Here is a 116,659-nt window from a genome sequence, read left to right as displayed (position 1 = left end):
AAATGCAACCATGTGGGAAGGTAACTTTACACAATTACCTGTGATTAAACCCCACTGGACATGGGTGGCGCTGTGGGACGGGGGTGGTGCTGTGGGTTAAACCACAGAGTCTAGGGCTTGCTGATCAGAAGGTTGGCGGTTTGAATCCCCGCGACGGGGTGAGCTCCTGTTGCTCAGTCCCAGCTCCTGCCCACCTAGCAGTTCGAAAGCAAGTCAAAGTGCAAGTAAATAGATAGGTACCGCTCCGGCGGGAAGGTAAACAGCATTTCCATGCACTGCTCTGGTTCGCCAGAAGCAGCTTAGTCATGCTGGCCACATGACCTGGAAGCTGTATGCCGGCTCCCTCGGCCAATAACGTGAGATGAGTGCCGCAACCCCAGAGTCGGACACGACTGGACCTAATGGTCAGGTCCTTTACCTTTACCTTTTTAAAAACCCCACTGAAGTCAGTAGGGCTTGTTTTTGGGTAGATATATATAGGATTGCACTATAAGTCATAGTAGTGTTGTCAAGCAAACTGTGTATGTTCTGTATACTCTGTAAATGGAAGTATAGCATTTTACCTGTTAAAATTCAATAGAATAATTAATAAATGAATGAACAGATAAATAAATAAATAAAGTCAGGGTAGAATAGTAAAATCACAGAACTGGATTTCTGCAATGCAATAATCTTTCACCCAACATGGGGCTTGAACTCACAACTCTGAGATTAAGAATCTCATTTACCGGTACTACAAACTGGGCTATCCCAGCTGTTAAGCAATACTAGAGCAAAGCATGAACCAGCATGGAGAATGTTACCTTCTGTTGTGTTTTGTGTCCATGAGTGTTTTAATATGAAACAAAGCCAAGCTTGATCAGACTTTGCAACCATGTCATGTCATCCCCCAGATCTTCTCCACTGCCTGTTTTGTTCTCCTAATGCCGAACAGCCTTAGCAACTGCATGCAACACCCTCACTCCATGACTGATCAGCCCTCTGTGGTTCCCCATTGGTTGCCCGGGGGCTATATAAAACGGCACATAGAAAGCAAAAGAAAAAAAATATTTAAGCAACATGACAGCTGCTATGTTTGTTTGCTACTCAGATGCCAGGCTGGTTTCTGCTCTCACCTTGACCCATCCTTGCTCCTGCGTTTGAACTTTTGTGAGAGTTCCCCAACTGTCTGGCTCCTGCTTTGCTTTTGTTTGGGAGCCTGCTAAATTCCTGCTCCTATCCAGGTACCCCGGCTTGGCTGTGACCCCAGTCTGTCCTTCGTTGGCAATCCTTGATTTGTAGTTCTGACTGTTCCTTACCCTCCAGAGCTGTCAGCACTCCAGATAGTCCTATTGGTGTGAAATACCTGTTTATGGTTCCAATAACTATTGGTCAGAGGCGAAGGAGATGAGGGAGTATTTAAAAGAGTCGGCTTTTTTCAGACATTCTCCTCTTTCTGCTTCTGCTTCTTTTTACCAGATATGCTTTGTGCCCTCCTGTATTCCATTAATTGCTCTAGAGCAGACCAAATTCATGCCTTCTATTTCCTAATATTGAGGAGATGCTGTTTCTTCTGTCTTCCAATTTATGCTGTCATTGTAAACTCAAGACTTTAATTACTGTGTGACATAGCAGAAACCTAAAACAATGAATTAAGGAGGAGTTGTTCTGGCTCAAGTGAGCGTGGTTTGTTTCAGTCTCTTGTGCAATTTTTACAAGGCTCTTCAAAGAAAAAAAAAGCAACTTTTTTTACAAAGTACAACGCATCCCTTAAACATAAATCAGATAGAGGATTTATGGAAAGAACAGAATAAATCTCTAAGAAGTTATAAATTGGAGCATCTTTGAACTTAAAAAAAAAACACACACAACCCACTCCATTCCTCTTTAAAACAATGCCATATTGCTACTTTTAAAAAGATAATATTTTCTTTTTGATCCCACTTTTTTGTCTTTTTGTGGTTCCAGCTCAGTTGCATCAATAAAAGCTAAAACTGCTCAGCATCTCCCAAGAGGCACTGAGCCATGACTTTAGCTCCAAGTCCCTGTCAGCATCACATGTGCCAAAAAAGTTCGTGGGAAAACTGTCACCTAGGGATGACTAAGATAACTACCCTTGTAGTGGCAGGCAATGCCAAGCAGCTATTCACATACTTCTCAGCTCCAGGATTCGTGTGCTACTAATTCTTTGCTTCCTTCTTGCTTGTGGTGTCCTCCTGCTGGCTGGAGAAGATACATCCACAACACCTGTGTCCAATGGAGATTTGTGGATTGGCTAGACTGGCTTACACCCTTGGCACTCATGCCAGATCTTGGACTATTCAAGTATGAATCTTTCCTAAGTAGGACCAAGAGCCAAAAGGCAAGCGAATTAGCTAGAGATCATTTCTGTAATGCTTTGCCTAAGTCTATTGTTCAGCATTTTTTTGATTCAACTCATTTTAAAAACAAAACAATAACATTCTGAGATTCTTCAGCTGACCTACCCATATTGCCTTCCCGAAGTGGTGAGGAATCTCTGGCCCACAAGCCTAATTAGGGCCAGCAGGGGTCCTAATTTGGCCCACCCACCACGTCATATATTACATCAGGTGTGGGGCAGATAAAGGCTCAGTTGCAAAGGAAACAGGGGTCTTAAACTATGGTCTTGATTGTTCCTTGGCAAGCTGGGCTTATATCCAGTGCCTTTTAAATTTGGTGCCAAATTCAAGCCCCACTGGAACCGGTTCTTCTCTTGAGCCTCAGGTTGAAGCTTCCAAGTAGAGCCAATTCCTAGCAAAAGTGGGGCTTGAAGTCCGCTCTGACCCCTCCAAGCCTTCCTTGATTCAGTTGGAATCTTCCTTGGCATCATGGCTTGAGTCCAACCTGTGTGGCAAAGGAAAAATGGGTCTCTTCACATTATGGCAATGTCAGGAGACGGACAGGTATGTGGCCCCACCTACCTGTCAAAGTGGCCCACGAGGGCTGGGAGAATCTAAGGATCTGGCCTGCTAGACTTAAAAGGTCCCCCACCCTGCTTTACTACTGCCTAACCTTATGCACTTTGTAGAATTAGAGTTATTGCCACAATTTTACTTCAGACCTTTGATCCAATTTCATAATAAAAAAACAGATTTGTCTGCCAGATCACAGAACCAAGGACTGATAGAGACCCACTTTCACCAGGTTTTACGCTTGGGTTTTTTTTAATGCACCACCACATGCCTGTGAAGAACTGTGCAAACATCTATTGCATCTGGCCCAATGAGCCTGTACAACAGGCCTGTCAAATGGACCCGCTGGCAGTACCCAAAGAAATGACATTGAAAAGAATGTTATCATTACAATGACTGACACATTTTTAACACATTTATCTGAGAGACAGCAGTAAGATGAAAGAAAGCTCTGCTCTTCTTTGAAAGATTCCCAAGGAATAACTTTTTGATTCAAAAGGAATTGGCCTTTTAAAAGAAAAGTTATTTCTTCAGCACATTTGGATGTGATTTCTTTGTGTGCTGCCATTGGACTGGCACAGATTTCATCTCTGGATTTCCAAAATGAAAATGAAAAATTCAGTTCAAATGTATTTTCAACCCCATCACCACAGAATTTTGATACACGCCATCCTTTCCAAAAATCTGCCAGGAGTTCAGAAAACAAATTTATGATTCACACATCACTGTCATGTATTCACATAAAATATTATATTCTCATTGTGTTCAGTTTTTCATGCCAATTTGTCTGTACACTTGTGCTATTTTTCATTCTTGTAATATTCCCTTTTGTGCCAAAACATCTGCATTCTCAAAAGAGAAATGCCACCACTATCTCACTATCACACACAAACACAATTTCTCCACATCAACCCATGTGATTCCCCCCCCCCCCCACAAATGTTAGTGGGGTGGTATGGAATCAGGTAAAAGAAAGACAGGTCCTTCTATACCTTTTTAGTAATCTATGAGTTGGGCCCTAGTGACTTAGAGTAGCAGGTACTATCATTACCAGGAATATTAGTTCCATACATAATTTACCTACAGGTGATATAATACAGCCAATGGTTGTACAGCCAAGATTCCCCATGGTTATTGCCTGCTATAATTTGAAGCATATGTTTCTTTGGCAGAAGGTAAGCGAGTTAATGAAACAAATACAGAAAACTAGGGGAACTGATACTGAACAAACAGTTTAGCGACTTGCTGAAAACACAAATAGCAAGCAATGATTTGAGTATTATTGATGTGTAAACTGTTGAAGTGGAATGTGAGTACAAAGCTCGTCTTGAAATTCAATATAATTTTTGAGATTGTCATCAAAGTGCTAAAGTGGCAAACTGATTAGGGCAAGAGGAAGCATGTAAACATAGACAATTGGAAAATACTCTGTGCATTCCACCCTGTTGCTGACAGTGGCCTCTGCACAGGACAGGACATTGCACGCTAAAAATAAAAATATTAAAAATAAGTCAGGCAAAAATAAAAGCTTTTGATACAAATCCAGTGTATTTTTAAAACAACAAGGGATCTCAGAAATAAATACTGAAAAGCTGTAAGAGGAAGCAGGGGTTGTTTGGTGCTAAAAGGCAAAAGATATCAATCTATAGATATCAGTGAAAACTTCATAGGTGTTATTATTACTGAAATGCCCTGGAGGAGCCTAAGATACCTAAGAAGTGTACATAGCCTGTTGTAGAAATTCATTCTCAGAATCACTCACACCACTTAACATTGCACACCATCAAGTTAGTGGGGGGAATTACTTGGGCTGCAAATATACCCACTTACCTGTAAATGAGAACATTGAACTGAAGGGTGCTTATTACTGGTTAGGAATACTTAGGGTTGTGCTATTTGTCTGCTAATGTCATAATCTGCCCCTTTTTCTTTTGAAGAGACTATGTCTCTCTGTATAATAAAAATGTAAGAATGTCATCATGCAGCCTCTATTGGGGGATTTGTGGTGGCATATCACAATCCTGGATTTGCATGAGGTCAGGGTGGGGGGTAAGGGAATGAAAGTGAAGACATGTTGCACAATGGCAGTAGCCATGACATGGGAGTGAAAGTGGTGATTTAATACAACAGCAGAAGTTTGACTAAAACAGAGGTGGAAAAACATAGAGAGGAAAATGGCAATTTTAAACAATGGCTGAAGTTTTAGTAAAGCAGGGATGGACAGCTAAGTGGAAATTTTAAAAAACAGTAGAGGTTTGAGTAGAGCAAACAAGGGGTAGCACTGGGAGGGGAGTGGCAGTTTAAGACTTGAGTGCAACCAGGGAGTTTGAAAAGGTTCAATTGTGTTAACGTTTTTGTGTTAGCCTCTTTGTTGTACTCATCTCTATTTCTTGTTGAAACTATTTTTTAAGAACAATCCCTCAGTGTCTTGACATCCCTGCTTTAGTCAAACCTCTGCTGTTGTTTAAATAGCAACGTTTTTCATTTCATTGTGCCTCCCTTCTTTCTTTCCATTCCTTCCCCCTTTCCATTCCTCAGCTGTTTCATGTAAGAGAAAAATAATAGTATGGTGCTCTCAAATATTCCATAGTACCTTCCCACAATGTATTTCACTCCTGGTACCCTGTGTTGCCTTCAACATGAAGTTTCAGAGTCAACATATTGATTTATAACAGGTACTTATGTGATGGGTGTGTAAAAGATCAAAGCCTTCTGGAATGAGATATATTTAGAACTTTAAAAATGTTTAAAGTACCTGTTCTTTAAAAACTTGAATCATTTTTACTTGGCAATACAGGACATGACATCCCTTGGAATGTAAGAAAAGGTTTTTTTATACGCCACAGTAGCTGCGGTGGTTCTCATTGCTACATATTGGAAAAGTGAAAGAATCCCCTCTAAATCAGAATGGATATTGAAGCTAGTAGAATATGCCAAGCTAGATAACCTTTCTGAAAAGATCAAAGATAAATCTAAGCAGGAGTTTATTTCAAATTGGGAAATTTTCAAGAACTACCTTAAGAATAGTTGTTGTGATTTAAACTCAGTAGCAGCCTTTGAACAACCTCTGTAAATAATTTATGTAAAAAGGGAAAAACATAGATATATTTAGGCAATAAGTTTTAAATGAATGAAATATGGAAAGGATGGGAGGTCAGATGCTTTGGAAGAAAAATTTATTGTTAAAATGTTTGTATTTTTGTGATTTTTTGTGACTCAGTTTATTTGTAACAATGAATGTAACTTTATGTTATATAGATGTAAGTAAGTACAACAAAGCATTGAAAACCTAAAAAATAAAATTATAACAGGTATTTTATCAACAAGCAAACACCCACTTGGTGCAACACCCAGCAACTGGACTGAACCTTCTCTAACTGAACAAGCTAACTGAAAGGTTTGCTCTTCAGATTCTATTCATTGCAAAGATACAACAGCATATTTCAGTATATTGTGTGTGTGCAAAGGGGGCTACAGAATAGGAGAGAAGAGAAGGCATGAAAATGGGTGATATGTGTGCAAGAGAGAGTTAAGAAAAGGAGGAAGCAGGGGAGAAGGGAGCGAAGGTGAAAATGTGCAAAAGGAGTTGCAAAAAAAAGGAGGGCGTTGGAAGCATGGGAATGTGGGTGGAGTTGAAAGCAGGGGCATGAAAGGGTTTGCAGAATAAGTGGGGATGGTGGCTTCATAATTCGGCAGAAGGTGGAAAGGTGCATAGTAGTTGCAATGTGTAAGCAGAGGATTGTGCAGGGCAGGTTGCACAAAAGAAGGTGGGAGGCGTGGGCAAGGGGGTGGAGGTGACAACAGTGGGGGCTGCAAAATAGAAGAGACAAGTGGTTTGGGAAATGGGGTTGGGAAGGCGAAAGGTGACCTTCCTAGCTGCATGGGGTGGGAAGGGGGAGGCAGCTTTCCGCACCCTAGTGCTGGAGAGGCGTTTTGCTCTGTCAGAGGCAGCATGCCTCTGAACGTCACTTGCTGGGCATTGCCAGAGGGGAGGGTGCTCTTGTGCTCAGGTCCGGATCACGAGAGTCCCACTGGCATCTGCTTGGCCACTGTGAGAGCAGGATGCTGGACTAGATGGGGCCTTGGTCTGAGCCATCACCCCTTACCATTGGCAACACTGCGTGGGGCATATGTATAGCCTAAAACATATAGAGGACAACAGGTTGGAGAAGGCTGCTCTAGAGAATAAATTTGTCACTAGGCAGGGGATTTTTAATCACTATATCTCCTGACTTTAAAAAAAAAAAACACTCAAAAGCTGGAGGGTATTTGCATCATGGTAACATTGCTGTGGAACAACTGTTTAATCCAGAGCCTAGGCTATTTTCCTGATAGGTTTGTCCGCCCACCAGTGGGCAGAAAGAAATGTGTGCCCATCAAAGGAGTAATGTTTGTGGGGTTCAGTTCCCCCTCTGGCTGTATTCAGTTTCTTGGGTAAGCGTACTTGTCTCATAATCTTGCTGGTTTTTCCTCTCTGGGTGTTTTGTATTGAAGAATGTCTAATCAAAGCGCTGGCGTGGCATTTAGCAGAGCCTGTGGCCTTGGGCAAATCACTTGCCTCACTCTAGTTCTGCATTTTGTTTCCAAGATCAGCCACTGACAACCAAATAACTCTGCAAAGGTTACAAGCCGAACATGAGGGCAACAGTAATTCCCTGTCATTTGTCCCCCAGCACCTGCTATACAGGAAGAGAGAAGGGGGTTGTGCTTGTAGATTTTTGTTGCATGAGCCCACCGGGTGTTCCCAATCTCAAAAAAAAAAGTCTTCTGGAAGGCCTTCAACATGTTTAATTCCTTGTTCGTGTAAAACATATCATGCATGGCTTGGCTCACTTTCTTGAGGTAACCGCTCTGTTTATTTCCTGCTTCATGACTATGGCAAGTTTGTTGTATGGATCTGCTACGCGTGGATGATATTTCTTGGTGACAAGGGACTTGTAAAAACACATGGAATTGCTTTATAACCAGAGGGCTGTTTTTCAAAAGCTATTTATCTTCAGGGAACCCTTTCCATATTAAAAGCTCCCGAGTGTTTGCCACAAACCTGCATGTTATGAGAGGATCGAGGTGCATGTTCTGTTCAAATATGTCCATTGAGCCCGGCTGCCATCCTTTGCATTGTCCCTTAAGGGTGCAGGCTCAGATTGCAATCTCCAGGACTGAACATTCTAGAGGAATATATCCCTAGCAAAGGTCAAACTGTCTTTGAGGGAAGCTTGTCTACCACCATCAGACTCCTTTGAGAGACCCCAGGTAAGCTACCAAGAAACCCAGGGCTCCGCAGAGCACAGTTTGAAACCAGTCCATCAAACAGAGCAGGCTCTGCACCATTTCGGTCTGTCAAAATGCAAGCAGAAATTCATGAGAACGCCTTCTCTTGCTGCTGCCCAACTTCTTTCCCCTGAGAAGGAGCACGGTGTATTAAGAGTATAGATCAGTTTCACTCACATATCATTTAAATGGCTTCTGAACCTCTTTCCTGCTCTTGGTATCATTACATGAAAGACACCCCCCCCCCCAAAAAAAAGAATCAGTTTTAAATGCTCTGGTATCAGGTTTTTACATTGATTTATGACCATGCAGGAAGTCCCATTTACAACTGCTTGTCAGCCTTAATGACGTTGTTGTATCATCTCTGTGAACAGAAGCACATTTTTGTATTCCCCCCTCCCCCATTTTACCATAAAGTAGTCAACATTTGGGAATGGCTTTTTGACATGTTAACCTCTCTTCACCTTGCATGGTGGTGTTGATTTGATCTCACTATTAGCGAATGTCATGGTTATAAAAATTAACAAACAAACAATCAAAAAGTACTATCTCTCTAAGGCTATCCCAGACACAGAGCTGCTAAAGGAAATACATACATATATTTGTAATAAAGGCAAATGGACATCTTGTCTTCTTCTATACTCACAGGTACCTCCCTACTGGCGTTTTGTTTTTGCTGGTATATTCTGCAACATTTCACTAATGCAATGGTAGCACAAAAGTGGTGGGTTTATACTGGGCCATCCACACACCATTCTGCCTTGTTAGTTCTTCTGTGATGCTTCCTCGGTGTTCTTGCACTAATGTCATCTGGGGGAGCAGCCTTACACAACAGGGCAACAAAAGTGGGACAAAAAAAAACTAAAACATTTGTTATATTAAAAGTTACAGGATTTCAGCAGGAAGTTACAGGAGACACACTGACTGGAAACAAAACATATGTGGCCCTGAAGCATATAATTGCCCTGATACCATCATAAGCACACATCATAAATACATAATAAAAAGGGTGCCAGGAAGGGCCCATAGAACAGGCATGTCCAAAGTCCGTTTTGGGGGCCTAATCTGGCCCACCGTTCAGTTTAATTCAGCCCCTGTGCCAGTTTATTTCCTGGGGTAAAATCTTAAAAAACCTCAACAATTTAAATTCCCCCCCCCCAAAAAAATCTCATCAACTTAAATCCTAAAAAAAGTTCAACAACCTTGGTCGGCCCTCATGTATGTGCACTTCATCAAATCTGGCCCTCTTTGAAAAAAGTTTGGGCACCCCGCCATAGAGAAAAAAGTGGTCTGTATCCTTCTCTCTTCCTCTATGTTGCCAGTCACGCATCACTTTTTTTAAGGCTCTGATTATCTGATTGATTTAAAGGACCTGTGTGTATGCACCAACCCTGTAAAGCATAATAATTGTTCAATATTAAGAAGGAAGGAAGGAAGGAAGGAAGGAAGGAAGGAAGGAAGGTGCTGACAATGTACTGTAGAAGCAGCATTGACAGGAATGCTTGTCTTGTATTACACACACACACACACACACACACACACACACACACACATATACAGAGAGAGAGAGAGAGAGAGAGTGCGCAATTGCTCTGCTCTGCTGGAGTCTAAGTGGGTAAATAATATGTAAAGGCAGAGTTACATGCATGTACTATGTTATGGGATTGTACCCAGGCTTATTTACCAAGTTCTACGGCTCAGCACCTGAGGTAGGCAATTGAGGTAAACATATTTTCCCACATTCATTTGAGGAGTGTATTATGGCATTTAAACAAAGAAAAGTGTCATTGAAATGTGTGAGGGGGGGATATTTCACAGTGATAATTCACAGTGTAATCCTATGCACACTAATGGCAACACTTCATACTACGTGTCTGATTTTTGCCAGGGATAATATTTGTTAACTGCTATCAGTTAGGCTTGGATGAAAGCATCACACAGATTTGAGGGACATTAGCATTTTTTCAGGGCAGGTTTAGGCCTCCATAAAGATAACAGGGAGTAAAGAAGCGAAGGAGAAAAGAGGGGCAAGATAGCTGGTGGAAGAGTGTGGTATAAGCAATGGAGTTAGAACCTGAAGGAAAGGTAGATGAAGGGGAAACTGACGAAAGAGGAAGTAAAAATAAGGAAATGTGAAAGGAAAAAAAGAAGGTGAGGCATTGAGCTGACACAAGAAGGCATACGTATATGACACCCAAACTTACATTGCTCAGTGATTCACCATTCTGTTATCTGCAGATGAGTTTATTAACAGCATCCATTGAAAGCAATTGTGTTTGATATGAAATCTCCATCCAATATATTTTGATGGGCATTGGCTTATTCACAAAGAGAAGTCATGAGCTGACATTCCAGTCATGGAGTGGTGAGCATACATGTGTGAACACATCCTCAGAAATGCAATTGAGTGTGTATTTCTAGAGAAAGCTGGGGAGAGAGACAGGCAGAGCAAGATACTGAGGCCTTTTGAGAAGCAGAGGTCATCAAAACCCAACAAGTGGAAGAAGCTGGCTGTTGTAGCATTGGCATATGGAGAGGATTAAAAGAAGGCATGCATATGCAAGCACAGAAAACCCAGATATAAACAAAGATAGCCTTTTTGTTTGCTACATGCAGGATGCAGACACATTCCTAAAAGTAACTGGAGCACCGCATCCTATACACACTTTAAGACGCTACCAGTGCAATCAAGACTGTGTGGGTGCAAAATTGGTCTCTTGACTGACATGTTTTAAATTTCCAAAGGATTGTATTCCTTCTGTTCCTGAAATGCATCCAATGCATTCAATTATAGCTAAACAGCTTAGGCCAAACCACCTTAGGAGTTTGCTACCTTTACCCGCCAAATCCCTGTGATTAATTTAGGGTGTCCTCCATCCAGAGGGAGGAAAAGAATAAATGAGCTGGCATCGCTCAGTGCTTTCACGAAGAAGGTACCCAAGTCCCTTACCAATCGTCAGCAAGGTTATATGATCCATGGGATCCACGTGTTAATGATGTGAGATAAAGGCCAAACGAATGAAATGAACGAAGGCAAATCTGTCTCCATGACTTTGCTTCTTTTACAGCCCAATCCTGAACTCAGTGCGAGGTCTGCTCACAAGTGAGTTCAATGAGACATACTCCTAGGTAAGTGTGAGCATGGGGCAGAGTTGGCCTACCCATTATGCAGGGTGAGGAGCTGCCTCAAGTGGCAAGGGACGGCACTACCGGGAGTGTTCTGCCTCGCTGCCACAGAAGCAATCTGAGTAAGGGAGGTTTTAACGCTGCAGTGCCACAGCAGCATAGTGTTCTACCACCCAGACTCACCACCAAGTGGGAAGGCAAAACGTTTCTCCTTAAGGTCCCAGCCCTTGCAGAGCCTCGTGTCCACTCAGTTGTGGGGGCAGTAAGAGGCATTTCGCCTCAGGTACCAGAAAGTGGGGGGGGGGGGCTGGCATGGGGTTATAGCCTTATTGCTCTGACCAGAGTTGCAAACTTACTGGATTGAGCATGTCACTGAGGATTAAATGTGATTCATTCATTTATAAGGATTTTTTTATAATTAAAAAAAACCTTTTAATGAAAAGATAGAATCCTGAAGGATTCTAGATCCAGAGAAATTCAAAACAGAAATTACAGGTCTGATACAATCTGGTTAACAGTAGCAATGGTTGTTCAGTATATATATTTCCAAGAAAGGATGCTTAAAGTTGCATTCTAATACCTACCTGGAAGTAGTTTCATTGAACTCGATATGACGAGTAGGATTGCATATCCAGCTCAAAAGTGACAGGTCCTTCCTGCTGTGCAATTTGATACCTTCCTCCATCTGGAAGTTCAAGACTAAATACCTTTTTAAAAGTTAAAGGTAAAGGACCCCTGACAGTTAAGTCCAGTCGCAGATGACTCTGGGGTTGCAGCGCTCATCTCGCTTTACAGGCCAAGGTAGCCGGCGTTTGTCCGTAGACAGTTTTTCTGGGTCATGTGGCCAGCATGACTAAGCCACTTCTGGCGCAACGGAACACCGATACCAGAGCAGCGCACGGAAATGCTGTTTACCTTCCCACTGGAGCAGTACCTATTTATCTACTTGCACTTTGATGTGCTTTCGAACTGCTAGGTTGGCAGGAGCTGGAACTGAGCAATGGGAGCTCACCCTGTCGCAGGGATTCGAACCGCCAACCTTCTGAGCAGCAAGCCCAAGAGGCTCAGTGGTTTATATAATATATTTCCATGGGGCTTACTTCTTAAAAAGCATACTTAGGATCCAAGCCAAAAAATGAAACAAAATCAAAACAAGGCTCTTGTTTGATTGATGGTGCTCGTGTTAGAGGGCTAAAGGATTGAAATGAGAAAGTGTTTCTGACGTTCCTCCCTATTTAAGAAGAAGAAGAAGAAGAGTTTGGATTTGATATCCCGCTTTTCACTACCCGAAGGAGTCTCAAAGCGGCTCACATTCTCCTTTCCCTTCCTCCCCCACAACAAACACTCTGTGAGGTGAGTGGGGCTGAGAGACTTCAGAGAAGTGTGACTAGCCCAAGGTCACCCAGCAGCTGCATGTGGAGGAGTGCAGACACGAACCCGGTTCCCCAGATTACGAGTCTGCCGCTCTTAACCACTACACCAAACTGGCTCTCACTTTAAATCTCTCACTTTCCAGCTCGGCCCAGAGAATGATCTCTCTAGATGCAGATTTGCCGGGGGCAGGGGGGGGGAGAGAAAAGGCTTGGGAATGACAAATATGCAATAATTGATATCCTTAGATTCTCTATAAATTGCAGAGTTATCTTCAAGATTTACAAGCCACTTTGAACCTGCTTTTATTGGACAATCTGGTTTACTGGAGGCCCACCTCATGCTTCATCAAACAGTCCAGTTTAAGAGAAGGCAGGCTGTGCACAGGTTGTCAGCCAAGAATGGCTAGAATGCAGTAATCAAGCGAAGAAACAAGCACTTAGTGATTGGTTTCATTTTAGAAGAAAATAAAATTTCAGGTGCTCAGTATATATACTTCATTCTACTGTACAGGTGCTCTTGAATCTTCATGGACACATACAATAAAATGCTATACATGGTTATTCATAAGTAGGGATGGGCAAGAAATTTGGTTTGGTTCAAATTTTAATCTTAATGTACCTCATTTCCACTTTCTTTCTTTTTTATTTTATTAAAGATTTTCTTGGTTTACAAAATGTCTCTCGCATTTTTCCATGTAACATTTTTACAGATCAATTTTGGTTGTTGATACATTAGGCAGAGAAGGGGGAAGGAGGTGGGTGGGATGGGGGGAGGGTGGGGTGGGGAGGCGATGTTTCTATTTTCCTTAGTGTATGTAGGATTTGGTGTCAGCATCGTTTATGTTGGTTCTCTGTTGCTCGCTTGTGTTTCTTTGGTGGTGAGAGGTCGCGATTGGCGTAGGGTGTGCTTGTTCATTTGTGGTTGGCTGTGTTGATCTTTGGTTTTCTGTGTGAGTGGGGTGGGTGGGTGTTTTGGATCAGGTTAGCCATATTGATTTGTATGCTGTCGGTAGGTTTTTGTCATTATCTTGTTGAGCTGTGTGTGTAATGAAGGGGGACCATATGGGGGTGAAGGTATCTTCTTCTGTTTGTCCCCGTGCTAGTTTTAGGTTGCTGGTTAATTTTTCTAGTAGGGCTGTTTCCCATACTACTTGGTACCATTGGTCCATGCTTGCTCCTGACAGGTCTTTCCAGTGTCTGGTTATGATGTTTCTGGCTGCTGAGAGTAGATGGATTATGAGTTCCTTGTGTTGTAAGTGGGCATTATTTCCACTTTCTAAAACAATATTCAAACTGAGACAAAGCTAGCCTTTGGAAGTCACACTTCCTCGGGGGTTGGAGAATTGCACAATAAGAGTTCAAAGTGTACAGAAATGTGTATATTAGAGGGAAGTGGCATTCAAATGCATTTATTGCTGAAAATAACGTATTACCTGCAAAAATGTGTATATCAGGAAAAACTGTATTACAAAAAATGAATGAATACGATTGCACTCTGAGTTACTGCTGGTTAGCACTGACTATTGGACCATGCGCTATAGTCTTTATACATGACCTGCATCTGGTGAAATGACAAAGATGTACAAAGTTCAAAGTGCAGTTTCTTTCCATTGACCTATCTCTGTCTCTGCCACTGAGAGTTTCTGAGTCATGGCCACCATTATTAGCCAGAAGGTTTTCCACAAGTCAGGCTTTCATGAGAACATTACAGCTGTGGTATAATTGCCCCAGGTCAAGCCAAAGGGTTTCTCTTGGTATCCATTTGTAATTGCTATCTGCTATGAGCACCAGATGAGAATTACCAATTCCCTTTTCCTTCGGTGATCTCATTTCAATTCACATCAAATAGAAAGGGAAAAAGTAGCAAGGCACCAACATAATATCGTGGTCCCTTGTACTCTATCTGGATTTTGTGGTGTCTACAAATGTGATCCACTATGATTTATGATTTCTAGCCTTCCCGTAGCACAACTGCTTACCACATGGTAATGTGTATGACAGGAATTACTTCTAAATTTATACAAGAGGGTTTTTTTAGTTCATATGTCAAGAGTTTGCCATTTTCAATTATTTATTAAGAAAGCAGTATTTTTCTAAGGTGGGTACAGAACTTTTGTTCTCTGCTTTCAATTAGCTGGGAATTTACTGTGTTCAGCCAAATGTCCATTCATCAAATTCCCAATTCCTGGCAATCTGGACAGATTCTAAGTTTACATCTTTATGGTTAAAATAGAGGAGGATGCTTATGTCTCATGCTAAATCATAGCTGAGGACAGTGTGGAGGGTGGAGAGATCTGTTTGCTGAAGCTCTTTATGTGTATTTAATAGATGTTAGGCTAAACTCCTTTTTCCCTTCCTCGCCTATCTAAATGAGGGTGGCCTTCTGCTTGCTAACAACATACAGTGCAAGCCTAGGCATGTCTCCTCAGAAATAAGACCCACTGACTACAATGAAGCTTACTCCCAGGTATGTATATAGGACTGCACGCTTAGGCATATAAGAAAAGCCCTACTGGATCAAATCAAAAGTCCATCTAGTCAGGCAACCTGTTACAGAGGCTATCAAGATGCTTCTGGGAAGCCCATAATAATCAGGCCATGAAGGCCAGGATGCCCCTGTAACCCCTGGCAACTGGCATTCAATGGCATATACCTCCAGCAATGGCTTAAGCATAATGGCTAACAGTTGCTTATAGATCTCCATCAATTTGTCTACCCGTTTTTAAATCCATATAATCCAGTGGCCATCAGTGTATCTTGTGACAGTAAATTCCATACATTGATACCTCAGGCTGCAGCAACTGAAATTCATCCATAGAATAACAGCAAGATCGTGCCCATCTTTAACTTACTCTTGGGTTGCCTTCTTGTTGTTCGTGATTTCTATTGTAATGGCCATTAAATCTGACTGGCTGATAATACTCAGAATTTGTACTGTATGGTCAACGACCACTTTGCTCGGGGGTTTCATTTCCAGCCCCCATGCTTGTCAGTGGAGCCCATATAAGCATGCCCACCCCCATTCCACCCTCTTGTACCCTTTTTAAAATGTTTTTGGTCACTTCCTGGTTTGACGCTCTGCATGCGTGCACAATTACGTGTCTTTCGGATGCACATGAAACAATCATTGCCTGTATCTCAAGTGGTGTCCAGTATGGAATCAATGCAAGATGACACAGTGGCCAGCTAGTGGTTTCTTCTAATCACTTAGGAAGGGACTACTTGGAGCAGGCTTTGTTCCACTTAGAATAGCTTCACAAATGCAGTAGCTGGGGGGGGGGGTTGGCATATTCATTTGCCACCATTATAGCCACAGAGAAGACTCTAAAATGTGTAATGTTTTTTTGTACGCAGGGAAGGATAGGAATTTCGTTTCATGTTTTCTGTGTTATTGGCTATTTTTAAAAAAATCAATGAAACAACGAGTTACCAAATATATATGCAGTTTGAAGAGATCTCAAAAAGTCATCCACTCAACCCCCTTATCAATGCAGGAAGCCTACTACTACAAGCACCTCTGGTAAGTGGCTGTCCTGCCTCAGTTTGCAGAAGAGTCCACCACCTTCTGAGGCCTTCTGTTGGACAAATGGGGAGGAACCTAATTTAAATTAATTAATGATATGCCCAGTCATGTTTCTGAAAAAGGAAGAGGCTCCGTAACTCTGTAATGAGATGGCGGGTTGGTCTGAATGACTTCTCAAGGATCCTCTCAACCCATAACTTTGTGAGTCTGTAACTTGGCCAGATCTGTCCCAGGCATGAAATCAAACCTGTGCACATGCTGTACCCCTGGGCTTCTCACGCTCAGATCATTGTGGCACATGTAATCACACTTTCTTCAGCAGCAGGCATAGTGGCAATGTATTCAACAGCCTCACCTTCTTCCCAACAGTTACATAGCCACAATCACACATATGGTGATGATAGATTCTCCAACCCGGTCCAGCGGTAGTTAAAATGATGGTATCCTTGCTTCACTTTCTCTTTCAGTAATTCTCTCTCTTCTCGGAATTTTCACAAAACTGCTTTCTTGGAATATCTCCAGCTAGCCCCATGAACTATTTTCTGAGCACTGTACATTGAAGTCAAACGCTGCAGCATCATGCTGATCTTGGAAGACTATCACCTGTGCTTTCATATTATCCCATCCCCATCTGGAATAATAATCCATATTATTACTTGTTATTGCTCAGGCCTTTCTCGATGCTTCCCAAACAGAAAATATATAGCCCTCAAAAGCAACCCACAGCCCATCAATCTGTCCTTATTTCCACACTATTACCAAGCCATGCAGAAAGTTTGCTCTGGCTCTATTTGACGGTCAGCCAGGAATCTCTCCCACACAAGATGCTTCTTTTCACTCCCCCCTTTTCCCATTGCCCAGTTTCCTCCCTTCCCATTGTGTCCTCTAACAGATGACACTGAACCACAGCTCTGATTCAGGCCATAGCTACCACCAAATTATTTCCTGTCAGCACAAAAGCATATAACTCCAATAAGCGACCCCAGTAATGGATTGTCTCAATATCTAGTTACACAGTTTTCCTCACAAAACCTAAATGTTTTATGAGCCAAACAGAAAAAAAAACATTCAAAAATGTGTGTGTGTGTGTGTGTGTACACACACACACTTTCGATTACTGGCTTTTTTCTCAGTAAACAGACTTGACACATCAAAATAATTCATGTTGAAGCATCAGGATAATATTAAGTTTCTGTGTTTTCTTTGCTTTCCACTGTTCCCTTTGCTTGCACGATAGTTGTTTTCAGTCACTCTGTGACCCTGGGGTGCTCCCAAGCAGATATTTATTAGGGAAATATTGCTGCTCCCAAATTTTGTGTGGTATCCACATGACATCATCCTAATATGTCAGCCCATACTTCTTCTCTCTTTTTTTTTTACATTTAATCTGGTTTTTAACTTTTCTGCATAAAAGCCAATAGAAATTTACAGGTGATAATGCTGTGAAAAGCTTCATTTGCAAGCTCTCTCTCTCTCTCTCTTTTCTTTTTCTCTTTTTGACTAGTTAATAACTTTAGAAAATAAACCAACAGGGTGGCTGCTCTTAGAAACCCACTCCTATAATGAATTCAGGTTGTGGGCAGCTTCTCACAGACATGGTTGTGGGAGAAATTGAATTCAGTTCACATTTAAATGGGAAGCAGCATAACTCACATTATCCAAAACAATACGCAAACTGAAACAGAGCTACCATTCAAAATGTGCTCTTCTCTGCATTGCAATGCACTTCAAGTCAAACAACGTATACAAAAATGCTAAGTGTGCATAAAGATGCACATATCAGTGTAAACAACATACAAAAAGGCACCACATTAAGGGAAATTGCTTCGCAAAAATGTGTATATTAGGCCAAAAATGTGTAGAATAATATGTAAACAAGAAGTCCTCACTAAAATGCTGATGTATTTTCACATGGATTTTTTTATTAAAAAAACAGATTGCAAACTGATGTGGAAATATGAAGAAGTGAACTGGGAAATTGAGAAACTGAAATGGACAGATGTGCCCATATGTACTTGTAGATTGGGAATTTTAGTAGTAGTCAGGGTTGCAAAATAAACAGTGACATGCCAGCTAAACAAAGACTGTCTGTTTGTCCATACTTTCTTCCAGAAAATGCCCCTGGGTGAAGATGGTGCTTTCAGCATTCAGGAGATGCCTAAAGCATGTACCTTGCATACAGAAATTCCCAAGTTCAGGAAAGGTCTCTGAAGGACAGACTGGATACAAATATAACTGACAGTTTGTGATTGGTGGCTAGTCATCACCTGCAGCCTGTAGGTGGGGGTAGCAAGGAGCAGTTCTTCCCCCACCCTCTGCAGAACAAAAAAAACAATTTTCGTTTTATCTCTGACAGGCTGTGTGTGAAGGGGAGATAACTCCTGTTTTCAGACCTGATGCTTCTTTAAAGTTACAAAATCCAAGACATAACTCAGTTATCCCCTTTCATCATTCCCATTTTGCATAAGCAATATGGGTGGTGTCCATTCATTTTTACATATGAAGTTTTCTTACATATGAGCTCTCCTTAGCATCTGTCTAATGTTCTACAGCCTGGGCAATTGTGAATTGGTGTGTTTATTTTACTAGCAGAATACACCTGCAACCTAAATATTGTATGATAAGCAGATGTTCGCATCTATAAATTGCGCCAAGCACCATGATTTATGGGCCCGTGAGCATCAGAGCTAGCAAGTGAGAGCCAAGGTCACTGTTGGACTTTTCACAGTGAATAAATCTTGACATTGTTTGGGAGATGGGTGGGGAGAAACCAAATAATTATAACATATAACAATCTGAGAGGTATGCCGCTGATGATCTGTGAAGCAGATGTAAGACAGGTTGATTTTGATACATGACATTAACCTAGAAGAGCAGATTAAACTAATGAAATTTAGGATTTAGAGTAAACCATGAGTGAGAATGGTAATAAGCCACTGTGTGTCTAGGGCTTCCCTTCTGTTCTGGGAGTAAGCCCCACTAAAATTAATGGGGCCTACGTCTGGGTAAAAACATGCCCAGGAGTGGGTTGCACAGCTGGAAAATAAATTGTGATTTTTAAGTGGCATGGGTTTTTATAACACTTCAGCCTTTGTATGGCTTGATCCTGTGTGTCCCATTTTGTTGTACATTGGATTGTAACCATTAAAATGCCCCAATATTTCCATTTGCCCTCGCCTACACGCCACAGAAAAAATATGTCTCTATTTAGAAGAATGGTGATTCTGTTGATCCACAGTCTCAGTACCATATCTTTCTCTGCATGATCTTTGCCACCTCATCATCCATTCAGACCACAAATGATTTAAGCCAGTATACCTATAATTCAGCCACTAGATTTTGAACACACTTCATCAAATAGAATTGATCCACAGCAATGGAACTTTGTATTTTAGACCAGGCTATTGTTCCCATTGCCTTCATTGGAGCTTAGGGTGTGTCCAGATGGCCTGCTTATTGAGTATTCACTCTGATTTTTTTTTCCAGGAAGGCCACACAACCTTGCATCACAGCAAGTGTCACCCCACACTTTCCTGAGCATTTCCCACTCACTTTACTTACCACAAGAAAAATCTAATCTTTTGTAGAAATGGGTTTGTTGTTCATGAACTCTAAATCAGCTTTCATTGCAGAACCTTAATCTGCTGAAACAGAAATAAAAATAAAAAAAATCCTTCTACTGGAAGTATTTTTTTTATTTTTTATTTTTTTTTTGAATGTGGCAGACCAACACGGCTACCTACCTGTAACTTAATCTGCTGGTATGTTATTGAATCCCACCCAAAGATAGGGGCAGGCTGGAAGCTCCACTGGGCTTTGCCTATACCATAATAATTTAATAATAATTTATTATTTGTACCCCACCCATCTGGCTGGGTTTCCCCAGCTTTTCCCCATGCATTAGTATAAGGATAGCCAATGGGGTGCCCTCTGGGAATTGTTGGACTACAGCTCCCATCATCCCTGACCTTTGACCACACTGGCTGTGGTTGATTAGAGTTGTTGTTGTTGTTGTTTAGTCGTTTAGTCGTGTCCCACTCTTCGTGACCCCATGGACCAGAGCACGCCAGGCACTCCTGTCTTCCACTGCCTCCCGCAGTTTGGTCAGACTTATGTTGGTAGCTTTGAGAACACTGTCCAACCATCTCATCCTCTGTCATCCCCTTCTCCTTGTGCCCTCAATCTTTCCCAACATCAGGGTCTTTTCCAGGGAGTCTTCTCTTCTCATGAGGTGGCCAAAGTATTGGAGCCTCAGCTTCAGGATCTGTCCTTCCAGTTATAGAGCAATCAGGGCTGATTTCCTTCAGAATGGATAGGTTTGATCTTCTTGCAGTCCATGGGATGAGAGTTGGAATCCACAAACATCTTGAGGACTCCACATTGGCATTCATACCAATTTGAGTTGGGTTTCCAGCTGTCACCACAAAGATTATGCCTGTCTCTTCAAAAACTCTGAGGCAGTGGAAGATACAGTCCTTATTGCTTCCTCCCAATGCCCTTCAGGTTTCCCACTGGCCCTCCTACTGACCCATCACCTGCCTCAGAAAAAAATCTAGAGATTTTTTCTGGACTTTTAGGACTGTGTTGCCTCTCAAGGAAGAACAACTGCTGAGTCGATGTTTTCTAAGGATAGACTATTTCCCTTTCTGTTATTACTCTAGCCAAAGGGATATATTTGCTGTTTAGGATTCAGCTAGAGCCTGCCTAGCAACACTTATCAAAATGATGTATTGCAGAAGTGCTGATGGCTAAGAGCATTAGGTGAGTGCAAAAGTAAACATTGTATTACCCTTTATTGTCTGTCTTTATACTGTGATCCATCTAACCTGGATAATAGAGTCTGTGGGAAGGGACATTTGTCTTTTCTGAACTTCTTTGGAGGTTTATCAAAATCAAACAGCAATATATTTGGTTCCTGGAAAGGAGGCAGCCTTCGCACCTGTTCTAGTGAGATCACAAACACTGTTGGGAAGTAGTATAAGGATGAGTCACGTTATCCTGCATCCTGCTTGTAAAGAGCAGTTAGGAAAACATGCCTTGCCTTGTAGATTGTGCTACCTATGTAAATTCTGCCTTCTAAATAGACGTATTTGACTTTTAGCCATTTGGCAGCTTCTGAAAACCTACTGTGCTTTGATCAAAAAGCATCCTCTGCTCTACAGTTTAGCATGCAGAAACTTTGCTCCATGCTAGCAGTGAGATCCCTCTTGCTAGATCTTTCTATGTCAGGCAGCCATTGTAAGTGCACAAGGATGGCTGGTTCAGAAGAAGAAGAAGAAGAAGAAGAAGAAGAAGAAGAAGAAGAAGAAGAAGAAGAAGAAGAAGAAGAAGAAGAAGAAGAAGAAGAAGAAGAAGAAGAAGAACAACAACAACAACAACAACAACAACAACAACAACTTGCGAGTGAAACTTCTCCTGTAATGGAGATTGAGAAATGAAGAAAGGTTCCTCTGCTTATTTTTGTTTATCAGGTTGCTAATAAAAGCACAAGGGGAGGGCAATAAAAAAAAGATGGTATCCTTAACTCAGGCAAATGGTTCAGAGTTGGAAGACCACTCCTTGATTCTTTTATTTACTAGGTGACCTTAAAGGTCATTACAAAGCTGTTTTCCCTCTATCACCACACTTGGTATCTCAATAGCAGAAGCAACAGTTCCACAGATTCAGAACTACCCCTATCAGTGATTGGTAGCCAAGGTAAGACTGATAATGTCTTCACCTGCCACTAAAGGCTTCCAATGATCTTGAAGCCATCCTTGGATAGAAACAAGTAACAACCCTGTGGTGTAGGTTGAGCTGAGAGTAGATGACGTGCTCAAGGTCACCCTGTCTGCTTCATGGCTGAGGGGATTTGAACCCTAGCCTTCCAGGTCTTTGTCTGACACTAACCGCTACATCACCCCAGAATAGCAGTGCACCAGACTATTGCACTGTAATCCTACCTATGAACATATGAAATGTGTGAGAGACTACACTTGGAAGACTTAGAAGTCACCAGCATTTATAAAGAGGAAAAAAAATCAATTTGGATAAATCATTCTGCCTGCCCCCTCCACTGCCTTTTCCTACTTGCCACCCCACATGAATATGTAGATTAAGTTGGTTCATTTTTAGTGCTTGCTATTCATCACAAGCTGATTGCTCCTCCATTTCTCATTACTGTAATAAGGCTCTAAAAATCAAAGTCATCTCTCACTCCATGGAAGATAGTCCAGACCAGACAGCTGCTTCCTTCAAAGACTTTCTCTCTTCTTTCTCGCTTCAGCCTCCTCAGGGAGTTGAAGGAGATGCAGCGCTGTGTGGGGTACCAACTGTGAACTATTCATCATGGATCTTCTCTCTAAGGAGCCATCTACCTTGAACCATTTATTAATAGGGCAGTGTGTGTGTGTGTGTGTGTGTGTGTGTGTGTGTGTGTGTGTTGCTGTGGAAATAAATCTGCATGGGGGACACCAGATGCATCACATGGTTTGTGTTAATTTATTAAAGTGTGTTGGGAATTTGGGAAGGCGGTTCAGCACAAATGAAGCTGTGAGAATGAAATTTCATAAATAAACATTAGAATAAGTGGCTAAGGGGCAAAGTAAAAGCAGACATGCCTAGGAAATCCAAAGCAATGAGGGATACAGTGTTTGTCTCTTACATTGCTATCCTGTGCATCCTGACAATACTGAATTGTTAAAACAAAAAGGAATAGCGAAGAGCTCTGAAAGGACCTCTCTCAAGAGAGTGGGTGGGCAGTAAAATGGCAAATTCAATGAAATGTAAGCAAGTGTAAAGTCAGGGCAGAAAAATCGTAATTTCACATGTACTTTCATGGGGTCTGTACTGGCATTGACTGGCCAGGAACAAGACTTTGGGGTCACAGTGGATAGCTCAAGGAAGATGTCAATACAGTGTGAAGCAGCTGTGGAAAAGGCAAATTCCGTGCTAGGGGTAGTAAGGGAAACGATTGAAAATAAAACTGCTGATGTCATAATCCCATTATACAAATCTATGTTGCGACCACACTTACTGTGTACTCACCTGGTTGCCTCACCTGAAGACAAGCGTTCAGAAAGGGACCACCAGGGTGATCAAGGGGTTGAAGTGAGGGAAGGTTACAACATTTGGGACTTCCTAGTTAAGAGAAAATGTGAGTAAGAGGCAACGTTAGGTATGGTATGGAAAAAGTAGATACAGAAAAATATTTCCTTCCTCTTTAACTTGGGAACATTGAATGAATCTAAATCTTGGAAGATTCAGGACAGATAAAAGGAAGTACTTCTTCACGAAGCAGATAATTTCATTTCCACAAGATTAGACAACTGGGCTTTCATGGTCTTATGATGGCTATGTTCTACTTTCAGGGCTGGAGGCAGTATGCTTCTGAATACCAGTTCTTGGAAACTGCAGCAGGCTTCTCATAGGCATCTGGTGGCCACTGTGAAAACAGGATGCTGGACTAGATGGGAACATTGGCTTGGTGCAGAATATATTTTTTTTCTTATGTTCTGTTGCTTACTCAGACATAAGTCACACTGCATTCCATGGTGCTTACTCCAAGGGAAGTGTGTGTACAGTTGCAGCCACAATTAAAATGAGAAGCAAGATTTCCAGGAAAAAATAGCAGGTATATAGGTTGGTGGTTTGGGGGCTTGGATGATAGCTTGAAAACAAAACAAAACACTTGAGTTGTGATGCCACAGGACCCAGAAACCCAAGTTTTCCTTTCATATTAAGCTAAAGTTACACACTGTATGATTTTGAAAGTCTAACAAATGAAAAGCAGCTAGCCTGCCAACATAGAGAACTCATTTACACAACTGCTTTGTCCAGCTGAAATTTGCCCAGTTTTGGTTCACGGAACCTGTGCTGACTTAGTTTCTGGTTGTTTGCTCTTAAAGCAGCTGCCAAGTCCTGTGTTTACACAGCAGTGGGCTATCCTGTGCCAAAAAAATAAAAATAAAAAGAATCCCATCTCTGTCCCTGGATTGTGATGTTTCCTGCCCAGTAGTTTTGGTTGAGACAAAATGCCTATCATGTGATCATTGGTCCAAGTGGGCCCACAAGTGAGCTGGCAAGAGCCCCCATCAAAGGAAGTGGAAAATGGCAACAGCACATATCTGATCTGGACTAATCCTTGTAGGGGCCAGAGGTAACAGTGATCTGAAAGATGGCAGTCCAGCCACCCTTTGGGAGGTGTTAATGCTGTGAACCCCTTCATCTTGGACTCAGGTTGTAAGGGTAAAGGTAAAGGACCCCTGACAGTTAAGTCCAGTCGCGAATGACTCTGGGGTTGCGGCACTCATCTCGCTTTACTGGCTGAGGGAGCCAACATTTGTCCTCAGACAGTTTTTCCGGGTCATGTGGCCATCATGACTAAGCCACTTCTGGTGAAACCAGAGCAGCGCATGGAAACACCGTTTACCTTCCCCCCCGGAGCCGTACCTATTTATCTACTTGCACTTTGACGTGCTTTCGAACTCAGGTTGTATATACGTGTAAATAAAGCAAATATCATAATGACACCACAGACTCCACTGCGCCTCATTCCCACAGACCCTGAGTAAATGCCTGGAACCCCTGGAATCTCACACCACTCAGAGATTGGGGTGGCATGCAACAATCCATAATGAAAAGTGTAAGTTACTTTAGCCGTACACGCTGTTCTCAGTTTTCCTTGTTGAATTTCACCCTCATTCCTGACCCTGCAGTTTAAGGTGGCTAGATGCAAGAGGACAGGGCTCCTGAACTTTTAATAGCTATGTAGTAGAGGGAATTGCTGCAAGTGTAACCTATCCTGTAAGATTCACCTGCTGAAATTCCCTCTTCTGTGGCCTATTAAATGTGCAGGAGCCCTGCCATCTTTGCATCTGGCCACCCTCCTGGGTAGCCTTGTAATGTACATATACCACAAGGAATGGGGAGCTTCCTGCAAGGTGCACAGTGCCATAAAACCCCACTTGCACAATCAACCCTACAAAGAGCTCAGCACTCTCTCACAATTGAGGCTGTTGAAAGGGTTTTTTTATGAGGTGTTGGCTGCAGTTCGATGCACACTTCCCTAAGAGTAAGTCTCGCTGAAATCTGTGGGACTTACCTCTGAGTAAACATGCTTAGACAGGGGCTGCATGGATATTAGGCAATCCCTCTTGGCCATTGAGGAGGTTTGTTTGTTCTTCTAATAGAACCCAGATTCCAGCAGAGCGAGACCATTCTCTCCTGAAAGGCAAGCGAATAGCTGAGAAATGCCATAAATTGCAAGAATTCAACTTAAGGGCGCAAGCAAACATGATCTGCATTATAACTACCTTTCTGTCATGCACTACTTTCTTTAAGGAAAGTTCTCAGTGGGAGCTCAATCTTTTATCTCTGACTAAAGAAAGCGTATTGGGGTGGGGGGGGCAGGTTTGAATAAAGCAATTTCAGCTGGTTTTAATTTGCCCAGAAGGGAAAAGTGCATATTTCCCAATATAAACATGATTTTTTTAAAAAAAAACAAAAAACTTGAGAAAGTACATGCTATGGAGAGTTTTATTTAGAATTATGTTTTACACACTGGTACTGTGAGGTTTCTCCCGCCCTGTCCCCCCTGAAATATTTCCCCTCCAGCCTGTGAAGGAAGTTTGGCTCCAGTGGAGACTTTGTAAACCTGAAAAGAACAGCTCAGAATGAGCTGCTTCGATGCCAGCCCCCCCCCCCAAAAGACTTTGCCAACACAAACCCCTTTCCGTTTACTAGGACTTCCCTGAGTGCAGCATTTTAACAATCAAGCTGATCCTTAGGAAAAATCAAAATCATTATCAAACATTCTTTGTAAACAGTTTAAGGTTCAGCATGAGAGAAATTAGGCTGTCAGTTAACCAGCTATGCGGGGCCTATATATTGTGCGATCCTCATAGGGTTGCCAGCTGGCCAGAAAAAATAGCAACCCCTCCGGTGCCTCCTCTGGTGCCTTTAAGAGCTGCCTGCACTCAAACCTCAGCCAGGGTAAAACTTTTCACAGAATGGAGATGCCTGCTAATTATCAGCAGATTAAATTGTTTCTAAAAGTATCTGAGTGCTAAAAGGTTGACTACTCTGTCCAGTTCTTCCACAACTTCCATGTCCTCCCCAGTAGACCTGGTTGTCTACACTCCAGTTTCTTACACAGATGGTCGCTTGCACATTGCCCCCAAAAGAGTCCATGCATCGCTTAAAGAAAGGGGGCAGGGCACAGGAAAAAGACACAAACTGCGTTCCATGTTGAAGGAATGGCAGGGTGTGAAAGTGATTTAAGAAATAAATGAAGCAATGAAAGCATTTTAAATTGCTGTTGAAACTTATGCTTTTAAATTTGGCTGAATTGAATCTACTGCGAGGAGGAAATAAAAATGCTAAAGTGGTTTAAATGCTACAAAAAGGATTAAAAATTTGGGCGGTTTCCTTCTTTTATGGAAGAGAAGATTACCCTTCTGTGGGTAATGGGGGGCATCATGCAAGAAGAAGAAGAGGAAGAAGAAGAAGAAGCAACTTCAGCCTGCAGCCAACTCAGATTGGCTGTGTATCATCATAGAATCATAGAATCATAGAATCTTAGAGTTGGAAGAGACCACAAGGGCCATCCAGTCCACCCCCTGCCAAGCAGGAAACACCATCAAAGCATTCCTGACAGATGGCTGTCAAGCCTCTGCTTAAAGACCTCCAAAGAAGGAGACTCCACCACACTCCTTGGCAGCAAATTCCACTGCCGAACAGCTCTCACTGTCAGGAAGTTCTTCCTAATGTTTAGGTGGAATCTTCTTTCTTGTAGTTTGAATCCATTGCCCTGTGTCCGCTTCTCTGGAGCAGCAGAAAACAACCTTTCGCCCTCTATATGACATCCTTTTATATATTTGAACATGGCTATCAGATCACCCCTTAACCTTCTCTTCTCCATGCCATCATGCCATCATCCCGTTTACTACATGATCCCTGATTATCTGGGAATGCCTATGACACTCACTACAAAATGGTGGCACAAGCAGCAGAGCAAGTTGGGGAATCAATGAACAAGGTGAACTTCATATAATTTGATAGGAGTTTTTTTTAATATACCTATATACTCGAGTATAAGTCGACCCAAATATAAGCCGAGGCACCTAATTTCCCTACAAAAATGTGGGAAAGCTTATTGACTCAAGTATAAGCCGGTTCACCTTTGCCACTGTGGTAGAGGAGGAACAAGCAGCCCAAAGCAGCCCTTTGGGCTGCTCCTTCCTCTTCCTCCTTTGCTGTGTGGAGCTCACCCCGTCGCAGGGTTTCGACGCCATTCTTCTGATCAGCAAGCCCTAGGGCTCTGTGGTTTAACTCACAGCGCAATGTTCCCTTGTGTTATACAGAGAAGGCTGGGATCCTGTCCTGTTTAAGCAGGAGCCAGGGAAAGTGAGCACCTGTGGGGTTTTAATACTTCCTTAACTGATAAGCTTTCTGCCTTCTGGGGTCTAAAGTTTGCATTTATGTGAGCAGTTCAGGAATGGAACAAGCTGCCTGGGGAGAGTAAAGAACCGCCGTTCTTGTACACTTCTTAAGGAATGGTTGACTTGAGTATAAGCCGAGGGCTGCTTTTAAAGCACAAAAAGTGTGCTGAAAAACTAGGCTTATACTCAAGTATATACGGTATATATAAGTGTTTCAGCTCTTTTGAAACCACTACCTTTGCCTTTAAAAAAGAGAGAAGCAACCCTATTAATGGTGGTGGCGGCGACAGTGATGGAGTAGTATAACTTAAGACCAAATCCCTCCCTGGCCATTAAATTCACATAATGGCCTTGGAAAATCACTGTATCTCCAGAAGTATTTTCCAGACCTTGGAAGCCATGAGGACTGACATCCAAACATGCCAAACAGCCAGTGGCAAAGCTGTAACATTGGTTTTCTACCAAGTACACAATTTAGCTTTTTGCAGGGCGCTGCACACATCTTTAATTCCAGTATTGTGCCAAACGTTTAATTTGCAGTACATTCTACACATGCGGCTAGATTCTCATTGCCACCTAATCAAAGGGCTGCTTGGACTAGAAATCAGCCAGATTGCCTTATTTCCCCCACCCCAGCCAGCAGCTACCAGCTGAATTTCTGTGAGAATATGAACCATACCCTTGTGGTTAAACAAAAAGAGAGCCATAAAGTGTTTTGTACACCAAAGCTTAAATAGAAATTTCACGGATAAAAGATGCCTGTCCTCAGGTGTGCTTACATAACAGACTCTGTCTGGGTGCTGTTCTACAAGGATAAGAAGAGAATAGGGTATGTGGAAATAAGGGGAAGGTGGGGGTCCTTAAAGAAATCCATATATGTCCCATCCCATCACCTCCCATTTTCAGCCAAATCATGGTCCTGCACCCCTAATATCCCTCAAAATACAGTTGTTATGGGAGCAATCACAAAAAGTAAAGGGGGGTTGCTTCCCCTCTGGTAAGCCAACTACTAGAATGCAGTATAAGGAATTATGTATGTCAGAAAACAGTTCAATGTGGGCTTCCAATACCTTTGAAATGAGCAGTGAATCTTATTGGCTTCTAGGGGCTTTTCAAAAGCCATGTGTCAGCCAAGCAATTATTCGCAAATTCCATCGCCATTCCCAAGTATTTGTGGAGTTGTGGGGAAAGTATGTGCATATTTCTCTGAATTTTGTTTCCCTCGTCTCCCACCAGTTTTGAGTGTCTAGCTCAGTCATTAATTCTGGTTTTAAAAAGGGTGGGGGTGAATGAGATGCCCTCTTCAAGGTCCGTAGTAAAAGGCTAGGCAGCCCTTTAGCACTCTTTTCAGGCACATTTTCTTTGGGGTTGAGGATGAACAATGTGTCAATGGCTCCAGTCATCGTCGTCGTCCCCCAACTTGTTAGCAAAACAGCAAACTGCTCAGCTGTAAAGGTCACCAGAATATTAATTCATTGGGCTGCCGACCCTTCTGATACAGAGAAGGCACTGCGTGAACCAGAGCTACCCGTTTGCACTGCTGGGAACATAAACTGAAATATGGGCTTTATATTTCTCTTGTTTTCATTGGAATTCTCTTCAAGCTCCTCCTCTTATCACCTGGAGAAACATCTTCCAGTGCCCAATGAATTCACTGGAGGTAGTTTCAGCCAATGCCAACATTTTCTCAAGCAGCAGAGATTCCGTTTGCATGAGGCAAACTCCCACACCAACCTCCTTCCGAGCATGGCCATGCCGACACTGTTTTTTAATAAGGCAGTGCCAATGAGTTCAGCTTCAAAACAAAGTTTGCAAAAAGGTAAGAGCACTCTATCCCACTTTTCCCTGATGTTGTTGTAGACAAGTTCTGGGCAGCCAGATAAAAGGCTGTCTTTATACTAATATACTATTCAGATCAACATTACATCATCACCATCCACATGTAATAAAATCTAATTTGGAGCTTACCGGCAGAGTCCAGCTCTCCCACTGTGATTTTAGACTTATGTTTGGTCTCTAACCCTCCTGAGACACTAACTATATTTTGACCTCTTTGTCGGATGGTACAGACCACAGTATTGATGCATAACAGGAACACGCCTGCTGCTGCTACTGTTCTGTGTCATGGACGTTGAGGTAAGTTAGCATGCATAAAGTCAGATCCTGCTGCTTATCTGTTTTCAGGTCATAAATATTGGGGTGCTGCTTCTAGCTATATTAATTTGCTTTGGACTTGCTGCAAGCGTTTCCTTCCTCGTGTTCTTCTAGCACTCTTAGATTTTTGCTATAACCCCACAGAACCTTCCAAAATATTTACAGACTTCCTTTGGCAGGTATAGGGTTGGAGATATGTCTGACCTTCATAAAATGGGAACATTGCCCCCCGCCCTGCTGAGGCCTGCCAAGCTGTTCAGAACCTATTAGCAGTATCCTAATATTAACTCAGACGCGGGTGGTGCTGTGGTCTAAACCACTGAGCCTAGGTCTTGATGATCAGAAGGTCGGCGGTTCGAATCCCCGTGATGGGGTGAGCTCCCGTTGCTTGGTCCCAGCTCCTGCCCACCTAGCAGTTTGAAAGCACGTCAAAGTGCAAGTAGATAAATAGGTACCACTCCGGCAGGAAGGTAAACGGCGTTTCCATGTGCTGCTTTGGTTCGCCAGAAACGGCTGTGCTCATGACCCAGAAGCTGTCTGCGGACAAACGCTGGCTCCCTCGGCCAGTAAAATGAGATGAGCGCCACAACCGCAAAGTCGTTCGCAACTGGACTTAATGTTCAGGGGTCCCTTTACCTTTACCTTAACTCACAGTTTTACAAAGCATCCCTGAGCCTTCTCCTGAATTTTTCAGAGGAATCAAAAGTCATGGACAGTACCCGCAGAAGGGCTCCCCCTGAGAGCAGCAGGGTTGGTGTATTAATGACACTATGTGTCCACACTACAGTTTAGAGTGCATTTGATACATTCTGTGTATGCATGTTTTTCTCATTGTCCAGGATGTCAATTTTGGTTCTATCCATTTCTCATTTTTTCCAGCCTTAAATTCTGTTCTCCACATTTCTGCAGCAATTTGAGAATTTTGTTTTCAAAACTCCTCACAAAAATGGTTCTAATGAAATATCTCCTAATAAACATATTTGTTTGTAGTTTTGATTAATGTACATGTTTTTGCAATTTCTCCAAATATAGAGCATTTTCATATGTTATTTTCACTAATATATTCATGCTGTGTACACTTTCCCCTAATCTATGTATCTTTGAAAACATCATTTGGTTGGAGAACTGCATTGCAAAATTCAGAGAGGTGAAAATTCTGAAGGCCAGCTGTGCTTCGGGTCTGATATTGTTTCGAAAAGTGCAAATATGATAGAGCCAGCTTTACGTGTGAAATAAATTGGATTTCTCCACCATCCCTAGCCTGCACTTTCCTCCCATTATTCTTCAGATAATCAAATTAGGAAGAAGAAGCCATTCGTCATCCGCTGGGTGGATGCTCCTTCAGCAATCTCTCACTGCGCAGAATCTTAACAGCAGGCCTGGTGTCAAGAGTGGAAGACCCAGCAGTACCAGCACCAACCACCAACAGGCTGAGAAGAAGCAACAGCCAACACTGGCAATAAAAAATGCCTCTCCAAGCTGGCATGGCCCTCCTTGAATGGGTAAACCCATCTTCTGTGCCACACTGCCATATCACCCAGATGGAGAGGGCAGGTAAGCAGTGAGTCTGCTTCTTGCCATGGTCATTTAGTCGATCACTCAAGGGACATGAAAGAGGTACTGGTGGGTTAGGACTTGGGAGGATGAAGGCATAGGTGTGCCAAAACCATTTTGGCAAGAGCCACCCCCACCCCCCCCACAAATAGACCTAATCTGTCCTGTTTAATAGTAGGTTGTAGGGTCAACTTTTGATTGGAAAACCTGATTGGCCTTTCACAATATTGCCACAGAAATCTGGAACCAGATAAAATTCCTTTATGGGTGTATGTGGTTTGTGTGAGCTGCTAACTGGCTAACCCCCCCCCCCCGCAAATTCAATGAATTCATCTCAATGCATGCCGAGTGGGACCTTTGAGACCTTTGAAGTGGTTTGTATCTGACCTTGCTGAGCAGGCCTGAGAACATCAGCCAATGTTACTGAATGTGAAGTGTTCGCATGCAATTGTATGATGCCCTGGGAACAAGTTATTTGGACGATGCAGCTGTTCTTCTCAGAACATAAAACCCAAGGAGTATGAAGAGAAGTTGAATAATTATTTAAAAAAAAAAAAAAAAAACTTGTACATTAAATCATGCCAGGGGCAGGGGGAATGAAAAGAAGCTATTTCTGGGTGGCTTGCTTCTGAGGTAGTTAATCCTTTGGCTGCTAAAAGAGCAATCCCCAAGGTAAAGATAAGAATACTCTAAAGGCCATGAAGGCCCCAGAGGTCAAAAACATGAATCTCAAAAGCAGCTTAAAAGAAGGCTTATTTCATGGAAACAAGCTCAGCCAAAATGGCAAAGCCTAACAGAAACAGTGGTGTTAAGCATTGTGCATTGTTTGTAGGAGAATCAGATTGAAAGAAGTGGCGCAGATCAAACTTGGGAGGGTGAGGGGCAAATGAAGTTAGGTTGATTTGTAAAGCTCTCAGTCATTTTGGGTCATCAGCACGTCAAGCAACATTATGAGTGTATTTTTGCAAAGAGTTTGATGGCACAATTACATTCCTAGCTGACTGACTGCTTGATGGAATGAAGCTGTGACATGTTATGGAAGATGCATCACTATTTCAATCATTGTTTTTCAATATCAGAGAAGGCTTGGTTTTCTTTTCAGCTGGACTCGTTAACCATCCTCTCTGTTCTGAACAAAAAGGAAATCCATTCTTCCTATAAAGTTGTCTTATTAGCTCTCAGGTTGTCGTTCACAACCATACTTCAGTCACACCATTCACTATTCTGTGAAAGTGGGGAAAGGCTGGTGATAGAGAAGTTAAAGAGGACCTACAAATTCATAGGGATTTTCATTGTTTAAAGGCTGCTATGCAATTCAAACTGTGTATTGACAAGGGTAGAGGAATTTGGGGTGTGCTTTCTCTCTGCCAATATATCTATCAGATAGATATAGTGTGTGTGTGTGTGTGTGTGTGTCGCCTGCAAAGAAAAGCAGAATGCACACACCACAACAACCAGACCACCTGGGTCATGGAGAAGATGGGGGAGCTCCAGATGGGTCTGAAGAATTCCTTGTTATTTATACAGCCAGCATAAATGTTTTTTCCCCAAGATAACATTTCTCCTGGTATATTGGGACCACCAACAAAAGGAGGAGGGACCGAAATCTTGCCGCGTTAATAGCGGTGGTGTTTATGGCTTTGGCATTTATTAACTTGTGGGAGCTGTTTATTGGTCCATAAAATTTACTAATGGGGATATTATCTGTAAATTATATGCTTCCTCTACCGTTCAGGTTATTTATAGTGGCATAGTTATAGTTTATCGCAATTTACCAGCATAAATCCCATAAGAGGACTTTAATTGCAAATTGCTTGTTTATGCTGTGAATAAACTAGAGCAGTAATGTACAATATGTTGCACGTGCACATATATACTTCCTTACACAACTACCCTCCTCCGCTTTATATTATGCTTCTATAGTACAGTCACAAAAATCAACCTGGACCCTATGCAAACTCTTATCTTTATAAGCAGAGGGTTACATGACATTTAAGTCAGTACTTCAGTACATTGCAGAAAGCAGGAGTGAATGTTTTCTGTAACAGGAGCAGACAGAATAGTCTGGCCCAAATTCAAAGCCCTCTGGAGAAATTGGGGTCATTTAAATTGATTCCAGTGAGCTTTGAAACTGGTCGATGCCCAAGTTTGAAACGTCTCATACACAAGATGTGATGACAGTTCATGAGGGCAATCTAGTGTGAGAGTCAGTGTGATGTAGTAACTGCAGCAGGACTGAAGTAGTGTCTCCAGATGTGGTTGGAGTCCCAACTCCCATCACCCTAGCAAGCATTGCCAACCGTCAGGGATTATGGTAGTTGTAGCTCAGCAACATATGGAAAGCATCACATTGGCTAGTACCATAAAGCTCACCCTGGGTCAGCCAAATTCTCTCCTTAACCTGCGTCACTGGTTTATTTGTTGTGATGTTATTTTATCACCTTTCCACTCTGAATACAATGCACTCAAGGTGGCTAATACTGAAAAACAATACATCTACAATGAAAAGAAAAAAAGAAAGTCCCATCCCTACAAAACAATGGTACAATGGTTTGTGTTTATCCCCTAGTTTGAAGCCCTTCAAGCTTCTGATCACAGTCCAATCAACTAGAGATGAATATAGTCAGGGCCGTCTTAGGCAGATCGGCTGCCGGGGCGCGGCGATCCCTCCGCCTCTGGGGCCTCTCCCTCCCACGCTCCCTCCCACACTCTCTGAGAGCCTCTCCGCCTCTGGGGCCACCTCCCTCCCATGCTGGCCGCCCTTGGGAGGGGGGTGGGCAAGCGGGGGATGAGGGGCGTGGCGCTGGAGCAGCGCAGGGCTCTGTGCGCCCTTCCAGCTGGGGCTCCCTGCGCGTGATGGGAGTCGAGGGCGGCCGGCTCGCAGCCCGCCCGGGAGTGGCATGGGCGGCAGTGGCTGTGCCGGTGGCGCGCGAGCGCCCATCCGCCCGCCCATGGGGGCGGGGCGGGTTGGGGAGGAGGCGCACGGTATACCGGCGGGCTCGCAGGGGCGCCCCTAGTGGGGCCGGCGCCCTGGCGCAGCACGCCAGTAGCCCCTATGGATAAGACGGCCCTGAATATAGTGTTTCTGAATTTGATTTAGCTAAGTAACCTGCTCGACCAAATGCACACAAACATTTGTGAGTTTCTCCTTAGGCTGTTTTACTCTAATTGTTCCACAAGTCTGCCAATGATAAACCAAGGAGTGTAATCAGTGAATTTTTGTGATATTGTTTTATTGTTATTTGTGCTCTTCCTTTTAGTTGCCTGGAGTTGTAACTTTATTTCCAAGCAAAATTCCATGTTGGCAAAACAGTCACAATCAATAAAACTTTGAAGAGAGCAGATACAAGAACTAAAATGCAAGGGATACAAAGCAAGAGAAAAAGAAACACAAACAGTGCCAGATGATTCTTAATATAAAGAAAGTTTAAAGTATAAAGGTACAAAGTATAAAGGTACACTGTCAATTTTATGTTTCCATTAATGAATAAAAAAGCAAAATTCTCTAAATTTCTTGAATAATGGAAACCTTTCTTTAATTCGCTTGTAATTAGCGGCCTTCAAAAATTTGCCACATTCCAAATTCCAGTTGTATATTCATAAATGCTTGGAACAGAAGTGCTTTTCCAGTTAGGAGCTATCATGACCCTTTCCTGGCTGCACAAACTATATATGAAAAATGACCAAATTGTAGTTTTCTACCCCCACCCCCAATAAACCAGACAAGAAGTTGGTGAGTAGGTCAAAATAAAACATATAATCTGCAGTATCCTTTCTAATTTCTATCATCCCCCCCTTGATATTTCTTTGTTTTTGGATAATACCATAAATGTGTATCTTATCTGCTAGTGTCTTACCACATCTCCAAGTTAGAAACAGTTTCAAATGCCACTGAAATTATGTTTTAGATTTTTTTTCTATTACCATACAGATATTAATACTGAGAGAGCATTATGCTAGATCCACTGTTGTATTTGTCGTGGGACTACATAATTAAAATTTATTCCCAACTTTAATAGAAGTCTGTTTGCAAACACTTTTTTCCTTCTTTCACAGGGTAGCACTCAAGCACACAAGCCCTTACCAGAATCTGAAGTTGCAGAAACAAGAAGTGTGCTTTAACTTCATCTGGCGTTTGCTAAAACTAGATCATAATGGGGCAATTCACAGCCCTTACAACCACAATGGAGAGTAGAATGGGGTGGAGCCATGGACAAAAGTTCACCTCTACAGTACTGTGGCCCAATTCTCACTGAGGTGGTATTGCCCAACTCTGAACTATACCACTTCAGAGTTGGGTTCACATGACTGAATACTCCATGCAACTCACAGACACACACACTCACACTGTGCACAGAACACTATTATTAGGGAGATGGGTTCCAGCCTAGTCTTTTCCTTAGCTTGTTGCTTTTTATATGCAGAGGGGGTGATTGCATTTTAAAAAATGATACTAAGGAACACTCAGATCTGTGAGCCGCTACTTGCAGATCTGAGATGATACTGCAAGGCACAAGTTTGCTTATCTGAGAGAGGACTAGGTCTGTGTCCAAGCTCAAAGAAACATATCATGTTTTTATTATGAAAGCCATCCTACTTAAGGCAGATATGCTTTGACCATAATGCCATCATGCTGCAAAAGTGTCCGTATCTTTTCCAAATTGCATAAAAGGCAAGAGTTTTGCCAGGCACATCTTTTCTGAGTGAAGATATGCAGTGATGGGAGGCTGGTCAAATTGTTTATTCTATGCAGCTTTTAAAGGGTCTGGAGTCATGTCAGGGTCTGGCTCAGCATGGCCACTATCCCCAAGCAACTTGTAAGAAAACAGAAGGGCAGCAGAGTCTGGCTGTGTGCATGTGGTGGTGGTGAGGGACACATCCTTAGCTAGCAACTTCACAAAAACACTTGGAAACTCCCGAGTTACCCTGTGCTCATAGCACATATAACAACTGAGAGTGAAGGTCAATTTAAATGATTTTAATTGTGAAAGTGCATGTACAGTACAGTCTGTTGAAGTTTGAAAGAATTACAAAAGTATCTGAATTATATTTCTACAATAAAGTAAAAAACAAACAAACTTACATTTCCCCAAAAATCTATAACTATGATTCTTTTATTTAAAAAAGCATGTACAGTAAGTCCCTAGAGAAAGGAAGTTGCAACATTTATCTGCAAGAGGTGCTAAGACTCTTCATTACCAAAGAGATCCACCATGAGAGGTAAGTATTGAATCTTCTTCACTGGAAGGGTCGGTGGCTCCCCTCTATATTCATCTTCATACTAAAAATAATGGAATAAGTGGTCAAAACACATTTAGGACTGAAATGGAAAGCAGCCAGAAATGGCACAAAACACAATGAAGCAGCGCTGCCCTCATTTCCGTCCACAAATCGTTCAACAAACAGAACTATGGTGTTATAGAGCAACATTAACAAGAATATGTTTAAGCTTAAGAAATCAGGAGCAAGTTTCTAGAACATGACAAATGGCCTTAAAACAGAGGCAGAGACAAGGAAAAACCCCAGCAGCATTAACACTCACCTGGGGAATGCAAAATCACTCTAATTAGCCTTAATTTGAGGAGAGTCAGCAACAGGAGACTAACAAAATATTAGAGGCTGCTCTGAAGGTGGGACTGAATATTGATTCCCATGCCCAACCAAAAAATACACCACCACCACCACAAGAACCCACTGGTTACGTGCAACTAGTGGGGAGCTTGCTCTCCTCAGCCCACCTTGTAATCAACTTGGGTTTCCATACTTTCTTAGAGAACCTGCAGAAAAAGCTTGAGCTTTCCATGAGCTTTCCGAGAAAACCCAGAAAGACCAAACCCAAAGAAGCTCTCCACAGTGCTTCCTCTCTCCATGCTTTCCTAAAACTTACCATGATAAAAGGGTGTTGGTGCGAAAAACAGCTGAGCTCAGCAGTGGCAGAAGCCTCATCTTTAAACCAGACCTGGATGTGCATAATTTCCCAGTGCCTCATAGAAAACTCCCCTTTCCCAGGCAGCGTATAATGCTCCAGAGGCATGCCGAGGCCCATTTTAAGGATGAGGTCTCTGTCACTCCAGAAGCTCCCTGCACTATCTCTCTTTCCATTTGAGAATCAGTGCTATAAAAACAGAATACATTCAATACACTCCACTAACAATATAATATGACCCAGTTGACAGTTTGATGGCTGTCAGGGATGGGAGAAGACCTCATCTTTAAACCAGGCTTTGGAATTTTTGGGACATAAATTGTTTAGTTTTTGCTAGAGATTAAGCTAGCTGGGGAATAGTGATCTTCAGTACAGCATTCTTGGAGAACATATCAGGGCAGTAAACTGCATCTATGAAGCCATGGGACCAGTGAGGAGAAGATTTATTTCCTGGGACCTGTTAGCTTAGAAACTGGTAGACAGATTAAATAAAACTCTCTGGATTCAGTTAGTCAATGAGAGCGCAGGCTGATGTTTCTGTGTGTCAGATATAATCATCAAGCACTCCAGAAATACTCAATCCTAAATCACAAGTGAGATGAAGATATAATGGATAAAGTTCAAAAATCCAACAGGGGGATTCAAATTCCATTCCTTCCTTTAGTTTCCCTCAGGACCCCTTTTCATTAAAATGTACTCATCAAAATTATCTTCAGCGATTTAAACAATTAAAACAAGGGGGGAAATTCACCAAAAAATACTTTGAGGCAAACTGAGCATAGATTTTTACTTTCAATCCAGATGTCATGCAGCAGCAGGAAATAGGTTGGAAATTTGATGTACTGAGACACCCAACGTGTGGCTTATGCCTCATCAGAAGAATTTGCAACCTCAACAATCAAGTAAGAAGTGGCCCTCAGAATATGAATATAAGCATAGTGAAGTTTCAGAATCCACAAAATGTTTTGGATGTTTTGTTCTCATTCATTACTAAGTACATTTTTTATTGTTGTTGTTCAGTCGTTCAGTCGTGTCCGACTCTTCGTGACCCCATGGACCAGAGCACGCCAGGCACGCCTATCCTTCACTGCCTCTCGCAGTTTGGCCAAACTCATGTTAGTAGCTTCGAGAACACTGTCCAACCATCTCATCCTCTGTCGTCCCCTTCTCCTTGTGCCCTCCATCTTTCCCAACATCAGGGTCTTTTCTAGGGAGTCTTCTCTTCTCATGAGGTGGCCAAAGTACTGGAGCCTCAACTTCAGGATCTGTCCTTCTAGTGAGCACTCAGGGCTGATTTCTTTGAGAATGGATAGGTTTGATCTTCTTGCAGTCCATGGGACTCTCAAGAGTCTCCTCCAGCACCATAATTCAAAAACATTTTTTATTATTTGACTGCAATAAATTTTTGGACTTCCTTTGAAAGCTACAGTAGGAGGTTCTTGTTTGTGCAGGCCCATTAGTCAGAAATACTTTTGGCTTACCTGTAAAGGCATCAAGATGGTTTGGAAAACTGGAATTGGGTGATCTCTCCAGTTTAGCCCATCGACTAGTTTCTTATAATTTACCTGCTCTTTGCAATCTTCACACCTAAAATCAGATTGGGAATGCACATATTCAGGAAGTGACTGGCTATACTTTGCTTAACACAGCAATGTCTTTTCATCCTTTACCTAGAAACTATCTTTTTGAACCCGTAAGAACCAAATGGACATGAATTCATGATGTGTGTGTGTGTACATTATTACTATTATTACTGTAATGATTATTATTACTATTTATTGAATTTCTATACCGCCCTATGGCCAGAGGTCTCAAGGTGGTTCACATAAAAGGATCACATATTTGCTTTCTCTTCCCCAAGCAATTCATGCCTTGATGCTACTATCAGCTAGCACAATTTAATGGCAGGGAGGTTGTGGTCCCTGTAGCTCCCATGGTTTATCTATCATAAGGGAATATTTTTATAGGCTGATTCCTATGGGACTCATTTCTGAATTTAGAAGCTGAATTCCATGAGGTCTGACCGTCCTATGTGATTTTTTTTTTAAAAAAAAAACCTTTGTTTATCGGCAGTATGCAACTAGTTTAGGGATGGTAATTATGTTCCTGTGTTTGCTTGCTGATGGGGAATCTGGAAAATTGCCACAAATATGTTTTACATTATTATTTTTTCTTCTGGTTTGGGACAAGTAATCACTTATCACATAAAAATATTGAACCAATAAACAGCCAGAATTTTAGAGATTATATCCAAAATCCTGGATAATAATTATTCCCAATCCCTTATGTTTAAATAGCAAACACACCCAATAAAAGTCAACAGGCATTAAACCTGATTTACACTTCAGTCTAAGAATAAAGTGTATTCTTTCACTAAGCTCTATGGCCCTTGTAATATATTTTGTGTGCATTTTTTTTACAGCTACTACTACAAGCTTTCATCACAAAAGTATCTTTTGGGAAAACACTAGATGGCTACACTATGCTAACCTCCTGCAATTTTATTAATAAGTTTTTGCCATTCTCTGCTCACAGTATGCTTCTTTTGGCTGGCTCAGAAAAGACCAAGGAAAAATGGAAGAGCCATAAGGTTCTCAGAAAGGGATGGCCCGATGCCCTGAAAAAAACCTTGTTATTCTCAAATTGCTTCCATTCTCCAGCCTCTGTGCCACAGTCCACCTGTCTCCATTTTCCAGACCCTTCTCACCTTCCATTTGCAAATCATCACCCCAAAATGAATCAGTCGGTCCAAGTTAACCTGGCTACCTGGATCTCAGAACCAGACTCTATTATGCAAAGCAGTCATATGCAGATTTGCTTAATTTGTGTCATAGGTTTTTGAATAGAAGGCAATTTTTGGATACATATATATACCCAATTGTTTATTATTTCCCACTGGAGGGTATGCACTTTATTTTATTTAAAAAAAAAAAACCCAAAAAACGGAATGCAGTACTTTTGACCGTGTTTCTCTTATCTACAATAAATTGATGCTCCATGCATGCCGTTCCAAACAGAACCCAAATTACCCATTCTGTTAACTTCTGCATGCCCATCAAGTTTCTTCTTCTCCACCCACACTTCCTTTCCTGGTAACTGATTTGTAGAACGATCTATGCATGTTTACTCAGAAGTATGTCTAACTACATTCAATGGGATTTGCTCCCAGAAAAGTTGCAATCTAGCTGCTGGGTTCTGAACTTAAGTTTTTGAGCATTCTTCAAAGGAAACTCCAAACAACACACTTCAAGAGTCTAGACCGAAGGTTATCGGAGCACAGGTAACTGTGGCCAGGCTCGCTCTGTGCAGAATGGGGTTGTGCCCTAAGAGATGGCGTAAAAATCTTTGAAATAAGTGTAAGGGGGTGGGGGGCAGATCAAAAGCAGCCTTGGGCCACAGGGACCAGTTGGGCCTCTAGTGTCAAAGCTACCTCAAACTGCACCTCCCGACTGTGTTCCTAGGCCTTCACAGGAAATGCAGCCCCTTGAAAATGAGGTTGAACACCAGTTATCTACCTCCTTTTTCACTGTTCCTATCAAAGCCTGAGTTGTGTGTTAATGTGCTTGTGGAAAAAAACAGTGCATGCTTTTTCTACCCCTGTAAAACTAGTACTGTATAACTCAAGAAATAGCTGGGGACATGCTCCAGTTTTCAAATTTGTTGGATCAAGTTTTCAAAGAATATTCTAACAAGTGTGGCACAGTAACATGGGGAACTATTCAAGCCCTTAGCCTTCGTTGATATCAAATAACCACAGCAAATTCAATTAATGTCTGTATTTTAGATAAGTAATGTATTCCTTTGGCCCATTTCATATTCTACAATATAAAGCCCTGTAGCTTATTTTCAGATTAATAAGCTGATTCTAAACACAGAGTTCAGAGAAAGCAAGGATGGGCTTCATTTTCAGATAACTGGTACAATTCAGTTCACTTTATGAAATACATTTAGGATCAGGGTACACATCACAAATAAAGTTTCATATTATTCCTCCTTGGTTTATAGTTAACAAGGCCCCCATGTTTAATACTTATTACATTTATCATAAGTGATAGAACATAACTCTCTTTTCTGGTTGCATCTATTTAATTGCTGCTTTCCAAAAGTGGGAGAGAATTCTTCATTTCACTCCTGGATTCTAGCTGTCCCAGAACAACTTTTGGCAGTTCAGGTTAGTGGGAGTTCTAAAAATGAATTATTTTACTCCCTTTGACTAATGCTCATGAGCAGGTGTCAGAAATGATGAATGTGCAGCAAATTGCAAAAGTCATCTATCTGCCTACCGCAGGGAACTCCCTGAAAAGCTCTTGTTTTATGAAAGCACCAGATTTTTTTAAATAACTGTGCCTTATTTTTATTAGGCATTTCAGAAAAGAGGGAAAAGAAAAAAGGTTACCTACTGCTGTCCTATGAGGAGACAAAAAAAAAGGTGAGGAACCATTTCATGTTCTGAGAGGTTTCACTTTTAACAATGCAATACAAGTCTGGCATTATATTGTCTTTTAATTTAATATCAAAGCCCTCAGCAAAACAGGAGATGGGGGGGCTGTTTGGTAAGGAGGAAGTGACCTGAGCAAGAAGCCTCATAGCTCCTGAGAGCCCAAGATGGGTTAGTTAGGAGGAGGAAAATCTGGGCATCAGCAAGGGATGACAACTTGGGTGGCCTTGGGCCAAGAGACAGCATGCTTCTCCTCCAGTGTACTGCTTTGACCCTTCCTTACACAGAGGCTTCTCTCCTGAGTTTCACAGCACATCTTGAGAAGCCTACGCCAAAACACAGTAAAACTGCAGGTTCATTCTCCCCCACCTCAATGCAAATATGGGAGCCATAAACCTTGTAATATTCCTAAAGTCACACAAGTTAAAGCAATAACCCTACACTCTCATTTAGCAAGCAGGTTGCTCAGTACAATAGATGCCCCAGCAGAACTCTGACATCTGTGCCATGTCGTTTTCAATCTGAGCAGCCCCACACCTCAGTAACAAAGGCCCCTCTTTTCATTGAACATTGTCAGATTCAGACCGTATTACATATATATTTAAACCGTCACTATTGAAACAGCTGTCTGAAGAGCACAGTTCCTAAACCAGGCTGTTTCGGCATCTCTAAGAAATTGAATCAGAGCGCAACGTACACACACAGAGCTCATGCGATCCATCTCCTTAATAAAAAGTTTAGAAGGGATCCACAGAAAGGCTGTTTGCAATGAAGACAGAAATGAAACTCTCATGAATATGTGAAGCAATCAACGGGGAGAAGCACAACTTGCCAAACTGCTGACAGCTTGCCATTTTATACAAGTCAGGCTAAAGATTCTGGTGACAATTTGAAGGTAGCTGGAAAGAGGGACTGCTGTTTGTTGTGTGTACACTCATCTCATTTTCACCTCAGATAAACAGGTTTTCCCGACTCTTTCAAAAGTTTGCAACAGGAGGCACTTCCCTCTGTATTCCCCAACAGCCTCAGATGGTAAGGGAAGGCTGTTTGCTTCAGCCTGAGTGAGCTTGTCCTCAATCCCTAGTCATGCAGGAATGCTTTGAAGTTGCACCAGGCATGCCTCCTCCTCAGCTGTCTCATTCAACCCTTTGACGTAGGGTGAGGAACCTCTTGGCCCACCAGCAGGGCCAATTTTGCCCACAAGGCCATTTCCACCAAACCACACCCATCTGTTAATCAGCTTACATCATTCTGATGGGTGGGTGAAATCAGCTGATGGGAGAGTGGGGTTCAATAACACCCCGCCCACTCAGCAGCTGATGAGAGAACTAGCAAGCACAGCCAACACAGAATTTCACCATACTCCCCCTCAGAAACATGGGTGGTGGGTTGAATCCTGCTCAGAGTCTAGCAGAGAGCAAGACTGAAGTCACTATTCATCAGCCGGTGAGCAAAGAGTTCAATCCTGTTGGGTGCTGCTTCACCAGAGTGTTTGTCCTCTGCAGGAAACAGCCTGGTGAAGCTGACTTCACATGTCAACTCTTGACAGGTGGGCAGGGCCACCCAGCTAGCTGTCACCTGATGTCATCATGATGTCAGGTGATTGGCTAGTGGGTGGCCCTGCCCACCTATCAAAGCTGGACTTCAGGGGAGAGGGAGAAAAGGTAAAGATCTGGACTGACTCCTGCTTGAAGGAGAGTGCAGCAGGTTCCCTTTAGCAGTATAGCTGGAATTTTAAGAGCGAACAGCACTTCTCTCACCGTGGCAAGATTGTTAGCTTCTGCCGTGGGTCATGGCCTATCGCATTTCACTTGTTGGCCCCAATGAAAGCTGCTTTTGGGAACCCTGCACAGGATTGTTGAGGCACCCCTTGTTCTACTTCCGGATATCAGCAAATCCAGCCGCAGCAGTGAGACAAAAGAAACGTACGTGTATGCCCCGGGAGGCTATGCCTCCTTCAAACCATCCTCAACTTGCTTAAAAACTGTTCCTGGTTTCCAGAAGTCCTGACTCAACACACCATTTACATAAATTCATATAATCTTAGATTGAGACTTACGCAGCCAATATTGCTCGCAAAAGATCATCTGCTACCGGTAGCCTGAAGGACTTGCATATAGTCCTGCACTTGTCGCTGGCCAGCAGTCCGCATCTGCACAAACAGAAATGTTTCTCGTGGAATTCATTTTTTAAATGAAAATAGAAAAATGTAAAATGCCTGGTTTAGGAGGTGTCAATATCTGCATTTTAAAAATAGTAACCTGGAAAAGATGGTGGAAAAGCTTTTGGAAAGGAAAGCTTCTTAAAATACAGTCCAGTGACTGTTTCTTGCCTTCAAGCTGCTCCATTGTGTGGAGCTTTGAGTACCAGGGAAGGCTAATACTTGTGCCTACTTATTAGGGTCAAGGGCTGCTGCTCAGAGGTAGGACATCTGCTTTAGCTGCAGAAGGTCCCAGGTCACTCCCCAGCGCCTCCAGATCCTGTTCAAACTCCTAGAAAGCCATTGCCAGCCTGTATAGACTGAGCCACCAGCCAACCTGTCCATCTCAGTGCTCCTGCCAGGGCCTCCCCCTCATGCACCCTCAGAGAAGGACTGCAGCTCTCTGGCTCTTCTGATCAGCTGCTTGGCAAAGGAGAGAAAAGTAAAAGAAGAAACCACCACTAGGCACCAGGCTCGGCTGCCCACCCAAATGACACCTACCCCACTCCCCAGAAATCCCACTTGCTCAAGCACTTTGCCTCCAGGATGCTAAAATGTGCTGAAGGCCAGTGGGAGACAGATTGATATACTGTATTCTCTTCCAAACCTGGAGCCATAGCTATCAACTTTTCCCTTTTTTAAGGGAAATTCTCTTATTCCGAATAGGATTCCTCGCAAGAAAAGGGAAAAGTTGACAGCTATGCCTGGAGCTTTGAATTAACAAATTGCAGACCAAAACAATTAAGTCAATAGGATTTAAAAATTGTTTCCCTGTAGTAATCAGATTCAGACCATAACAGTGACACTAGATTCTCAGAGCAGCAAAAAGGACAAGCCCTGCCAGACAAAGAAGGGAGGCAAAGAAGATTCACTGGGCCTTTCCAAAATGCCGCAAAGGACTTTAGAGACAGACATCATATTTTGCCTATGTTCAATGTAAGGGAAGAAGCAACGCTCTCCAATCACTTAGAGCTGAAGGACACTCCCAAACCACCATGGGCAAAGCAAAAGACTTTAAGGCTACAACCCAAACCAGGGGGAAGTGCTGAACTTACTTCCAAGTAAATGTGATTAGGATCAGAGTATGATTCCCACTAATTTCAATGGGAAAATCAACACGGACATGGATGGCCTTCCTCACTAGGTGAGGCCACCACATTTCCAGGAGGGGCTTCATAGAAATTAATAGAAAAATCAGCTATTTCATCATACCTAACAGAAACATCTACATCCAGCTGCCTTACAAGCCATTAGCATCAGAAATGCAGAAGCTGAGTAAGAACTGTTTTGGATGTTCAGAAGCTGTATCCTACTCCTTCTGTAAATATATTATAACTTCCCTGTTACCCCCCTTGCACCCTTTAAGTACTTAGCTATGTACACAGTCATTCCTTACTTGCTCCGGTCGTTATACGCAAGCACTGCCAAAACTTGACCAAAATTCTCAAAGCTATTTTTCTTAAGTTGTTCCTGGGCCACTGCTAAAAGATAGGTGGTATCCATTTCATTCTTATCTCTCAAGCTATAGTATCGCCCAAGGGTCATAATTTCATGTTCTGATAAATTTCTATCTGAGATATTCAACAGCAAATTTCTGAGGAAGAAAAGAAAAAGTATATTACAATTGCTTGCATGAAGTGTACCTGAAAAGAGCAACAAATGTAGACAGCATTTTCTGAAGTGGCCTTGCGTTAGTACAAAACTGTGTTGGCACAAAACATACCGCTAATTTTTAACCAGCATCTACATTAAACTTATTTTTGTTGAGCTTCAACACAATGAAATGGAATGGAAATGGAAAAATGAAATGGAAAAATACATACATGCATACATCATTTTATTTGTAGGCCACCTTTCCATAGTTAAAACCAGGCATAGGCAAACTCAGCCCTCCAGATATTTTGAGACTACAGTTCCCATCATCCCTGACCACTGGTCCTGTTAGCTAGGGATGATGGGAGCTGTAGTCCCAAAACATCTGGAGGGCCGAGTTTGCCTATGCCTGGTTAAAACCATGCTCAAGGCGGCTTAGAACATGAAAAACTACATAATTACAAAAAAACCAAAGGTAGTTATAAACAATAAATGAAACACATCGAAAAGTATACAACCAAATTGAACAATTTCTGCATAAATCATAAGATCTAAAAATAAAGATACAAAAAATATCAATAACAGCAACAACCCCCCTAGCAAAAAAATCCCTAAACAATACCCCAACTCCAAAATGTCATAATTGTACTAATAATTGTGCTTTTTGCAGCTGTTTTATCTACTCATCCAGCATAAACACTTTTTTGAATAGCTGCATGTAGAAGTAATGACTAATTCATATAACATGGAAACAAATATATTAATTTTACAAAAAAAAAAAACCCACCAAAAAAAAACCCTTCTTCAAAAGCTGTTATATTTAGGTGGTGCACAATCTACTGATTTGGTAACAATATTTTTTTGTTATTTTTCTTTTGCTTTTCAGTGTGTTCTGAAGTGGCTTTGCATTAAGAACAAAAAGTAAACTCAATCTGTGTCAAGGCAGCAAGATTTTCTTAAAGCTATCGTGTTGTTAAACCGATTGTACTATAATTTGAAAGTGTTGGTTTGCAAAGTTCTCTTAAAGTTATTACACATGTTAAAAAGCACATTGCACAGGATGGGCTTAAGTCATAACAAAAGCCAAATATTTCAAAAAGATGTATGGATGCATGCTCAAAATCTGTATGACTTTTTCCAATATAAGAAATTCTCAGAAATATAAAACCTCAATATGTGCATGGTACTTTGCCATTTGATTTTCATTTCAATACAAAGACACAACAATCATGCACATTACTTTAAACATCCAAATTGAGTCCCTGGATATGATAAAGGTCCATCTGTGCTTACAAAACAGTGCCCAGTTGTAAAATATGTTTGTAGAAAATGGATCAAACCAGGCCATTAAAACATAATGCCAAACCATCAACTGGCGTTACGAAAACAAAATTTGGGATCGCACTTTAACTTTCAAGGAAAAAACAAACAAATCATCTGCTTCCAGGCTAGATGCAAAATAAGATAAAGGGCGGGGGGGGGGGAGCACAGTAACAGGAAGCTTCAGAGCAGAGTATAATTTTTGCGTATTTTCTGCCCAGATGAAGATGACTTGAAAGTGGAGTTTGAAGATCCTAGTTTAAACATTTTTACTGTTTCAGGCCAGTGTCCTGCAAAACACAGATTTGCAGGGAAATACCTTTAATTAAAAGACAAGGAGAAAGTGAAAAAAAAATGGAAGAAAATATTTGTTTGCGTTTCCACAGGGAGGTTTCATGTTACTTTGACAACGTTTCTGCACAGATCTGTAATTATTGCATGTATCAAGAAAAATGCAAACATATATGCATGTTTAAAAGGTAAAGGACCCCTGACAGTTAAGTCCAGTCGCAAACGACTCTGGGGTTGCGGCGCTCATCTCGCTTTACTGGCTGAGGGAGCCAACGTTTGTCCACAGACAGGTTTTCCAGGTCATGTGGCCAGCATGACTAAGCCGCTTCTGGCAAAATCAGAGCAGTGCACGGAAACGCCATTTACCTTCCCTCCGGAGCAGCACCTATTTATCTACTTGCACTTTGACTTGCTTTCAAACTGCTAGGTGGGCAGGAGTAGGGACCGAGCAATGGGAGCTTCACCACGTTGCGGGGATTCGAACTGCCAACCTTCTGATCAGCAAGCCCTAGGCTCTGTGCTTTAACCCACAGTGCCACCCACGTCCCTGTGTGCCTGTATACATGTTTAGTGACAATTAAATGTGTTTGGTGGGATTTATGCAAATGTGCATAGACTGCAGCCTTAAGGATTCAAATGACAGAAATTGTCATATAATGAAACAACAGGACTGGAAATCAGAAATAGAATATAGGAACAATAAAGTGGGTTTGTCATGTGCTTCAATTTTGCACTTGCCAGTGAGGCTTTTGTGTAAATTCCAACAAGAGCCTTAGGAACAGGGTGAGGTGCGCATCATCAGAACATGCCAGCAACCAGAGTCAGGTGCGTGGACCTAGGCTTGATACCTCACACAGCTTTTAAAAAAATGGATCTCAGGCAGCTGGAAAGCCCTCTGTCTGAATCTTTAGAGAGCAGCTTCTAATCAGAGTGGGAAACACTGATGAACTAGATGGTCCAAAAGTGTGACTCAGTGTAAGGCAGCTTCACACGTCTGAGGCAGTATACACACCATAGATTTAAAGCACATCGGCCCTCCCCATAGACTACAGTGGTACCTCGGGGTACAAACACCTTGGGTTACTGACTCCACTAACCCGGAACTAGTACCTCAGGTTAAGAACTTTACCTCAGGATGAGAACAGAAATTGCATGCCGGCGACACGGCAGCAGCAGGAGGCCCCATTAGCTAAAGATGTACTTCAGGTTAAGAACGGTTTCAGGTTAAGAATGGACCTCTGGAATGAATTAAGTTCGTAACCAGAGGTACCACTGTACTGGGAACTGTAGTTTATTAAATGTGCAGGGGATGGGGTGGGGTGAAAATGTGCTTTTAGTGTAGGGTGTGTATGCAGCCTGTGTGTATTCATTGCACCTATCATTTATAGCAATGAGACCGCCAAAACTCCACACAAGATGTCCATCCAAACAAAACATACAAATTCAGGTCAGAACAAGACTCCATAGGTGCTCCACAGGTACCACTGCTAAGGACCTTGTGTTAGTTAACCTGTTTGTGCTCTATGTAATAGAGAAAGCCAATATCCAACATCCTGGTAGATTTTCTCTCTCTATTATTGATGATAGGAACCTCACAGAAGATACCCTAAACTTACACTGCCTTTTGTCTTGGCATTCAGAGTCTTACCTAAATTCATCATAATCAATCGTGGTGGTGTGTTGAGGATCAGAAGCTGCAAAAATCTGCTTAATCTCTCTTGATCGAGGTTCTCCTATTGCCTTCAGTTTGTCCAAAATTACGCAGATATCGGAGACAGGAAACTGTAAAGAAAGGGTCCAGGTGAGAATAACGGAACATATATTTGATACATACAAAGTACTAATGCACAGCAGCTTGAAAACCACAGTAGCTAGTTATTCATATCCTTTATGACAAAGACTTGTTGCAGAATCTTACTTCAACACTGGAAATGGAACAACATTCATCATTTGGGGATCTTACACAACAAATCAGAACAAACGTTCAATAAATAGTTGTTGACATCTAATCTCCCTGCAAAGTTTGCTCAAGCACATCAGGATGGACGTTCAATAACAGGTTGTCTGGAAGCAACCCTAATGCAACTTTATTGAAACATGGCTATTTCATTAGAATATGTTACGTAGTGTCAGGAACCCCCCCCCAGGGCTGCTGGAGAAAGCGAAAGAGCATTATAATTACCGAGATCCTCCTAAATTATATTCCAGCGGGGAGAGTTCTCAAGGCGAAGATTCCTCCTCCTCCTCCTCCCCCCTGCATTCCTCAAGTGGTGAGACGCCAGCAGAAGCAGGAAGGAGGGGTAGAGGCGAGACGATGAAGCAGCCTTATGGCCGGGGGGAAGGCTGGGGGGAGGATCAGATTCCCACGCCCAGAAGCAGGGAAGGGAGGGGTCCACATCGGATCCCACGCTGGTTTTGCTGGGCAAGGAACAGGAAGTAGTTATTCCTGGGATCTGTCTAGTCAGGAATGGACGTGTTTCTTTTGCTCTCACTGTACATTTTTTGAGCACAATAAAGAACTTAGCTTAGAAGTTCCTGTGTCTTGGCTTCACTCATGAACAGCCACTGAACGTCGTTACAGCATCCCAGGAATCCCTGCTGGCTGTTTGTGAGAGGTTTTATTTTCTTTTCCCCTTTGCCTCTTATCTTTTGGCTGCTACCGGCAGACGATGAGCACGGACGAGCAGGGGATGGCAGAGGCGGCCCAGCAGATTGCAGCATTGCAGAAACGAGTGGGGGATTTGGAAGCCTATGCAGTGAAGGTTAACGCCCGACTGGAAGAGAGGGAGAACCAGCTGGCAGCGCTCCAGCAGAGGAATGGTGAGCTACAGACCCATGCCGATAGGCTCAGCGCGCGTCTGGAGGAACACAGGCAGCTGAGCCAGGGGGGGCAGAAGGCACCGGTTGGCCGTAAGTTGGGGGCGCTGGTGAGCAAGTTTGGTGGGGACCCCGGGAATTACTTGAATTTTAAGACTGAGATAAAGTATGCCCTGAAGCTGCAGGAGGCGGAGTTCACCAATGACGGGGAGAAAGTTGCATTTGTGATTTCTCACCTGGAGGCGGAGGCCAGGGCGTGGATCAGGCCTTTAATTGCATCAGAGGATGCTGCTCTGCAGGACCTTACACAGTTTTTTGATGCTATGGATGCGATGTTCACATCCTCGGTCGAGAAAGATGTGGCCAGGCAGGAGCTGCTAGCGCTCAAGCAGGGAGCCATGACCGTGAGAGCTTATTGGTCAAAATTCTCAATGCTCTGCCATACCTTGCATTGGGACTTATCATCCGAACAGAGCCAAGCCTTATTTGAAGCGGGGCTCAATGAGGAAGTGAAGGACGAGTTGGCACGTTGTCCTAAGCCGAAGGACATGAATGAACTGATGCGGAGCGCTCTCTCCGTGGGCGTGAGGCTGGAGGAGAGGGCGCGTTTGAAGGGATCGCACAGGGCGGAGCGTTTCTTAAGCAACCGTATTCCAGGCAGTTCCGGCCATGCGCCCAGAGTACAGCAGCCAGAGCCGATGGAGATTGGGGGGGCGCCTGTGAAGCCTTCCCAGGGGCCTGGAGCGGGGCGCAAGGCTGAAGGCAAGGCGCCTCGGACGGGTCTCAAATGCTATGTCTGCTCCCAAACGGGGCATTTTGCGAGATCATGCCCGCAGAGGAGGGGGTGGCAGGGCATGGCAGGAACCGTTCAGCCTGAGGGGGAGAAGGTGGAACCACAGGGAAACGAGGCAGCCTGGCTGGAGAAAGGAGGGGCCAGCAGCCAGGCGGAACGGAAGTGAAGGTGCCCCGGCCAGAAGCGCCCAAGCCCAGCATTGTGGTTAAGGTGACGCTAGAGCTTCCCAACGGTCACCCCGTGGAGGTGGAAGCCTTAATTGACTCAGGTGCCAGTGCAGATTTTTTCAGCAGAGACTTTGCCTTGGAGCATCAGTTGCATCTGCTTCCATTAGACTTTCCGTTGCAGGTGACGACCATCGATGGAAGGAAGTTGTTGGGAGGGGAAATTGCCCATCAAACCCCTCCAATGCGCATGAAAATAGGGAGGCATGAGGAAGTAATCGCTTTTAATGTCACCACCTTAGCAGGGCCGCCCATTGTACTGGGCATGAGCTGGCTCAACCAGCATGACCCGGTGGTGGCCTGGCACCAGAGGTCACTAACTTTCGGATCAGCACATTGCATGGGGCATTGTCTGGGTGGAAGGAGTGACTACAATGGCAAGGTGTTGGCAGCAGCGGTCCAGATGTGTGGGGGTGGAGTACTGCCTGAAATCTACGCAGAATTCGCGGAGGTGTTCAGTGAGAAGGAGGCCGATCGGCTACCACCCCACAGGCCCTACGACTGCCAGATCAACCTGGTGCCGGGAGCAAGGTTGCCCACGGGGAAGCTCTATGCCATGTCGGATCAGGAGATGGATGAGCTCAAGGAGTTCATTGACAAGAACCTGAGACGAGGGTTCATACGGGAGTCCCGGGCAGTAGGAGGAAGTCCTGTGTTCTTCGTGGACAAGAAAGACACCACCCATAAGAGACTGGTGGTGGATTATAGATTTTTGAATTCCTTGACGCAACCCCTCACATTCCCAATGCCCCGCATCGACGACTTGTTGACGAGAGTGCGCGAGGGCAAGATTTTCACTAAGTTGGACTTACGCGGAGCGTATAATCTGATACGAGTGCGAGAGGGGGACGAGTGGAAGACTACCATGTTTACCCCCCTGGGCAGCTATGAGTATTTAGTTATGCCCTTCGGTTTGCAAGCGGGAAGCCCCTGCTTCCAGGCCTTCATGCATCACGTGCTGGGTCCTCTCCTCTACAGGAACTGTGTTTGCTATTTGGACGACGTCCTGATCTACTCGAGGAACGAGGAGGAGCACGTGCGTCACGTCAGGGCGGTGTTGGAGAAGCTGCGGGAGCATAGGCTGTACGTCAAGCTCGAGAAATGCCAGTTTCACACCAGAGAAGTGGACTTCCTGGGTTATCGTTTAACCGACAAGGGGTTGGCCATGGACGGCGAGAAGGTGAAGGCGGTGCTGGAGTGGAAGAGCCCTAGGAACAAGAAGGATGTGCAGCGGTTCCTTGGGTTCAGCAATTTCTACCGCAAGTTCATTCCCAACTTTGCCAAGGTGGCGGGGCCCATAACGGACTGTTTGAGTGGCAAGAAGAAGTTCGTCTGGTCGGAGGCGGCCCAAAAGGCGTTTGAGCGTTTGAAGAGGGTGTTTGCGTCGGAGGAGCAGCTGGTGCACGTGAACACGCACGCTCCACTCAGGGTGGAGACAGATGCCTCTGACCGCGCAATTGGTGCCGTGCTTTTGCAGCAAGACAAGGCCGGTGATTGGAGACCGTGCGCTTTCTTCTCGAGAAAGTTGAACAAGTCTGAGCGCAATTACACAGTGTGGGACAAGGAGCTGCTTGCCATTTATGCGGCCTTCAAACAGTGGAGGCACTTTCTGGTAGGGGCCACGCACCAGATACAGGTCTGCACAGACCACAAGAACTTGGAGTACTGGCGCACGGCTAGGGTGCTCAACCAGCGGCAGATCAGATGGGCAGAGTTTTTTGCCGGTTTCCATTTTAAGATCCAGTACGTCCGGGGAGAGCAGAATGTCAGGGCGGATGCCCTGTCCAGGAAGCCCGAGTACTTGGCAGACGAAGGAGCCCCGGAACCGAGACATGTCTTCAGTCAGCAGCAGTGGGCCTGCGGGGGGACCTTGGACCTTAGGGGGGAAATTGCCAGATTGACCAAGGACGATGAGTTCGCCCGCAAGCAGCTGCAGGAGCTTAAGGAGGGCAGCCCAGAGGGAGACTTTGCTGAAGGGGAGGGGCTGCTTTTCCGCAAGGGGGCAGTGTACGTTCCAGATGGGGGGTTGCGGGCCAAGGTACTCAAGCAGCTGCACGACACCCCCACAGCAGGTCACTTTGGTCAGCGAAAGACGATGGACCTGGTAACCAGGGACTTTTGGTGGCCAGGGGTGAGGGAGGATGTAAAGGAGTATGTGCAGGGGTGTGAAATGTGTCAACGGGCCAAGGGGGAGAGAGTTGCACCAGCGGGGCTGTTGGAACCACTGCCCACGCCCAGGGGGCCTTGGGAGGTAGTTTCGGTGGATTTCATCACCGACTTGCCAAGGTCCCAGGGGCAGACGGCGGTGTTGGTAGTGGTGGACTTGTTCACCAAAATGTGTCACTTCATAGCTTGCCCGAGGGCAGTGTCAGCAGAAGAAACGGCCAAGCTGTTTCTCAAGCACGTGTTCCGACTGCACGGCCTGCCGTCGAGGATTGTTTCGGACCGTGGACGGCAATTCACCTCTAGGTTTTGGCGCAAGCTCATGGACTTGCTGCAGGTGGAGGTGGCTCTGTCCACGGCCAGGCATCCTCAGACCAATGGCCAGGCGGAGAGGGCCAATGGGGTGTTGCAGCAGTATCTGCGTTGTTACGTGAACCAGAGACAGAACGATTGGGTGGACAAGTTGCCACTAGCAGAGTTTGCGTACAACAACGCAGAGCATGTCACCACAGGGATGAGCCCTTTTATGGCCAACTACGGGCGGCATCCTCGAGCTTTTCCGGGCAGGGACGAGGAGGTCCTGGAGGTACCGGCGGCGCAGGAGCTGGCTGGGGAAATGGTGAGGGTGCATCAGCAGCTAGTTGAAACGCTGGAGAGGGCCAAGGAGACCTACAAGAGGGATGCGGATAGGCACAGGAGGGAAGGGGAAAGCATTCAGGTAGGAGACAAGGTGTGGCTCTCGTCACAGGGATTGCCCATCAGGAGGGGGTGTAAGAAGTTGGTGCACCGAAGGTTGGGGCCGTTTGAGGTAACCCAACAGGTTAATCCAGTCACCTTTCGCTTGAGGCTGCCGGAAAGTATGCGGATTCATCCCGTGTTTCATCGTGCCCTCTTGTCCAAGTATAGGGAAGGGAGCCGGTTTCATAGGGAGGCCAGGGAGGAGGTACCAACACCGGTGTTAGAAAAGGAGGATTCCTACAATGAGGTTACGGAGATCCTGGATTCCAGGTGGAGGGGAAGTGAACTGGAGTATCTGGTGGCATGGGAAGGGGAGCCAGAGTCCGAGAACACATGGGTACCAGCAGGCACCATCTCGGAGGAATATCTAGTGCATGAGTTCCATGCCTTGTTTCCACATAAGCCCAAGCCGGCGAGGGGCTCGTGGGAGGAGGTCTTTGCTCCCACGGATGACAGTGAGGAAGAGTTTTGGGGTTTCCGGTCTGGTGGGGAGCGGGACGACACAGAAAGGGAGTCAGAGTGGGAAGAGGAGGTCCCGGAGGGTAATGAGGTGGAGGTCGGGTTACCCATGGGTTTCCAAGACATCTTCGCCTCCACGGAAGACGAGGAGGAAGATTTTAGGGGTTTTCCGGTATCGCCCCTCAGGGGGGAGGGAGGCGAACTAACAGAGGGAAACGAGGGGGGAGTACAGCAGGTGAAGCCCAGAGCCTCGGGGGAGGAGGGGGGCTTTGAGGGGGGGGTGGATGTCAGGAACCCCCCCCCAGGGCTGCTGGAGAAAGCGAAAGAGCATTATAATTACCGAGATCCTCCTAAATTATATTCCAGCGGGGAGAGTTCTCAAGGCGAAGATTCCTCCTCCTCCTCCTCCCCCCTGCATTCCTCAAGTGGTGAGACGCCAGCAGAAGCAGGAAGGAGGGGTAGAGGCGAGACGATGAAGCAGCCTTATGGCCGGGGGGAAGGCTGGGGGGAGGATCAGATTCCCACGCCCAGAAGCAGGGAAGGGAGGGGTCCACATCGGATCCCACGCTGGTTTTGCTGGGCAAGGAACAGGAAGTAGTTATTCCTGGGATCTGTCTAGTCAGGAATGGACGTGTTTCTTTTGCTCTCACTGTACATTTTTTGAGCACAATAAAGAACTTAGCTTAGAAGTTCCTGTGTCTTGGCTTCACTCATGAACAGCCACTGAACGTCGTTACACGTAGTTACCCATAACATATGACTTTTTAAAAACAGTGCCCCTAGCGCTGTACTATCTTTTTCAGGATCCTAATTTTATCCCTATTTGGTTGTTCTTTCTCCCAAGGGCTCTTGCACAACTGCTTTGCGGAGAAGGAACCATAACAACTATCAGATGTTCTTATGGATTTTGTTTGGTTAGCTTTGACTCCTTTATCTTTTGCACGGGAAAATTAACTGGTACAGTACAGACTGTATCAGTAGTTCTCTTTTTTGCTTTTGCTGATTTATTCTTCCAGGAACAAAGGCGGGATTGGGACATTATGAAAGTCAATCTGCAAGCCTGAATCATCAGGCACAAAGTGCACTCCATGACATTTACCAAAGACATTATTTGGTATGTATCTCGCAGAGAACAGGTTGAGAACATGGGCCCGTTTTTCTCACCGGGTCGTTTTCAAATGAGACAACGGTGGCTCTGTGTTGATCTTGGGGGTGAATAAACAGTGGTTTTCAGAGCCACCATTATTGAAGCAAGATAATAAAACTCCATATGCTTTAAAGGCCAAATAAGGATTGGAAAGCACAGCTTGCCTCATTTGCATGTTTCTCCATGTAGTTGAAAGCATACTCATCAGCATCCACCAAAAGAAAGACGTGTCCATGGAAACACACTTTAGCTCCGACATACAGATCCTTTGCTGTGTAGTACTCAGACAGTTCAGCCTTGAATTGCTCTTGCCCAGGCTTCTTAACACGACCTCTTTCCAGGAATTTCCCACCAACTATCCCTGTAATGAGAGAACAATAAATAACAAGCTGTATATTTCAGAAAGAAACCAGAGAAACTGCACTCTCAAATTTCCTATCAGCCAACTGGCCATACCAGGGTACACACAATCATTATTTCTATCTTTAAATGCAGACTCCTTGATATGGCCATTTCAGTGTCTGACAAAGGAGTTCCTCATCCTTCCTCCCACCCACAACAACTAAGTGCATCCCTCATAAAGTCTCTCCTGTGGGTTGGGAGTTCACCTGAATGATGTGGGATGCGGTGCAGGAGCCTGTCGGGGTGGAAGATGAACGTGACCCACTGATTTCAATGGGTTGGATTCTATGTTATGTTAACTTAAGGAATTCCTGGAAGTATGGGAATGGGAAACTTTCCTTCCATCAATTTCCTTAAGTTATCTTATCATCCAAGCCTAGGGTGATTCCCATCAGTCTCCCACACACAGTCACACATTGTTCAGGAGTGTCTCCGGCCCTCAGGAGAGGTTTTTCAAGGGTGCTCCTGTGGCTGAAAGGAGATGGGAAACTTTCCATGCATAAACTTCCCTAAGTTAGTTTATCCTAGAATCCAAGTCATTTAAATCAATGGGAAAAGTTAGTTATCCCTGACCTTTGGGCCATGTAGGCTGGGCTGATGAAAGCTCAGAGTTGAACAACATGTGGAGGTACCACCTGGTCAACCCCAGATTTTACTAAGTACTTTTATATTCTGCCATTTTCCATTGTGGAATGGAAGTCTTTATGCTCTCAGGGAGTCCACTATCCAGGCACCGACCCACCAAAGACCCTCGTAGCTTCAACTATAAGTGGCTGCTGTAGCATTTGCCCTCAGATCATTCCCTTATACATATAATACTTTGGGCTGAACAAGCAGTACATTAACTCTGGTATGCCTGTGGTTCATTTCCTGCTTATATCTGCACTCCCAACCAAAAGCCCCAAAGCATGCATTAGGCATCATAAAATGTTTCATATGTATTATTTGGTGATATAAGTGTCGTAAAAAGGGATGGGCAATACAATGAAATGCCATTTACAGTCCAAATTGTAAGTAAATGCAGAACCTGTAATGCTTTATTCAACCTGAGTTTGGTTGAGAAATCTTCCTTTCACAATAAAACTGAAAGGTGAAAAATCCATTAAGGTAAAATTCAGGATCTGACTTAAGCCTGTAAAAGCATGAAAATTTAAGAGTCAAGAATAGAAGAAAGGTCACAACAGCTTCCTCCCATCTAGTTACTGATGCATATAAGGCTATCAGTTTGAGCAGACAGCTGCATTATCTAGTCAACAAAAGCTTTTATTGGTTCTGGGTTTTTTCACTTAAGAGACATTTACTTTCTAGCAACTATAACATAATTTTTGCAATGAAAAGATATGCGGAAAAATAAAACCAATTATTCAGAAGGTACTGACAAAGACAGCAAACTACTCTCTCTCTCTCTCTCTCTCTCTCTCTCTCTCTCTCTCTCTCTCTCTCCCCCTCCCTCTAGCAATGGCCATGCTGCCTGGGGCTGATAGGAGTTGGAGTCCAATGACAGCTGGAGGGGCACTGGCTCCCAATCCCCGGGCTATCTGATGGCAGTAAATGTCTCTGAACACCAACTGCTGGGAATCACAAGTTGGGGAGAGGAGTGTTGTGTTCAGGTCCCACTTTCAGGATTCCCAGAAGGATCTGGTCAGCCAAGCACAGAGGAGTCTAAAAATAAACCAGAAGCCACCTCACACTTCCCTTAGGATTGCCATTTTCATTGCCAATGGAGCCTTCACCCTAGACTTCAGACACCAGCAAACTACCCCACCTATTGTCAAGTCTCCCAACCCACTGACAATACCCCCCCCCCCATCTCGAAAGATATGTACAACTGCCTCTGAGGCAACAGGGGCCACAAAATGCACCAGATAATTATCACAAACACTGGGAGAGAAAAGGGTATAATCCCCTTCCATCACCCCTGCCCCACCCACCAACAATGAACCATCATCCAAATCCAACAGACTCTACCACCTGCGATCCATTTAGGCCTGGGAATTGCAGTTGCATTGCGTAATCTCCTTAAAAGCTAAACTGCATTAAATTCTCAGACCACCAATACATTACTGAAGCACCAGGAAAGTGCAACTAAATTTGCTTCCCCCCCCCCATACAGCATACTGCATATTAAATGCCTATACAAAATCAAGTACTCTTTTGCTACCATGGAAAATGGTGGATTTCAGTTTAGACATCTCTATCCAGTTATGCAGTTTATGGCCAGAGACAACAAGAGCTTTTATTGGTGATTAACACCTGAATCAGAACAAACGGGGGGGGGGGGTGCTGCTGAACAAATTGGAGGAGGAGGGGCTACCACAATTACATACCACCCAAATACTAACTAGCCAGAGAACATGCAGCCTCTGAGGTTGTGATTTTACACAGCCTTGTATTTAAGGATCTGCATGGTAGCCATAGGATATCTCCCTATCATAGGCACTCTCTGAACTGTAGTTCATGAAAAACAACACAGAGGCTGGTGCTTCTGGGAGCAAGACGATTTTACTTAATGGCTCTAAAAATGAAGCCTTTTCCAGGCATTTGAGCAAAGGGTATTTCAGGTGTTTTTCCCCCCACAAACAAAAGCATGGGAAGTAAAGGCACCTTTACACTATCAATGGCACAGCCCCACAGCACCTTGGGAAATGCAAGCCTGGACACTGGGGCAACTCTCTGCAGGGGACACCACAGAAACAAAGTCCAATCCTGGAAGATGAACAGGGTCTTTCTCACCAAGTTATTTCTCGCATTTATTTCCACCCAATTGACGGATGTTGTGATCCTTTAAAATAAATAAATAACTAAGGCCCTTCTCCCCTTTTACTAGAATTACCTAGAACTGAATCTGCCCCTCTCACCTGTATTTCGCTGGGGAGGCTCAAACACTTGAATGGTGTCATCACTCAGGTAATAAGAAACAATGAACTTCCGGTCTTTGTCAATGGGATCAGTAGTAATAAATTGTGCAAGAAATCGCAGTATATTACTTTCGAGGCCTTTCCTGTATTAGCAGAAGAGGTACAAATTCAAGATTTGTCTCCTTTTCCTTTACATGGAGAAGTCCTGCCATTTGTTTAGTAAAATGAATAAAAGGTTAACAGTCTTCGGTGAACTTTTACATCAGTTTTGCCACTGATTGTCATTACCCATGCCCAGGTTTTGCCTTTAATGAGTTTGTTTTTGTGTTTCCAAACACATTTTTGGGTGGGGCGGAATAACCAACCTAAGCTTAAGCAGTAGCAAAATATCAGAAGCTGTTTACATTCCAGAAACTGTTTACTCTGTGAGGTATCTGATTAAAAAAGCAGCATACAATTTTACAAACTAAAGCAATAAATTGTAAATGGCACTCTAATAACAATGTACTCTATACCACACCAGAAAGGAAACACCAGAAAGGAGTTACTTGGCAGGACACTATCCCCCCCCCTCCTCTTCCACTCAGGTGAGCAACCAACAAAGGAGACCATACAGTTGAATGGGATCAGATCAGGCCACAACTTTATTGCTTACAGATGAAGTGCTTTGGCATAGGCATTGGGTAAGCATTTATTTCTGGGCTGCCTACCGGAAATGACATCAGGGTCAACCCAGCAGCAGGGATTCCTATGACTTACATCAAATAGGGGGGTCCCTGCCCCTAAGAGTGCTGAGGCCCAAGCCCCCAGTCTGGGCAAATGGTCAGAAGCAACTCCATCACGGATCCCTTTAACAGGATACCCTATTTCTGGAGGGGAAGGCAAGGGTACAACCCCACCTCCATCCAAGGCTGAAAATCTTACGCTGAGCTTGAGCCAACAAAGCCTGGCAATTGTCATCCCACAAAGAAGAGCTGGGCATCAGGGGGCTGGTGTGAGCTATTTTAAATCCCACGGGAGTAGGCCTGAGAGAAGCCTGATTGAGCCCGAGAGCCTGCCCTCCCGAGAGCCCAGCCCTCTGCACCATTGACCAATTTGGCAGGCTGATGCAGAGCAGGATTTCAAGCCGGCAGTGGGAGCTGAATCTCATGCTCCGGCAGGGGTCAGACCCCAACACCCAGCCCTGCATCGTCAGCAGGAGGGGAGGCACTGGCCGTCCCACAAAGCTGTCGAACCACCAAAAAGGGGGTAAGCGGACATGTCTGGGCTCTCTCTCCATCATTCTGCTAACAAAAACTCCCAAGCAAACCATAGTAACACAGAAGCACTGACTCCAAAAAAAAAGGTTTAACAAAACCCAGAATCCCTTACAAAACTGATAAAGCATCACTAGGCAGCACAGCAAGTGATTAGACAGTGGAAACAGGAAAAGTAAATGGGAAAACAAAGGAAGGAGAGGAGAGCATCCCTCCCCCCCATTACATACTGGACACTAGTGTGTCACTATTGTGGTTCTTGTTATCTCTTTTAGAGCTAAGCCTTTGAGATTAATGAAAACAGGCATGTATGGTAGGAACTCAGACTCTAAATTCTGAAAATCTATTATCTGCTTGACTCATAAGAATTATGAATATTACAAAGCCCATTTGTAAAATCGGTTGACATAAAATGTTTAATGGTAATTTCCCTCCCCCTCTCACTTTCCATTTCAGGAATCGGGGGGAGGGGTAGGTTCCAAATATTGCTTTTGATCAGATACCTGTCCTTTTCCATGAATTTCTTGAAGTCTTTTTGGGGTGGTTTGGGAAGCAAGCCCGAGCAGGAGCAAAGGGAGTCCTCTTCAGAGCCAAATCCATGATACGGTGGAAACTTTCTTTCTACTTTCGGAGGAGGTGGCGCCTTGTACGGAATTGGAGTAAAGTCCTCTGTAACACAAAATTGGCAACTGACAATTTACTGTTCGGTTCCTGAATATGTTAAGAATGGCTCTGCATTTCAAGATATGAGGTCTCAATCTAAGGAAACAAAATTGTTCTCCCCTTTTGCCAGATATATTACTGAAGAATAACGTGTGCATTTTAGAAAAGCAAATGTTTCCCCTAAACAGGAAAGCCCAATTTTGAAAATATTTTTCATGTTGTTTCCTCTGGGAGCGTACTGTGATTGATATTTTTCTCTGCTTTCTGTCAACTTCTCTCTATGGATGGGAAAAACCGAAATGTTTCCGTGAGCCTTGGGAGACTGCCAACAAACAAAAGTCCTTCTTATCTTTGCAATGGGCTCAGCCTTTTCAAACCTGTCTTTTCCACTCTGTGTTCTTTTCTTAAATTCTGCCTTAATCCCCGTGAATTGATTTGCACTCATCTCATAAACATAATTTACTCATCGGCAGCATTACCATAGTCAACAATGTGTAACTTGCATGGGAGCACCCAACCTTTTACATAGTGACAGCCGGGTTAAATAAAACTATTTGGGGGTTAAGCCAATTCATTTCCATTGCGTTCACTTGGCTTATATCAGTACATTTTTGCTGTTTAAAAATAATAATCATGCACAGACATCCACACATGGTGGCTGGGGGGGGGGGGAACAGATCTGAGAAGGATGCGTGTGCAGAATTAGAAAGCAATGGTGGGCATGTGTCCTTTGAGAAGAAAGAAATGTAGCATTTTCCAATGTATGGGTAGCCTGGTGCATCTGGGTTTCAGGGCTTGCATAACAAATGAGACTCTGATTACAATCTCTCTTGCATACCAACAGTGCCATCTAGTGCAACACTAGCGGATGCACTAAAGAGAACTTGCAGGTTGAAATGGCGTTCCAAAGGAGGCCAAAAAACCAGATGGGCAGGGAAACAGCTTACTTTCCTCCTACCAGGCAGTTCACAGACTACACTGGCTTCAGTCTGAGATCAACAGGAATATATTGTTCAATGGGACCTGAATAAGAGAAGCTGCTTTCCTCCCCCAGGAACGTTTCTGCCACTTTGCTTGCTTGGGAGGAGGTGGATAGTGACAAAAGCCTTCCCGAAAAGCAGCCGCAGATAGCCATCTGCTGAAGGATGCCAGATAGAAACACTGAGGCAATGTTAGAGACAAGGGGGTATAAACCCCAGCAAAAGTTAACAACCTTTTAGTACCACCTATCTGAATTATTTAGGGTGATGCTTAAATCTCCAACTGCACTCAATGATAATTAAAGGGGTTGAACTTTAACTGGATGAATCTGCTATTTTCATTTCTCAGTGTTACGTGCAGTTTGCCCACACTTCCATATCAGTTTATGCTTCTTCATTTTTATTAAAGTGCTCCCCAAACTTCATATGCATTTTAGTGCACATTTCTCCTAATACAGAGATGCAGAGAATCATGCATGGTGGGGTTACAGAGACAGATTTTCTTCCTCACTCGTAATATTAGAACTCGTGGACAGTGAAACTTAGTGTTGGAAGATTCAGAGCAGACATCCGGAGATACTTATTTACACTTGTTGGCATCCACATGTCTCAAAAGATAATGCAGTGCACCTCCAGGGGCGTATCACAGCACCCACTGCGGTTGCAGAGACCAGTAAATCGTAACTGCTGCCTCCCACATTGTTTTTGCTGTGTTGGCAGCACTGAAGTTATCTCTCTGGGGCGCAAGCCTGGGCAGTATGTATGGAGGTCCTGGGCTGCCCAGACGACAAGACCTCCCTCTTGGCCTCACTGATGTGGTCCAGTATGCCATCTACTTCCTTGCCTAAGTAATCAATGTTGAAACTTATGTCAATCTAATCCTGAAATAATTGCTGGGTTTACTCGTATAAATAATTTACCACACATAGATAGGAGCAATCTAGGTAAAAGTAATTTATACTGCATAAGATTTCAGTATATTTACTTGGAAGTAAGTTCAATTGATTTCAATGAAACTTACATTCAAGGAATTATGTTTAGAACTGTAGTTCCAATCAGTAATTTATTCAGAAACTGATTAGGGGTGAAGTCAACAGAGAAGTAAGTATTTTATTACTCAAACTGTAAAGTTATCCTGACATTTTCTAAAGTAATGAAAATATAACAGCAAATGACAACAGAAATGCCAGTAGATTTAGCGCAATCTGTGATAATTAGGATTTCACAATGGTACAATCAACTTGTTATTTTCTCTAAGCAGTGATGTTTTTAAAAGAATGTGACAGAGAACAGCTTTAAAAAGATTATTTAATATATATCTCTGTGCTGAACACATCTGTCGTCTTTTGGTGAGTGGAGAAATTTTCGTTTTTGAACTCAAGTAATTTCTTGCCAGAGAGATAATGCATGGCATTTTGCCAAAAAAACAAAGCAACACTTCCAATATATCCATCACATGCAAATATATAAACACTGGCTTTAAAAGATTACTCCAATTTATAGTGCATTAAAAATAGAGTTGTTGGGAAATTATGCCTCGAGGGGAATCCTCGCAGCCCCAGATTTTGTGGGGAAATGTAATAACATCTGCCTAGAGTTCAGTTGTGTTCCAGAGGTTTCCCCTGTCACCTGGAATTCACGAGAAGCCTCTAATCATGAGGGTGCATAGGAAGCTGCCTTACGCTATTTGTAATCTAGCCCAGTATTGTCTTCTTTGACTGGCAGAGGACTTTCACATCGCCTTCTAACTGACCTTTTAACTAAAGATGACAGAGGTTAAACCTGGAACCTTCTGCATGCAAACCAGGTGCTCTACAACTGAGCTATGGCCCCTTCCCATAGCCCCATGGTGGGCTGATAATGTAATCAGCTATTTACATAATATATTTTGTACCCTGACATAATCTGTCCAGAGGTGAGCACAGTGCAGATTCTGCTCTTCCTCCTGTCCCCAATGAGTTATTTATTTCTTGTTGCGTATATTTGTGATCCACCCTTCTCCAAATGGTCCCCCAGGGCAGGAACGTACACATAGAATTAAAACTAAGTTTTATGTTGTTTCAAAGCTATCGATCGGGGCAGGCCCTATGTGTTTGGTGTGGCTGACAGCAAGTGTGAAGGGTACAGATTGTCCCGCCTGCGCATAAGAACTGCTGTCTGCCCACAAAAGGCTTCATTCAGAACAGAAGTCATAAATACGTAAGCTTGCTCAGATCAGTCACAAATGGCTGGCGTAAAGAGATGGTTGAGAGTAGCAATCAGGTTAGAGAATTGCCAAGGGGGTGGCAAATGAAAAAGAGGTCATATATGCACAACTGATCCACACAGCAAGAAACTCTGGCTGGTGCTTGTGAGACCAAGAAAGTCCATCTTTCAAGCTCTCTTCTTTCCGCCTGTTACTCTGCTCACGCAAACAGAGCCCTCATGTGAGCCATTAAAAACTTGGTCACCACAGGAAATAATGTATGAGGTGGCTATGATCCCTGAAACACACAGTCAGTTCAACATAATTAATATTTTCTCCCCAGCATATTTTAAAACACTTTGTTGGTCCGATTTCTCTCTGTGTATGTTATTAGACAATACAAGGACCTGGTCTAGATTCCAATGAAAGAAATGTAATACCACTGAGTGGAATTCAACTAAGTTTTACACAAAGTAGACCTGCTGAAATTAATGGACATGACCAAGTTAGGTCCATTCATTTCCATATGTCTACTCTGAGTAAAATGTTGTTGAATACCACCCCCTGCTTTTAATGGTCCTGGATAGCATCCTTCTGCTCTAATCTAACCGTTGGTATCATCAGTGGTAAGACTAGTAAGGCCTTCTCCATCCATTTAAATGCTGGGCCCATACCTGCATTGTACAAGTGGAGCTGTTTCATTTGCTGAAGCGACTAAGGCAGCCAAAACTGCAGGAATTCCATTATTCCTTCACAGGGCATAATCTACATTTTTGTTTCTTACTAAATATATTGTTTACATAGATTTCAAACCTAAACCTGTCCTAGGAATACAAAACACTCAAAAATATTTTTACCAAATAAAAGGGGGGGGGGGGAGAGAGACACACACCGGCAAAAAAAAAAGCCACTCCATGTAAATCCACAGTTCAAAATTAGTACATAAAAAGTATCAGTACTGTTACTTACTGACTCCATACTTTGTCCTATAATATTCTTTGGTGAATTCATCACAATCACAGAGAACTATCTTTCTTCCCCAAACATTGATTACTGACCCTATGCTCAGGTCAGAGTCTTTATAAAATTCCTGGTGCACTGCTCCTGTCTAGCAATGGGAAGGAAAAATACAAAAGTCTATATGAATCTCACATTGAAATGAAAGCTTTTTTTGGAAGTGGAAACTTGGCATAACATAAAAGAGTTGAGTGTAACAAAATGTTTTATTTCACCACCACCACCACCACCTTCATTCCAACAAATGCTATAATACAGAAACAGAAACATTGGATTTTGTGGTGTGCTTTTTTTTTAAAGGAATATTGCTTGCTTCACATAGCACATACGTGGAGATCAGAAACAAATGAAGTTGCATTCTGTAAAGTATAATTACAGAAACTAGCTTACCTTACGATTGTCCAGAATATAACGGCCTTTATTTCCTACTAATCCTCCAAACACATTCAGGACTGTCCGATCTGTGATTGTACCAGGCTGGTACAGTCCAATTGGACCATACTGGGGGGCGGGGGAGGGGAGAGGAATAGGCTGTTAATATCTGTAACTATCACGGCAACATAAGAGAATGTCCTGCATTATCTGGTACCTGACGTTCTACAAAATACGAGGAGGCCACCTAATGCCAGGTCAAGCTACCTGTCCACCTGGCACAGCATTGCCTACTCAAGCAGAGGTCTTTTGCATCACCTGCCACTGATACTTTCAGCTGGAGATACAAGAAAGTGATCTTGAAACCTTCTGTCTGCAACGCATATACCACTAAGCTACGATCTGCACTCTTATTCCATATCACTATTATCTTATTTTCCCCCCTTATATTTCTATATATTATATTTTATATATTTATATTATACATTTCTATATTTTCTTATATTTATATTATCATTTATTTTCTTACATTTCTGCTCTCTCTTACAACCTAAGAAGGCATAATGTGGTTTCTCCTTCTAAACCACTGAGCCTCTTGGGCTTGCCAATCAGAAGGTTGGCAGTTCAAATCCCCGCAACGGGGTGAGCTCCCGTTGCTTTGTCCCAGCTCCTGGCAACCTAGCAGTTCAAAAACATGCCAGTACAAGTAGATAAATAGGTAACACTGCAGTGGGAAGGTAAATGGTGTTTCCGTGCGCTCTGGTTTCCGTCACAGTGTTCCGTTGCGCCAGATGCGGTTTAGTCATGCTGGCCACATGACCCAGAAAGCTGTCTGCGGACAAACGCCAGCTCCCTTGGCCTGAAAAGCGAGATGAGCGCTGCAACCCCATAGTCCAGGGGTCCTTTACCTTTACCTTACCCATCCAGGTACTGAATAGAGCTAAACCTGCTTAAAATAAGCAAGGTGGGAGCATGAAGTCCCTTCAGACCACGCCCTGGTCATGCTGAATATACCTGTAATTATATACTTGAGCTTCTGAATCCACTATGGTGTTACCAGTGACATCAGAGGCCAAGCATGATAAAGGAAGAGATGGGTGAGATCTGCGGCTGTTGCTATGCAGGCAACAGAACTAACAGATCATAAAGGATATTTCTGAATTATGAATTAAGCCACTAAGAGTTTTGCACAAAGCCAAAATTCAGTGTCACCGTAGAGGCTCCTCCTGCAGTGCCCCCAGGGCTCTGCACCCAGTGCAACCAAACCAGTCTCACTCCCCTAAGTCCACCTCTGGGAACAGATTAGAAACTACCTTAAAAAGGTAAAGGTAAAGGACCCCTGACAGTTAAGTCCAGTCATGAACGACTCTGGGGTTGCAGCGCTCATCTAGCTTTACAGGCCGAGGGAGCTGACGTTTGTCCACAGACACTTTTTCCGGGTCATGTGGCCACCATGTCTAAGCTACTTCTGGTGAACCAGAGCAGTGCATGGAAATGCCGTTTACCTTCCCGGCGGATTGGTACCTATTTATCTACTTGCACTTTGACGTGCTTTCGAACTGCTAGGTTGGCAGGAGCAGGGATCGAGCAACGGGAGCTCACCCCGTCGTGGGGATTCGAACCGCCAACCTTCCGATCGGCAAGCCCGAGGCTCAGTGGTTTAGACCACAGTGCGACCCGTGTCCCTAGAAACTACCTTATACTGAGTCAAATCATTGGTCCATCCACCTCAGTACTATAAACAGTGACTAGCAGTTGCTCTCCAGGATTTCAGACAAGGGTCCCTACCAGGCCTACTCAGAGATGCTGGCGATTGAACCTAGGACTTTCTGCATGTAAAGTAGATGCTCTACCACTGAGCTATGGCCCTTCCTAAAGTAGAACTTTCCAATGTGGGGGGAAACTCTTAGCCTCCCTGAAAAAGTGGTCTTGACTTTTACTCAGGGCAGCTGATTAGTCACTATGGATAGCAGGGTGCTGGACTCAATGGACCTTTGGTCTAATTCAGCACCGCTCTTCTCATGTTCTTCTCCCATGGAAATGAAAAGAACATGGACCACAGGTGGGTAGTTGGCATCTAATACACCCCAGTCATCTTAGGAAATAAAAGAATACTGACTACCACCCATAGTTTTCATATATACATAATTTACCTTGGGTAGCTTCTTCCTATTGAGGAATAAAGGCACGGCATCCCGACCTGAATTCAGTGGTATCACTTCTTTTATTTCAATGGTGTCATCGGCCAAAAAATAATGTAGCACCACTTCTCGGACATCCCCAAACATGCTTTCAGTGTCATCCCAAACGCCATAAAAACGTAAAACGTGTCCGTCATGCTCCAGAAATTGTTGAAGTGTATCAAAGCGCTCATATGGACGTAAAGGTTTCATACTATCTATCAACTGCAGGTCAGGAGAGAAGAGGCGAAGGCTTTTCTTATGTACAGAAACATCTAGTTTTCATGATAAGCATTATTTCTAAACATTTCAGCAGCTTTTTAAAATGTATTCCTTACAGGAGCCACAGGGCTTAGAGCCAGGAACACCCACTCTCTTGTTGCCCCTTGTGATGAGTGTGAGGGATCCTATTCCCTCCCCTTTCGATACTTCCCCAACAGTTACTCTCCCTAGGTTTCACTGACAACTAGGATGAATCCTTCAGTGTTCATATGGGAGTTGTCTCTGGGGTACCTCAGGGCTCTACGGTTGAAAACCCTTTTGCCACCTATGGGATCTCCCTACCAGGGTTCCCAACTACTGCAGTTTGCCTTTCCTTTAGGCAAATAAGTGGCACACTGGGCTTCACTGTCCAGCCCTCTGTATGACAGGAGAATAAGCAAACAGTTTCCTCTTCTCTCAGGAAAGCTTTGTTCTCTCCTCTTAGTCACACCTCTTAAGGTACTGATACACTGCCACAGTCAGCGAACGTTTAAGCACATTTAACTTTATTAGGTAACTTGAAAACATGGATGTCTCGGGTTATTACTGGTAAAAATCTTCTTCTCATGTAATTCAGCTTAGCTATAATATTTCCTGCATCCCTTTAGCAATGGTAATGACCTTTCCTCCCATTCCCCAAAGCCTAACCTTGCAGTTTCTCTTTCTAATCCTCCACCCCCAACTGCCAAACCCCCAACTGCCTTTCAAGGTTGTTCCCCCTCCTTTTAGAATGCCAACTAGCTCCGCCTCCCAGGGAACACCTACATAACATGGGAGTCATAGGTTAACCCATGATGAACCAGGCATTATTCCGCCACAACGAGTCATTCAGGATTTTCACAATGCTGAGGTATATGTCAATTGGGTTAGAGCAGGTGGAATATATGCTCAATGTAAACAAGCATCTGAATAGCACTTTCACCATTAAAACAGTTTCCGTAAAGTGAGGTGCTTGAAATCCACTTTTAACACCAACTTATAAAACTGAAAACCCTCAGTAAATAGCAATACATCTATGACTACCTTACCATCAGGAGACATTTTATTTTTATCTATGTAATTACCTGTGGAAGGGGTAAAAGGTATGGCTTTTTTTCTTCCTGAAGTTTGTCCTCCCCATATAAAACAATACTAAACAATAAACTAAACTGTGCAGTCCTTATTAATCAACTGGGGGCTGTTTCAGTTCTCAAAGGGGACCTGTTAGTATTCTTTAACATTATTAACTTAACTTGTTAGATCAGGGAGGGCATGAAATGGAGATGGCAGAGATAAGGACAAAGGAGAGTCAGGAGTGGTGGGCGGAGGGGCTGGGAAAGAAAATATGTGAAGAAAAAATTGTTCATGTCCAGAGCTGGAACATCCTAGTGTTGAGACGAAACAGCCTATAAGAAGTCCTTGTGGTGCCCTCCAGAAGTTGTGGGCTACAGCTCCCATCAGCCTCAGCCAGCATGGTCAACACCAGGGATGAGAGTTGTAATCCAAAACACCTTAAGGTTACCACATTGCCTACCTCTGCCCTAGGCACTGTACGAGTAGCATCAGAATAAGCTTGTATACTTTCAGAAGGCTGAACTTTTACCTTCAAATTACAATGAAATAAACCTGGGTGAATTGGGGGCAGAGGAAAGGAAGAATAAAGGAAGCACAAAGCAAAGAGAACTACCTCCACCTTCTAATTTCTTCAGAACACTTACTGCTGATATTGTGACATCACAGAAGCAAAATGCAGAAGGGGCAAAGAGGAAGACTGGGAAAGGAGTCGAGGAGGAAGCAGGGATCCAAGATAAGAAGGGATGGAAAAGGAGATCTTTTTGCCTCCCTATAAACACATGGGTCCCAGCCACTGGTTAATCTGCCTTGATGCTGCAAACTCAAAAAGTAATCATCATAAAACATTAAAAACTAATGCAGCAGCTGTGAGGAAAGGGAGAATTTAGTTTAGTTGGGAAGGACTATGTGGTAGGAGAGCTGCGGATATAGCAGGCTAATAGCCAAAGCAGTGTAGTAAATAAGAGCTCTGGACTTTGGCCAGGAGGAGCTGAACTGAAATCTTTTTGCTCAGCCATGAAACTTAGTGGGTGGCCTTGGACAAGTCACTATCTCTCTGTCTAACCCATTGCCCAAAGATGTCATGAAACAAAAGTGGGACAAATTCCAGGTAAACCAGCCTGTGCTCTTTGAAGGAAAGATGGAATAAAAGCATAATGCAAGTAATAACCTAGAACAGGCACGTCCAACAGGTAGATCGTGATCTACCGGTAGATCACTGAATGTCTGTGGTAGATCACTGGTAGATCACTGGCTCCCCCCAAAGATGTTCAACAAGTTTGGCTATCCTAAAAAAAGCTCACCAACTAAAAAATGGGCTTTCCTCCTCCCCCGAAAAAGCTCACCAACTTCGGCCTGAACTGCAGGAAAATGGGTCTTTACTCCTCCCTAAAAAAAGCTGGACAACTATGACCTAAACTCCCCAAAAGGGGGGTAGATCACTGCCAGTTGTTAACTCTGTGAGTAGATCGCAGTCTCTTGGGAGTTGGCCACCTCTGACCTAGAAGGTGTCAGTACCCTGAGGAAAGTTTCTCACAGGGCCTGGGGACCTGAAAGTACGTGCTGCTGCTAAAGGGATGAGTATACAGAGTGCAGGGACTTTGAATTTCACAGACAGACAGACAATCAATCATAATATACCTTGTATTATAGAAGCATAACAGACATTTCACAAGATACAAAGAGATGAAGACATAAAAAGTAACAATATGGTAGGTGTTCACTTGGTGCAAAAAAAAAACCCCAACCCATAAAGGTGAATCTAGGGTGCCACCATTGAGAAGGCCCTTTCCCTCACTTCATTTGGTGGAGACACACAGAGCAAATTTCCCATTATATGGGGTTTATAGATTGCTTGTGTTTATTTCGTTGTTCATTACTACATGTACATCTCCACTTTTTCCTTCAAGATGGCATACATGGTTTTCACCCCCACCCCATTTCATCCTCCCAACAACTCTGTGAGGTAGTTTAGGCTGAGAGATGATCACTGGGACAAGTTCACCCAGTGAGCATCATGGTGAAATGGGGATTAGAATCTGAGCCTCCCAGATCCTAGTCTAACACTCTAAACACCACACCACATTAGTGTTATTGACTACTACTATGCTTTTCATGTCTTTCTTCTGTGGCTAATTTTTATGTTGTCTTTCTGGGGGACTATTCTTTGTAATTTGCCTGTTTTATTGATAACCGCTTTAAGTTTAGTTTTCAAGAAAAGTGGAGTGTAAATGCCAACACACAGAGCTAAAAGATACTACAGGCGCCACTCACTTATTAGTGAAATATACTGTTGAAGGAGTTATATTCTATAGTGCATTATTATAACAACAGAGAGATGAACAATTCTCTAAATCTGCCATGGACTGACGCAGCAGTCCTCCTGGAGAATAGATCACAGTTAGATTTGCCCGATTTAGCCAGGCTTAAGATATACATTCCCAGTCAGTTATTTTACATGCCAGCTAAAACACCAAGTATGGTAAATAAATAACAATGGCAATATAAATAGAAATATAGCTTCCCCAACAGTTGTTATATGCAGTTCAACTAAAAACAGTTCCATCACAATTCCTTTTAGAGACACAGGAACGGGTAAGGGTGGAAGATTAACAATGCAATTCCATACATGTCTACTAATAACTACCTACATGTCTTACTCAGAAGTAAACAGACATACAGGAGATTGCACTGTAATCCAATTAAGGCAATATAAAACTATGCTCTATGGCTTATTGTCATCAATTTGCAGTACAATGGATTTTTATTTATTTATCAAAATTTGCAGTTCGCAAAGGACAAAGGATCACCACCCTTTTCCTACAGTTTCTGATTTCTTTTGCCTCATGTCATTCTGCAAAAGAACCGTAATGCTGGCATAAGACAGGACAAACAATACCATAGAAAGTGGTATTAAATGCATCTAAATGTTACTAGTATCAATATGCTTAAACTAGGACCACAATTAAATTTGCCATTCAAAAGTTAGATTGTTCTCATCCCAAAATATATCACAAATTGGAACTATAATAATTCTGCATGGTCATGCTAATGTTTTAGACTACAGCTAGGTTTCTGACAAATGACACTGAAGGTCATCAGTAAAATGTAGCAGGCAGGTTAAGCTTGGCCAATATATGACCGATCAGAAGATTTATTCTACTTAATCTCTCTCTGGAGTATTTATTTATCACTATGTTTCTCTCCCAGGCTTTAAAACAAACTTGCTATGAATACATTACACCAACATTCAGCAAAACAAAATGTCTACCAAAATATTCAGTGGGATCAGCAGGAAAACAATTGAATTGGAATTGTACTACAAGGGATATATAGGTGGACAAAGCAAAAGGTTCATATACTGGGGGCTTTTTTGCAAAAAAAATTATTTTAGAGACCTGAAGGCCTACACTCAGCAGCTAGTTTTGCATCAGTAAGTAAAATCTAGCTCACATCTTCCTGTGACACATTCATAACAACTTTACACTGCCTTTCTGGTTTTTGTACCCTAGAACCTACCGGTAGGTATGCTTTTCCCACAACACTCAATGACTATCTGCTTTTCCTGGCAGATGCTACTCTGATTTTCAACATTCCATGACTTAATCTGTCCACTCAGGAGTAAGAATATATGAGTATATTGTCTGACATCATAGCTACTCAACCTTTGGTCACAAGGGAGTTGCAGAAACAGTAGGAAAAATTTCAGCTGCTTCTTGGTCACGCCTCTACAACCCATTTCCCCACAATTATTTCCTTAGCTCTCTGCTTCTATATGTACCTCTTCATAAATTGTTCAATTTCCCCAACCATGTGTTGTCTAGCTGTTGGCCAAAGAATCTCTTTCCTTCCTCCTCTCAACAATATCTCACTTCCCATTACTGCAACCCCCTCTTGCCTCCATCCATCTTTCCCTTAGGTTTCTGCTTCTAAGGCCAAGGGTCGCCTACTCACTCTGCCACTGGACTGTCTTTCAGTTCCCTGCCTCCTGTGTCCCCTCCTTATTCAATGTCCCCTCCTTAGCCTCTTTGCCTACCCAGAGCTCCAGTCTCTTTGCCCCATCATCCTGCCAACAGCCCATCATTTCTCCAGCACTTAAGGCTAATGAATCCAGATCTTATGAGCCCACATTAAATCTCCATCAGTTCAACCATATGGGTTACTATCATCTAAATGATTGTTTATCTGACAAGGCTACACTTGCCATATAATGGTATTATAGACAAGCAAGCATTAGACATCAGTAAACATTCAAGATTATTTTTTTAAGAATTCATCTCTACCAGAAAGAGAGCACATCCCTGTGTCTGCTCTCCTTCTTTTCTGCAAATGGTATTTATGCGAACATGAGATGGGGTACCTGTATGTCAACTAGTCACATTTATTACTGAATTAATCAAGATTTTCAGCTCAAATAGCACTGATCTGTATACATAACCAGTTCTGCAAAGGCTCTGGGGAGCTTAAATAATGAACTGCAAAAACCTTTTTGATCATCAGTTGAAAGGTCTCAAAAAGATGGGGAATAGGGTCTGTGTGTGTGTGCCTTTGACCAGAGCAATAAATTTATTACAGTAACAAATCATATTGCTTTTTCAGGGAGCTTTGGGTTTACTGTTCATTAAACACCATTTTGGATGACAAGTTCATAGCAGGGAATATGGTATATACATTTTAAATAAATAAATTCAAAGAAAAACAATTTCACATAACATGTACAAGATTGTGAAGTTCAACTCAGAAGGAAGCCTCATTGTGTTCAATGGAGTTTATTCCCAGGTACGTACACTTCCGGTTTGGTGCCGAGTCAATGGCGGACGGGAGTCCGACGGCTCCGTCCTCCGCAAGGCTTTAGGGACTACCGTGCCTGCGCCACGGGTCCCTTAAAGCCACGGGAAGAGCGTCCCGTGGACTGCCTGCTTCGTGGGTCCCAGACGTGTCGTCTCCGCTCCCGTTTGACCCTCGTAAGGGGGGAAATCGGGCGAGCGAAGCTCCGACACGGGACTGAAGAAGCGTCTGCCTTCGGAGGATCAAAGCAGCGATCCCGCCAGACCCGAGCACCCGGCACTTCCGACATAGAAACTTCCAAAGAAACTCTGTAAGTAAAAGTTTTTGGACTGTTTGAAAAGTTTGGAGCACACTGCTTGCAGAGGAAACTTTAAAAGGAAGCCTGTTCCCTTTGAACTGTTTGCGCGAGTTTGGTAGCGCTAAAAGATTAAAGCCGCGAGTAACGGAAAAGTTTTGCGAACTCTGCCAAACTTTTTAAAAGTTGATTAAAAGTTGTTTTATGGATGATTTGAGACTCAGAAATAGTGGATATGGCAAAAGAAGACACCGCTCGCCCTCAGGACTAGGATTCCGGGTCAGTAGCGGGCTGCAAAATATTGTTGCCATTTCTTTTTCCTGGATACTGTTTCAGTGACTGTTTACCAGTGGAGACTCTTTGACTTTTGTAGCCAGATACAAGTTATTTTAAGGACCTGGTGGTAACACTGCAAGTGAGAAACAGTTACTGACTTGGGCTACTTAAAATAGACTCTTCTTGGCTTTAAGGAATGTACAATTTTGGGAAAATTTGAACTCTTTGCCTAAAAGTTGGATTACTGGACTGGTGTGGGCTCCTGGCTCAGCAGCCTCTTTGTTCTCAGAAGCTAGCTGCAGGCCACCTGGTGTTTACTTTTGGGACTGTTGGTCTTCTGCTGTGAATGTCTGAGACAGTTACCACAGCAACTGGAGTGACCTTGAGATTACAGCTACAGAGCCCACAGGGAATGGAACTTAGATCTAAAGGAACTGGCTCTGAAAAAAGAAAAGGCTCTGTTTCCTTAACTCTTCAGGAACAAATGGAGAAATTGGTTGTTAGCGTGGCAGAAATTGCAGCAGGTTTGAATAGTGTCACCGAAAGGTTGAAGCAAACACAAGAATCGGTGAACACTATTGGTGCATCAGTGAATACAACAGTTAACTCTGCAATAGAAAAACTCCAAGCTGACATAAAAGCCGATATTAAAAATTCTACTGAGACCTTGGAAAAATCAATTGGGCAAATTGAGGAGAACGTAAGAAAGAACAGAGAAGAAATTAATAAAATAGGGCTTGAGGTGACTACTCTGAAAAAAGACTCAGAGGAAATTAAAGTGGTCAGAGAAAAAATAAAAAAGGTGGAGGAAAAATTGGACAATATAGACTTGGAGCAGATAGAGAATATTGGAACACGACAGAGAACTGTTGAAGAATCTCTTGCTTTTCTGCAACTACATCAGAGAGAAGGAAACATAAGAATAAGGGGTCTTCCAGAATTGGAAGGGGAAGACCTAAAAGCCTATATTGTGCAACAATTCTCAACATATTGGGAATTAGAAGAGGTAAACGTCTCAGCACGCATAGTGAAGGCCTTCAGATTTGGACCTAGAGGCTCCAGAGGAAAGAAAAGCACCAAAACAGTCAGTGACTGTTTGCTTGTGCTACACGATAGACACGACAGAGACTTTTTTCTGGACTTACACTACAGAAACAACCTGGTGGTACAGCAGAATAAAGTAATTTTTTATAAGGACATCCCCAAATTTTTTTTGGATAAAAGAGCTCCTTATAACGATTTGGTGACTGAGTTAAGAAGAAGAAAGATCTCCTTCAGTTGGGAATTTCCAGAAGGCCTGGCATTTACGTTTGAAGGGAAAAAGATAAGAATAAGGTCCTTGGCGGAGAAGCAAAAGTTCTTGGACAAGCATCTGGAACATTTTAAAGGTACTCCATTGGATCCAGCACAGTTCTACAAGTTTCCAGAAGTATTCCCACCACCGTCGGGACTACCAGGACCAAGCCAGGACCCAGAACAAGATAAGAAAGGACAGGCAACTGGAGGAGAAGAATAAACAAAGAAATGGCGCTCAAGTTAATGACTTGGAATGTTCGGGGATTGAATCAGAGACCAAAGAGACGCAGAGTGTTTTATAGCATTGAAAAGAAGAATTTGGACATAATATGTTTACAGGAAACCCACATAGCCCGCCGTCATAGAAGATTATTACAGAACAAAAAACTAGGCCAAGAGTTTATATCATCGGACAAGGTCAAGAAGAGAGGAGTAGTGATCTACGCAAAGGAGAAATATAGCCCAAGACAGCTATTTAAAGATGAAGAAGGGAGATACATCGCAATTGAAATTAACGTACAAGGCGAAAAAATTTTGATTCTGGGACTTTATGCGCCAAATGATGGAAAGTCGATTTTCTACAAAAAAGTACATGACTTGCTGCTGGATTATTTGGATTATAAGGTAGTTTGCCTTGGAGATTTCAATGGGGCAGTTTCCACATTAATGGACAGATCTCAAAGAACTAAATTAACCAACGACGGGAAACTCCCAAAGACTTTTTTTGAAATGGTGGACAATTTGAATTTGGTGGACTCCTGGAGATTAAAAAACCCAAGAGAAACAGAGGCAACGTATTTTAGTGAATCTCAGCAGTCATGGTCAAGGATAGACTACATCTGGATTTCGAATGAATTGGCTCCAAAAATACAAAAGGCAGAAATCGGTCCCAAAACATTTTCAGACCATAATCCGGTACAGTTAAACCTAAAAATGATTTCCAAGGATTCTTTCAGATGGAGAATGGATGACGCATTGATGAGGGATACCAAGCTAGTAGAAAGAGCGGCGAAAAAGATGAAAGAATATTTTCAAATTAATTGGAGTTCAGAAGTGGAGAAAAGGATTGCCTGGGATGCAAGTAAAGCGGTAATGAGAGGATTCCTCATAAGTGAAAAAGCAAAAAAGAAGAAACAACAAAATGCAGAAATGGAGAGATTGTTGAAACTAATCAAAGAAAAGGAAAAAGAATTAAGAGGACATCCCAGATGTATCAAAATTCAAAAAGAAATTAAATACTTGCAATCCCAATATGCGAATATTATGAATCAGGATATCGAATGGAAAGTGAAAATGATGAAACAAAGAACATTTGAATCTGCTAACAAATGTGGAAAACTACTGGCTTGGCAACTAAAGAAAAGACAAAAGGCAAATGTCATCAGTAATTTGGTAGTAAATGGAAAAAATGTAGAGAAACCGGAGGAAATCAGATGGTGTTTTCAGAGATTTTATAAGCAACTGTACAAGGAGGAGAAGATAGATGAAGCAGAGATAGACCGATTTCTGGAAAAGAATGGATTGCAAAAGGTCCCAGAGGAAAAATTAACAACTCTCAACCACCCAATATCGACACAAGAGATAGAAGACGCAATAAACAACATGCAAATGGGGAAGGCCCCAGGACCGGACGGATTAACAGCAAAATATTATAAGACATTGAAAGACTGGCTATCGCAGCCGTTAAGAGAGATTTGCAACAAAATATTAGAAGGAGATAGGGCACCAGAGACGTGGAAAGAAGCCTTTATCACACTGATTCCAAAACCAGATACGGATAAGACTCTAATGAAAAATTATCGTCCAATATCCCTCTTGAACGTGGACTACAAAATTTTTGCAAACATTTTGGCTACAAGGTTGAAAAGAGTGCTGAAAGACTATATACATAGAGACCAAGCAGGTTTCTTGCCAGGAAGACAAATAAGTAACAACACGAGAATTATTGTGGACATTCTAGAAAAACTGGAGAAAGACATAAATACAGACGCGGCACTATTGTTTGTTGATGCAGAGAAAGCATTTGATAAAGTATCTTGGATATTCATGAAAAAGAATTTGGAAAAGATGGGAGTTGGAGAAAAGTTCTTAAATGGCATCAAGGCCATTTATATGGAACAAAGAGCAAAAATAATAGTAAACAGTGTGATATCGGAGGAGATAGAAGTTGAGAAAGGAACAAGGCAAGGGTGCCCTATCTCCCCTTTACTTTTTATTACGGTCCTGGAAGTCCTCCTAAACATGATTCGAAAAGATAAACAGACAAAAGGAATTAGAGTGGGAGAGAAAGAATACAAACTACGCGCCTTCGCAGATGATCTGATGCTATCCCTGCAGGAACCGGAAAGCAGTGTCCCCAGAGCTTTGGAATTAATTGAACAATTTGGACTTGTAGCTGGCTTCAAATTAAATAAGCAGAAAACCAAAGTTTTAGGTAAAAATTTGAGCGCAGAACAGATTCAAAGAATACAAGAAGCCACAGGCCTCAATTTTGTTAAATCGGTAAAATATCTAGGCATCAATCTCACAAACAAGAATTTGAACCTGTACAAGGATAACTACGAAAAACTGTGGATGGAGATAAAAAAAGATATGGAAATTTGGACAAGACTTAAACTGTCGTTGATGGGAAGAATAGCAGTGGTCAAAATGAATGTCCTACCAAGGATGCTGTTTTTATTCCAAGCCATACCAATTTTGGATAAACTAGACTGCTTTAAGAAATGGCAAAAGGACCTATCGAAATTTATATGGCAGGGCAAAAAGCCTAGAATTAAATTCAAGATTTTAACAGACTCTAAAGAGAGAGGAGGCTTTGCTCTGCCGGATTTAAGACTATATTTTGAAGCTGCGGCCTTTTGCTGGTTAAAGGATTGGTTTAAATTAGAGAACGTTGACGTGTTGGATTTGGAAGGACACGACAATATGTTTGGCTGGCATGCATACCTTTGGTATGACAAGGTTAAAATTCACAGAACTTTTAAGTCTCATATAGTTAGAAAATCCTTATATCAGGTTTGGATTAGATACAAAGATTTGTTGGAGAGAAAGACTCCTAGATGGATTTCTCCAGTAGAGGCCAAGGCCTATAAGAGACCGAATATGTCTGCAAATTGGTTAAGATATATGGACATATTGCAGCAGGAAGGGGACTTATTCAAATTAAAAAGCTATGATCAAGTGAAAAGTCAGGTCCCCGACTGGCTGCATTATTATCAGGTGTATGAAACATTTAAAATGGACAAAAAAGTTGGTTTTCAAGTTGAAAAATCAAAACTGGAAACAGAACTGATAGAATCGAATTTCAAAAACCTTTCCAAAATGTATAATCTTCTGCTAGAGTGGCATACTAAAGATGAACTGGTTAAATCGTCAATGATAGATTGGGCGAAGGATGTGGGACACAATATTATGATGGATGACTGGGAGAGACTGTGGCAGAAAGGTATTAAATTTACTGCTTGTCATAGTCTAAGAGAAAACATAATGAAAATGGTTTACAGATGGTATTTGACACCAGTTAAGATAGCTAAGATGAATACCAAAATGTCAGATGTCTATTGGAAATGTAAGAATGCGAAAGGTACCTTTTATCATATGTGGTGGCTGTGCCCAGCGGTAAATGCTTTCTGGGATAAGATTTATAATGAGCTCAAGAAGGTAATGAAAGTTACCTTTTGTAAGAAACCAGAGGCATTTCTTCTGAGCATGACCAATGAAGAGATACCCAGTCAGGACAGAGTGTTTTTTATGTATGCCACAACAGCAGCTAGAATATTATTGGCAAGAACATGGAAAGGAGAAGAGATACCGCAACCCTTCCCCTCTGCAGGGAGGTGGGACCAATTCGGATGGTCCGCCCCCGCCACTTAATGGATCCAAATGGTTTCCAGAGAGTGGTAGGGGATACTTTATCCCATGTTGATGGCCTTTCAGCCGATTCCCTGGTGGCCCGCTGGAATGTGGAGCTAACCAGGGCTATTGACTGTTTGGCTCCGAAGCGCCCTCTCCGGTTGCATGGAGCCCGGACGGCCCCGTGGTTTTCCCCGGAGCTGAGGGCGATGAAACAATCGTTGAGACGGCTAGAGCGCCGGTGGCAGAAAACCCATTCTGAATCCGACCGAACACAGGTTAGAGCTCAACGTCGAGCCTACCAAGTGGCGATAGCGACGGCGAAGAAGACTTTCTTCACCGCCTCTATTGCATCTGCGGAAAATAGCAGCAGGAGACTCTTTCAGGTGGTTCGGAATCTATCGGAGCCACCTTCGTCATCGGGGCCTGGTAGGGACCCCAAGATCTCCTGCAATGCGTTTGCAAAGTTTTTTGCAGATAAAATCGCTCAGATTCGGAAAGAGATAGACTCCACCGTGGGAGCAGGGCCAGGGCGGGAGAGTGCCAGAGTCCTGTCTAGTCCAGTTGCGTGGGATCAATTTCAGTCTGTTACCTCCGAGGATGTGGACAGGCTGCTTGGACGAGTGAAACCAACCACCTGTCTCCTTGATCCTTGCCCATCCTGGCTTATAAAAGCTAGCCGGGAGGGGCTGGGCGATGGGCTGCGCGGGGTGGTGAATGCTTCCCTCTGTGAGGGAGCCTTCCCAGCCCCGCTGAAAGAGGCGGTCATTAAACCGCTTCTTAAAAAAACATCTTTAGACCCGGCCAATATGGCCAACTATCGCCCAGTCTCAAATCTACCATTCTTGGGCAAGGTGATTGAGAGGGTGGTTGCTGAACAACTCCAGGCACGCCTGGAAGAAGCGGACCATTTGGATCCCTTCCAATCGGGATTCAGGCCTCACCATGGGACTGAAACCGCCTTGGTCGCGCTGGTCGATGATCTCCGGCGGGCTAGGGACAAAGGTGAGAGCTGTTTCCTAGTTCTGCTGGATCTCTCAGCGGCCTTTGACACCATCGACCATAACATCCTTCTAGACCGGCTAGAGGGGTTGGGAGCTGGAGGCACTGTTATACAGTGGTTCCGCTCCTTCCTCCTGGGCCGTGTTCAGAAAGTGGTGGTGGGGGATGAGTGTTCAGACCCCTGGGCTCTCACTTGTGGGGTGCCTCAGGGTTCTGTCCTCTCCCCCATGCTTTTTAATATCTATATGAAGCCGCTGGGAGAGATCATCAGGGGGTTTGGGCTGGGTGTTCATCAGTATGCGGATGATACCCAGCTCTACCTCTCTTTCAAATCAGAACCAGTGAAGGCCGTGAAGGTCCTGTGTGAGTGCCTGGAGGCGGTTGGAGGATGGATGGCGGCTAACAGATTGAGGTTGAATCCTGACAAGACAGAAGTACTGTTCTTGGGGGACAGGAGGAGGGCAGGTGTGGAGGATTCCCTGGTCCTGAATGGGGTAACTGTGCCCCTGAAGGACCAGGTGCACAGCCTGGGAGTCATTTTGGACTCACAGCTGTCCATGGAAGCGCAGGTTAATTCTGTATCCAGGGCAGCTGTCTACCAGCTCCACCTGGTACGCAGGCTGAGACCCTACCTGCCCGCGGACTGTCTCACCAAAGTGGTGCATGCTCTGGTTATCTCCCGCTTGGACTACTGCAATGCGCTCTATGTGGGGCTGCCTTTGAAGGTGACCCGGAAACTGCAATTAATCCAAAATGCGGCAGCTAGACTGGTGACTGGGAGTGGCCGCCGAGACCACATAACACCGGTCCTGAGAGATCTGCATTGGCTCCCAGTATGTTTCCGAGCACAATTCAAAGTGTTGGTGCTGACCTTTAAAGCCCTAAACGGCCTCGGTCCTGTATACCTGAAGGAGCGTCTCCACCCCCATCATTCAGCCCGGACACTGAGATCCAGCGCCGAGGGCCTTCTGTCTGTTCCCTCACTGCGAGAAGCAAAACTACAGGGAACCAGGCAGAGGGCCTTCTCGGTAGTGGCGCCCGCCCTGTGGAACGCCCTCCCATCACAGGTCAGGGAAATAAACAACTACCTGACATTCAGAAAAAACCTGAAGGCAGCCCTTTTTAGGGAAGTTTTTAATGTTTGATATTGTTGTATTTGGTTTCTGTTGGAAGCCGCCCAGAGTGGCTGGGGAAATCCAGCCAGATGGGCGGGGTACAAATAATAAATATTATTATTATTATTATTATACCAACGGTGGAAGAATGGCAGATGAAGATGATGGAATACATGGAACTCGCAGAACTGACCGCCAGAATCCGGGACCAGAGGGAGGAGACGGTGTCACGAGAGTGGAAAAAATTTAAAGACTATTTAGTTAAATCAGCAAAATTGAATATTTGAGCAGAGATAAATTAGAGGCTTTAATAGGTTTATGTTAGATAAAACTGGCAAAAGAAAATTTTTGTATGAATGATTTTTTTGTTAAATAGGAGTTAAGATTTGACATTAAGATAAGATTTATAGTTGATTAAGTCTATGACTGTGTAAAGTTAAGCATATTGAAAATTTGAGCAAATGTCAAATGAACAAGATACCAAGCTACCTTAAAGATGTTTTTGATTTTGAAGACAGTGGAGGGAATGGGGGAAGTCCCCAAATTGAGAAGTTAGAAACAAGGAAAGTATAAAGATAGGTAATAGTCAAGGTATGTATATGTTCTTTTTTCTCTTTATGTTTATTGTTATTGCTATTGTTATTGTTTTTACTGTTGTTTTTATGCCTTGTGTTGTTGTTGTATTTTGTTTTTCTGTGTTTTATTGGAAAATAATAAAATCTTATAAAAAAAAAAACAGAACTGCAGTGTTAAATTATAAGCATTTTCTTTTCTACTTTTACAGTTTTCACTAATCTGCTGTTCAATAATTATTTACATATGACAGCAGTCTACTATATAAATGCACCGGATTTCACAATAGCCACTAATGTCTACCGATTACAGCAGTACGCTATGCACAAAGCAAAATGAAAGAAGGAAACCAGATTTTAACAGTCTCATTTATCACCGGATGGATGGAAAACACTGGATTTTACATCAGTGGTAAATATAACACTATGCAGACACAAATTGTGTGCTATTTTGCTTCCATCTTCTGCTCTCCAAATCTCTGAATTCAAGTCGAGAAATATGCTCAACAGTTTTAGACTGAAATCTTATGCACACTTATCTGAGATCAGCAGTGGCCTGTGTGGTGGGGCAGAGCCCTCTCAGCACAAGCATCGCTGCAGCTTGCCTAGATGATGCTGAGGCCAAGGCTACATGGATGCATGGTAGACTCAATTCAGTGGCTCACTCAACTCCACTGCCATCCTACCCCATCCCAGTACCCTCCAGTAGCAGTGAAGATGCTGTCAGGAGGATGGCTCTGCAGCTCTGCCCCACCATACTACTTACTGCTTCCTGGGAGGTGTAAGCTCCATTGAATACAATGGATCTAACGTCTGAATAAATATGCATGGGATTGTGCAATTATTATATTATGTGGCCTGTTCAGATAAGCTTTTTACCTTAACAGGCACATTCTGGATTTGTTTTTCTTCTAAAATAAAATAAATTCACAATGTTAACAACTCTGCATTTGAAATCCCCTGGTGTCAGGGACTGGGCAGAGGAGGAATGATGGAGACCGCCTCCCCATCCTGACCCTCCCAGGGAGGAGGAAGAGAGTATAGATTTACAACAGGGGTTTGAGGGAGGTAGCTGCTCAGAGGCAGATGAGGGGGAAAGCTGGGAAATCATGGGAGAGCCAGAATAACACCCAGCTGACATGTTGTTATTCCAGACCCTCCATCTCCCAGAACCTGTGAAGCCTTAAAAGTAGGAGAACAAAGAGCTCAAAGACAGAGGGCACATAGCAGCACCCATAGAGGAAACGATGAGAATGACAAATGAGGAAGTGGGAGAGATGAGGGAGGACGACGCCATTATACAAGAGGCTGGGTTCTATAGCCTCTCTTTGTAAAGACTGAAATAAAAAAGACGGTAATAAACTTTTCCTTGTCTTTATACTTTCCTGGGCAACCAGTCTGGAGTCGCCGACAGCATCCTGTCACCTAAACAAACATTCTGATTATTTGGGCAATGCAACCAAGCATGTACTTAACCAGCACTGCTACAGCTAACCTTCTGACGTTCTTTGGTATAGGGATCATCTGGACAGTTTACTGGACAGTTCAATCTGACTCCCATTTTCCTCAAAAAGTTTTTGGTGAATTGATCACAGTCTATAATCCTATATCTTCGACCATAAAAGATTAGATCTGTATCGATGTTGAAATTATCTATAGTATAGAACTGATCTTCATTAGGAGGCGGAAGTGGAACCCGATGACGCCGAAGAATTGTTCCTGTATTGAAGAGGAAATGCAGTTAATATCATATATTCCAGCCTCTAACATTACACTAAAGTTACTTGATATAGAAAATACTGTTACTGATATGAAAAAATTGAGAACCCCAAATAATAATAATTATTATAATTATTATTATTTTAAAAGCAGAAAACAAACCAGTTTTTTTTAAAAATCATTAAGTTATAGCACTTTAAAGAGATAAGAAAAAATGGCATTCTCTTAATACTTGTGTTCCAACATATTACAAATATATACTTTTACTTACGCTCTACGTGGGGCTACCTTTGAAGGTGACCTGGAAACTACAACTAATCCAGAATGCGGCAGCTAGACTGGTGACTGGGGGCAGCCGCCAAGACCATATAACACCGGTCCTGAAAGACCTACATTGGCTCCCAGTATGTTTCCAAGCACAATTCACAGTGTTGGTGTTGACCTTTAAAGCCCTAAACGGCCTTGGCCCAGTATACCTGAAGGAGAGTCTCCACCTCCATCGTTCTGCTTGACACTGAGGTCCAGCACCGAGGGCCTTCTGGCGGTTCCCTCACTGCAAGAAGCAAAGCTACAGGGAACAAGGAAGAGGGCCTTCTCGGTAGTGGCGCCCGCCCTGTGGAACGCCCTCCCTTCAGATGTCAAAGAGATAAACAACTACCTGATATTTAGAAGACATCTGAAGGCAGCCCTGTTTAGGGAAGTTTTTAATGTGTGACATTTTAATGTATTTTTAATCTTTGTTGGAAGCCACCCAGAGTGGCTGGGAAACCCAGCCAGATGGGCGGGCTATAAATAAATTATTATTATTATTATTATTATTATTATTATTATTATTATTATATCGAACTGTGAACCAAAAGCTAACAGTAGTCACAGCCAAATAAAAGAAATTAATCCTAACTCCCAAAATCACAGGACCAGTTTATACATTTGACAGAATCAATTGCTGAATCTCTTTCAGGCTTCACCAGAAAATTCAAACAGTAAGTACAGAATCACATATTTGAATACTTCTCCATCTTAAAAAAAGGGGGGGGGACATACAAGATTAGCATATCAGAGGATTTAGCCTAGATTCATTCTTAACATGCTGTTTTTCTTTGCGCAGAGTGTTTCTTTTACATTCTCTGTAGCTGCTCCCAGTCAGTGGAACTCCCTGCCTCAAGAGACTCATCTGGCCCCACCTCTTATGGCATTCTATCGCCAAGTTAAAATAAGTTTTCGTTTAGGCAACAATTTGGTTTGCCTTCTGCCAGAGTGCTTAATCTGCCTGATGTACTGCGATGCTGTGCTATGATTTTAGTTTAGCTTGTAAAGGTATACAGTAGTTTGATTCTAAACTGCATTTAAGCTGAATTTTTCAGATAATATTGTAAGCTGCCTTTTAAGAGTAGAAAGGTGTGATATAAATCCAATAACTAAATATACACATACCATAGATAAAATGCAACTAGAAGTGGTTTTACAGCTTGATGTTTGAATAACTACAAGCCCTGAAAAAGTGGCCCTATGTCTGAAATATTAGCATTGCAGTGAGGGGGAAGGAGATTCAGGACAGTGGCAGACAAGGGAATCAACATGGGGAATAAGTCGTCCTAATGATTATTAAAGTTAGTAATTTTTAAAGAGTATTTAGGAGTGTTTGTTTGTTTGTTTGTTTAGTAGGCTTATGAGTAACTTGTTACACAGAAGTCTCCAACAACATACAATGTATTAAAAAAGCATAAACATAAATACATTACAGTACTATTCAGGAAAAATATACAAAGCATCCCACTCTGTAAAAGCCGCTGGAAGCTTTCACAGCATACTGACATTATCGCAGTCGATCAAAAGCCACAGGGGAAAATGTGGTTTTTTAATCTGGCACCAAAAGGTTCTGGGTGGACCTCTCTGTGAAGAGCATTCTTCAGATGAGGAGCTTAACTGAAAAGGCCCTCATGCTTCTCAGGGAGAACTATCCATTAAGTTTTTCTATAAACCCCCAACACTGGGAGTGAGAGTAGCACCTGCTCCTTGCTGAGCAGAGTGTGGATGATGACACCAGCTCTTTACCATGGTCTGAAACTGAAACCATGTGAGCTGTTACCTGGAACTAGCCAGTCCAGAAATGTCTGGTAGCTGAATCTGGCCCAATTCCCGCCAGTCATCATCAGTCCCATTAGAGTGAGATTGATGCCCTGTCGAAGGCTTTACACATCTCCTCCCTAGATGCAGACACAGACTAAAACAAGCAATCTTCCAGCTCGTGAGCCTGTGGGGAAATCAACCCCACTCTTCTGCTTCTGCCTATCACACACAAAAATAAAATTCAGCCTGAGCTAGTTGTTCAAGGCAACTCTGCATTTCAAAGCAGAAAAACACGTAAGATAGCCCTGCCAAACTTGCCACAGCGATATCAGAAACCACTTTTCAGTTGTGAACTCCTGAAAAGTTTTGTTCTCTATTTTGAGAGAACTCCATAAGGAAAACATATTTAAATAGTATATATTATATATAAATTAAACAATTAAAACAGGAGAAACTTCGGGGGCAAACCCTCTCCCCTCCCACTCACAGCTTGCAGACTGTATCTGAGCTCTGCATCTGAGACTGTGAGATTTATTGCAAACTTTATTCCCCCCTCTGAACCAGGGAAAAACCAATTAACATTTTACATTTTACCTTGCGTAAATCAGAAACTATTGCCCAAGGCCAATGAATTATGTTCTGAATATCACCATATCAATAGAATTCACATCTGAATTCACATCTGAATTTCAAAGGTATCCCAAGATCTTTACAACTGACAGACTTAGTATCTTGAGATCATAAAATATAAAAACAAGAAAACTTTTAATCTAGTACAAAATGCTATCTTTCTAATGTGTCTCAATCAACATAATTAAAATCTGTCTGCTGTTTCTCAGAGAAATGCATACATCTAATTGCAGACTGCGTCTTTCAACTGTCAATTTCATGATATCACAATTCTTGTCTTATGACTAGGTACACTATGGTTCCATCCATACTACTCCATTTAACACTGTTGGGGTGTTGTGAGTCTGCAACCATCTGGAAGTGGAATTCAAGTGGTATTAAAACCTGAAGTGGCCAGCCACATAGCAAAGGAAGGAGAAAATGCCTTCTGCTAAAAAGGAATGGGTGAAGGAAGCACTTTCTGAGTATTCTTTTAAACTATTTTTAACATTTAGTAGCAGAATGCTGTTCTACACTTCTACACTCTTCATCACATTTTTCCAAGAACTGCTTTGCAAAAAAGGAGCTAGGATAAGCAAAGGGGGTCATTCTGGCTCTCCTGGCTCCAGAGAAGAGCAGGGGACTCAACACAACTGAGACCCAATTGCTTTGTGATGTCCTTGCAGCAAGACTGCAAATCAATACTTTCCCTTTGGATGAACCATTTTTTAAGAAGGTACACAGTACAGTGTGGTGCTTTGTGTAACCTATAAATTTCTGAAGCAGATGTTCTTCCTCCAAATTTAGCTACACACCAATTAAAATCACTGGTGTTCTGGCTAGCTTTCCCTATGTTTACTTGGAACTAAGTCCCATGGATTATAAAATAACTGTCTAGTAAGCAGTACTGTCTTCTTACCACCCCATTGTACCTCCATTCTCAAATAAGCAATAGTACACATGTGGAGATGTCTCCCTTGACACTGGATGGATCTCTCCTTGCATGTTGTGTCTGACTCATGCTCCTTCCAGCTGCTTTTACAGCCCATTCTTATGCATGCGTATGTGTAAGTAAGTCCTACTGTATTCAGCAGTGCCCAAAGAGACCATGGCTGCACAGGATCACAGAAATACATTAACTGGCAAAACTCTTTATTAAAAGGTAACGGGAAGACCGTTACAGAAATTGCAAACAGAAATGCTGGAGCATTACCAACCATGCAATCAACAAGCTGCTCCTCCCACAAGGTACCTCAACAGTGCTTTTGCACAGGATGGGCTAAAGTAGCAATCATGTTCATCATCAGAAAAATCAACAAAAATCAGGAAAGAATGAGAAAAGAATTCAGAAATTAATAGCAACGGAACTGCTTGGACACTCCACAATAACTGAATGAAAAAAGGACTGCAGTTTTAGAACAACCTACAGCTGCCACTATATATACACGGATGGATGAACCAGTTAGTAAATCAAAGCAAAGTACTTATTATGGCAGGCTGACCAACAAACAATGTACAAAATATGTAATAGAAAAATATAAAATCACAGCCTTAATAGAACCAATTATTAATGGTGGATCTTAAAGGATAAATCTTTAAAACATAATTAAAAAAAATACTCAGGCATTTCTTCTCTATTAAATTGCATACACTTGAATCTGCAAGGAAATATACTGGTGCTATTAGGGAAAGATGGAGAGGGGCAATGTTTTGACCCAGAAACATGATCTAAATAGAGACGTGACTGATTACTATACAGTACTGACAGCAGGTCAAACAGGGAAAATGCTGGTGTATAATATGCAGCAGATGAACAAAACTCTGGGCTCCATAAACAATTTCATCCATAAGCAAAATCTGAGCATTAGGGACAACCTAACTTTTAATGCTTGTTATACACATCAAGCCTGCATCTTTTCATGATTCTTCCATTAATTAATTATTTCATTACATCTGTATCTCCTCCAGCAATTTTCAGTACTCTCAGTGCCAAATCAGGCAAAAAGTTACAACCCTAAACTCTTAACCCACTACACCACAAACACAGTTTTCAATCTGTGGCTTTAGATACATCCTGACAATAAACTGCAGAACATTTTGCAGAGAACATCTAGCTCAAGGTCAGTGGAGGCTATATTCCCTACCTAAATTCACTGAGTAGTAGTAGTTCCTAAGGAGTGGAACAACAATTTCTTTGAGACATGTTTCCTGTTCACCCAACAGCCTTTATGCCCTATCGTCCTCTTCCCGCTAGGATAACCAGACCATGAGTATACACAGTGCCAAGTTTCTAAAGTATTTGGGAACATCCGATGCCTTGAGACAATCAGTGATTCATTGAAGCTGGAGGATGTGACTGAGGCCTTATGTGCCTGACTGCACTTTCCTTTCCCATCCAGCTGGCCTTGGGGAAGCCCGCCAGCAGGCAGCGTCTTTCTCCTGTTCCACTGGCTGACCTTGGAGAACTTGGCCAGCCCCTTCTTTGCTGTGCTCTGGATTGTGGGATCTGGACTACACCAGAAACTAACGTTAACCCTAAGGGACAGACATAACCCTTCCATATCAGAAAACATCAGCCAGCCAGTGTTCAGTTAACAAGAATAAACAGTATACATATGCAAAAATCTCTCCATTCAGTCCAATCCCTGAACACAGAAGCTTTCTTATTAGCACTATGTTAATGCATTCTGTCTTTGGGAAGGTAATAGAGATTTGAATGTATCTTTCAAGGTGATCATTCTCCCCTTCGGTCCAGAATCTTGCATCCTCAGTTGTTTTGAACTAGTATTTGAAGCTTTCCTTCTGCCCGGTGGTTTAGTCTTGATCAAGGTTACATACATTTCTGTCCCACACTGACTTTGCAGTTTGAACTAGTTCATATGCTTATAGGTTTTAATTTTTGCCTAAATGTTTCCTATGAAAACAGAGAGAAGCTGAAGGTAACATCTCTCACCTAGAGTTGATGCCAAACCATACCACAAGGGGCCATATTCATCTAAACCCCTACACTAATGGAAGCCAATACAAGGATTCCCATTAGTGTGACAAAAATTCACCCCTCCTCCCATTGCACCATCCCCAAAATCTTTTGTGGTGGGTTGGGAAAACCCCAGGAACAAATGTAGAGAGTGCACGGAGGGAAGAGAAGGTTCCAACACTCATGGAAAATCCTTACACTGACAGAACCATAGTGCTACATTGCATCCTTATATCTCCACTGGGAAAGACACACAAAAATAAATCTCACTGGTTTTGGCTAAGTTTCAATCAAGAGCCTCAGTTCTGATTGGGTAAGATTCCTAAAAAAGCGAATGAAATGTGTGGCCCATGCTATCTCATTCAAATAAGTTTAGGAGACATCAAACTGGTTACTGATTCACAGCTGGCCTCAACCTGAGCCACTAGAACTTGTGTTGTAGCTAAACCTAAACTTGAACTTTTTAACATTTAACTGTTTCCTGCTTGTAAGCAATAATACTACTACTGTATGTAAAGAATAAACTGTATCAGAAGGCAAAGATTACAGTTTATGAAGAGGGATGCTTCAAGGAGAGCATTTGTAACCAAAAAAATACCTTGTGGAATTCCACTGTTCTTCACTTGGGGCTCAACCACCTGAATTGTGTCATCTTCCAGATAAAAATATATTTTACAATGTCTTATTCTGTACAGCTCTTGATTTTTGTCAGGAACTTCTTCATCAAAATAAGCATCAAAAGACAATACCTATACAAAAAAACACAAATTAAAATCAACAAGCACTGGTTGTAAACAACTAATGTAAAGCTGTAAATTAAACAAAGCAGTGCATTGAGCAAATGTAAGCAGAGAGATTTGAATTTCAACACCTGAGCTTTCTTTGATAGTGCAATCCTATATATGTCTACTCAGAAGTGAGTCCAATTAATTTCTGCGTATAGGACTGCAGTGTGAGTCATCCTGTCGCACATGTGATTTGAATTGTTTTCTACTTAGAGAAGTCCAATACATTTGTAAAACTTGCATTGATTAGAGTGTAGCGATGTGCTAATCCCTACCTCATCATCCAATGTGCAGACTCATTTTTTCCCTTCTATTTTCCCATGCTGCATGTGAAAGCTGGGCTTTGCTGGTCCTTATCCCCTCCCTGCACAATGAATTATGCTGTTTTTATACTGTTCATCATACTTACATTTAGTCATCTTCATCACGCTTTCATTACATAAGAAATCACATTTAATCAGGCCTTATATTTACCACTCACAAAGAGGAGGGTTACAAACCAGTTTCTTTTGTTAACTTTGCATAATTAAAGAGTTGGCTGAGTATGGGTGATTTGTTGCCATAGTCAGTGATGTTGTTTGGAACCAACAATATTAACACAACATACACTAATGATGTTGTGTGTGTGTATGTTTTGTGGAGCCAAAAACCACTCATTAATTCACCATGATTGAGCATATGAGATTGGGGAGGTGGGTAGTTGCAGGCTAGAAGCCCCACATTTGTGTATGAATGCAAATCTGGACAATTTCTGCAACATCCCTGAAACAGTGTACAATCGAGTACTGTTTCCCAGCTTCTCTCGTTGACAACATTCACACATGGCACAAACGACATGAGAATAGCACTTGAGAAAATAGTCGAAACGAGGGATGGGGAACCCGCAACTGTTCAGAGGCTGGCTGAGGCAGCTGGGAATCCAACAGCATCTGGTGAGCCACAGATTCTCCTATCCCTAGCCTCAATGCCACGTTCTTACATTACCTGGCATAAGTCCCAGTGAACTCAATGGAGCTTACTTTTGAGTAGACATGTGTGGGATTACAACAGTTGCAAGCTAACACATATTGTGAAAACAATTGGCAGGTATGTGAAAGCTGTGCAGAAATGCTACAAAATAGAAATTACAAAAAAAATGTTATTTTGACACACGCACTTCGTACACACACACAAACACACATTAGTTCTGTTTAAAGGTAAAGGGACCCCTGACCGTTAGGTCCAGTCGTGTCCAACTCTGGGGCTGCAGAGCTCATCTTGTGTTACTGGCCGAGGGAGCCGGCGTACAGCTTCCAGGTCATGTGGCCAGCATGACAAAGCCGCTTCTGGCGAACCAGAGCAGTGCACGGAAATGCTGTTTACCTTCCCGCCGGAGCAGTACGGTACCTATTTATCTACTTGCACTTTTGACGTGCTTTCAAACTGCTAGGTGGGCAGGAGCTGGAACCGAGCAACGGGAGCTCGCCCCATGGCAGGGATTCGAACCACCGACCTTCTGATCGGCAAGCCCTAGGCTCTGTGGTTTAACCCACAGTGCCACCCCCGTCCCCGTTCTGTTTAGGCATCAGCTAAACTCTTAGTTGTTCTTGCAAGCCTTTGTAACTTAAGAAATGTTTCCTATACAATCTGCTATTGTATATATTGCCAATCTGTGGTTTTAATTGTGATTTTAAGACTGTTTTAGTGTGCCATTTTATTATTATCGTAAGCCACCCTGGGATCTCTTGAGAGGAAGGGAAGGCTATAAGAAAAATGCATTTATTATTATAATTAAATGATTAATTGTCCTTCCTAAATCAGATCTTTTCTGGAGCCAACAAGTGTTACAAAGTAATCCAGGCTAGCTTCCTGATGAGGTGCTCACCTGGGTGATGGGCCATTGGGGGAACAATGGAAAGGGGCTCTGTGTAAGGTAGCAAATGGGTGAGGCCCCTAACACAAATTGCAGCTAGTTAGAAGGCAGTTAGAAGGACAAAGCCAGAATGGAGTGGTGTGAGCTAGAAGAAAAGCAGCAACCTAGAGTGAGTCAGAGTGATGTTTGTTTTCTGATTAAGTTTACTGAATTTAGTCCTTCCCCAATATTTCATGCAATAATACTGTTATGAGTTGTGAGGGGGGCTGTATTCAGAGACCCTCCAGCAATTTTCTTTTTTTATTTGTCAAGAAAGACCACGCATATCACACAAGAAGCAACAGCCCTCCTCAAAGTCCCCACTGGCATCTACTATATACTCCTGAATCCAGACCAGAATTGAGAGCGTCAGGGTACAGAAGAGTGGATGATTCTCTCCAAGGATGGTGAACAACATTACATCTTCCTATCTGTGCTTTGAAAAATAAATGTAGGAAAGTAACTTTCTAAAAGCCAGAGATACATAAATATAGTGCTGTATGAACTCTGGCAATTCCCCGGGAGGTTTATGGGATGTTAATTTCACAGTGAGGCCTGATTCCTCTGATACTGCAGAGATGTGTAGCTCTGATTATTTCCCAGCTTTGAAAATGTGCATTGGAAAATTAATATAGTCCTAAAACAGGGGACCCCAAGCATGGACACTTATTGGGGAGTAAATCCCTTTAAACACAGAGGTATTTACTTCTGAGTAAACATATCCATGTTGCAGGAAAGATGAAATCCTGTAGCATGGCTTACTGCAAAAAATGCCAAAGTATTGCTAGCAAGATAGAGTGGCAGCAGCTGTGGGGGTGAGAGAAGCTATTAATGCAGAGTAAAGTCTCGTCTGAATTTGCACTTAATGAGCAGATTTAATCTCCTAATTAGATAGGCTGTGCATAGATAATTAAACACTGATTATATGGCTAACATTACAAATATCAAAAGGGAACAACCATAAGCCTCGGCAAGAAGAATTTTCAAATTAGCAAAGAACTGAATGTTACAGATTATACCCTCCGATTCTGATCTCTGAACTTCTGCAATATTCCTATTTTATGTACGCATATAACTTTTGTGACAAAATATCACCAGCTGCCTGGTGTTTGGAGTGTCTCTGTGTTAATGTTTATCCTCTCTCTTTAAATAAAATTAACAGAAGTTGTATATCAAGAAGAGATGATGGGTGGCGGGGAGAGAGAATGGAAATTAGCCAAGTCCTGTGGGGCACTCTGGAAAATACATTATGTTTGGCTTGCTTGGACAGTATAATTTGATGAACAAATTTTACGAGGAACATTTTCAAGCATGAATTGTCCCATATGCAATTTAACTATTTAACATCCTAATCCCAAGACCAGCTAAGTAATTGTATTTGGATTTATGCTGATTGTGCCTCACTGGTTTTCACAGGATAGTATAGGATTTAAATCCAAAGCACATTGGCTGAACTGGCTTGTAGATCACGCTGCAAGTATTATAGCCTTGTAGGAAGCATTACACAATGGAAAAACTAAACACACCATTTTATGTATTATTAAAATGAAATATGAGCACGCGCTTCTCCTTCAGCTTCATTTTAAATTTTCAGGAAGTCTACAAAAGAGGGACAAAGAGATACAATTCTTTTAATGCATAACCACTTCATAAACCACAAATTTACAATGCTGAAATACCAAGCCTAGAAGTGAAAGTACCTTTAGATGGCAAAAGAATAACAGCACGATGCCTATAGTACTTAACTTTTTTGGTTTTTAAAAACACGTTATTAATGACAATATTTAATAAATGTAACAATTTACATACCTCCAGGTATAGAGTAGTATATAATTCAATAAATAAATAAATAAATAAACAATACATTCATCACTCATATTCCACTTTATTCAGTGTTCATAGCCTCTCATCTCTATTATTTGGTGGATAAGAAATAAGTATTCATGCACTCATGTTCATGCACTCAACCCAAGGTCTTACACTTTCCTCATGTGATCTCCCTTTCCCCATTCCCTTCTCCCCTTGTATGCATAGCTTAACAGAAGCCTTCCTGGCTTGGATGTAACAGCAAATCATGGTTGTCTAAGTGAGCCCTCAAGGCCAGGGTTGAAAACCAGTTGGATCCTGGTTAGCAATTCTGGACTGGAGCATTTGCACAAACCACAGGGAAAAGATGAGCACAGAGCTCATTCCCAATCCTCCTTCAAGCCATGAATATGATGTCTCAATGCAGTAGTTGTTGTTAAGTAATCCCCACAACAATGCTATAGGAATGGATATCACTATTATTGCCCTCATTCTGGAGATGATGGGCTGGGGCTGAGAGATTGTGGCTTGCCTAAATCCACAAAATTCATTCACACTAAAGTGAGGTTCATAATTGAGGCTCTTGACTGCTCCACTACCCCAGTGCAGTTATTCATTTACAGCCTGTTTCCAAGACTAGAGGTGTCTTAATATTAGTACACAGGATGGGGTGGCCCAGCAGCTGCTGCACTTCACATTCACAAAGCACAGGGTCAGTGTTACAGCAAATTTATGCCACTATGTTTACATAATCAGTTTATCTGAAATAGCAAATGCTTAATTCTCTTCAACCTCTGATTTTTTTTACAAACTGGAGGGGTAAATCCGGGGCTGAAGTGAATTAAATGGGACAAAAAGAACTTTTGGGGAAATTGGAATTCATTCATTTTTCTGTTTTCCTTGGAATAAATTATTGTGTAAAATATTGCAAGGTAGAGTGAGGTGTGTAGGGCTCTTTGGAATTAGGCAAGTGCCCAGGGAATGTCATAAAACAGCAGCCAATAATATGGCAAATGCTCTCTGGAATTATTTTTCTACGTACACAGATGCTTCTCTCTGAAGGTGACAATTATGAGATGAAAAGCAACCTCTGAATTCTGAAAATAAGTCACAGTATCAGAGACAAAATGAATTTCAGGAATGGCATTCTGGTGATTCAAAGATGCTAGGAGCCTGCAGCACAAGATCTGGCAGGTAATTTGCAATCCAGACCCCTCTACCTGCAGCCCATCACTTTGCTGGGATAGCTCAGTCAGTAGAGCATGAGACTCTTAACCTCAGGGCCGTGGGTTCAAGCCCCACATTGGGCAAATGATTCCTGCATTGCAGGAGGTTGGACCAGATGACCCTCAGGGTCCCTTCCAACCCTACAGTTCTATGATTCTTTGGAATCCCTGGCTCAAGAGAGTAAACTGCTTAGAGGTTTTAGTCAATTAAGCAGTATATAAATCTTATCAAATAAATGAATTGAAATAAAGGTCCCCTGTTCCCTAAAATGTCCCTTGTGCATTCAATCCAAGAGCACAAAACTGTCAGGTGTCAATAGTACAGCACATCACCCAGTTGCGTGTTGTTCACCCTTTACACCCTTCTAAGTGCTACGCATATTTCAGGTTTCACCTAAGGATGCTGGGATGAAGGAACACACAAGCCACTGGAAACATACAAATAATGTGAACCAACAAATCTGTCTCACTGTACCTGTTTATCAAATGCTACCCACGAAGGCGCATCACATCCAACCCCTCTAGGAAACACACTGTACTTTGGTTTCAGCTTTTGTCCGGGCAAAGGTTCGCCTCCTATTCCAGGTTTGTCTTCTCCCACCAACATAGAAACCTTATTGCAGTAACTCCAGTGTTGAGATTTATGGAACTTTTCTTTCCCTAGCTGCAACCAAGAGGAAATAAATAATTTTTTCAGAAAACACAAAAGGGCATTTTTAGATTGCAGTTACAAGAATAAAAGCCTATGGATTCTGAATCACACAATTCAGAATCCATGAAGCAATGTTAATTGTGATAAAATAATCATTAAAGGGCTTAAAATCTATTTCAATTTCAGTCTAAATGCCTGTGTCAAATTTTGGGTCATTTCCTTGACTCAGATGTGATACACAGAATGAGTCCATCTTGGAAGTCGTTTTTCTGGGCATATCTGCCAAACAATTCCACTGATTTCTGTGGCACTGAGATGGAATGCCATGAAATGAATGGGATTGCCCTCTTTAGGAAAAACTGTGGAAATGAATGCAACCACTGAGCATTGTTGTGCTTGTGGAATCGATGGCTCTGAGTAAAGCAAAGATGGCGAAACACAAGCACTCAGCTCTATTATTAGTTTAAAGTCTTCCATATTATCGGGTGTATGGGGTAGGACACAACTTCATGACATCAAAAACTAAATCACAACTGGAAAAAGTAGTGGCATTTTATTTATGGCTACAAATGGGGGGTTTACAGCAGAGCTGAATCTAGCTAGCCATCTTGGCTGTGAGCCCTGGAAGACCTGCTTCTTGCCTTGCAGTCTTTTTCACCTAGCCTAGGACAGCAGGGCCCTGACTGACTGCAGCTGCAAAAGCTGAGGCTGCTGAGCAGACTCTTGGACAGGGGTATCATTTAGGTGGAGTTCTTGGGGGTCGTTGTTGCTGTTATTGATATTAACTTTCCGTATCTTTATTTTAAATCTTCTTATGATTTGTGTGGAAATTGTTCAATTTGATTGTGTATTTTCTGATGTTTCATTTATTGTTTGACTACTTCGGTTATGTTTGTAATTATGTAATTTTTCATGTTGTAAGCCACCTTGAGCATGGTTTGAACTATGGAAAGGTGGCATACAAATAAAATGATCGACAGATGGGTATAGCCTCGAAATACAACATACAGAAGTTATTTGTCAGTTTCATCACCACCACCACTGTTTTCAGCAGGGCGTCTTAAGACTTTCCCTTCAGACTTTAGCTGAACTATTAAAATTGACCAAGGGCCTCTCCAAACTTTGCTTTGAGGCAACCTGCAGTCAAACTACACATTACCTTAAATACTACGGAGAAGTATGATCAATGCTCTTTTTGTCAGAACATGCACCAGCAGGTTAGGCTTGCTGGGCAGCTCAGGGTGCAGAAGGGCTAAATCAAAAAGAGCTGTGTGCTTATATTTGTGGAGACATACTGACAGAATTACAAACAAAGGAAAGGAAGAGCATTGCAGAAGAGCAGGAGCCATGTGTCCATGCTCCATAAGGAGATGCTTGTGTATTGTGCCATCAAAACCAACACACTTTATTTTCAGCTTGGTCCTGCTGTAGTGCCAGCACAGACAACACTCAAAATAAAGCATGTTGGTTTTGATGGCACAATGCCGAAGCACTTCCTTCTGGAACATGGGAATTTCCCTCAGATTCAGTAACCAATTTTCGGTTCAAGTTTGTGACAGCTTAATGCTTCATGATTTCTGAAAGCTATCACATCCATCACAATGCTGTTCCATAAGGCGGCTAGTACTGCACACAGGCAGCCCAACCTGACAAAGCTCTGAGCCACATTTAAACAATGGGATTTAAGCAGGCGCTTGACCTTACCCCAAGGGCTACTAAGCAAGGAACTGATGATATCAGGAAGTAAAGGGCAGCTTATGTCTTCAGCTTTTGAAAGTAGTAACAGATGGGTAGTAGTGACTGGTGACAGCAGGTGAGGAGGATGAGAATCTCACCCCCCATCATATCACCCCCATCCTGATAGTGGGTGTGCACAAGCTGTTTCATTTACGCATGACCATCATACACCAAGCTGCAGCATCCAATAACAAAATGATTTAATGTGTAGATCATGCTTGCAAGGTCATGGGGCAGAATTTTTAAATAGTGCTGATCCTGGCTGTTACGTTTGGATTAGCAACAATCAGCACAAAGACTGGCACATCGAGAGACACAAGTTGATCATGTCATCATACCAGCGTGCCCGCTACTCCCAAAAGCAATACACTCCCTGAGGAAAGTAGCAATCTTAAAATGAGATCTACCACCACTTTGTTGTTGAAGTGGTGCAGAGTTGTGTGAAATATGAAAATGAAGCTAGTGCTCTTCTGATTAGAAACCTATGGAGTTGTAATACCGCATCATTGCTCCTTAGGGAGAGATATGTCTGTCTTCCATACATTGTTGGACTCCATCTCCCCTCAGCCTCAGCCAGACTGGCTAACAGCCACTAAGCTGCCACCAAGGTCAATGGCTGCTGTAAAATGAACTGTAAAAGAATAAGTGCTCTCATGCTCAATGAAACTGGCCAAAATCAGCTTTTGGTCTAACAGACTGCTAGTAATTTTGGTTTATTATAAAAATGTAAAAATTGCTTTGTGGGATCTGACCCAAGACCATTCTGTTTCTAACAGATACTAAAGGAGCAGTGACATGAGGCAACAAAAGAAGAGGCAAAGCTTCAAAATGATCCTGGAAAACAAATCTCTATCAAATAATAATACCCCTTGGGAAACAATAAAATGCTCTGACACATTTTGGTAAATGGTAACCTTCCTCAGGGGGAAGAAACATTATTATTTGTTAAAGAATCATTTTTCAGGGTCATTTTAAGGCTTAGCCTTCTCTTTTGCTTCCAACAGAAAGAGGCTAGCCAGATGTCTCTGACACTCTGGACACTCACAAACAAAACACAAAGATAATAGTCCTGTTTTGTCTGGCTTTGGCATCCAATATTCAGAGGTGTTTGTTACTACTGTACAAAGGGGCAGGATCTAAAAGTGCCCAAAACCTGGCCTAAACAGAAGACGTAAGAAGTTTCTATTCAGCAGGGAATAATGTTATGTGGCTGCCTAGCTAACAATCCATCACCAAGGTGCCTGTGGAAACACAAGTAAACACTTAACAGTTCCTTACAATGCATTCTGCAACTTTTAATAACCAAGACAAACTACAGTATTCACAAAAAAGTCTGGAAAAGCAACATTCCCTTTAAAACTTCTTCCAAAGAACTTCAGGAACAGAGTGATAGAATACGCTTCAGTAAAGAGCAAAGCAGAAGCCTGGTTTAAATCCAGCCCTTACTGTATTGGATAACCCTAGAAATAATTTTATTGTGGCCCATATTTTGCAAGATTCACTCCTGAACCTGTCATTTAACAAATTATCCCTGCAGATAAATTGTCCCGGCAGATTTATGCTTCTTCCAATAATAGTACAAATCGATTCATAAATATGTTCTTGGAACACACCCAAATATATCTATGATTTTGACTTCAGCGATCACTAACAAGTCATGCCAGATGAATCTCATTTCTTTTTTTCTTTTTTTCCTTTTTCTTTTTTGATAGAGCTACAAGCTTGGTGGATCAGGGGAATGCTGTGGATGTACTGTATCTTGATTTCAATAAGGCTTTTGACAGTCCCCCATGATTGTGGAGAAGCTGGTAGAATGTGTTAGACATGATAGCCATCTTCAAATATCTAAAGGGCTGTCACATGGAAGATGGAGCAAGCTTGTTTTCTCCTGCTTTGGGCGGTAAGATCCAAACCAATGGCTTAAAGTTACAAGAAAGGAGATTCTGACTAAACATCAGAAAGAACTTTCTGATTGTAAGAGCTGTTTGACAGTGGAACAGATGCCCTTGGAATGTGATGGACTCTCCTTCCTTGGAGATTTTAAAACAGAGGTTGGGTGGCCATCTGTCATTGATGTTTTAGTTGAGATTCCAGCATTGCAGGGGGTTGACTAGGTGACCCTCTGGATCCCTTCCAACTCTACAATTCTTTGATTCTATGCCCATGCAAATGATGCTGCTTTCAAGACAAATATCCTTACATTAATCCAATAGTAACTGGCACCCATTGGGACTGATAGGGCAGAAGGCAGGGAGACAAACAGTGAGTGGAGCTAGAGCCAATAACAGCAGAGCCAACAAATTATAGCTTTGCCTCCATCATTTTCCCTGGTTAGTTCTACAGAGGAAACACTGATACTAAGGAGGAGGAAAATGAGAGCCGGTGCTATCCCCTGGACTGGCTTTAAGTAAAAAGGAAGACAAAGGGGCGGCAGGCTGAGGTTGGTGGGGCAGTGCCCCATTCACCCTAATGGACCTGCTTCCCCTGCTGAAGTGTTCCTTTGATACATGTACCTTTGTGTTGAATACAGAAGTGTGAGAGTGGCCAGTAATGCTTGGGGTATATTGAAGACTGAGCTTGCAAAAGGCCGCATACACGCCATGCATTTAAAGCAGATGACTCCCCACCAAAGAATATCAGGAGCTGCAGTTTATCCCTCACCAAGCTACAATTTCCAGCGCCCTTAAATGACCATTCCTTTGATGTGAACCAAGTGCAGAAAATGCATGTTGCATATGCAGCCAAAGCTGTTACAAAGTATAAGAGGGTTAAGGAAAGACCTCTCTGCCTCTGCACAGCCACAGGCAGGCAGCAAATACAGTAGACAGTAGGAGATGAACTACGGAGATCTATCTCAGCATAAGGCATTTCCTCTTATAAAAGAAGAGGTCGTATGTAGAAGTGATGTTACAAATCACACAGGGAAGGGTGAAAGGAGAAGGGGATAAGTAGGTGATTCATATCTATTCCTCCCGACCCCACCACACTTCTTAATCCTTTTCGCCTCCTGGTGCTGCCCCCACCCCATCTGCTGAAATGACAAGTCCCCAAATTTGAGCTGGAGGGGGGCATTCCCGGTCCAACTTCATGATGCGAAAAAGGGAATTCAAGGAAAGTGGCTCTGCCATGCAGGGGGAGAGCCCAGTGCAGCGGGAGGGGGGGGGTGTCGTTATCACGTCTCGGGTTTCATCCGTGGCGGGTCCTCCTGAGCCGGATTTCGGGAGGAGATCCGCGCGAGCACGTGGAGGCGCGGCGCCCGCGAAGAGGAAGGCAATGCGCGTTTCGGGGTGCGGCGCCGGAGACATGAACTTGGGGAGCCACCGGGAGGGGGAGGAGGCGGCGGGAACCAAGCCGACCCCCCACTTACATTCCTGTTGAAGGAGTTCCCGGGCAGGAGCGGTAGCGCCATGGCTGCCCCGGTCCCGCCCGCCGCCTCGGGCTGGTGTTGCTGCCCGAACCCGGCCGGTCGCCCTCCGCGCTGCCCAAGGCCGGAGCAAGGGCCGGCGCGCTGTTTGGAGTCCGGTTGCCTGGAGACCCCCGCTTTGACGTCACAGAGGGTGGCCGGGAAGGGGACCGCCGCTCGCTCCGCCCTTGCTCTCTGCCGCCCCCTGCAGTCGCACGCCGCTTGCTGCAAGCTCGTCACGCGGGAAGCCTTTGCCCCCCCGTCCCCTCGCAGCCATAGAGGACGACGGCTGCTTTGCTCCGCTCCCAGCAGCATCTTCCAGTTGGGAAGCTTAGGTCCCGCCCGCGACTTCGAAACAAGTCTCTCTCTTCCTTTTCACCGCGCATTAAATACGTATTGCTAAAGCTACCTCAGAGACTGAGGCAGTCAGAGCATAATGTAGTTCAGGCCAAGTGGCCAGGGTTTCCTTTGTACAAATGAGGTTGTTGTTGTTGTTATTTGTTATGTATTTATTCCCCACCCTTCACTCTTAAGGTCCCAGGCTGGGTTATAGTATTGAAATACAGTATAAAAACAACAACAACAATTTATTTCTACCCCGCCCATCTGGCTGGGTTTCCCCAGCCACTTTTGTGTTGCTCCCAACAGAATCTTAAAAACATGATAAAACATCAAACATAAAAACTTACCTAAACAGGGCTGCCTTCAGACGTCTTCTAAAAGTCAGATAGTTGTTTATTTCCTTGACATCTGATGGGAGGGCGTTCCACAGGGCAGGCACCACTACCAAAAAGGCCCTCTGCTTAGTAAAACAACTTAAAATCATCAAAATATTTTTTTTAAAAAAAACCAATACACCTCAATTGTCGAAAGCCAGGATAAAGACACATAATGTGTCATAAAACTATGGGACTTGCTTCCAGAAAATGCAGTAATGGCCACCCACCGGGCAGTTTTCAGAAGAGAATTAGACATATTTGCAGAATAGAAGGCTCTCCATGTGTCAATGCTTTTCCTCCATTGTTAGAGGCAGTATAACCCTGAATACCAGTGGCTGGGGAGCACAAGGGAAGAGAGGGCTGCTGTGCTCTTGTCTTGCCTGCAGGCTCCCCAGAGTAAGGTTACCAGATTTTTTTCAATGACACTTTTCAACTTCCTACTAAATAGATGGATTTTGTCAGGTGACTGTTTTGTAAATCCAGGGTCTGTCCCCAGGAAACGGGAACATCTGGTAACCTTACCCCAGAGGCATCTGGTTAACCACTGTAAGAACAGGATGCTGCTCCAGATGGACTTTAGGCCTGATCCAGCAGGCTCTTTTTAGGTTCTTATGCACCACTTGGTCTCTCATCATCGTCCAAGCTGCAATATGCCCTGAGCTATTTTTACATGACCTTAGAACCCACAAAGTTTGACCTTCACTAGTTGATTACTATGATGAAGACACATTTGTCTTCTGTGCCACAAGTTCTGTCACCTCTGAAGTGAATTGTGGTAACAGCGGTTGGGGTTTTCTAAAACAACTACAACACACACACACACACACACACACACACACACCTCGCTACAGGTATTATTTAATTTAGGAATCCTAACATGTCTGCGTTGTCAGCAATTAATGCTGCTGCTGTAAATGGTGGCTGTGCTGCTTTTACCATGTAAACTTTACATCATGTAAGCTTTGACGCAACTGGCACCTCATCTGAAGGAAGTGGACTCTAATCCACAAAACCTTATGCCCTAATGAAATTTGTTTGGCAATAACAGGGGTGAGGTACCTGTAATCCCTCCAGATGTTGGACTAGAACTCACATCAGCCTCATCCAATGGTGATGGAAGTTGCAGTCCAGCAACATCTGGAAGGCCATAGGTTTCTGATCCCTGGAAGATGCCACAAGCCTCTTTCTTGTTTGTGCTACAAAACTGGTCTTGTAGAGACTATAACATGCCTAAAGGAGTTAATTTAATGTCTAGATAGTAATTTTGTCAGAATTTGAACATTTTTTAAAAAGTACTTTCTCAGATATCCACAGTTCTGATACAACCTAGACTATAGATGAAGTTTGCATACACACTTCTCTTTTTTGCAATACCATCCATCACTTAATAATTGCAAATTGTCAAATTACTTTTTTTAAAAAAAACCTTTTGCTTTTCCAAAAATCAGTTTCCTCCTAACAACTTGAAAAATGTGTGCTTTCATCTGTCAGGAAACAGAAATAACATATACTTTTGTCAGCATCTTATTAAGTAAATTGCAAGTGAGATTGTAGAAGCCATCATTGCAACAATTAACATTCTGCAAAAACATGCTATTTGCTTGGGCCCATATGGTTCTTTTCTCTCTGTATTGATATACGGAAAGAGAATGCAGAATCCCAAAGGATGTCAGGCTATGCAAAGGAATTCTCCTCTGCCTCCTCAACTCCCAACCCCCTGCCTATTCAGGCTTGCTTTTTACCAGAAAAGTAGGTCATGACAGAACATAATGCTAAGACATTGCGATGTGAATTATGAGTCAGCAGCAGGGCTGGATCAAGACCTTTTGAGGCCCTAAGCACCAAAAATATATGTAATTCAAAATGAAAACAATGCTAAATTGTAAAATAAAATTGTATTTTTCAAAATGACACAAGACTTACATGTATGCTGAAATGTAGGTTCATGTATGTCATGTGCAACAAATGGCAGACTCTGATTTTCTCACATTATTTCAATCTACATTAGTAGGGTGCCCTCTGCTTCAGGTGGGGAGATATAATAAAAAGAGAAAAGAAAAATGGCAGAAGAGCTGGAGCGGAGTGTAAGGAAGTGTATCAAAATTCTGCTTTTCGCCATGATGACTCCTTCAGTGCTTTTTGTTTTTGTTTTTTTAAATAATTCTCTCTTTTCGTGCCCCTTCTTTAATAAGAATGTGCTTAATCTGCCTATTCGGTAATTCAGGACTGCTCAGCAGTTTTGTTCCTAGGATGGATCAGCTGTACAGGATCTAACTTTACAACCAGTTGACCAAGTGCTAACCATAGTTTGTGCTCATTTTTATTGGCTGCCATTTTTTGTTGAATTAAATAAAAAAACAAAAAAACACCTTCATAGCAAACAAGCCAACAAAATGGCCCGGAATGGAAGGCATGCTTTCTGCTACTTTTTACTGTCCCCAACACTGACAATTGGGAAACACTGGCCTGCGAGCATTCCAATTGGAGAACAGCCTTTACCAAAGGTGTCATGGACTTTGAAGACACTCGAACTCAGGACGAAAGAGAGAAATGTGCTAAGAGGAAGGCACATTTTGCAAACCCTCACCATGATCAACTCCCGCCCAGAAACTTACGTCCCCACTGTGGAAGGACGTGTGGATCCAGAATTGGCCTCCACAGTCACTTATGGACTCACGGTTATGACCGTGTTCATGGAAGACAATCTTACTCGGCTACAAGTGATCGCTAAAGAAGAAGATGTCCCCAGCTCTAGTCAGCATGAATCATAAACCATATCAGAACAATCATTTTTTTTCCTTTATCAGTTCTTCTGGCAATATTAGAAGTATGTTTGTTTGTCACCCTAGTGAAGAGGAAGTAATAGACAAAACCCAGGCCTCAGTTTTATACAGTGAACACAAAGACTGAAAAGACTAGCAGATGATTGACATACATGCGTAATACACATCAAGCATTATCAGATTCACCCCCTCAACACATTCAAAAAATGGACCCGTTGTGTCTCTATCCTGGGAAGCCTGTTTTATCACTTGATTTCGAAATCATGGTAATTTGAAATCACATGTGTGCATGTGTGAAGTGATCTCCCCCCCCCCAATAACGACCACCTTACTAGCATTGGTATTTCACCAGACTAAACCAATTGCAGATTAATGTCTAAGAATCTGACTGTATTACATCATCAGAAAAAAAGACACTGTTTTAACTAGTTGAGCCTCGTGAAAAGCAGCTAGAAGGTTACGGATTCCTGTTCAGTGACAATGAAGTGGGGAACAACTTTAGTCCACACTGAGCTGCTAGCTTTATATTTCCGCAATCCCTCCTCACTCATTACCTTTTCAGCACAATTAGACTTATTTCATGTCCGGTCTTTGCAGCCGGTGAAGCCATTATTCCTTGTCCAGCATCTTCGCACAATGTCTAGGTGAAAAAACTGCCGTCGGAGATCAGCGTCATTTCCAAACCAGAGTTCAGTAATCATTTCCTTTCAGACGCGATCCAACTCAAATAAGTCTCTTTTCACACCACCGCCTGTAAGGTCTGTTTCCTTGGGGGCTTGGATCTGATTCTTTATAGACAGGTGATAGCAGAATGAAAGCAAATTCCAATTCACAAATGTTATTGAAAAGATGTGAATATTCCCGCCCCGCCCCCCAATTGTTAAATTAAATGGATTAATTTGTAAGCAGTACAGGCTTAGCAAGAATGCTAAGAAATGTATGCTACACAAGAGTTGGTTTAATCGGTAAAGTTCAACAAGTAAGGTAAAAAAATCACATCAAATGGCAGCTGGTAAAATGAGGAACAAAATCTTCCTCTATCAGCCGAATCAACCCTGGTGTCATAGGATCCAGCGCCTAGGGGCCAAAGTCCCTTCATAAATTACATGACCCCCCCATACTTGATGGGCATTGCCATTCAAATGGTGGCCCCCCAATATTTTATTCTAGTTGACACCCCTGACTAAGAAGCAGTGACAGATACTTCATGACTTTATATTCTGTTAAGATTGGGGGGTGGGGTAAGTCCCGTGCCCTACTGTCTTCCAGAGGATTATCATGTTTCAGGTATGGGAAACCTCTGGCCTCCAGGTATTACTGAACTATAACTCTCTTTCACATTAGAAAACATAGCTAATAGCCAGCAGCAATGATGGGAGTTTAGTTCAGCAACATCTGGAGGGCCAAAGGTTCTGTATTTGAAGAGCTGTACTTTATTTTATTGAGCTCCTCTGTTTCAAGGGCTGTCCCTTCCAAGTTCAATTTAAAGATAAAGAATATGTGTCCTCCTGCCCTCTCTTTTTTTTGGTGCTGCATTTCCCCCCCCCTTTTTTTGATAACTTGTCAATCATGTGTGTGGAGCATTTGTTATAACAAAAAATAGATGTTGCCCAGACAATCAACTTGCCTAGAACCTGGTCCTGAATTATATTCTGCTTACTTTGACAGACACATAATACTTATTTGTATAGTACTGAAAGCCCAGTTGCTGATTCCATTCAGAAAGAGCTCTTAACCTGCTGCTTTCTGCTTTGAAAATCCCTCAGGTATTACACCCAATTTTCCCTGAAAATGACTTTTAAAAAAAATCTGTTCTCTTTCTCCCCCTCTTCTGAATCTTTCTGAGAAGGAGGGAGGTATCCCATCAAATTTTAAAATTAAGTCTTCTTTTGCTAATTTGTCTTAAAATCTAATATTGATCAAGGGTTCTTCAAAGATGTGATAGTATTCTCTAATTGGGCCACTATACTGTTCTGTCCCACATTCAGCATCTATTTCAATTAAGAAAAATAGGAGAGAAACAGTCTTATTTTTTTTCCCAATAAAAAGCATTTCTGCTGCCCTTGCAGGCCTCTTTGAGGATCTGTTGATCAAAGCTGCTCTGAGAAATCATCTTTTATGCCTGGAATATGATAGTCTACTTTCAGCATAATGCACTAATGCAATGTAAGATATTAATACAGTGGATATACATTGTGTTTTGAAGTATGTGGGAAATAGGAGAGAGAGAGAGAGAGAGAGTCAAAAGGCTCTTTTATCACTGAACTCAATGGGGCTAGATAAAAAACAAAAGCTTTGATCCTTAATTCTGCATTATTTTATTTCTTTTTTTCCTTTCTTCCCCTCCCTTCTGAATGTTTATTTGGTATTTTAGCACATTTTCTAATAATAACAAGCAATTAGGTGAATACACCTTCATTTGAAGGGCAAAGTACATTTGCCTACATGCTATAGGGAAGCAGGGGTGAAGAATCTGTGGCCCACGAGACGTTGAGCAAATGGCTGTGCCTTTCCCCCACCCCTTCACCTTAGCTGCTATGTAGGCAAACAACAGCCAAGGTTGTGTGTGCATATGGACTGAAAGCTGGATGCTGAAGGCAGGGAGCTGGAGACAGAGAGTCATGTTTTGCTATCTACTGCAAAGCTGTGGCTTGGGGTATCCCTGGAAAAAAAAATGGGGAAGCCAGATCTGTTGGGGTATTAATGGTATGAGCCCTTCAGTCCTATGCTCTGGTTGTATATATGCGTAAATAAAACCATATATCCTAAAAACACCCCAGTCTCCACTGATTTTCATTCTTAGGAAACCGAAACCCAGGGTAAGCACTTGAAACCCCTGGAGTCCCTCACCGTTCTGAGGTTGGGGTGGGTGTGACATTGTTCATTGTCTCCTGTGTCTATTTTTTGTTACCTCAGATAAAAGGGGCTAAAGAGGTTACTAACCATCAGTGGCAGACCCTCCAAGTGTCCCTATTTTCCAGGGACAGTCCCAGATTTACAGAAGCTGCCCTGGTTTCTGGTTTGATCCTGGAACATCCCAATTTTCCTTAGGACATCCCTATTTTCATCAGAGAAATGTTGGAGGGTATGGAGCTATGTGACCCCCAAGCCAAAAAAGAAAAGAAAAGGAACTATACAACTTTTAGAAGACATCTGAAGGCAGCCCTGTATAGGGAAGTTTTAAATGTTTTCTTATGTTTTCTTATGTGCTGGAAGCCACCCAGAGTGGCTGGAGCAAGCTTGGTGGGGCATAAATTATTGTTGCTGTTGTTGTTGTTGTTGTTGTTGTTGTTGTTGTTAAGGAATAGGACATCCATCCCTATTTTCATTGGAGAAATGTTGGAGGGTATGCAGGTGCTCCAACATGCTTCATGTAGCTTCTGAGGCAACCGTTTAGGCATCTTTGGAGAGTCTTTGTTTTGGTTCACACGTTATAGCTGCCACATTGTATTAAAAAGACAACTTTAGATGGCTCTATGTAGTGAGCATTACAGTGGTACCTCGGGTTACAAACACCTCGGATTACAAACACGTTGGGTTACAGACTCTGCTAACCCAGAAATAGTACCTTGGGTTGAGAACTTTACCTCAGGATGAGAACAGAAATTGTGCGCCAGTTGCGGGAGGCCCAATGAGCTAAAGTGGTACCTCAGGTTAAGAACGGTTTCAGGTTAAGAACGGACCTCCGGAACTAATTAAGTTCATAACCCGAGGTACCACTGTATTGCTAATAGAGCTTACACTGTGCAGGTTGAGTGGCTCTCACAATTCCTCAGTATCTCTCTCCTTATGGCAATTTGGAGCTGCATAGTAAAAGAAGCCTGAATCATTCCATGTAGGAAGTTCATGATGTGGAACTTTTAAAAATGGGTACAGAGAGAGCACCCAGTAAAACAACACAACTTCCATGCTTGCAGCCTCCAACTGTTTCCCCCACTGGCTACTTTCCTTATGCCCAAGACTATTCCATTCGGACCATTGCAGCAGGGCTGATAGTGAACTTTCATACCATCCCACATCTCACTCAAAAGTCAATGTCCTGACATTTAACACAATAAATATACATGCACAAAACTTTCAGCATACAACTTAAAAGCAAAACATTAAAAAAATGCAATGCTAAAATGAAAACACAGCCTTTAACTGCTTTTAATAATACAACTTCCTGTGCATTGTTGGTCTGAAGGACCTGCCAGGTGGCACAGAGAATGAATGAAAAGCATCTCCACCTGGTGGTTGAAATGTAAAAAGTGGCCATACTCTTTAAAAAAACGGGCAAACATACAAACTCCAAAGGCCTTTCCAGGCCATGCTGATTGCAAGGCGAAGGGGTGTGTGTGTGCTACTAAGTGGAGTTTTGTGCTTTCCCGTTTCAACCTTCAACTCAGACTGCTTGATTTAAATCTGCTTTGGTGTTGCACATTTTACCACTGCCAGACATTTTGTCATGTTGCTTAGGGATGCGTATGGTTTCAGCATTGATCTTTTGGTCCCAGTTAAACATCGTCATGGGGGTGGGGTGGGGGTATCTTCTTAAAGCAGAAGTTCTTCATTACCTTTATTAATGACTTTATTATTTGTTCCCAATGTTTAAATGAATAAAGAAAATGAGAAACGCAGGGAGTTGCAGAGAATCTGCTGACAGTCGCAGACATACAAGAAATGGAGGGGATAAAGTTATGATCCTTTATCCACTTACCTGGGAAAAGCCCAAATGAACTCAATGAGACTTAGTATAGGACAGCACTGTAAGAGAATAGGAAGACTAAAGACTAGGGGCAAGAACCTGGTACAGTACATCAAGCCACATCAATGTCTTACTGGGTAAGTTCAACTCCCCCCCCCCCCAATATTTGAAGACTTGTGTTGCATTCTTCTTTTCTTTATCTAACACACCCAAGGAGTGCTTTAACTGCCACAGAACCTCTGGTGAGACCGGCCATCAGCTCTAGCAACCTTTTCTTCCACAGACACACCTGTTTACTTTGCAGATTTGCTCGACTCTAGCTAGAAGGCATGAGTTTGGCCAAACTGCGGGAGGCAGTGAAAGATAGGTGTGCCTGGCGTGCTCTGGTCCATTGGGTCACGAAGAGTCGGACACGACTGAACGACTGAACAACAACAACAAACTAGAAGGCAGTACATGTATAACTTTCTTTGTGTCATGTCAAAAGGGTTAAGTTTAAAGCTATCATCCTGGACGTGACTTCGTGCCCTTTGGGGTATGATTTGGCAATGGCAATTTGTCCCGGTGATATAATACTGCTGTTAATTTGGGCTGCCTTGTTCGGGCCACTGAAATGTCGCTCAGAGGTTTCTGGGGTGGAGTTCTCAGCACAACAAGCCACACCTCACTCCTTCTCACAGTTCAGTTTTACAGCAGAGCCAAGTCACACTTCTTGTGGGTGTGAAAACACTCGACTATTTCCTGTACACAGTCACAAGACTGGAGGTTGACAAAAAACAAAAAACAGAGCAAATTATGTTACTTGGTCTAGCTCTTCTGATATGTATAAACTGCATAGAATCCTTAGGGCTAATTCCAGTTAAATGAAACAAGTTAATGTACATTAAGACCTTAGTGGGATTGACATTGTTCCTTTTAAAATTGTCCTTGTTAAATAAAAGAGAGTCAATATATTACTTGTTGTGCATATATTACTTACAAATGGTTGCACAAATATTTGGCTCGTCGCTTTGAGCTAAATGGCATGGTATTTGCGCTGGGAGAATTAATAGCTTTAACATGTGCTATATAAAATTATGGGATAACCATGGATTGCACTTGGATGCCATTAAAGGGTTCTAAGGGTTCACTCAACATACACGTATACCCAGGAGTAAACACTATTGAACACTACAGGAGCTACTTTTGAGCAGACAAGCATAGAATTGGGCTGCAAGTTATTATGACCTAAGGAAATTTATAAGAAATATATTGGACATACAGATAGATGCTGTAAATGTCAAAAGCTGAAGGGTCTTTTACAGCTGAATAATTTTTATGTGACTAAGAAAACCAGGATCAGTGACATCTTCAAGCCTAAATTAATTTAGAATGCAGCTGCTTTGCTGTAACTTGGATGAAATTTTTTTGTTATGTAATATATAAGGTGCCACCACTACCCCATCTCAAGTTGCAGCTCCTGTGTTAAAGATGCAAGAATTTTAGGAAAATTAAAAAGAATACAACTGGTATTAGTGTCACAAGTTGAAATTCTGTTAAGATTTCCAGATTGTTGATATAATCATGTATTCAATACCATCTCACATTCTCTGCAAATTTCAATTTTCTGACACCTGACAGTTGCACACAAGGTGGATTAAAAGCAGGGAGTGACCACCCCAGTGGTCCACCGGCACACATGTAAATTACTGCAGCCCACTAACTTTCTTTCTGCCACGTCTGGTCATGTATTCTTCCTTCCTTCTCTGCATTTGCTGCTTGTCTGCACAGAAAGCACAGGAAAAAGTGAGTCAACTCTGTTAACTCAAAGCCTGCCGAGTGTGGGTGTGCTCAAAGGATTCTGTACACAAAAGCAGCTGCATTTGATGCATGGATAGTGAGAGAAAGGGTAGTAGCCACCCCATTCCTCCTTTTAACATGTGAGTGCCCAACAGGAGTGTGATGTATTAAGAGGGCTTTGGAGTCTTTTGTTTCCAGGGGGCTCTGGAAGATGATAGACCTCAAAGATAGGGGTAGCTAACATGGTGAACCCAAGAGGCTGCAGACAACAATTCCCATCAGGCTCAACTTGCATTGACAAAGGTCAGGGGTGATGGGAGTTGTAGTTCACAACATCTATAGGGCACCACTTTGGCTATACAGCGGAACCTCTACTTACAACCATAATCCTTTCCGGAGGTCGAGTCATAAATAGAAATGTACATAAGTAAAGGAGCACTTTTCCATAGAAAGTAATGGAAAAGTGAATTGATCCGTTCTAGACAATGAAAAACACCCCCCTAAAACAGCAATTTAATACGGATTTTACTGTCTAACGAGACCATAGATCCATAAAATGAAGGCAATAATCAATGTACTGTGTTGTTGTTGTTCAGTCATTCAGTCGTGTCCGACTCTTCGTGACGCCATGGACCAGAGCACGCCAGGCACGCCTATCCTTCACTGCCTCTCGCAGTTTGGCCAGACTCGTGTTAGTAGCTTCGAGAACACTGTCCAACCATCTCATCCTCTGTCGTCCCCTTCTCCTTGTGCCCTCCATCTTTCCCAACATCAGGGTCTTTTCTAGGGAGTCTTCTCTTCTCATGAGGTGGCCAAAGTACTGGAGCCTCAACTTCAGGATCTGTCCTTCTAGTGAGCACTCAGGGCTGATTTCTTTGAGAATGGATAGGTTTGATCTTCTTGCAGTCCATGGGACTCTCAAGAGTCTCCTCCAGCACCATAATTCAAAAGCATCAATTCTTCGGCGATCAGCCTTCTTTATGTACTGTACTATAAAATAAATAAGATAGTACTGTAGATGAAAAAAATTACATTTATTTTCTTTCTTACGTGCACTGAGGGTGGGTGGGCTTACCTGGCTACAAGCTGGGGGTGGGGCAAGGGTCAGTAAAGAGCTGATTCACTTTGGCCAGGGTCACTTTTTTTCCTTGCCAGACCAGGTTCTTCTCTGGACTTCCTCAGGTTAGTTCCTCGGCGAGGTTTGGGGCTGCAGTGCGCACTGCTGTGCCTCTTGCAGGCGGTAGCCTACCTCTTCCACAGCTTTGGGAGTGGGATAGGGGCCCTCCCCCTGGCAGCAGAGGTCCCAGCGCTGTCCCACAGCTAGCTGGGCAAGCTCTGGGCTGCTGGCAAGGCCTCTGTTAGTATCTAGAGGAAAGCTTGTAAGTTGAAGCACCTACTGAAGGTCGTAACTGGAATCGTACGTAAGTAGAGCTGTACGTAAATCGAGGTTCCACTGTATTAAAATATGTGATGATTTTCCGCATGCACGCACGCACAATTAGACTAATAAGGTTTTAACTCTGTATGTGCACACAGACATCATGTGTCCAAGTTCCAAGCTGGAGGTAGAGTAGGGAGCCGACTAATCGCCACCCCTATGCCCACCAGGGCTTTGATCTGTTTCTACATGATTTCATAACTGAGACTTTGCAGATGTGCAGAAAAAGTACAAAAGGGCAAAAGCTGGCATCCACATTCCCTACTTGGTCCCCTGTCTAGCTAGTGGAGCCCACACCGAGAGACATGGTGAATAGATCTCCATTTCTAATGTTAAGGGAGAGTACCATTGGAGCTGCTCCAACCATGGCCTCCGCTTCAAAGTCTCGAGGCTCAAGTTCTCAGCCTTCTATGACTATTTGTTGCATTTAAACAACAACAACAACAACTATACACTGCTTAATTGTAAATAAAACCTCTAAGCAGTTTGCAAGTAATGTAAGATACAAATTGTCAATAAAAATCCAAGTTAAAAACAGATTTTCAAAAATAATAATCACAATATGAATAAAATCAACAGTTAAGAAATATACATTATTAGCTAGCATTACAGGTTAAAAGACATGTAAAAATGTTTTTAGTTGGCATCGAAAAGTATACGGTGAAAGCACCTGGGTAGTGAGTTCCAGTGTGTAGGAGCTGCAGGAATGGGGTAAGCTGGTAAACTTCAGGTAATCAGCCCAAATCATTAAGGGCTTTCTACCCTAACAGTAACATCTTGAACTTGGCCTGATAACAAATCAGCAGCCACTGCAGATCTCTGAGCTGACAGGATCTCACTCCTGTCAGCAGCCATGATGCAGGTTAATAAATGGGCAAGATTTTTCTCCTGTGTGTGTGGTGTGTGTATGTGGTAGATTATCAGTGAAGTGTTAATGTCAGCTGTTTTTTGCCCTTCCCTTCCTATTACATAATTTTATTCAAGCAGACTAGCTTGTCAATTGAAAATTAAATTGGTGAGAGATTCAATTAATACATTACACTGCTCACTGTCATTACAAACATGACTCACAGCAGTTTGTGCCCAAGACTAGCTGTGGCTTCAGCTGTGGCACGCATGACCTGCTTTCTTTTTAATGTGATACCATCAACCTGAAATCGAGGGGCTTTTGCCTCTGCCAAGCTCGGCAACTCTTTCAATCACAATTTTAATTAAAGATTTGTTTTTCTGCTGCTTCAATAAAAGAGCGAGGGGGGGGGTTAGGCAGGCATTGAAATTAGAAAGCTGGATTATGCATGAAAGCAACATGGAGGGCAACGTTAACTAACATTGGAGTTAATCAGAGCATTGCGATCATGAAATAGAAGCAAGTCATGGAATCCATACAGATAGGCCCGTATACCACACATTCCACCACACATCTGCGCCCAATGTGGAGTTAGCAATCCTTCCCATCAATTGTCAAAAATGTGTGAACAGGACACTGGCAAGGACTCATGGGCCTTGATAGCCCATATAATTCTCAGATAGTTGGAACAATAGTTGGAGGAAGTGACCCTATCTACAGTGTGCAAGGCGTGGGCTGCAGTAGACTGTAGCACTGGTTCCGTATCATAAATCTGAACTGCTAAAAAGGAGAATGGTTTCATGAAACCTGGGGATATAGAGATTATGGTTCAGCTGGAGGGGGGCTCCCCCCTGTTGATGCCCATTGCCGGAGGGGAAACCGCAGGGGAGGACTGTTACATTTGAGCCCTGTTTGGGGACTTGCTGGACGCATTTAATTGACTACTAAGATGCAGGCCTAGATGTACCCATGGTCTTATTCAGGAGGAGTAGCCCTCTCTTCTTATGCATCCGGGGAGAAAATTATTTCAATTGTAAATAACTTTAGTAAATTATCATGCTGGTGGAATCATTAATGTTATCCAGGAAGACTGCAACTTTGTACCTCTGACATTTTTTACACTTCTTGATTTCGCCATTTTATGCAAAAGACACAAGTTGGGGGCACAGAGAGCACTGTCACTGTAAAACCGCCATTAATTGCATTGAGGTTTCCGCAGGAGTTGTAAGCGAGTCTCGCAAAATGAATGGAAACAGTGAAGCTCAACAATTGGTCCTGTAAAAGATTTATTACCAGCCTCATCCCACTCTGGAAGAACAACATTGTGTTTCCCAAGAAAGCACATGTCAGACATTAATTTTGCACTTCATTTATCAGTGTCACTTATAAGCCATGAATCATACCCAATGAACTCAGGGTCTACACATTTTGACGTAATCAGAATCCTTGATTGAACTTGCAAGGGCATATCCGTCTTGTTGCTGAACAACGTAAGGGTTTTTCAAGTAAAGTGTGCCTATTAATACAATAGATTTTCTATCTACAGTCAGAATGAGTGATTTCTACACAGTCCACAGCCCAATTAAACTAGTACTTGGAACTCTGTCAGTTTAATCCGTCGGCTTCAATTGGGCTAAATCAACTTAAATCCAAGTACTTCCTTCACATGTGGATCAAGTGGTAAATGTGGTAATCTGAATGACCCAAGATTAGAAAAAAACAAAAAACAAAAAGCAGCTGTGCTCAGAAGCCAATATCTAGTAACCAGATTTGTTTCACTGATTCCAAAACATGATGGTTTTGTCTTATTTCTTTGAATGCTTCTTTCTCAAACTCATTGCTCAACGTAAGAAACGCCTTAGAATGTCAGCGCCTTTCCTCATTGAAAAAGGCAAGTATGTCATGAAATGGAAATGTCTTACTTGCTAAATCTAAACTTTTGAAAATGGCACAGTTAACATGTAATTTCTAAGAGATTAAGACCAATTTCCAAAAGATGCAAAATATCACAGGAAGATGGAAGTTCTTTCCCTTCCAACCCTAAAAATCTTGGAACATGACACAACAGATGTATCCTTCTACTTTAACAGAGATTGTCACAACCACCAAGAGAACAGCTTTCTACTGAAAGATTTACAGCTAAAATACAGGATCGTACAGCAGCCTTTCATACCTTCAATTGGGAACATTAGTATGGACAGATGGCGATGGTGGAGTAGCCAATCAGGAATCCATTTCTCTGCTTTGATGCATACAAGTCAAGGCAGCTACTACTCCATAAGATGAAAGAATGTGGAATTCAAATGTGTGTGTGCATGTGTTTCACCATCAGTCGGCCTGGATGGTGCAGCGGCTAAGTATTGGGTTCAAACAAGTTCAAATCCCTGCAAAATAATGCTCAGCAGGTGGTCTGCAGCCATAGATCCATCACTGCTGAACTGAGCTCCTCGGGGCAATAAATGAATGTTAATTAAAAGATTACAGACTTCTCTCCATTTGAAGCCCATTGGAGAATACTGATCAACCTAGTCCTCGTGCTTCATTAACTAGCAGTAGTACTAACTGCCTATTTGCTCTTTATAAGGATTTCCAAATTCAACTTCCTCTCCAAGAAACCATATCCCAATTTCTGGGATATTGCAGTTATGAAGCAAAATCCTTAAAGTTCTGTCTCCTGTTCCTGCAACTTCAGGCTCCAGGGATTTCATAGCTTGTATTTTGAAATATTTCATTTTATTGCAATTGATATTTTAGAATAATTTATTCCAGGGGTGGTGGTATACACTTCAAGGTTTTCAGTAACTACAAAAAAATAAGCATTTATTAATCAACTACCTGTATCTTTTTGTGGTGTAGGTCCATCATAAAATATTACCTTTACATGTTTTGTAATTTTTAATACTTGGGAGCTGAACTAACATTCCAAGTTCTTACAAAATAAGAGCCCTGCTGGATCAAGCCAAAGGTTGATCTATTCTAGCACTCTGTTCTCACAGTGGCAAACCAGATGCCTATGGGATGCCTGCAAGCTGATATTAACCAGAGGAGAAATGTGATGCAAGAATGAAAGGGCTATCACCCCTAAGGTCTTAACTTGCTGAGAAACTGAAGAAGGGTGTTATCTTATGAAGGGGAAGGATAACAAAGTAAGTGTTTAGAGCAGGGGAACGACATCTGTTGCCTTTCAGATGTTGTTGGACTACAACACCTATCATCCATTGCTAATGTTGGTTGCAGCCGATACTAAATAGAGTCCAGCAACTGGAGGGACATAGAATCATAGAATTGTAGAGTTGGAATGGACCTTGAAGACCAACTAGTCCAGACATCCCTAACCTGTGGCCCTCCAGATGTTTTGGCCTACAACTCCCATGATCCCTAGCTAACAGGACCAGTGGTCAGGGATGATGGGAATTGTAGTCCAAAACATCTGGAGAGCCGAATGTTGGGGATGCCTGAACTAGTCCAACCCCGTGCAATACAGGAACATGCAGCTGTCCTATATGGGGATGAAACCTTCAACCTTGGCCTTATCAGCACTGTGCTCTAACCAACTGAGCTATCCAGGTTCCTATCATGAGTTCCAACCATTGGTTTGGTGGGGGCGATGATGGCACAAATTTTCTCCTTTGAGTATTTTAAAATCATTATCCAATATCCAAATAGAAA

At 42.8% G+C, this 116,659-nt stretch overlaps 1 protein-coding gene across 1 annotated transcript; it reads right to left on the bottom strand.

The window, feature by feature from the left end:
* Window positions 1-36,298: 36,298 nt before the first annotated feature.
* Window positions 36,299-100,868, bottom strand: EFHC2 (EF-hand domain containing 2). The gene is made up of 15 exons (XM_033147129.1): window positions 100,702-100,868; window positions 95,421-95,609; window positions 89,836-89,986; window positions 83,358-83,581; window positions 67,329-67,580; window positions 65,194-65,304; window positions 64,756-64,894; window positions 60,462-60,627; window positions 58,703-58,845; window positions 55,607-55,803; window positions 48,750-48,883; window positions 45,294-45,491; window positions 43,757-43,849; window positions 38,741-38,846; window positions 36,299-36,614 (listed from the first exon to the last, which is right to left on the bottom strand). The coding sequence occupies exons 1-15, from the start codon at window positions 100,741-100,743 to the stop codon at window positions 36,516-36,518; spliced, it is 2,244 nt and encodes a 747-aa protein (XP_033003020.1). The 5' UTR covers window positions 100,744-100,868; the 3' UTR covers window positions 36,299-36,515.
* Window positions 100,869-116,659: the final 15,791 nt, after the last annotated feature.

The sequence above is a fragment of the Lacerta agilis genome, chromosome 4 (genome assembly GCF_009819535.1).
Source record: "Lacerta agilis isolate rLacAgi1 chromosome 4, rLacAgi1.pri, whole genome shotgun sequence".
NCBI classification, from domain to species: domain Eukaryota; kingdom Metazoa; phylum Chordata; class Lepidosauria; order Squamata; family Lacertidae; genus Lacerta; species Lacerta agilis.
Note: the sequence above shows the minus strand (reverse complement) of the source record. Positions and strands in the feature narration are given on the sequence as shown.

Bases quoted from the DNA above. Each gene is read 5' to 3' on its own strand.
- EFHC2 (XM_033147129.1), bottom strand. From the start codon at position 100,743: ATGGCGCTACCGCTCCTGCCCGGGAACTCCTTCAACAGGAAT. The intron at 95,610-100,701 runs GTAAGTGGGGGG...TCTTGGTTGCAG, and splicing joins GGAACTCCTTCAACAGGAAT to CTAGGGAAAGAAAAGTTCCA. The intron at 36,615-38,740 runs GTAAGCCAAAAG...CATTATTTTTAG, and splicing joins CCATCTTGATGCCTTTACAG to TATGAAGATGAATATAGAGG.